The 136,496-nt window shown below is 53.8% G+C and overlaps 9 protein-coding genes and 1 long non-coding RNA gene across 12 annotated transcripts; 9 read left to right on the top strand and 1 right to left on the bottom strand.

The window, feature by feature from the left end:
- The first annotated feature begins 3,298 nt into the window (after positions 1-3,298).
- LOC119248408 (keratin, type II cytoskeletal 6A-like) lies at positions 3,299-7,644 on the top strand. The gene is made up of 9 exons (XM_037515367.1): positions 3,299-3,814; positions 4,644-4,858; positions 5,199-5,259; positions 5,403-5,498; positions 5,611-5,775; positions 6,228-6,353; positions 6,844-7,064; positions 7,292-7,326; positions 7,424-7,644. The coding sequence occupies exons 1-9, from the start codon at positions 3,299-3,301 to the stop codon at positions 7,642-7,644; spliced, it is 1,656 nt and encodes a 551-aa protein (XP_037371264.1).
- An 8,177-nt stretch (positions 7,645-15,821) lies between these two features.
- Positions 15,822-20,167, top strand: LOC119247956 (keratin, type II cytoskeletal 6A-like). Its single transcript, XM_037514790.1, has 9 exons — positions 15,822-16,339; positions 17,171-17,385; positions 17,726-17,786; positions 17,930-18,025; positions 18,138-18,302; positions 18,756-18,881; positions 19,372-19,592; positions 19,811-19,845; positions 19,947-20,167. The coding sequence occupies exons 1-9, from the start codon at positions 15,824-15,826 to the stop codon at positions 20,165-20,167; spliced, it is 1,656 nt and encodes a 551-aa protein (XP_037370687.1). The 5' UTR covers positions 15,822-15,823.
- A 13,340-nt stretch (positions 20,168-33,507) lies between these two features.
- On the top strand, positions 33,508-43,900 carry LOC119247955 (keratin, type II cytoskeletal 75). The gene is made up of 9 exons (XM_037514789.2): positions 33,508-34,073; positions 34,611-34,825; positions 35,724-35,784; positions 36,137-36,232; positions 36,977-37,141; positions 38,940-39,065; positions 39,191-39,411; positions 40,770-40,804; positions 43,295-43,900. The coding sequence occupies exons 1-9, from the start codon at positions 33,576-33,578 to the stop codon at positions 43,531-43,533; spliced, it is 1,656 nt and encodes a 551-aa protein (XP_037370686.1). The 5' UTR covers positions 33,508-33,575; the 3' UTR covers positions 43,534-43,900.
- A 1,719-nt stretch (positions 43,901-45,619) lies between these two features.
- Positions 45,620-55,737, top strand: LOC119247957 (keratin, type II cytoskeletal 5-like). The gene is made up of 9 exons (XM_037514791.1): positions 45,620-46,078; positions 47,832-48,040; positions 50,177-50,237; positions 50,843-50,938; positions 52,048-52,212; positions 52,974-53,099; positions 53,586-53,806; positions 54,314-54,348; positions 55,511-55,737. Exons 1-9 carry the CDS (start codon positions 45,620-45,622, stop codon positions 55,735-55,737), a joined length of 1,599 nt encoding a protein of 532 aa, XP_037370688.1.
- A 3,281-nt stretch (positions 55,738-59,018) lies between these two features.
- On the top strand, positions 59,019-69,167 carry KRT82 (keratin 82). The gene is made up of 7 exons (XM_037514788.1): positions 59,019-59,423; positions 61,061-61,269; positions 63,541-63,601; positions 64,278-64,373; positions 64,742-64,906; positions 67,399-67,524; positions 68,943-69,167. The coding sequence occupies exons 1-7, from the start codon at positions 59,019-59,021 to the stop codon at positions 69,165-69,167; spliced, it is 1,287 nt and encodes a 428-aa protein (XP_037370685.1).
- A 3,676-nt stretch (positions 69,168-72,843) lies between these two features.
- On the top strand, positions 72,844-74,653 carry LOC119247953 (uncharacterized). 2 transcript variants are annotated; one of them, XR_008552309.1, is made up of 3 exons: positions 72,844-72,998; positions 73,381-73,502; positions 74,638-74,653. It is a non-coding gene; the product is annotated as an uncharacterized LOC119247953 (long non-coding RNA). The 2 variants fall into 2 exon arrangements; XR_005125845.2 differs by lacking the exon at positions 74,638-74,653 and adding an exon at positions 73,897-74,153.
- Positions 74,654-78,038: 3,385 nt separating this feature from the next.
- KRT84 (keratin 84) lies at positions 78,039-84,733 on the top strand. Its single transcript, XM_037514785.1, has 9 exons — positions 78,039-78,560; positions 79,753-79,961; positions 80,491-80,551; positions 80,971-81,066; positions 81,886-82,050; positions 82,200-82,325; positions 82,805-83,025; positions 83,446-83,477; positions 84,420-84,733. Exons 1-9 carry the CDS (start codon positions 78,039-78,041, stop codon positions 84,731-84,733), a joined length of 1,746 nt encoding a protein of 581 aa, XP_037370682.1.
- A 9,337-nt stretch (positions 84,734-94,070) lies between these two features.
- On the top strand, positions 94,071-100,008 carry LOC119247951 (keratin, type II cuticular Hb5). 2 transcript variants are annotated; one of them, XM_037514787.2, is made up of 9 exons: positions 94,071-94,529; positions 96,176-96,384; positions 96,687-96,747; positions 96,882-96,977; positions 97,663-97,827; positions 98,077-98,202; positions 98,482-98,702; positions 99,436-99,471; positions 99,822-100,008. In XM_037514787.2, the coding sequence occupies exons 1-9, from the start codon at positions 94,110-94,112 to the stop codon at positions 100,006-100,008; spliced, it is 1,521 nt and encodes a 506-aa protein (XP_037370684.1). In that variant the 5' UTR covers positions 94,071-94,109. The 2 variants fall into 2 exon arrangements, with proteins under 2 accessions (XP_037370684.1, XP_037370683.1); XM_037514786.1 differs by having other exon boundaries at positions 94,077-94,529; positions 99,436-99,467; positions 99,815-100,008.
- Positions 100,009-104,576: 4,568 nt separating this feature from the next.
- Positions 104,577-115,311, bottom strand: LOC119247074 (keratin, type II cuticular Hb5-like). The gene is made up of 9 exons (XM_037513290.1): positions 114,889-115,311; positions 112,828-113,036; positions 111,364-111,424; positions 110,298-110,393; positions 109,489-109,653; positions 109,122-109,247; positions 106,836-107,056; positions 105,052-105,083; positions 104,577-104,725 (listed from the first exon to the last, which is right to left on the bottom strand). Exons 1-9 carry the CDS (start codon positions 115,309-115,311, stop codon positions 104,577-104,579), a joined length of 1,482 nt encoding a protein of 493 aa, XP_037369187.1.
- A 9,970-nt stretch (positions 115,312-125,281) lies between these two features.
- On the top strand, positions 125,282-131,430 carry LOC119247949 (keratin, type II microfibrillar, component 7C). Its single transcript, XM_037514784.1, has 9 exons — positions 125,282-125,665; positions 127,159-127,367; positions 128,345-128,405; positions 128,532-128,627; positions 129,226-129,390; positions 129,532-129,657; positions 129,984-130,204; positions 130,869-130,881; positions 131,365-131,430. Exons 1-9 carry the CDS (start codon positions 125,282-125,284, stop codon positions 131,428-131,430), a joined length of 1,341 nt encoding a protein of 446 aa, XP_037370681.1.
- Positions 131,431-136,496: the final 5,066 nt, after the last annotated feature.

Genomic DNA, 136,496 nt, shown 5'->3' with positions numbered 1-136,496 from the left:
TTATTTATAATCTATACATTAAACATTACCTTTAAAATCTACCATAATAGGGTCCTCCCTGGTGGTGTAGGGGTTATCTCAGCACCATCACGCTATCACTGCCGCAGCCTAAGTTTGATCCCTGGCCAGGGAGCTACCCACATAGTGCAGCGGACCTCTCCTTTCTCACCCGCTGCTCCCCTCAGCAGTGTATTTCAGTCAGTCTGTCTGTTCTGCTCCCCACTCTGTCTCTGGTGAATCCTCTCACCCCCTGCACCTCTGGTCTTCATCCCAGTTCTTGTATGCGTAAATAAATAAAAATGAATCTTAAAAAATATCTACCATAAGGGTCTCCCCGGTGGCGCAGTGGTTGAAGCCTGGGCTGCGAAGCTGCCCGCAGCCTCTGCAGCAATGGTTCGATCCCCGGCCACTGGGCGAGGGTCCCACATGGCGTGCAGACCTCTCTTAACGCCCGCTGCTCCCCTCAGTAGTGTATTCTGTCAGTCTGTTCTGCTCCCCGCTCTGGCTCTGGTGAATTCTCTCACCCTCCCGCGTTTCTGACTGTACCCCGTGCTTGTATAAATAAAAAAAAATCTACCATGAGAGACATACTTGTGATACCAGAAATTAAATGTGATACTTTGTGTTGCAGGTGCTATCAATGCCAAACCTGCATTGAATAACATGCTGAAGTTGGACCATCCTCTGCTGGGCTAAATGGCTGGCTATGAAGTCTCTTCATTCAGGGATGGAACTTTCTGAATGGGAGAAAATAAGTGCTGAAAGAACTGATCTGTTCACCTGTGATGCGATGACAACTGTCTCTGTGTGCACAGCCCAGACAGAGGACAGGTGAGGACCTGGCAGAGGTGAGCAGGGACCCTGATTCCAGAGGAAAGAGAGAGCAGCCTGCTGGGCTCCCACAGAGGACAAAACTCCCTCCCTCCAAGCACTGACCAACTGTTTCCTTCCGGTTGCTTGGGCAGGCACGGTGTCCGCCCTGTGCAGAGCCTTTCCAGTGAGACTATTCAAGCCCTAGCAAGCTCACAATTTGTACCACTGATCCGGTTACTCCTCTGCCTGCCTTCTGTGACTCTGATGACCTCTGGGAGCTAGGACACCCCCCTACATGGTTTCTAGGTCCTTACTAACGTGGCACAAGCCCGCAGTGATGGTTTCACTTTCTTTCACCCCCTCCCCATCACACAGACACACAAGCTGCACCATATTGAACTTTCTGGGGGGTTCCTGAACACATCAAGCTTCTGCATACTTCCGTTATAATCATGACATTAACTTATCTCCCCCGAGAACTCATGCACAGGCACTGCGACATGGTCTTCACATTGATTACCTCATGCAATGCTCAGAACACCACTGTGAGGCAGATATTATTTCATTGTCAGTTTACAGGCATATAAATTAGTAATTTGCATAAAGTAACACATGAATCTGGTTCTGAGTCTGATCGCTCTGTCTCCAGAGTCCACGCTCATAACTAGGAGTTGACTTTTTCTTTAAACTTTTTCTTTAAACAGTGAAATAGCAAATTTTCTAGGTTTTGTGAGCCTTCCGCCCCCTGGTGCAGCGACTCAGCTCCCCCATTGCAGAGCAAAGGCAGTGGCGGTCAGGTAGAGAGATGTCCTCATTGACGCAGGGCATCAGCTCAGGAGCCCCGCTCCCCTTCCACTCGCCAACGCTTTCTACCCCTCCTGGCATCCTCCACGCAAACCCGAAGCCTCTATCCCAAGAGGGAAGGCTGATCAGAACATGGTGGGGTGGAAGGGCAGGCTCCTTTCCCAGAACAGGGTGGAAACACCGTCCTTGGTCAGTCATTGTGCAAGCAGGGTGGAGGAAGGGAAGCTGCTTCCGCTGTCTGGGGAAGATACTTCTCCTGCCAGATGCTGAACTAGCACCTCTGGGGCGAGGAATGGTCTGTCCTGCTAGATTCTGAGCTCCCAAAGCACCGAAGAGAGTTGACAGCCTATAGACAGTCACAAGAGGCTTCTTCAGGCTCGTCTCAATGGGCTGTGTCTCTCCTGCCCTGGTGGCCCATTTAACTACATGTTCTCATAAAACTGCAAGCCTGCAATTGCCTGAAGTGCGCCTGAGCCTGGGTACTTAGCGTAAGGACTGGAAAAAATGAACCTCATTCCCATTAAATCTATCACCATGCTCATTTGTAAGCCTTCACTCCCTCTGAGAAGGTGTGTAAGGATTTGAGATTTCAAACGTTGAGATTAGAAATACAAATTTGGAAATTACATGTGACATCACCACACTTGTAAGGGCACATTGTTATGATTCATTGCTTCTATATGCCCCTCAATGTCTGTACACACCCGTTAAGAGGTCTGATTTTTGATCTTAAGTAATGCTAAAATCTGTGGGAATAAAATGAGGTGCATTCCCTAATGATTTTTGTCTTACTTGTTTTAAATTTCTTAAGGTAAGCTCTAAGTGAATTCTAAAGCAGCCCAGAAAAAGGTGTCTATGATTCTAATTGGAAAGAATGACTTACATGATGCTCTCTCCATGAAAAAGCACACTTGGAAGCATTCGCAGGCACTGGGAAACTCTGCAGAAGGCAGGGGATGGGCACGCGGCTGGGTGATGTCTCCCGTGCGCTCAGAAACTGCCAGTTGGGCAGCTTATGAGCAGGACAGAAAGCAACTGTTGTTCTTCCAGGGTAACAATTCAGCAACTCTGTCCCTCTGGCCTTGAATGTCGCCCCCAATGCCATGTCCAGGCTACCAAGAAGAACAGCCAGAAGTTCCAGATGGACAGGCTCAAAGAAGGTGGGAAAAGCACTGCAGGCTACTTCTTGCTCAGGCCACTGGGCAAATGTCTGTGAGCCTTCAGAGAGGTCCACCCAGATGGGAAGGGAGGTGCTGGTGAGGAGAAAACCTGTGTGGGAAGGGGGCGACAGGAGTGTCTGAGTAAGCAGAGGAAAGGAACAATTATCACAGATCAGTTCCTTGTCTCCTTTGTTTGAGAACATGACTAAGTCGTGACTTCAGTGGATTCATCTCCAGCCTATTGTGTGCGATCAAGTCAAGGCTGGAAGGCAAGAGAATTTCGTTCTGACTAAAGGAAGCCAAAAATGCAATCTTCATATTTCATGGATTTCTTGATGCGGGGGGTGACCTCACTGTTTGTAAAGCCCAACCCTTCCCAATCTGCAAGCTCACCTTCCAGGACAGCCCAGCCCACTCTCACCATATATAAACCGCTGCCGGCGCCGGGGCTGGCACACGGCTCCTCTCAGCTCTCCCTCCAGCCTCTCACTCCTTCTGCATCCTCCACGTGTTCAGGAACCATGAGCAGCAGATCCACCATGAGGTGCCAGAGCAGCAGCAGCCGTGGCTTCAGCGCCAGCTCGGCCAGAGTCCCCGGCACCTGCCGCTCGGGCTTCAGCAGCGTGTCCGTGTCGCGCTCCAGGGGCGGCGGGGCCTTCGGGGGAGCGTGCGGAGGGGCTGGCTTCGGCAGCCGCAGCCTGTACAACCTGGGGGGCTCCAAGAGGATCTCCATCAGCGGGGGCGGCTGCAGAATCGGAGGCGGCTATGGCTTCGGCGGGGGCGCAGGCAGCGGATTTGGCTTTGGCGGTGGAGTCGGTAGCGGCTTTGGCTTCGGCGGTGGAGCTGGTTTCGCAGGCGGCCTTGGTGGCGCCGGCTTCCCCGTGTGCCCCCCTGGAGGCATCCAAGAGGTCACCGTCAACCAGAGTCTCCTCACCCCCATGAACCTGCAAATCGACCCCACCATCCAGCGGGTGCGCACCGAGGAGCGCGAGCAGATCAAGACCCTCAACAACAAGTTCGCCTCCTTCATCGACAAGGTGAGCAGGGACCCGCCTGCGGGCAGGTGTTCCAGGGCCCATCAGGAGCGCCTCCCTCTGCCCCTGCAGGGGAGAGCGGGAGGGTGAAAGGCACAGGCCAGCCCTGGCTGCAGGCAGGAGGGCCGCACCTTGACCATCAGGCACAGGCCTGATGCGTCCTAAGAGCTCACCGCTCAAGGGTCCCTCCTTCCTGCCCTTCCATGCGCTGGGCAGAGACAGGCAATGGCAGGGAAAGGCGTAGCCTCCCCTTGCAAGGCTGTGAGAGACGGAAATGAAAATTCCAGCGGGAAATGCTTCTAGGGAAGAGGGGAGGAGAGAGAAGGGAAAATGATATCCTGCGGGACTAGAAGGAAAGAGAAATGATGCCATTTTATAGCCAGAGCCTGGACAGTAAAGGCAGATGCTTAGGAGGAGACGCGTGGACTCTGGGATGACGAGCTCAGAATCCAGTTGTTATTTGCACTTGATTTTAATCCTGTTTCTAACATTTGACAACCGGGGACTACAGGACAAACCACAGAAGAGCCCTGATCAATAAACGGGGACACGCTGTTGGCAACTTGACTGTGATAAAACTGAAAGTCAGTGGGAGGCACGAGTACCCCATCGAGAGTGAGGACACCCCAGAGGTCCCAGGTCATGGGGAGGGGGCCGAGGTGAACTTGGGATCGAGAGGAGATGGTTTTGGGGAGCAGACAGAAGCCTGAGCCGCTGGACAGGCTACTGCAGAATAACCAGCCCCAAGAGATCCCCAGGCTGCCGGGACACCTGACCACTCACATCTCTCTCCCGGGCTCTGCCTGAAACATGCCCCCTTGTATTCCTCCAGGTGAGGTTCCTGGAGCAGCAGAACAAGGTCCTGGACACCAAGTGGACCCTGCTGCAGGAGCAGGGCACCAGGACCGTGAGGCAGAACCTGGAGCCCCTGTTCGAGCAGTACATCAGCAACCTCAGGAGGCAGCTGGACTCCATCCTGGGGGAGAGGGGCCGCCTGGACTCCGAGCTCAGGGGCATGCAGGACCTGGTGGAGGACTTCAAGAGCAAGTGAGTTCAAGGGCAGGGATGGATTCCGGTTCGGAAGCACATGCTTTGAGGCTATTGGGAGGCCGGGGCCAGTGTGGAGAACATTCTATAACAAAATGAGTCCATGAAAAACAAAGTCCCAATTATTGCCCAATACAAACCCTAACAAAGAAAAAGGACATCTAGAGGCGGCGAGGGCCATAAAAGGGGTACACCACCTGGGGACCCCAGAATCCACCTGTGGTTACTGGCAGGAAAGCTCAGTATGGACGCGTGTTTAGGGGTGCCGGCTGGGATCTGGGCTGGATTCCCTCTCACCCTCACCCCGGCTCATTAACGACTCATCTCTCTCTGACTCCAGATATGAAGACGAGATCAACAAGCGCACAGCAGCAGAGAATGAATTCGTGACTCTGAAGAAGGTGAGCTGAGGAAGACCTGGGGTGCACGTCCCCCAGAAGAGGACTCGTGCCCCCGCACGCGTCCCAGGGCGATGGGTGAGGAGACCGAGAGGGTAGGCCGGGAGGAGCGCTGTGCTGACCCCACGCTCTGGCTTATTCCCCAGGACGTGGACGCTGCCTACATGAACAAGGTTGAGCTCCAAGCCAAGGTGGACGCACTCATGGATGAGATCAACTTCCTCAGAGCCTTCTATGAGGCAGTAAGTGCCCCTGGCTGCTTACCCACAGGGCCTCTGATCAGGGTGGGAGATGTTTGCGTGGATGCCTCTGCGGAGACGTGCAGAGGGCGTGATGCATGGTCCCGTCCCGCAGGAGCTGTCCCAGATGCAATCCCACATCTCAGACACATCCGTGGTGCTGTCCATGGACAACAACCGCTGCCTGGACCTGGACGGCATCATCGCTGAGGTCAAGGCCCAGTACGAGGAGATCGCCCAGAGGAGCCGCGCTGAGGCCGAGTCCTGGTACCAGAGCAAGGTGAGCAGGCCCTTGACACCTGCTGGGGACACCCCGGGCCCCTCCTGAAGACCAGCAGGCCACAGACCCCACCGAAGACCTCAGTCTGGGAGCTTGGTCCTCGCACCTGATGTGCTCCCTGCACTGGGGAGCGTTGACAGAATTGATGTGCAGGGTTGACATCAAGGACCCCAAGGAGGAGGAAAGCTCCCTTAGGCAGGGGCCTAGTGACCTCTAAATTTTTCTGACCCTTAGCTGGGGCTTACAAAAGTCACCATCCCCCCAGAGATCTCCCCATGCCTGCTCTCAGCAGGACGGTCTGTGCAGGGTGTGGCATGGCCAACGGCTCTAACACCACTTGTTCAAAATCCCCTGATAGTGCCATTAGGGCTTAAGTTTCTGAAATGTCGAGCAGTGTCACCGTCACCCCAGCAGGAGCATCTCACGGCCCCTCTCTTCTCCCCGGCCCACAGTACGAAGAGCTGCAGATGTCCGCGGGCAGACACGGCGATGACCTGCGCAACACCAAGCAGGAGATCGCTGAGCTCAACCGCATGATCCAGAGGCTGAGGTCTGAGATCGACCACGTCAAGAAGCAGGTATGGAGGGCAACTGTGGAGAGAAAGCCTCCACCGACAACGCCAGGAAAATGGTTGCCAAGATGCTCAGAAGCAAGGTGGGAAAGACAGTGTAGCAAAGACCCAGGAGGAGCTGAGTTTGCCCACGAATGTGAGGTGGCAAGATGGCAAGTGTGAAAAGCCCCCAAGGCTGTGAGGTTTCTGTTAGTTAGTGGGGCACCCAGGGGAGCATGCTCAGGGCCCTGGAGTGGCTGGGAGACAACACTCGACAAGCAGGGCCATCTCCTGCAAGCCGACTGGTGTGTGTCCTCTGGAGTGTGGGCCATGACCGCCATCCCTGCGCCCACGTGGGTCTCATCAGAAAGGGGTGGTTTTCTCTCGTGGCTCAGACAAGACTGGGCAGAACGAAGCTGCTCTCTGGTCTCTAGTGTCTCGCTCAGCTGCAAAGGAGAGCCCCAGTGGGTCTCCTGTGAGCCACTCTGAGAAGTGCCCCCGTCTGTCCCCCTCCCAGTGCGCCAACCTGCAGTCCTCCATCGCCGACGCCGAGCAGCGCGGGGAGATGGCCATCAAGGATGCCAAGGGCAAGCTGATGGAGCTGGAGGACGCCCTGCAGAAGGCCAAGCAGGACATGGCCCGCATGCTGCGCGAGTACCAGGAGCTCATGAACACCAAGCTGGCCCTGGACGTGGAGATCGCCACCTACAGGAAGCTGCTAGAGGGCGAGGAGTGCAGGTGGGCACCTCCCAGGAGCCCCTGGAGCCTCTGGCTGGAGCCCAGGAAGGCAGCCAGGGAGCCCCAGCTCAGGGCATCTGGTCCTGGCTTAACCGCTGGCCCCAGAGAGACAGTCCCAGCCTGTGTGCGGGGCTGTCCCGGCCTCCCCCAGCCGCCCCAGCCGCCCCCAGCCGCCCCCAGCTCAGGAGTGGCCTCTGAGGTCTCACCCGAGTCTCCCCCTCTCCTAGGCTGAGTGGAGAAGGCGTCGGACAAGTCAACATCTGTAAGTACCTTTGGGCCCCCGCAGTCCGCCCGCCCGCGTGCTCTTGTGCCGCCCGGGCCCCCGCGGGCTCACGTGTCCTTGTCCCCTGTCCCCGCAGCCGTGGTGCAGTCCACCGGCTCCAGCAGCTATGGCGGCGCCGCGGGTCTCGGCGGCGGCCTGTGCCTGGGCGGAGGCAGCAGCGGCTACTCCTATGGCAGCGGCCAAGGCCTGAGCGGCGGCTTCAGCTCCAGCAGCGGCAGAGGCATGGGGGCCAGCTTCTGCTCCACCAGCAAGTACGCCACCACCTCGTCCTCCAGCAGGAGGAGCTACAAGCACTGAGGCCTCCGGGGGGTCTCGTGCCCCAGTGTCCCAGGCCCCTCTGTCCCTGCGTCCCTCTCTCCTCAGGCAGCTCTGCTCCCCCGTCTCTCCCTCTCCCTCTCCGAGCTCCCACTGAAGCTCCACGGGCCCCATTTCTCCCGTGTCCCTGCCTGCTGCCCCCGCGCTCCCCCGGCCCCGACAGACCGCACCTGGCCCTGCTCCAGGACAGGGGCCTCCCTTGGTTTCACCAGACCAGGAGTCCCCCCTCTTAGCCGTGGTGGGACCCCCCAGCAGTGCTCATGGACGTGCCCGTGGCAGCCCGTGATGCAGCGTCTCTCCCGTGTGGTTCCCACTGCTCTGTGCGCTCTCGGAATTGCTCAATAAAGCAGACTCATGTGTAAATGCACGGTTTTGTCTTCTTTTCCTGCCACCGCGTTGCCTGTCAAGCCTGACAAATGCCTGTTCATGTATGAAAGATACTGTCTGTGTTTCACTCTCTCAGAGTGAGAGCAACCAACATTTGGCACTGGGATCAGATCCAAGCAAACTCTGCGAAGCAGAGCGGGAGGGATCAGTCCTCTGTCACTGTAAAGGCTGATTTGACTGCCCGTGACAAGCTCTAGGAGCTCGTTCTCTCTGACTTGGTCTAAGCTGTGCCTCCTCCTCCTGCCCCAGTGGTTACCCCACAGCACTCAGAAACATATAATGACTCAATCAGAGCAACAGAATATTGATAGGAGATATTTGATTTAACTTACAATTTGCCTTGCGAAACTAAGAGTCTTGTCTGACAACATGTCTCAGCAGTGATTAATATATGCAACTTCCTAATTGCATTTGTCCTTCTAGGTATGTGTCCCAAGGAAATAGTAAAAATGCAGGAGGGCATATGTACACTCATGTGAATCTAAATAATCTTCACAATATAAAAAGATGTAAACGTCAGAGCTGGTCAAACCAAGGATTCAGACTCAGGCACTCGCTCAGGTCCTTAGTTCTGAATTTAGAAGATTCAACAAGAATGGAAATTCCCTCTTTCTCACACCATATAACCTCTCGATTAGACTCAAAAAACTGAGTCCTTTCTGCTTGATCGAGACCGTGCATCCTCTCCCGGGTGTGCCCTGGCCTGCCCTGACAGTGGATGGGTCAGGGAAACTCCGCATGCAGCGATACTCACCTGTCAACTTCTGATTCCTGAGGCTCAGTCACTGCACTAGTATTTTCTCCATGCCACTGATCCCCAGAGTCTCCCGCCACAAATAAACTTTCTTGGACTCGTTAATTTCCATGGGTGCGTCTGCCTCCTGCTGTATCAGTATCCTGCTGTGTCCTGTGCTACAAGTCCTAGCAGCTGAGGCCTCTCAGCAGCAACCTGCAGGTAAATCCAGCACCCAGATCCTGGTCTAACACCATCACCTACTATTAGGGTGTTGGTGAGTTTTATGTGTCAACTTGGCAAGAACACAAGGTGTGAAGCTATTTGGTCAAAAATTATTATCTGTGTTTCTGTGAGGATATTCTTTTTTTTTTTTTAAGATTTATTTATTTATATAAGAACTGGCACACAGGCCAGATGTGCAGGGGATGAGAGGATTCACCAGAGACAGAGTGGGGAACAGAACAGGCAGAAAGACTGAAATACACTGCTGAGGGGAGCAGTGGGCGAGACAGAAGAGGTCTGCTGCACCTTGTGGGTATCTCCCTGGTCGGCCAGGATGGACCCACACTGCAGAGGCTGTGGATAGCTTCACAGCAACCGCCTGCGCCACCAGGGAGGCCCTGTGAAGATATTCTTAAATGGGATTAACATTTAAATTGGTCCGACTGAGTAATATTCCATGGTATATATGTACCACATCTTCTTGATCCAGTCATCTATTTTTGGGGATTTGGGCTGTTTCCAAAGCTTAGCTATTGTTAATAGTGCTGCTATAAACATAGGGGTGCAGGTGCTCTTTGGAATGGATGTTTCTGTGTCCTTTGGGTAAATACCTAGGAGTGAAATTGCTGGATCCTATGGAAGCTCTATGTTTAGTAGGTCCAGAAATCTCCATACAGCTCTCCATAGTGGTTGGACCAGTTTGCACTCCCACCAACAGTGTAGAAGAGTTCCTTTTTCTCCACACCCTCGCCAACATTAAACACATGCAATTTGCAGCAACATGGATGGCGCTGGAAGGGATCATGCTCAGCAAAATAAGCCAAAAAGAAAAAGAAAAATACCGGATGGTCTCACTCATAGCAGGAATCTAGAAAACTTAAATAAGGTACCAGGAAAATGAATAACTATAAGAAAGTGAAACTCAAAATCAACAAAAAACTATGAAACAGAGACACTTTTTGGGGGGTGGGGGCCGGGAGGGGAAGGATTGGGGTCAGAATGGGGGGTTTGCAATTGTATGGGGGAATATAAAAATAAAATTTATTATTTAAAAAAAAATAAGCCAGAAAGAAAAAGAAAAAAAAAATAAAACTAAGGAAATATGAAAAAAAAAAAAAGTAAAAAAAAAAAAGTAAAATAAATAAATAAATAAATAAATTGGTCCAGCTGAGTAAGGTAGATTGCTCTTGACAAGGTGGGTTGGTTTCATTTACTCAGATGAAAGCCTGAAAAGAACAAAAACCTGGTCCTCCCCTAAACACAATAGAGTTCTTTTGCAGCACAGCCTTTAAAATGGGACTCTGGCTCTTACTGGTTCTGCAACAGCTTGTGGGCCTTCAGATTACAGATTTTGAACATGCCAGCCTCTATTCCATAACCACATGAGTCAGTTCCACGTAATCTCTCTCTCTCTCTCTCTCTCTCTCTCTCTCTCCCCTTTTGTCTACACTGCTCTGTAGAATCCTGACAAATACTGTAATGAAGATTCTCTTACTGCGAATGAAGGGAAAATAACAGATTCTCAGAGCAGGGTGGAAGAGGGGAATCTAGCACAGCCTTCATTGCTAAATTGTAAGGAAATAATCAAAAAACTAACTGAAAGAGCTACAGTGGTCATCTTGAACAATTTGATCCATAAATAAATAATCTAACTAACAAATAGGTATATTAATTATTAGTTTATAACCCATACTGACAGAAGTCAAGTAGTAAATAAATTAATCAGAGGATAGAAAACTCTCAAGCAGACACATTGTAACTTATTTACAGAAGTGCATCCCCCTGAGGATGTAGAGAATAACTCCTTCCCTGTCAGTGTGGGCCATGGATAATGACTTCCTTCCAAAGAACAGTAGGGAAAGTGGGTAAAAGAATACAGTAGAGAAATCTGACAAATCCTTCCTTGACCAGAGAACCTTGATCAGATTAACACCAACAGTGGTCAGTCATGTTGATAGCATGTGATATCATGTGATTATAATGACACATGAACCCTGGGGTCTTCTTTTCCAAGCCCCAGAACCCCAGTCTAATCATGAGAAAAACCCATCAGACAAAGCCGGTTTGTGGACATCTATAAAATACCCGACGGGCACGCTTGAAAACTCTCAAGATTATCCAAACAAAGAAAGTCTGACAAATTGTCTCAGCCAAGAGGAGTCTCTGGAGATATAACTAAAAGGTAGTGTGGTATCCCGGGTGAGATTCTGGAACAAGACAGAGCACTGGGAAAAAGCTAAGGCGTGTGACTTAAGGCAATCTGGACTGGTTAATAATAACATATTTCTGTGGATTCCTTCATTGGGATGGATGCACCATGTGAATGTGAAGTATTACTAATAGGGAAACTGGGTGTGGTGAGTGTCCAGGACCTTTCTGTAGGCGTTTCACAATATTTGGTAAGTGTAAACCTATTCTAAAATAAAAAGTTTATTCTCATCACTCTTTCAAGGAAAACTTAAGGTATGGGACTAAATGTGAATTTAGTCTGAATTTTTAGGGAGCACTAATTTTGTAAACAATGTGACAAAAATACTAAGGTGGAGCCATATATGAGTGAAGGATACAGTTGCTAAAAGAATAGTATTAATTATCTCAAGTTGCTGTAAACTCAAATACAGGCCTCACCGGCAAGTGTTGTCTGTGCCTCTGTCTTTGAACACCTCACAGCCTCGTTCCTTTGACCTTTGACACCCCTCTAGTAATCCCCTAATCAGTCTTTACTAGAGAAGGTTCTGCTTGTCCCTGGGGCCCTAACGTGCCGTGAGGATTCCACCTGGTGATCAAAAAGCAGCTCTCCCCTTCAAGTGCCACCCTCTGTCTTCTCCAAGCCAAACACATTTGAAACTGTGAGTGAGGTTGAAGCTGTTCTCTCACCAAAACATTTTTAGAGTCTGAGCACCAAGAATTGTGAATTTATCTAGTGACAGGTTCCCTCTGGCTCTAGAAAGTAGGGGTGGTGGCCTCCCTGGTGGCGCAAGAGGTTAAGCACAGCACTGTGACGCTATTGACAGCCACTGCGGCACGAGTTCGATCCCCAGCCAGGGAGGAGACCCACATGGCGCGCAGACCTCTCCTGACTAGCTTGCTGCTCCCCTCAGCAGTGTATTTCGTCACTCTGCCTGCTCTGCTCCCCGCTCTGGCTCTGGTGAATCCTCTCACACTCCCGCGCTTCTGACTGTACCCAGTGCTTGTATAAATAAATAAATAACTCTTAAAAAAAAAAAGAGAACTATCAGTCTCAATCGAAGAGGAAGGGCAAAGATAATGTGTTTTCAAGAAGTTAAAAAGAGAGAGAATAAAATAGTGATCTTATTCAAGGAAATAATAATTGACTACTACCTAAATCTAAGGAAAGACATAAACGTGGATGTCCATGAAGCTGAAAGAACTCTCGAATCTCTAAATACAAAATAACTTCACCAAGTCGCAGAAATTCAAATTATCAAAAGTCAAAGAAAAAATACTAAAGGCTGTTAAAGAATAGAAAAAGAATGTAACATACAAAAGAAACTTGATCTGGATCTTTTCAATTTTTTCCACAAATATTCTCAAGGCTAGAAGATGCACAATGATGAGTCCATAATCCTAAATCATATGACATTTTATTTATTTTTTTAAAAGATATATTTATTTATTTTTACAAGCACTGGGTACAGTCAGAAGCACGGGAGGGTGAGAGGATTCACCAGAGCCAGAGTGGGGAACAGAACAGGCAGACTGACGAAATACACTGCTAAGGGGAGCAGCGGGTGGCAGGAGAGGTCTGTGCGCCATGTGGGACCCTCCTGCCGTGGCCGGGGAGCAGCTGGGGATCGAACTGGCGCTGCAGAGGCTGCGGGCAGCTTCGCAACCCAGTACTCAACAACTGCGCCACTGGGGAGGCCCCATATGACATTTTAAATACAACTATATGAATTATATGTTTCTGAATTTAACCTGCTGCTATTACCCCAAAATAATGAGAACAAGAAATAAAAGGTAAGCCCCATTTCAACCACCAAAAGGAAAAGATCTTAAAATTCCTAAATAAAAGAAGAAGAATATTCTCACATAGAAATACAAACACAGGTGTTAGGAACTCTGAGAGGAGCTGCCCACAGCTGCAGATCTCACAGAAACCCCGTAGGAGAACCCTTTCAGACAAACAAATCTGAACCAAATCCAGTAACCACCACCAACGCCAGACAAAGCCCCGGAGGTTCTGCTACAACCTGCCGGCCACTGTTGACTCATGGGACTCACACTAAGTCCTTGTAAGTGACACTTCCTCAGGTGCAAATTGAAGAATCTGTCCTTGTGACAGTCAGAACTGGGTGTGCCAGCTGGAGGCAGGACCCTATTTGTCATGAAGTTTCAAAAAACTGCAGAGGGGTTGAAGAAGGAATCAGAGCCAAGGTCTATTGGCAACATTTTGTTGCTGAGCCAAGAAAGCAGGAAAATTGCCAATTGTGAGCAATTCTGCAGTGATCATTGCTGGCTAAAAGAAGTATTCATGCGCCGTGTGTCATAATAAGAATACCTGTCAGCCTGGATGTGGTCCTGGCCTCTCCTCCCAGGAGCTTCCTATAAATGGTAGGTCCAGAGGGAACTCCCCGCTTTCAAAGATGAGCTCCAGCCAGAAGGCAACCGCTCAGGAGCCACAGATGGTACCATACATTCAAAAAAAAAAAAGTAAACTACAGGAAAAGCAAAAGGCACATGAAGAGCTCTCATTAGAAAAAGTCGCAATGAAATACTATCCAAAAATTCATAAGGGAGGGAGCAAATGGCAATGTAGTGTGATAATACAAGGTGAGACATTAGCTGGCAGAGTTCAGAAAAGAAGTAGGAAAACAAAATAAAGTCAGAATGGGAATGAAGGCTGAGTTGAAAACTGCCCAAGGAGGGGAAAAAAAAAAACGGCTTAATGCACAAAATCAAGTGGTTATGAAATAATCAAGAACTTAAAGAGAGTCAAGAGAAAACATGGGAAACAAAGGAGGCACAGCACAAGAATAATTAGGAAAAAAGGGTATGTGTGTTGCATACATACAATATTGAATATATAAAAGACACATTACACCTGTATGTAATTCACTTATTTATTAATATACTTTTCATAAATATGGGCTTGCACTTTACATATACACTCTGCCTTTTGCTCTCTCTATTTTTTTCTTTTACACACACATACACAGACACACACACCCCACAAAAAGCACAGAAACATTTGCATGTAAAGTTATATACATTCTTGTCTCTATTTGTAGAAAATGGATGGCTGGGAATGGCTTTGAGCACGTCATTTTTCATTTTTGCACAATGTATGCATTTTCATCTTGTTTATAGTCCCCATACAATTCCCACCACTCTTATGAAAACATATTACTTATTTAGCTTCTAAATATATAAACAAGTGTATCAAGAACAAAATCGGAAGCATAAATAGTCATTCTACTACATGTCTATCTGGAAAATTCAAACAAAAAGTTTATAACACTTGTAGTTTTACTATCAGTTTATAAGCTACACACCGGACACAGTGGCATGTTAGGTGAGACTCCATGAGCTTGCAATTAGAAAAATCTGAAGACTGAAAAGCAGCAGAGGACAAATAACCTTTTTTTGACAAATAAATTGCTAGGGGTAAAATTAGAGGGGATTTAATGATTTGAAAGTCGTATTATTTTTTAAAGATTTATTTATGCATACAAGAGCTGAGGTGCAGTCCAGAGGTATGGGGGGGAGTGACAGATTCACCAGAGACAGAGTGGGGAGCAGAGCAGACGGATCTACTGAAATACACTACCGAGAGGGGAAGCAGGCAAGACAGGAAAGGTCTGCTGCGCCATGTGGGTAGCTCCCTGGCAAGGGATCAAAATTGTGCTGCAGGGGCTGCCGATAGCTTCATAGGCTTCATCGTGCTGAGACGTAACCCCTTGCACCACCAGGGAGGCCACTGAAAATCATATTATTAAAAGATATTTCATAAAAAACAAAATGTATGGAACCTGAGTATAAAATATATGCTACACAAAGGATATTTGAAGATTTCATAAGCACTTAATGACATTAATGAATATGTAAATTTTAAGAATTAAAAATAGTATATTGGTTATACTTTTAAAAGTGTATCACTGGGATATAAATATTGAATTATAGATGAAGGCATATGACCTTCAGGTTTGGTTTTGAAGTATTACAGGGTTTTCAGGAATAATGGAGAAATAAGGATAGACATGATATAAATTTTATAAGATTGAATGAGAGGTAGACAGGGAGTCAGGAGTTATGATTCTACTTCTCTAGCCCTGTAAAATTTTTCATAAAACTTAAAACAAGTCATGCTAAGCATTATGAATCATTGAGAAAACAACGATAATCTGTCACTTAAGGCACACACAATACATGACCGTTGATTCCCATATCCCTGCCGGGTAAGCCACAGGTGGCCGAGGAGAACATTTACTATATTATGATACAATAACAGGTAAATACTTTGTCAGAAATAGTGAGTAATACCGAAGGCTCTGAATTGAGAATAGTCTTATTGTACTGACATCAAGTCAAAGCTGGAAGGCAAAAGAAATTTTCCCTGACTAAAGGAAGCCAAAAATGCAATCCTTCGTATTTCATAATTTTTCTGCTAATCCAGATGTGACCTCACTGTGTGTCAGGCCCAACCCTTCCCAATCTGCAAGCTCACCTTCCAGGACAGCCCAGCCCACTCTCACCATATATAAACCGCTGCCGGCGCCGGGGCTGGCACACGGCTCCTCTCAGCTCTCCCTCCAGCCTCTCACTCCTTCTGCATCCTCCACGTGTTCAGGAACCATGAGCAGCAGATCCACCATGAGGTGCCAGAGCAGCAGCAGCCGTGGCTTCAGCGCCAGCTCGGCCAGAGTCCCCGGCACCTGCCGCTCGGGCTTCAGCAGCGTGTCCGTGTCGCGCTCCAGGGGCGGCGGGGCCTTCGGGGGAGCGTGCGGAGGGGCTGGCTTCGGCAGCCGCAGCCTGTACAACCTGGGGGGCTCCAAGAGGATCTCCATCAGCGGGGGCGGCTGCAGAATCGGAGGCGGCTATGGCTTCGGCGGGGGCGCAGGCAGCGGATTTGGCTTTGGCGGTGGAGTCGGTAGCGGCTTTGGCTTCGGCGGTGGAGCTGGTTTCGCAGGCGGCCTTGGTGGCGCCGGCTTCCCCGTGTGCCCCCCTGGAGGCATCCAAGAGGTCACCGTCAACCAGAGTCTCCTCACCCCCATGAACCTGCAAATCGACCCCACCATCCAGCGGGTGCGCACCGAGGAGCGCGAGCAGATCAAGACCCTCAACAACAAGTTCGCCTCCTTCATCGACAAGGTGAGCAGGGACCCGCCTGCGGGCAGGTGTTCCAGGGCCCATCAGGAGCGCCTCCCTCTGCCCCTGCAGGGGAGAGCGGGAGGGTGAAAGGCACAGGCCAGCCCTGGCTGCAGGCAGGAGGGCCGCACCTTGACCATCAGGCACAGGCCTGATGCGTCCTAAGAACTCACCGCTCAAGGGTCCCTCCTTCCTGCCCTTCCATGCGCTGGGCAGAGACAGGCAATGGCAGGGAAAGGCGTAGCCTCCCCTTGCAAGGCTGTGAGAGACGGAAATGAAAATTCCAGCGGGAAATGCTTCTAGGGAAGAGGGGAAGAGAGAGAAGGGAAAATGATATCCTGCGGGACTAGAAGGAAAGAGAAATGATGCCATGTTATAGCCAGAGCCTGGACAGTAAAGGCAGATGCTTAGGAGGAGACGCGTGGACTCAGTGGGATGACGAGCTCAGAATCCAGTTGTTATTTGCACTTGATTTTAATCCTGTTTCTAACATTTGACAACCGGGGACTACAGGACAAACCACAGAAGAGCCCTGATCAATAAACGGGGACACGCTGTTGGCAACTTGACTGTGATAAAACTGAAAGTCAGTGGGAGGCACGAGTACCCCATCGAGAGTGAGGACACCCCAGAGGTCCCAGGTCATGGGGAGGGGGCCGAGGTGAACTTGGGATCGAGAGGAGATGGTTTTGGGGAGCAGACAGAAGCCTGAGCCGCTGGACAGGCTACTGCAGAATAACCAGCCCCAAGAGATCCCCAGGCTGCCGGGACACCTGACCACTCACATCTCTCTCCCGGGCTCTGCCTGAAACATGCCCCCTTGTGTTCCTCCAGGTGCGGTTCCTGGAGCAGCAGAACAAGGTCCTGGACACCAAGTGGGCCCTGCTGCAGGAGCAGGGCACCAGGACCGTGAGGCAGAACCTGGAGCCCCTGTTCGAGCAGTACATCAGCAACCTCAGGAGGCAGCTGGACTCCATCCTGGGGGAGAGGGGCCGCCTGGACTCCGAGCTCAGGGGCATGCAGGACATGGTGGAGGACTTCAAGAGCAAGTGAGTTCAAGGGCAGGGATGGATTCCGGTTTGGAAGCACATGCTTTGAGGCTATTGGGAGGCCGGGGCCAGTGTGGAGAACATTCTATAACAAAATGAGTCCATGAAAAACAAAGTCCCAATTATTGCCCAATACAAACCCTAACAAAGAAAAAGGACATCTAGAGGCGGCGAGGGCCATAAAAGGGGTACACCACCTGGGGACCCCAGAATCCACCTGTGGTTACTGGCAGGAAAGCTCAGTATGGACGCGTGTTTAGGGGTGCCGGCTGGGATCTGGGCTGGATTCCCTCTCACCCTCACCCCGGCTCATTAACGACTCATCTCTCTCTGACTCCAGATATGAAGACGAGATCAACAAGCGCACAGCAGCAGAGAATGAATTCGTGACTCTGAAGAAGGTGAGCTGAGGAAGACCCGGGGTGCACGTCCCCCAGAAGAGGACTCGTGCCCCCGCACGCGTCTCAGGGCGATGGGTGAGGAGACCGAGAGGGTAGGCCGGGAGGAGCGCTGTGCTGACCCCACGCTCTGGCTTATTCCCCAGGACGTGGACGCTGCCTACATGAACAAGGTTGAGCTCCAAGCCAAGGTGGACGCACTCATGGATGAGATCAACTTCCTCAGAGCCTTCTATGAGGCAGTAAGTGCCCCTGGCTGCTTACCCACAGGGCCTCTGATCAGGGTGGGAGATGTTTGCGTGGATGCCTCTGCGGAGACGTGCAGAGGGCGTGATGCATGGTCCCGTCCCGCAGGAGCTGTCCCAGATGCAATCCCACATCTCAGACACATCCGTGGTGCTGTCCATGGACAACAACCGCTGCCTGGACCTGGACGGCATCATCGCTGAGGTCAAGGCCCAGTACGAGGAGATCGCCCAGAGGAGCCGCGCTGAGGCCGAGTCCTGGTACCAGAGCAAGGTGAGCAGGCCCTTGACACCTGCTGGGGACACCCCGGGCCCCTCCTGAAGACCAGCAGGCCACAGAGCCCACCGAAGACCTCAGTCTGGGAGCTTGGTCCTCGCACCTGATGTGCTCCCTGCACTGGGGAGCGTTGACAGAATTGATGTGCAGGGCTGACATCAAAGGACCCCAAGGAGGAGGAAAGCTCCCTTAGGCAGGGGCCTAGTGACCTCTAAATTTTTCTGACCCTTAGCTGGGGCTTACAAAAGTCACCATCCCCCCAGAGATCTCCCCATGCCTGCTCTCAGCAGGACGGTCTGTGCAGGGTGTGGCATGGCCAACGGCTCTAACACCACTTGTGCAGAATCCCCCGATAATGCCATTAGGGCTTAAGTTTCTGAAATGTCGAGCAGTGTCACCATCACCCCAGCAGGGGAATCTCACGGCCCCTCTCCTCTCCCCGGCCCACAGTACGAAGAGCTGCAGATGTCCGCGGGCAGACACGGCGATGACCTGCGCAACACCAAGCAGGAGATCGCTGAGCTCAACCGCATGATCCAGAGGCTGAGGTCTGAGATCGACCACGTCAAGAAGCAGGTATGGAGGGCAACTGTGGAGAGAAAGCCTCCACCGACAACGCCAGGAAAATGGTTGCCAAGATGCTCAGAAGCAAGGTGGGAAAGACAGTGTAGCAAAGACCCAGGAGGAGCTGAGTTTGCCCACGAATGTGAGGTGGCAAGATGGCAAGTGTGAAAAGCCCCCAAGGCTGTGAGGTTTCTGTTAGTTAGTGGGGCACCCAGGGGAGCATGCTCAGGGCCCTGGAGTGGCTGGGAGACAACACTCAACAAGCAGGTCCATCTCCTGCAAGCCGACTGGTGTGTGTCCTCTGGAGTGTGGGCCATGACCGCCATCCCTGCGCCCACGTGGGTCTCATCAGAAAGGGGTGGTTTTCTCTCGTGGCTCAGACAAGACTGGGCAGAACGAAGCTGCTCTCTGGTCTCTAGTGTCTCGCTCAGCTGCAAAGGAGAGCCCCAGTGGGTCTCCTGTGAGCCACTCTGAGAAGTGCCCCCGTCTGTCCCCCTCCCAGTGCGCCAACCTGCAGTCCTCCATCGCCGACGCCGAGCAGCGCGGGGAGATGGCCATCAAGGATGCCAAGGGCAAGCTGATGGAGCTGGAGGACGCCCTGCAGAAGGCCAAGCAGGACATGGCCCGCATGCTGCGCGAGTACCAGGAGCTCATGAACACCAAGCTGGCCCTGGACGTGGAGATCGCCACCTACAGGAAGCTGCTGGAGGGCGAGGAGTGCAGGTGGGCACCTCCCAGGAGCCCCTGGAGCCTCTGGCTGGAGCCCAGGAAGGCAGCCAGGGAGCCCCAGCTCAGGGCATCTGGTCCTGGCTTAACCGCTGGCCCCAGAGAGACAGTCCCAGCCTGTGTGCGGGGCTGTCCCGGCCTCCCCCAGCCGCCCCCAGCCGCCCCCAGGTCAGTAGTGGCCTCTGAGGTCTCACCCGAGTCTCCCCCTCTCCTAGGCTGAGTGGAGAAGGCGTCGGACAAGTCAACATCTGTAAGTCCCTTTGGGCCCCCCCAGTCCGCCCGCCCGCCCGCGTGCTCTCGTGCCGCCCGGGCCCCCGCGGGCTCACGTGTCCTTGTCCCCTGTCCCCGCAGCCGTGGTGCAGTCCACCGGCTCCAGCAGCTATGGCGGCGCCGCGGGTCTCGGCGGCGGCCTGTGCCTGGGCGGAGGCAGCAGCGGCTACTCCTATGGCAGCGGCCAAGGCCTGAGCGGCGGCTTCAGCTCCAGCAGCGGCAGAGGCATGGGGGCCAGCTTCTGCTCCACCAGCAAGTACGCCACCACCTCGTCCTCCAGCAGGAGGAGCTACAAGCACTGAGGCCTCCGGGGGGTCTCGTGCCCCAGTGTCCCAGGCCCCTCTGTCCCTGCGTCCCTCTCTCCTCAGGCAGCTCTGCTCCCCCGTCTCTCCCTCTCCCTCTCCGAGCTCCCACTGAAGCTCCACGGGCCCCATTTCTCCCGTGTCCCTGCCTGCTGCCCCCGCGCTCCCCCGGGCCCCGACAGACCGCACCTGGCCCTGCTCCAGGACAGGGGCCTCCCTTGGTTTCACCAGACCTGGAGTCCCCCCTCTTAGCCGTGGTGGGACCCCCCAGCAGTGCCCATGGACGTGCCCGTGGCAGCCCGTGATGCCGCGTCTCTCCCGTGTGGTTCCCACTGCTCTGTGCGCTCTCGGAATTGCTCAATAAAGCAGACTCATGTGTAAATGCACGGTTTTGTCTTCTTTTCCTGCCACCGCGTTGTCTGTCAAGCCTGACAAATGCCTGTTCATGTATGAAAGATACTGTCTGTGTTTCACTCTCTCAGAGTGAGAGCAACCAACATTTGGCACTGGGGTCAGATCCAAGCAAACTCTGCGAAGCAGAGCGGGAGGGATCAGTCCTCTGTCACTGTAAAGGCTGATTTGACTGCCCGTGACAAGCTCTAGGAGCTCGTTCTCTCTGACTTGGTCTAAGCTGTGCCTCCTCCTCCTGTCCCAGTGTTCACCCCAAAGCCCATAGACACATTTTACTCCACTGGAGCAAAAGAATATTGACATGGGATAAGATATTTGACTTAGAATTGTCTCCTAAATTTGTCTAAGAACATATGTGAGCAGCAGTTTAAAAATATAATCCCTGGTTTAGTGTTGTCTTCGTTGTGACCAGTGGTTCTTGACCCTTTTATCTGAACCATCCCTTTCATTTATGAGTCTCCCTACCCATGTGCTTCACTCCCTCTTCATGAGATACCACAGCTGGTAACTTGGCTACTGGACACTAATTTCCTTCCCAGAGCAGATGTCAATGTTTTGCAAGTGGAGTAGAAGGAATCGAATCCTCCATCACCATCTATACCACTTTGAACTGCCCTCACCAGTGATAGTAGCTTAGATGCCCTTCCTTTACCTCTCAGGCCACTTTCCCCCTGGCCCTAGGATCACCTTAAATGCCCAGTTACAGAAATATATTTCTGGCCATGCAAAGTCAAAGAACAGTTAATATGTGAATGAGACACGTGCTTCTTAGATTTTACCCTATGTCTAAGAAACCTGCCTGACAGGGCCTCCCTGGTGGCTCAGGTGGTTGAGTGCTGCAGTGTGAAGCTGTTCACAGCCTTTGCAGCATGAATTCGATCCCGGCCGGCTGGGGAGATACCCACATGGCGCAGCGGACCTCTCCTTCTCACCCGCTGCTCCCCTCAGCAGTGTATTTCATCAGTCAGCCTGTTCTGTTCCCCGCTCTGTCTCTGGTGAATCCTCTCACCCTCTCGCACATCTGGCCTGTACTCCGGTTCTTGTATAAATAAATAAATCTTAAAAACAAAAAACTTGCCTGACAACTTGGATCAAGAAAAATTAAAAGATGAATCATTCTGAACTTAATATACATACCCTTGAAATGTGTCCTGAGGAAATAGCACGCATGCATAATGGTGCATGTGCAAAGATGTTGGTTTCAACCTCTTCATGACAAGGACAAATGGAACCAGCAGATCTTGTCAAATTAGGGGCCCAAAGATTGGGGCACCAACCTGGGATGATGTTTTCTTGAAGTGTGAAGGTAAAGCAAGAATGAAAATGGCCACATTCTCATCTCTGGAGACTCTCGTGGGCAAATGGAGTCCTCGGTGTTCAGACGACATCCCCCACCCCCCGCCACATGTCCTTCTGGTGTCCTGACCTCTGTGGATAGGAAATGAAAACTCAGGACACAGCCCAAGGGCATCATGGCACTCATGTTGTTTCCTGGCCACACAAGTCCCTGTGTCCCCAGGAGCGATAATTGTGCCCCCAGCCCCCAAGTCTCAGAGGGAAGTTTTCTTGGGTTCCATCACCTATAGGGGATACACTTGGATCCTGCTGTGTCGGTATCTTGCTATGTTCACCAGGTCCCACAGGTATGAGGGCTTCTCACTCGTAGTAATAGCTCCTTTACTCTGCCCAAAACTTTCCAGCAACAGAAATGTGATGTCTAGGTTCTGAAACTTAAGCCCGTGAAACATTCCTAGTATTGTGCACCCATAAGGAGTAATGGAAAGGATACAACTGGCCTGGGAAATTATATGGGATGTACAGCAATAAATCCCAAAAAGCAGGCTATAAAACAGTATGTACACATGGATTTAATTTCATGAAAATCTTATGGTACGGGAACAAAATGGAAGACTGAAAAACTCTAGGTTTTCCTTCTGCCACAGAAACATTAAAAAAAAAAACCAGTAGCTTTCTGGACAAAGTTTGCAGGAACACTGGAAAGCAGTCAAAAGTTTGCAACAACTAAGCACATGGCATCAAGAAAACCTGACTTCAGAATTACTGCATCTTTGAGATACTTTTCCTAGCGCTTGCCCTGTGCTCTGCCCAATGCAGCTGTGGTCTTAAGCAGGCAGCAGCCCTGTGCCTACACTTCCCCAGCCTGTGCCCCCTCCAACCCCCCCATCCCCTCCACTCCCCCCACTTCCACCCCCAGCACCTGGACCAGCCACAGATCAAATTTGCACTTAATGTGTAAGTCTCTCTCACATGCCGGGGGATTCTTGCTGGATGAATAATACAAAGTCTCATCTTTGTTTTGCATAAATACAGATGCAGGCAAGAGAAACAGCAGGCACAGGTTGAGAAAACCCCCAGGTAGACCGAACCTCACAGAGGGAGGCCGGGGCAAGAGATGACAGGAGGAGACACACCGTAGACCACCTGACCCTCTGCGGTCTGAAGGCTAATTAGGACATTCAAAAGCAGCTGTGTATTCAAAAGAATTTAGAAAGCCGTGCATATGTCCAGGCAAGACAACATGCTCGTAAAAGTCTTGAGACGATCTTAAGATTTCACCTCAGGCTCATCACTAGGTTCAGAGCAAGTCCAGCTCAGAGAAGCAGGGTGTCCGTTGCAGAGATGGTATGAAAACACTGGGAGAGGGAGTTGTTTTCAGCTGCATTATTTTGGTTTCCTGCTGTGATTTCAACTCCTGGCGGACAGGAAAATCTCTGTCAAAAGCAGTATCTGAAAACAAATGAAAGGACCCTTCAAACACTGAGGTTTCACAGCACCATGCACTGCTGGTGCATTTAGCACAACTGAATCAAGGTAGAGGCAGGTGCCCAGGTGCAAACTCTGGCTTGCAAGTCAGAACTGGGAGGGCGAACTGAGGCAGGACCACGTTAGTCATGAAGTTTCAAGAACTCAGAAGCATTATTCACACAGCCTGTTAGCCTACATATGGCCCTGGCCCTCCCCCAGTTTCTTTGCTACAAGGGACCAAGGTCAAGAAATTCACCTCATTCAAAGGTGAGCACTAGTCAGAAAGGAAACGTGCCAGGACCCACAAAAAATAATACCCCCTCAAAAATGAAACAAACAGGAAACAGGAAATTTGTTGCTACTTTGTGGTGGGAGCTGGATAAGGGATACAACAGTCGAGGAGCTGGTTTGCCAGGCAAGACTCTGCTACTTGAGCAGAAGATCTTGTGCCATTTCTTGAAAGCACACAGGCTAGTAAAAGCTGATTGTGCAACAATGGTGTGAAGAATAAGGTCTTGATGGTGGGATAAGAATAGGGGCATAAACAACCCAAATGCCCAAAAATAGATGACTGGCTCAAGAAAATGTGGTCCATATACACCAGGGAATATTACTCAGCATTCAAAAAAGATAAGCACATGCAATTTGCAGCAACATGGATGGTGCTGGAAGGGATCATGCTCAGTGAAATAAGCCAGAAAGAAGAAGAAAAATACCGGATGGTCTCACTCATAGCAGGAATCTAGAAAACCTAAATAAGGGACCAGGAAAAAGGATAACTATAAGAAAGAAAATATCAAAATCAACAAACTATGAACCAGAGACACTCTATGGAGGCTAGGGGGCAGGGAAAGGAGGGATTGGGGTCAAAATAAGGGGGTTGCAATTGTATGGGGAATATAAAAATAAAATTAATAAAAAAAGAATGGGGGCAAAGTTTTTTGAGAAAACACGGGAGGGGACATTGCGACCCTTCATTGAGAGACATTTGCGTCAGCAAAGTATTTGATGTTGTCACAGGCAGAGTTATCCTGAGACCACCGTGGAGATAGTCACGTAATCAGGTCAACAGCGGCCTAGGAGTTCCCGGGCCTGCCTCGTGGTATGAGCTATGCTCCATAGGTGGGCAAGGAACGCTCCGCTGTGATTTGTAGATGGCAAATAGGCCACAGCTGCCCATGAGCGGCCAGCTAGTAGACAGCTCGTAGGAACCCACTGTTGTTGGAGACAATGACTAATTCCTAGCTTCAGTGAATTGAAAAGTCTTATTGTATTAAGGTCAATCAAAAGTAGATTTTCCCTGCCTAACGGGAGCCAAAAATGTAATCTTCCTATACATTCCTTTTCTTATAACCTGGGTGTGATCTGACTGTTTTTAAAGCCCGATCCTTCCCAACCCTCATGTTCCCCTCCCAGGACTGAGCGCTGCCCATCCCCCCTCCCTCTTGCTCTGAATGAGAACTGGGGTGGTCTTGTCTTCATTTCCTCTCTTCGTCCACAACCATGGCACCATCAGGACGTCAACAATCAAGACACACTGACACGTACACATCCTTTCCATTGCAGTCTTATTACCAGTTTTTTCTGGCTGGTTCAGTGAACCTCAGTGTGGATCCTGCCAAATGCTGGGGAACCTCCCCTTGGCTAAGTGCCTGCCTGTGGCAGCTCCCCTCAGGAGTTCCTCATAGTAGACACATCCCTGACTTCCTCTTGGTGTCTCTGAATGTAAAGCTGAGTGTCATTGATCAGCGCGATCATCTTTCGATCTTACCTTTTGCCAAAGGCACTTACGAGCAAAATCTTTAGCTAATACTATTCGTAACACCACCCGCCAATGCACAGTTAGATTCCTGGAATGTCTTTCTCTGTTCTCTTTGCTTTCTTCCATTGTGCTGATTAAAACCAGTTCCTGACATAAAGGTGTGTTGCTGATCCTCATGTATGGTTCTGCAACTTTCTCATCCCACACTCAGTTCCTCATGTTTGGGCAATCGTCTCTCAGTCAACCCCTCTGACAACTTACCCCGCTTCATTCCCAGCTCTTGCAGTCAACATTATGTGATATTTAGTTATTCTGGGGGTGGGTGACTATCCCAGAGGCCATCGATTCAGCCCTCTGCCCCTCGGGTTCTTTCTCCGAGTGGAGCCTTTTAAAAAACATCAGGGCAGACAGAGAAACTGGGGTGCTGGGAGCTGGATCCCCATAATCTGATAACTGAGAGCTATTCTTCCCCTAGCACCATCACTCTGTGACTTGGGTCCCTCCACCCCCATCTCTGAGACTCCCTCAGAGACACCACCAAGTGCCCCCAGCCACCCCCGCCACCGGGACTCACCACACAGGCCCAGCTGGTAGGGAGGAAGGAGCGTCCTCTCGATGATGGTTAAGACTTTGCCACGAAGCTGTTCCTTTGATACAACATCTGAGATGTTCAGTCAAACCAGTTAGCACAAGGAAAGAATATCCTTGGAGCTTGGTGAGTGGAAGTTAAGCCACAAATACTAATGGAGCTGGAATGGATTCCCTTTGCGTGCCAAGATACTTGTGTTCCGCTGAGGAACTTTTCTTGATAAGTGCTGGTTACTATTTACAGAATTAGGAACCTAAAAACAGTGAATTTGATGGTCTCCCTAACTTGACGGCCTCTCCTAACTCGGGACAACATCTCCCTGACCTTGAAATAAAGCGAAGCTGTCGTAGAAGTCAATAAAATAAATTCACAAAACTTTCAAATACTTAAGTGCTGTTAGCAAAAAATTAAGATTGGAAGTACGGTTGCGTTGAGTGATGACACTGGAGGTGGCTCTGGCTGGGGGCACACCCTCCTCGTGACAGGATATCCAAACTCCGTTGACAGAAAATTTTGCAAATTTTGACAAGCAAAAGTAGATGTTGGAGGTTCATTTTAATCTTCCCATCTATCAATGTCAGGGTTGTAATTTTGACTTTTAGACAGAAAAAAGACTCTTCTTTGAATTGACATTGATGGATTGTTTTTAAAAGGACATTGTGCTTAATATTATGTACGTAATTTATTAAAAGATGTTAACATGGAACAAAGATCAAAGTGAACAAATCAAAACATTAATAGTGATTGATTCTGAGGGATGGAAATTGAGCAACTGTTATTTTTCCTTTTGCTTTTTTTTTTGCTACATGAGGATAAATACCGTCATCCCCTCCCTGAAATACCACTTGTATTTCAAGCTGAATTTGTACAGTTTTTCTTCTGTCCCATTGATCTCTTTGTGCTCTCACACCACTGCAGTACTAAAGCTTTCCATTCCATGTCGGTTTCTGATAGCACGATTCCTACTCATTGTTATCACGGTTATTCTTGAGCATTTTGGTTTGTTGTCCTTTTTGCTTAGGTATCACAAGGTACCTTAAAGCTCTTGATTTATGAATTAGGACCCCTCCTTTTCTGTCATATTTCCTAATTTCTTAATGGGAGTTATTTACCCTGTATCCAGCCACCTTGCTAGACCTTATCCCGCCAGAATGATGAGGTTACATAAAAGGCAGGGCCAGGACGCCGGGATCCATCTGCTTTCTTCCAGCGCCTGTGCTCATCCCCAGCAGTGGGGAGGGGTGGTCTCGCCCACAACTCTGGTTCTCACTTCCTACTCTGGTCTGAGGAGAGGCGCAGGGCGAGAGGAGGGACTGAGCTGGCCTTCCCCACCCCTCCCATCCTTCCTTGCTTTGCTTGCCCTCTGGTGGCTATGCAGCCTCTCTGGGATGCTAAGAGCAGACACAGGCATGACCTCCTCACCAAAGTGGGGTGTCTGCTGCACAATGACGTCAGCTGGTGACATACTCGCACTCCCAGGGTAAAACCTAGCAGGGCTGCCATTGAACTTGCCCTTGAGAATCCCAGCCCACACTGCGAGGAGGGAGAATGAGAGCTTTTTCCCAAGTTGGCATGGGGTATAGCTCCCTCCTCCCCCACTCTGGACTCTGTCCAGACTTTCTTTCCTCTTCTTGAGAGCCTTCCTCACCTGGAGCCTTGTTTTTCTATTCTGCCTTGTTGTTTATTCCTCACGATGAGGGCATGAGGAGGGGAATGTGACTGTCTTCAGCCTGTGTTACCTTTGCCTCAAAAAATGTCTTTAAAGCGTCATTATTTGAGTACACATGAGTATGTCACGCAGCACTCTGCAAACTCACTCAGTAATACAGCTTAAGATTACTTGTGGCAGGGCCTCCCCGGTGGCGCAGCGGTTGAGCGCTGGGTTGTGAAGCTGCCCGCAGCCTCGGCGGCGCCGGTTCGATCCCCGGCTGCTCCCCAGCCACCAGAGGAGGGTCCCACATGGCGCGCAGACCTCTCCTGCCGCCCGCTGCTCCCCTCAGCAGTGTACTTCGGTCCTTCTGCCTGCTGTGCTCCCCACTCTGGCTCTGGTGAATTCTCTCACCCTCCCGCGCTTCTGACTGTACCCAGTGCATGTATAAACAAAACAAACAAACAAATAAATAAATAAATAAATAAAACATGCCTCTATTTAAAAAAAAAAAAAAGATTACTTGTGGCATAGCTGGGTGACAGCCACTGCAAATAATTTAAAGGAAGGAAGATGCATGATTAAGTGCATGTTGAATTCAACTGAATTATGTGCCTTGCCTTGGAAAAAGTTCCTCTCACCTGCCAGAGCCAGAACTACACACACACACACACACACACACACACACACACATACACACACACAATGCCAAGACACAAAAGCAAATCCTATGAAGTGTAAAGGCGCATGAACAATGGCAGGTCTGTCTTCAGAGAGGCTACGCAGGTGTCATTTCCTTAAAGGGGAAAATTTAAGAGACATCAGGAGACCATGTTTTGGAACTAAATCCTCAAAATACCTTGATGTTTCAACAGGCCTTACGAAAGTTGAGCATAAAGATGCTCACCTCAGAGAGACATGAAATGCTCCAGAAAAACAAAACCCAGTGAACAAAAAAGCATTCCATTTATTGCAGAATCACTTCCCCTCAGTTATTCCAGAAAGAATCTATGGAAATAGCACAGCTTTGGAGAGAGGGTTTCCCTGTTGGTTACTAGACCACGGCGTCCTTTGATCTAAAGTGAGTTCGTCTTGCTGAGGTCTCAGTGTCTTCCCTGCTGGCTACAGCAACAAAGAAACAGGGCTCGCCTGTCTCCATGCCTTTCCCCTTTCCTCACACCTGTTTCCCAATTGATTTGTCATTTTCATTAGTCCCTGGGCTCACTCCAGGTTGACTAACTCCTGCTTGGTGAAGAGCTGCTCGAGGCAAATGGAAAGCTCCTTGAATTATTCCTTTCGAAGGAATTCTGATGGGAGCATATCCAGGATGCCTGCTGGGAAGGAGTCATGCAGGGGTGCTGGGGCACCTGCCAGTGGATCATACACCCTGTTCCCCTTTTTCAGGACGGAAAGGGAGAGCGGTGTCCTGGTTGCTCGGGTATAATCTGCATCACAGACACAGGGCTGGCCTGTCCAGCGGAAACTGTTTCATCCCATGAGGTTCCAGAAATATTTCTGGCTTTGCACTCTAGAAGCCCTCCTGCAGGCTGCATGTCAATCCATTGCACTTTGAATGCACACCAAGGGAGGCGGCTCTTTGAAGGAGTCTTCTCCTGAGTCCTCCAAAGAGACAAATTCTTTTGCAATAATGACTCACAGGTCCAAATGTTGATCCCTCTGTGTCTGGGCTATTGAATGTTTATTCCTGTCCAAGCAAGAGCTCTTGTTCTCCGGTTACCTGAGTCAATCATCCCCGCCTTGTGGCTCTTGGTTTCCCAGCCGCCTTTTCCAACTGTCACCATCCTCGTCATCAGCGTGTGCTGCTCAGTGCCACGGTCAGCAGGGTGCCAGGCAGCCCAGAACGAAGCAGGGCTCCGAGGCCAAGGCTGGAGGCCCCAGAAGCCCCGCCCTCAGGAGGCTGGGGGAAAACATGGCCCCGCGTCCAGAAGCTCCTGTCCGTGGACCAGGTCAATGGCGCCTCACTGAGCTGTCTCGGGAACGTGGGCTTGTGGAGGGGGTGGGTGCGCTCAGCCGATAGCTGTGACCCCACCAGAGCATGTGCGCTTGGAAGCGCTCTAAGATTTATCTGTGAGAAATGTTGGCCAAGCCAGCTGGCCCAGTTCTCCTCCCCGCCTGGCATCCCCGTGGTCCCGAGTGTGGCCCCTGGATTCAAAAGGAGAGCAACGTCACCTGGAGCCCTCAACGCCCACCCTGTAGTCGATCACACCTCCCACCATCTGAATTTCATACCATAAGTTCTGTCACGGGCCACTCTGCATGACTTTTATCATTCCATTGGGTCTGCTTTGCTTCCCTCACAGCCCCGCAGGCCCTGCGGGGGGAACAGGCAGGATGATGACTTTAGGGCACGGGCATTGGTGCAGCCCAGCACATGCAGGGTGCCAGGATGCCAGGGTGCAGGAGCAACAGCCCTAGCTCAACCTCTCCTGAGCCTCTGGGCCTCACCTACCTCATCCATAAAACAGGGATCCTCAATAACTCTGTCAATAGTTCTGGAGTTGAAGCAGCTGGGGAACAGATCTGAGGAGGAGGCACCTGCTAGGAGCACACCCTGTGCTCACACCTGTCCACACAGTGACATGCTCTACTGCAGTCCCAGCCCTGCAGCTGTGCTGGTGACAGGGCCTCCTTATGGTGTATGCCAGCACTCAGCGCACTGCGGGTCCTGAAAATGTTTATTGAAAGAATAAGTAACAAATTAGCACATGCATCCTGTCTGCAGCTCAGGTCAGAAGTCCCTCTAAGATGGAACTGGGGGCTGAGAGATGAGACTAGAAAGCAAGAAGGAGCAGCTTCCCTGTTCATGAGACACTGAGGCAGTGCCAAGCCTCATGTGCAGGTAAGGCTACAGCTTCTGGCTGTTTTTCCTCAGCTGGTGACACACTCCCCCACCCTCAACAGCAACCCCCAAGGCCAGAAACAAGCGGAGGAGACGGTATAAACAGAGGCGCCCCAGTATCTCCCAGCCCACCCAGCCTGTGCCCACAGGCTGTGCCCACACACCGGGCCCACCTCTCTGGGCTCCTAGGTGTGTGCTCCTCTGTTCACACGGGGCCTCTGTCCCTGCCTCACAGGAAAGGCCGCAGGGGTACCCCATTTCTCCCCCACTTTCCTCTCCCAGCAGGAAGCCTGTTTGGCACTCCTGGGCATGAACCAGAGAGTCTTGGTTGAAAGCCCTGGCCCGGGGACTAAATGAGGCCATGAGCACAGCGGGGAAGGGCCAGGACTTTGCTGGACACGCCTCACTCTCCCCCTGCACCAGCCTCCACAGCCTGATTGCTTCCCCGGCCTGATCTCCTTGGAATCGACGACTGCAGTCAGAGGCTTCACGACGCCTCAGAGGACTGGAGAGACCACCTTGAGCAGGACAGACAGGGCGCGGGGGCATCGGGGCATTTGGCACCCTCCTCTCGGGCACCAGAGCACACACTGCAGCAGTGAGCCCACCGTTCTCCAAAACCTTAAGAAAACGCCTCCAGCAAACCCAATAATGTCTAGTTGGAGAGGCTTAGGAGATTTGGAAAACAGAAAGGACCACATCTTCTTTAGAGGAGACAACCACACCAGTGCCCCTGTAATTCCACGTAGGGGGCAAGGAGGCAGGTCAGGGGGATAAGCCACCCCCAAACCTAACCCAAAACCAAGGCAGGTGAAGGAAATGCACTGTCGTGCCAGCCACGCCCTGGCCGGCTCGGGGAACAGCACAAAGGGGTGGCTCCTGAGCAGCAGGCCCGAGAAGGCTTCTTGGGATGAACGCTAACAAAAGAGGTTAAAATCAAGACAGAAAACCTCCCTCGGCAGAGAAGAAAGAAAAAGGTGCTCCTAGCCTAAGTTTTGAGGTTTTGCAGGAATGTGACACAGCCAGTTGGGGAAAGCGGGGTGTCCTAGGAGTCCATGCAGACACCGTCCATCAAGGTAAATGTCACTGACAGGGGTGAAGGAGGCAGAGAGGGGAAACTCACATCTTTTCCAACTAACTCGCCGTAGTCCGCCTGGAAACAGCTGTCCAGGTGGAGAACGCAGAAGAGGTTCAGAAGGAAGGAAGAGGCACCCCTGGCAAGTGATGGCTGAGCGAGACAAGAATGGAAACAGGGTGTGAAGCAATGCCTGGGGACCGGGCTCCCGGGAGAAGCTCCTGGGAAAGCACAGGTGCAGCAGCCTTGCAGGAAGGCAGTCGGGAGCAGCTCCCACAAGGGAAGCTTGCTGGGAGAAGGAGGCTGGGCCTCCGCGCAGGGCCAAGCTGGCTCAGATGTCCTCCGGTCATGACCCTCCTGCAGACTTTGTTCCGTGGAGAGCGCTGAGGGTTTGCTCAGCGCAGCTCAGGAAACAAGTGTCCCTTCTTCTGGGAGAAAGATCATCATGCGACATGTACAGAAAACAAAGACAATGAGTGATTCTTTCTGTGCCTGACGCACACCCACCCTGGCTAGGACCTGGGAGCGTTGGCAACCGGGTGAGAACTCCTGTGCTCCTCTTGGCCTGTATCAACAAAAGCTATGATTCATAGATTCCCCGTGGAAACTGAGACTCTGAGACAACATCTTGACGGAGGAGAGGCCCAGCCCCGGACTCAGCCTCGAGCAGGAAAGAGCTCAGAGAAAAGGAAGCCGCAGCCGCAAGTGCCCAGCTGCCTTCCAGCAGGTGAGCGGTGCCTGCCCGCTCCGCGTGCACCTGGGCAGGGTACCTGCACCAAGCAGCCGAGGAGTCTGGCTCTGCTTCTCACAGCCTGGCCCTGTGCCCCCAGTTAATCATTCCCTGACTCAGTTTCCCCATCTGCAACATGGAGACTGAACACATTTCAGTTTCTTTCTGCCTCTCCCATCCTCCCGAAGCACTGCAAGAAGCCAGCTAGATGAAAGGGGATCTAGCAGTTTCTCTGGCTCGGGAACTGAGATACAGAAAAAAGGGGTTGAGGGTCCTCACAGACTCCTTGTCCGTTTGTAGACTGACGGGAAAGTGGGGTGCATCCACAAGACCAGCAGGGGAAAAACCAGAGACAGGCCCTGCCCCGTGCAACCACTGAGTTCTTTTTATACAAGATGGAAGGATAGGGAGCCCTGGTCCTCGGCAAGAGAGGCCCGATGGGAGACCGCCGGGGTGCGGCAGCCTCAAACAGAATGTGGGAAGGGAGGCTTTGCCATAGGTCACTTCTCATAAACTCTGTCATGGCTTCTGGCTTGTCTTCCCAACAGGGCCCCGGGCCCACGGTTACAGAGAGAGCAAGCACAGTGGGCGCCCTCCGAATCCCCACGGGACTCGCCACAGGACGCACCGCTGGGGGCACTTCATTCATACGCGCTTGATAGTATCAGAAGGAGAGGAGACTCAACAAACATTTACTCAGCACCGACATGCCGCAGCGTTGCAAAAGTTGTTTTCCCACACGAATCCTCATCCCAAGCCCCACTGAACAGACACTCAAAATGAGGCTTAGAGAAGGTTCGTGATGTGGCAGGACCGCGGTCCAGCTTCCCCTTTCTACGGCTCCTCCACAGCAGCCGGGAGTCACGTGACATCGGCGTGGAAGACCCACCATGCGCACAAGCTCACACTCCGGGCAAGCATGAGGGACCTACCACCACCACAGAGCTGCAGCTCTGGAGTCAAATAAAGGGCAATCCAAACCGGGTGGGTTCCTGAGGAAGATGGATGGAGAGCAAGATTTTCAAGATCTGGAGGAACACTGAGCAGGGGAGAAGGCCTGGGGATCAACCACTGAGAAAATGCTCAGGAGCGAGAAGCAGCCCTAAGGAGCAGGAAGGAAGCGCAAACAGTGAATTGCAGTCGCTTGTATTGACACAAGATGTTTGAACAGGAAGGAGTCAGTCCCAGGCCTAAGAAAGCGGTTTGGAAACGAAGCAGTGTTTTTTGAGTCCATTATAAGATGCATGATTAGGACATGACTGAAAGCAATTAACATGCTTCTCATTCGTCTGCTGATCAAGTTGTGACTGGAAAGGAGTTTCCGCGTGGGGGGAGGGGGGCAGGGAGCCAAGCAGTGGCTCTGAACACCGTTTGCAGAGAGGAGCCGTGAGCTCAGGGCTGGCGAATGCCTCGGGGATGCCATCAGAGGCCTCCATTAGCGGTGCCCCGCCCCTCCCACAGGTCCATAAAAGCCCAGGGGCCCGAGGCTGTCCAGATGCCCTGTCTTCTCTACCCCCCTGCAGGAGCCCCCGTCAGGAGCTCTCCTCTCCCGCCCTCCTCGGCCACCATGTCTCGGCAGTCCACCGTCACTTTCCAGACTGGCGGTCGCAGGGGCTTCAGCGCAGCCTCGGCCACCACCCCGGCCAATGGACGTTCTCGGTTCAGCTCCGTCTCCACGGCCCGCTCCACAGTGGGCAGTGGAGGGCGGGGAAGGATCAGTGGTGCTGGGGCCGGCTTTGGAAGCCGCAGCCTCTACAGCCTTGGGGGGACCAAGCGGGTCTCCGTTGGTGGGTGTGGCAGCAGCTTCCGAAGTGGCTTTGGTGGCAGGGCGAGCAGCGGGTTTGGGGTCAGCGGTGGATTTGGCTATGGTAGTGGGGTTGGAGCGGGCTATGGTGGCGCTGGCTTCCCCGTCTGCCCTGCTGGAGGCATCCAAGAGGTCACCGTCAACCAGAGTCTCCTGACTCCCCTCAACCTACAAATCGACCCCACCATCCAACGAGTGAGGAAAGAAGAGAAGGAGCAGATCAAGAGCCTCAACAACAAGTTCGCCTCCTTCATCGACAAGGTGAGCCAAGAGCTGTATCCGTTCTTGGGGTGGTGGTCTGAACTCTTGGTGAGGCCCTGGCCTAGAAAGGGGCTTCCTTGTGGGAAAGCAAGTCAATAAGGTCCCTCCAGGGGCTGAGGCATTGCAAATGGGGCCAGATTGCCCCAAAGAACCTTCTGGAATGTCCCCCTTGTTCCCCTTAGAGCCACGTGGGCTGGTTCAGTCAACCCAGAGGAAAGAGTTAAGTTGTTCTTTACAGGAGGAGTTTCCACTGAGCAAACTAACTAAACCAGAGCAGATACTTTTGAGACACTCAGTCAAGAGCCCTCCCCTGCCCCTCACCATAATGACCTCCAAGCCCCACTGGTTGCACAGAAGCCCTAGAGAACTGAGGGTGGCTTCAAAGTCTCTCTCCTTTTGAGCTGGAGTTGTCAATTATAGAGTTGACAAATGGGTGCCAGGTGAAAAGAATATTTTCCTTCTCTCCCCTATTAATCTAACTGGGAGGCCAGGCTTCCCCAGTTTCTCAAAATTTCATTTTCTTCTTTCCCCCTCCAGGTGCGGTTCCTGGAGCAGCAGAACAAGGTCCTGGAGACCAAGTGGAATCTCCTGCAGGAGCAGGGCACCAGGACTGTGAGGCAGAACCTGGAGCCCTTCTTTGATGCCTACATCAATGACCTCCGACGGCAGCTGGATAGCATCACTTCTGAGCGGGGCAGGCTGGACGCAGAGCTGAGGAACATGCAGGACGTCGTAGAAGATTTCAAAGCCAGGTAAGTTGGAGATGGGCTTTTAGTCATGCACAGCCCTCCGGAGAGGTACAAAGGAGCAGATGTCGCTGCCAGCCAGAATATTTGCAACTGGCAGTCATCCCATCCCATGGAGGTAGCGTGCTGTGGGGGGTCACGAAGGGGCCCTCATCTCAAGCATTATCTAGTCAAGGAGACTATTTGTATTTGCTGATATGGCTACAGAGGATCTCTGCATCATCTCACAGAGCATTGCTGCTCTGGAAAGCATGATAGCATTGCACAGTCAGAATATGGTTCAACTTCACTGCACGCAGACTGTCGCCGAGGCTTGCATTGGCAGGATACACACGAGAGTGTAGGCAAGGTGAGCTGGTCCTCCTAGGGGAGGTAAATTTGGACCGGCCATCAAGCAGGCTGGGACAGGCAAGGCATCCAGGGACAGGGAGCAAGCTGACCCTTAGTGGCTCTGCAGGAGCTGTCCTAGGAGCTATACCTACTCACCAAAAGCAACACTGCTCGACCCTGAGTGTGAAAATGTAGCAAAAGCTACCGGAAAAGAGTCCTGAATAAAGTTCACCTTGTACTTCCAGCAGGCGTGTGAGGCAACTAATATTTTTAGAGATTGAAATGATGCATCTCAAGAAGATGGTTTTGCATAAATATTTCTAGTCCCACTAAGTTCCACACTCCCCTTCTAGTCTCACAAAAAAAGAAGAACTTCTTCTGGCAGAAGAAATGATTTCCACTTTATAGAGGAAGAAACAGAGGTTACGTGACTCACCCAAAGTCACACAGAGGTCAGAGGAAGAGCTGGAAAGGATTTGTGGTCTCCTGCCTCTTGCTACACACTCTCCTCTGCCTGGGAAGAGTTCAGTCAAAACCTTACTCAACAGAACGCCCCCTCTTCTTGTGTTTACAGGTATGAGGATGAAATTAACAAGCGCACGGCCGCTGAGAATGAGTTTGTGGCTCTGAAGAAGGTGAGTAGAAAAGTCTCAAAAGAGAATCTTCAAAACCGGACCTTGGAGCGTGGTGCGATCCGACACTTGGGCTGCCCAAGAAATGTGATGTCATTCTTGAGCATATCTGGCCAGCCCAGGCCTACCAAAATGCTCCCTCCCTGTCTACGACTCCCCGAAACTTGCTTGGGTTTCTCTTAGCCCGAGAACTTAAGCTCCCGGTTCTCTGTAAATCATTTACCCCCAACCAAGAGTCCCAAGAGCAGAGTCTGCTGAAGTCCCCCTGGAAGGGCCAGGGAACAGTCGCCCAGTGTCTCTGCTGACTTGCTGCTTGAGGCCGGGGCCGCACAGCAGCTTCCTGTGCTTGTTCCAGGACGTGGATGCCGCCTACATGAACAAGGTGGAGCTGGAGGCCAAGGTCAATTCTCTGACGGATGAGATCAACTTCTTGAGGATGTTCTTCGAGGCAGTAAGCGCCTGCATGTGTTTTTGTCTCCTTCCCCCCCACCCCAGTTCTGGAGCCGGGAGAGTCACCCACGAGTGCCCCTGCCCAGCACTGCACCCCAGACACTCCAAGGCGGGGCGCAGCGGGGGGCATGGGGGAACTGGGAGAATTGTCCAAAATCTTGACACACTAAACCCTCCCACAGAGCTGGTTCTGCCCCTACCCCATGGCCAGCAAGGAAAGAGTGCTGATTTCGGAACCCCGGGTCCCGGGGCAAGGTTGTCAAGAAATCAAGACCCACCTCCTTCTGCCCCCTCCCAGAAAAGTTCAGGAAGGCAAGCCGGCCAGGGAGCCTCTCCTCCTCTGAAGACGCCTTGTTCTGGGTCTGAGAAAAGTAGGGACTGAAGTCACCCTGTGCAGGGTCCTAAAAATTACTTGATTCTAAAGAAATCTTTTTTGCTGGCACGTGGATAAATGTGTCACATTCGACTCTATACAATCTGGGCTCAGAGGAGTCCCAGCCTTCATACCCAGCCCAACAGTCAGAGGGGAGCCGTGGAAGCAGAACTGGGGACACCCCAGCACACTGCCCTATGGTCCAGGAGCTCCTTGGGGACAGGCATGTGACCCCCTAAACGGCTGGGTGTGCCCAGGAAAGAGCTAGAAGAATCCCCTCCCTGGGATTTCCAACCCAAGTAGCTAGTCATCCGGGTGATTTCAGGTCCCTTCTTTCTCTGCTCCTGTGACGCTGAGTTTACTGGCCTGCAGGAGCTGTCCCAGATGCAGACCCAGGTCAGCGACACGTCTGTGGTGCTGTCCATGGACAACAACCGCTCCCTGGACCTGGACAGCATCATCGCTGAGGTCAAGGCCCAATATGAGGACATCGCCAACCGCAGCCGGGCGGAGGCGGAGTCCTGGTACCAGACCAAGGTGAGTGTGGACCCCCCCCACAGTCAGTTCCAGGGTTAATGTTCTCTGAGGTACCAGATCATCACTTAACTATTAGCCACAGGCCTCAGGAAACACGTGAGTGTGTCTTCAAGTTGGAAGTGGCTTTGAAACTATCCAAACTTAGCTTGAAATGTATGTGGAGGCCCAGCCACGTGCACAAGTATGTCCCGGCCATGCTGGGTGCCCAGGGGCCAGTATCCACGTCTCTTACAATCTGGTGGGGTTCTGGGGGAGACTCCAAAACCACCATAAAGCTGTGTTAGCTGTTTCTAAAGTGTTTATTTAATTGCACAGTGTGGAGCTCCTTCTTTATGCCAAGTTGAGTTACAGAGAGGGAAATGAATACATCACAGGGAACCCAGGGCCTGAGAGGCCATAAAGTGAACAGACAATCATTGCAGGGAAAAAGACAGCATTAATAAAAAGCTTCCAAGAAGAGGTGGGTTTTCCGTCCTTTTTCGGAAGTAGTGAGGGTCAGAAGACTTCCCAGGAGGGAGAGCCGAGGAATTTAAGCCTGGACAAGCAGCCCTGTGAGACTAGGCCGCAGAATGAGCAGAAAGAGCTTCCTGAGCAGGAGGGTTTGCTGTGGGAAGGAGGAGGTCGCGACGGCGGCGGCTCACTGTCCAAAGGAGCAGTCGGCCAGGAGGGCTGCCATGGGGGTGTGTCGTGCACAGGAGAGTCCAGCCCAGGAGATCTGCTCCCTGCTGAATCCAGACCCTTTCAGGGCAGCTGCCCCCACCAACCCTGGCCCCTGCCCCTACCCTTTGCTGTGCCTGCTTCAGGCCTCACTCCCACAACGTGGCAGTAAGAAAGGCAAGTGTGAGCGGCCAGGGGTGTACAATGCAGGGGCAGCCTCTTGACAGGGTGGGGAGAAAGCACTGACTCTCAAGGTGCAGGGGTTGAAGTTCATAGTGAACAAGTCCTTTCATTGGCTGCTGTTCCCTTTATGTCCATCTACTGCTAGAAACAGGAATCCAGTGTCACAGACCCAGGCAGAGCTTCACCCGGGTCTCTTGGTCAGCTGGGGAAGGAATGGGTTTTGCTCCCGTCTGCTGGAGTGGGCCTTCCTGCTACGTCAGTGTCTTGGATTCGCACCAGTGTACGCGGAGTGACCCCAGAGCCAGGACACTATTCCAGAACGTCTTTAGAATGTCAGCCTTGGCTGATTCCATCCAACACCGGTTCCCTGAATCTTCTCCCTTCTTCCTGCTTGTGCTCCCCATCACCACAAACGCCCCCAAGGACAGTGAGACAGTGACCAAGTCGCCTCTCACCTAGAGCTCAACATACTCCTTTGTGCCCCAGGATCGGCACTCAGGCCACTTCCCTGCCTGGAATGCCCCCTCCCCACTCAGTCACTTCGGTCACTTCTTCCCACCCGTCAGAGCACAGCTGAGCGTCTCCATCGCCAGAGGTCCTCCCTCTCTCCCCCTACTTCCCTGCGATGCGTGTCATAGGACCCTGTCCACTTCCTGAGGACACTTGCCTCAGTTTGGAACTATAAATCTAATAATGGGCTTATTTGATTAATACTGACCCTGATCACCCTTGGCAAAGAGCAAGCAAGAGTGTGATTATGCTCTTCATAATATTCCCAGGGCCCTGTACATGCATGTTGAGCAGATGTGCTTAAGAAATAGCACCTGGATTAGTGCGTGAGGGAGGGAGTGACAGGTCAGTGCATGAGTGGCCTGCTGTGGACCGGGGTCAGGCCCTGCCCACAGCAGTGCCTGGACGGGTGTCTGGTGAGGTGATGGGCCCCGCACTGTTCTTTCAGTACGAGGAGCTGCAGGTCACGGCCGGCCGGCACGGGGACGACCTGCGCAACACCAAGCAAGAGATCTCCGAGATGAACCGGGTGATCCAGAGGCTGAGAACCGAGATCGACAATGTCAAGAAGCAGGTAATGTTCTGGCAGGGCCAAGAGCTCCTTGCACATTCACTTCTTCCATTTCTGCCATGTGTGGTGACCCAAAAGCTCCACACCTCCAGGGCTAGCAGGACGCTTATGGTTCCCCTCCCTTACAGTGTTCCAGCCTACAAACGGCCATCGCTGACGCAGAACAGCGTGGAGAATTGGCCCTCAAGGATGCGCGGGCCAAGCTGGTGGACCTGGAGGAGGCCCTGCAGAAGGCCAAGCAGGATATGGCCAGGCTGCTGCGTGAGTACCAGGAGCTGATGAATGTGAAGCTGGCCCTGGACGTGGAGATCGCCACCTACAGGAAGCTGCTGGAGGGCGAGGAGTGCAGGTGAGAGCAGACGCCCAGCTCCATCCCAGCTGCCTGGGCATTTGTAGAAACAGGTTGCTGCAGCTCCCTCCTCACCTGGATAAGCGAGCAAAATACAAGTGGAGTCAGGCCATAACAAAGAACACAGATGCAATTTTTTTCCAAGCTAGTAAATCATTATCAGATTCCCATACTTGAAACACAGCTACTTTGAATCCCACATGAGATGAATTGCTATTGTCTATTGCTAATAAGTCTAAGGTCTAAATAATCGAATCCTGTCAAAGGAGGGTATGTCGTATGAAAGCTTCTGGATGTAGAAGAAGCTGTCGTAGCATCTGGACTTACTGGTCTACCACTCACTAGTCATATAAGCTCAGTAAGTCAGTATCCTCAGTGGACCTCTATTTCTTCAATGACAGAATAAAGAGCACAGATCACGTGATCAGATGATCACTGAGTCTCAGTGGGAGTTTTGTGCCCAGCCAATTCCTAGCTGTGTGACCCAGGGCAAATGATTTAACTTCTCCATTCCTCAGTGTCTTCACTTGTCAAATGGGGATAACGTAGTTCCTAGCTCATGTTACTTAAGAGGATTAAAATAAGGGAACACACAGAAATCTCTTAGGGCACACATGGTACACAGTTACTCAGCAAATGTTCGCTATGCCGTTTAGTGACCAAAGACATGCACTTTTGGAATAAAATTAGTCTGACTTCAAATCCAATTTTGTAATCATGGGCAGGTTAATCTCCCTGAGCTACAATTTCCCTCTCTGTATAACTAAGATAATAATACACACTTAATGGTGTTGTTGAGAGAACTAAACGGCCGAGTGTAGGTAATAAGTATTCAATAAATGTTAGTTCTTTTTAATGTCCTAAGTATGTGTTTATGCATGAATGCCAGTTCTGTCCTCAAGATGCTATCTAGAATTACTCTAGTTGCTACAACAATAATAGACCGATTATTGCTTTTGTTATGCTTATGATTCACCCTCTTCTCCACACCTAGAACATCCTCAGCACTGCCCAGTGCATGACAGTAGTCTATTGTTGAGAGAGAAATCTCGTTCTATGCCAAGCCCTGCCTTTCCAATTGATAGCAGTCTGTGATTAGCCGAAGGTGTCTACTTTGCTTAAACCAGAAAGGTGTTTCTGAGATTACAGGTTTTCCTCCTGTGAACCTCAAACTCCATATTATCTCCTTTGATTATTATCTTTAATAACACTAGTGCTTAAATCATTTCAGCTTCCATTATAGCTGCATAAAAATAATAGTTTTTAAATGTATTTAAAAGAATTGCAAAATGTCTGTTCAAATGCCTGTAAACTGCTGGAAATGTAATAACCTTCTTTTCTCCTCTCCTTCCAACCAGGCTGAGCGGAGAGGGTGTTTCTCCAGTTAACATCTGTGAGTATGGCATCCTCTTGTGTAATTTCACACATGCGTGGTTGGGGGGATGAGGAGGCGGTGGGCATACGGAAGGCTTTAAGGGGAATCCGTTGATTGGGTTCATTTTGAAAAGCTTTGAGGTTCTGAATTCATTAATAAGTGGGTCTTTTTTTTTTTTTTTTTTTTAATGCTTTTTTTTTTTTTTTTTTTTTTTTATAGAGGCATGTTTATTTATTTATTTATTTGTTTGTTTGTTCTGTTTACACATGCACTGGGTACAGTCAGAAGCGCGGGAGGGTGAGAGAATTCACCAGAGCCAGAACAGGGAGCAGAGCAGGCAGAAGAACCGAAGTACACTGCTGAGGGGAGCAGCGGGCGGCAGGAGAGGTCTGCGCGCCATGGGGGACCCTCCTCCAGTGGCCGGGGAGCAGCCGGGGATCGAACCGGCACTGCAGAGGCTGAGGGCAGCTTCGCAACCCAGCACTCAACCGCTGCGCCACCGGGGAGGCCCAATAAGTGGGTCTTATTAGGAGAGAATCGTTAATGTCACAGTTCTTACTCTTTGCACATGAGAGAGGCAGTGGACATTTGCTGTAACCCTTTTGCATGGTTTAAAAGACCCAAGAGTTACATGTCCCATGTCTCTGGATTTCACACCTTTCTTGCTCAGATTGCAGCTCTAGCTCAGAGAGGAGCCTTTACTGTAGCCAGGATTTATGAAAGTCCCCACTGTGTCCCCAGCCTTCAGCCTTTGGAGGAAACCTTCACACCGGACAAAGGGCACTGCCAACTAGCCGGCCCCTTCCTGGTACAGTTTGGGGAGAAGCCCCAGCTCTTGGCTTAACTGTGCAGAGTGAAACTTCAAAAGTTACCAAGGGAAGTTACCCAGGCAGTGAGAGCACCCTACGACACAGCAGTGGGGTGCAGCTTCTCGGGAACAGAGGGACAGCGATGTCAGTGAGCCAGTGCAGCCTGTCCTGTTAGGAGGATCAGGCTCCACTCACAGAGCTCAGGTCTGGCATCCTGAGGCCAACTAAATGACCCTGGCCACTTACACTCTACATGAGTGTGGTGTTCTTAATGCCGGATTCACAAAACCGGTGATACTAACCACGACTCCAGAAGGCAGAGCCCTCTGAAGCACCCACGTGTCCTTCCTCGATGGCCTCTCCTAGTGGCTCCGAAGTCCCTCAAAGCTCATTTTGAGGACAGATGCCTCTCAAGTTTCCTTTCCCTTAAAAACACCTGAAAGTCTGCATTCCTTTCCTGGGCCTACCTTTGGAAAGTACTGACTGACTTAAAACAACAGAAATGTATAGGTTCACAGCTCTGGGGGCTAGAAGACAAAGCCAGGTGTCGGGTGCCAGAGTCCCTCAGAAGCCACGGGGAGAATCGTCCCTCTCCGCGTCCAGGCTTCCTTGCCATCCTTGCCTTGCAGCTGCATGCGCCCATCACTGTCTCTGCCCTGATGGCCATTTTTTTCCCCTGTGTCTGTCTTCACATGGACAGCTCCCCTTGGAAACGAGTCATGTTGGATTAGAGCCCATCCGAGTGATTTTACTGTAACTGGATTGCATCACAGAGAGCCGACTTCCAAATAAGGCCTCGTTCATAATCATGGGGGTAGAGTTTCAACATACATTTTTTTAAAGATTTATTTATTTATGCGTACAAGAGCTGGGGTACAGGCCAGAGGTGTAGGGGGTGAGAGGATTCACCAGAGACAGAGTGGGGAGCAAAACAGGCAGACAGACCGAAAGCACTGCTGAGGGGAGCAGCAGGCGAGACAGGAGAGGTCTGCTGTGCCGTGTGGGTAGCTCCCTGGCCAGGGATGGAACTCATGCTGCAGAGGCTGCGGGTTGCTTCATAGTGCTATGCTTAACCCCTTGCGCCACCAGGGAGGCCCCTCAACATATTTTTTAAGGGATACAATTCACCCCACAACAGAGTTCAGTTTTTATTTCAGTTTTCCTATTGACATGTTCAAAGCAGGGTACTAGATAATTAAGGTGTCAGGCGGTTTAAAATTTCAGGAAAAGAGCAGATTGGGAGAGAAAAGGAGCAGGGTTGTCTGGGCAACGGGTCATCTGTCACTTGGTTTAGCCAGAGTATTCCAGCTCGCTCTGGGATTCAGAGTGTGGAGGCTGGAGCTCATCAGGGAAGGTGATGTGTGCCTGGCAAGAGTTTGCAGGAGGAAGGGACGTAGGAGGAAGGAGCCTGCAGGGGGAGATGGGAACAGTACAGTGGGGTCAAGCAGAAGGCAGGCGGACCCATGAGCTTCCCAGAAGGGAGACATTCCCAGTGAGTTCTGGAAGGAAGAAAGGCACCAAGTAGCAGAAGGAGGCAGAAGGCCATTCCAGATGGGAGAATACCTAGCACTACAGTTCAGGGAAAACCAGACTGAGGCATAAGACAGTGACCTCCCTACATGGGCAGCTGCCAAGACTGCCCACAGACCTGCGGGCCCTGACACCGGAGGTTCTGACCACATCTCCTCTCCTCTGGCAGCCGTGGTCTCCTCCACTGTCACCAGTGGCTACGGTGGTGGCAGCAGCATTGGAGGTGGAAACCTGGGTCTCGGCGGGGGCAGCGGCTACTCCTTCACCACCAGCGGTGGGCACGGCCTGGGCACCGGCCTGGGGGGCTCCAGCTTCAGTGTGAGCAGCAGCCGGGGCCACGGGGGCAGCGGCTCCAGTGTCAAGTTCGTCTCCACCACGTCCTCCAGCCGGAAGAGCTACAAACACTGAAGTGCAGTCTGCCCACTCGCTCACCCCTGCCTGAATCCGACTCCACTGCTGGCCTGGCCTGGCCCCACGCCCCTGGATACCTGGGTCCTTCTCCTCCTCCCTCCACAAGGCTCACCTGTGCTGTTGGGAAGCCGACCCCGGCTCAGCCCCCTTCCCTGGCCTGCCAGCTTGTGCTCTGCCAAAGCCGCTGTCTTTCAAGTTCACATCCAGCCTGGCTTGAGCCTCCCCACCAGCTCTGCCCTCCTCTGCCCCATGCGGAGATGGGGAGTCTGTGTCTCCCAGACCATCTCAGCCATTGTCAGCACCCCCGTCTCACGGTGCCTAGAAGCTGCCTGCTGGGAGTGAGGCTCCCTCCCTCCCTCCCTGGAACGCGTCTATTAAATGCATGTGTAATGTGCGTGGTGTCCAGCCCTCTGCTTGGAACGGCAATGAGCACAGTGAACCGCCTCCTCCAGGCCTCCTCCCAGCACGGGCCCCACACAGGAGTGTCCAAAGCACATCAAGCCTCAAACCGTCCCCCGCCTTTCCTCTGAGCTAAGAAGGCCAGACTGGGGGCTGGGAGGGGCCTAGAGCAGAGCTCCCACCAGAGTCACTGCCCTCGCTGTCGGCTTCCTCCTACCTCTTCTGGGGTGCCTTCTTTTGAAGCCCAAGCCCCTGGGCAGAGCTCTGCCCACTCTATGTCATGCAGGTGATGCCGTCCCCTCCCCAGAGCAGACTTTGTTCCAAGGACACTGACGTAGGGTGGGTGGCCCAGCCCTCCACCAGCAAAGGGGTTGATTGTTCCCTGACAGCTTCAAACTTGCAGACCTAAGCAGAGAAATAACAGGCCAGGAGAGGAGTTAAAAGTCAGCCCTGGGGGCAATGCTTTCACCAGGCAGAGGAGCCATCTAGGCCCATAATTGCAGGCAGTAGTGAGACACCAGGAAGCTCCCACATTCCTGAGTTTACAGGTCTCCTGGACCCCTCCCGTCAGGACTGAGCCCTGGGGCAGGTGCCCCCCAAAGTGGGGGAAGCCATGGGGGTTTGGCAGGAAGTGGCTTCCATGCCCAGGGTCAAGCTCAGAACTGGTGGAAGTTTCCGAACCTCAGATCCGAGACATCATCATCCAGGGTGGGGGGGCAGGAAATTAAGTGCAGGGGAGAGAGGCCATGAACCAGGGCAAGACGATGACTGGAACATGGGGGGCAAAAATTTGGAGGGGCTGGGAGGGAAAAAATGACAGGAAGAAGAGAAACAACTTCGAGGGCAGATGTCAAGTGTCCCTGGGTCCCAGGGGAGAAGGGGGAGCAGTAAAGACCCTGGGGCGGGAGGAGAAGAGGGGCAGGAAGTTGGAGTGAATCTTGGCTTCTTCCCTTGCGCAGACCGCCTCTCCTTCGCAACGTGAGGTGCAGTGACCCTGGGCAGGTGATCCCCAGCCGCACCCCAGCCCCAGCACTCACCAGTCCTCTACACCTCAATCACTTTAAGCTCAAAGCAAGGGTGACAAGAGTAGCCGCCCCTGGTGCTGTTCATTAAGCGAGCAGACGGAAAACAGCTACCGGGGCAGCTGATCCATGAATGCTGGCCACGGAGATCCTTGCCCGCCCTCGAGGTGCTGTGAGAGGGCTCACATGCTACAGTATTTGCAACTGCTGCCACGCGGCCTGGCCTGGCTGAATCCTCAGTAAACGGGTGTTTTTTCTGAGGAAGTGACCACGACGGGAAGGGCGTCCTCAAGGGCTTGGGTGCACAGTCCGGGGCCTCGGGAGCCGAGAGGAAAGGAGCAGATGGGAAGCCTGGGAGTGTCCGGGCATGTGGCTGAGCACCTGGGTGGGGGGCTCAGGACCCACAACTGCCCGGGACTGGAATGCCCAGGCCTGGTCCTGCCCTGGGCAGGGTGTTCCCGTGATGATTAGCGGGGCAGGAAAACGGGCTGTGGCCAGACATGCCATTGAGGTGAACTCAACAGAGTGGTCTTTGATCTTCTCCAGCCAAGCCCAGTTCTTGAAAGGGATAAAAGTCTAGGCGACTCGGGGAGAGCCAGGCTTTGAAGGCTCTGCATCCTTTTGACACTCGCTCCTCCGGCCCTCTGGCACCAGCTCTCGCCATGACCCAACGGTCCTGCGTTACCATCAAGTCGGGCGGCACTCGGAACTTCAGTGCCTCCTCGGCCAGCTGCAGGCCCAGCTTCAGCTCCGTCTCCGTGTCCCAGAGCGGGAAGAATTTCGGATGCGGCTTAGGGAGCGGCTTCGGGACCAGGAGCCTCCACAGCTTTGGGGGTGGTGGCAACAGAATCTCCGTCAGCGGGGGCTACCGCTCCAGCCAGACCTGCTATGGGGGCTCTGGCTATGGGATGGGCACTAGCAGGATGGGGGGCGTCTACGGCGGGTACGGATTTGGGGGTGGGATGCTACCTGGAGCTGGGGGCATCCATGAGGTCACGGTCAACCAGAGCCTCCTGACGCCCCTCCACCTGGAGATCGATCCATCTCTCCAGCGGGTGAGGAAGGAGGAGAAGGAGCAGATCAAGACCCTCAACAACAAGTTCGCCTCCTTCATCGACAAGGTGAGAGGCAGGCAGGATCCCTGCCAGGAAGCAGCTGACTCCCAGGGGTCACTGCTTTCTGCACCTTTTTGAGGTCAGCTGTGACTTGCCCAGGACTTGCGACCCTGGGGCTGGGACGACAGCTGATGGGGGGGGGAGAGCTTTCCCACCTTGTTGAGGTGGAAGCAGCAAAACATCCACCTCCAGAGCCCAGAGCTGCTTGACCCACTGCTGGGAGGCAGAGTGATCTGGTGCTTGGTTTAAAATTAGACAACTAGAGGGTCGGTCTGGAGGAAAGCGGATAAAGGAATGAAAGCTAAAATAAGGTCAATTCAGGGAGGTGGGCAGGGCTCACGTTTTCCTGCCGGTTCCATCAGGGCAAGCCCCCTGTGACGGCCTCCCAGCCTCCTGGCGATCTGGCTCCGACCTGGCTCTGCCTCGGGGCAGGGGAGCTGGCAAGGGAGTGCTCTGGTCTCGCCTTGTCTTTTGGTGAGTGGAAAGCGGTGACTTCAACCCTGAGGCCCCTGCTGTGTGACCTGGGGGTCTCCCCAGTTCAGGGGAGAGAAGCAGCTCTATTTAGCCCCTTATTTGGGTCACACATGAGCTGGCTGGTTTTGCCCAGGAAGGAGCAATGCAAGGACCTGGGGGGTTGAGAGTCCATCCCTGAGAGCCGGACAAAAGAGTGCTAAGCTAAGAGCCACCAATCAGGGCTCCTTTTCTGGTTCTACCCCTGGGGGAGCTAGCTAACTTCAGGGGCTCTGGTGAGTGGGGCAGATGGACTGTTGGGTCCCTCTGCAGGCCTGCCAGCCTGTGAAATACCTCGGCCTACAAGCCCAGGTCACTGAGCATGCAAACCTCACAGAAGGGCCGGCTGAGGCGCTGGTTCTCCAGCTCTGCTGCCCAGTCACTGCACTTAGCTTGGGGTGCAGCCACAGACACTGCACTTAGCTTGGGGTGCAGCCACAGACACTGTACTTAACTTGGGGTACAGCCACAGACACTGCACTTAGCTTGGGGTGCAGCCACAGATGCAAGATCTCCAGGCGCCAGGCTCTGAGGGGAAGATTGGGGGTCCCACTTTGCTTTGGCTCATCTGGAGGAGACGCAGGGAGTGAGGGGGTGTGGCAGAAGAGAAAGCTGGGCGGGGCACACCTGCTGAAGTCCCCGCATGGGCCCATGGCTAATGGGCTAATGGGAGGATGGGGGAAAGTTTTGCTTCTCCCAAGGCCACGTCCCTGGCTGCAGAGCAGCTGAGTGTAATTCCAAAAAACCAAATTAGTAACTCAGGACCACAAGGAGGCCAAGAGAGAAGAGAAGGGACTTGCCCGACACCACACAGCTAGTGAGGGACTGACTGGGATGGTGCCCAGGTCCCCACAACATGGCTTCAGAGTGACCCGTCCGGGCATTCCTGGAGTGGGTGGGCAAAAAAACCCAGATTGCCATTCTAGAGAAAAGTCAGAAAGAAAAAGGACAGATTGAATTTTCTGCAAAGAATATCTTGCCCGTTTAATGGGAATCAAAATTTCATCCAAAACTGATCGTGAAATGTCCCTTTCTTCAGCTGCCACTCAGTATGGTTTGGCACTCAGATGGCTTCCAGACCCTCTGGGCCTCTGCGTTTCTCCCCAGCCACTGCCTATCTCTTAACGCTTTCTATTGAGGCTCCTTGGCCAAGGAGACCCCGGAATTGTCAGGGGTCTGGTGTCCCCTGAGCCCCCCAGGAGGCCATAGCATGAAAGCCCTCATGGTCTCCCATCTCTGGCCTTGGCAGGTGCGGTTCCTGGAGCAGCAGAATAAGGTCCTGGAGACCAAATGGAACCTCCTGCAGGAGCATAAGATCACCAAAACCAACCTGGAGCCCATGTTTGAGGCCTACATCAACAACCTGAGGCGCCAGCTGGACTGCCTGGGAGGGGAGCGGTCAAGGTTGGAGATGGAGCTGAAGAACATGCAGGATGTGGTGGAGGACTTCAAGAACAAGTGAGTGGACCCTGAGCCAGCCTCCCAGAAAGGCCCCCCCACAGGCTCCTGGGGAAACTCTGCTCTTGGGAAGTGACCGGTTCAGTGGGGAAAGGAACACACGCTTAGGACGCCAAGGTAGAGTCAGAACTAGACATAAAGGCAGATGAAGAACTGGGGTCCTGCGGGCAAGAGCGGCGAGGCTGGGGAGGGGCTGATCACAGCTCACGCATGCACAAAGAGAGGGGTGCTCACCGCAGCGCTCTAAGTTTGAGAGTGCAACTGGCCACCCAAGCAACTCGAGCTAAGAACAAAACACATAGAATCTCACATTTGTTCAACTCAACTCCCCCTGCTGATTGACATGGTGCTCATGCACCCCCAGCCCCAAGACGGGGGTAACAAAGACAAAGAGACATATTTGCTGCCTTCTCTGTGGAACCACTCACACACTCACACACACACCCCACTAAACATCATAGCATGTGTGTGCCTGTCAGCATGAGCAATTGTCTTATTTGTATTATTTTCATCTAATTTTAATTATCTTGGTCCAAACATAATAAGTGACTTGATAAGGAACTTTCTAGTAAGAGTATAATGTAGTAAGAGTATAATGTAGTAAGAGTTTGGGCTTTAGAGCTGTGCCAGCATTAGCCACATATGACTACTTAAATGTAATTCATTAAAATTAAACATAATTTAAAATTCAACCCCTCACTCACACCAGCCACCTTCCAAGTGCTCCTTTGCAACATGTGGCGTTTCTGTCATCACAGAAGGGACTATTGGACAACACCACAGAATCTAGTCAGTGGATTTAGAATCTTGGCTGAACCATACTAGCTAACCTAAGGAAAACTAACCTCTCTAAGCTCCAGCTCCTCCTTCTGCTAAAGAGATATATTAATAGTTTCACTTCATGGTGGGGGGAGGGATTGAGAATATTATATTAAAACTTGCATGTAAAATACTTGGTATGGTGCCCAGTGCCAGGTACACAGTAAGTTGCTAATACATGCTAGCAATTTTTGTTGTGTTGCTAATTAGGTATACATGTGTATTGATGCAGATAGACAAAAGAAGCAAGTGCAGATATTAAATTTTCTGTGCATACATGGAATAACAATTTTCAATCCAAGAAGGCTTCTTGGAGGAGGAGGCAAATATTCAAGGTAAAGAAGGAAAGAGGCCCAGGGAGTGAGCTCCTAGTTAGCGGACCTGTCTCTGCTGCAGGGCATTAAGTGGCTTGGACACAGTCACATGATATTTGGCACCTGGTACATGTTCAGATTTTTTGACAGACACTGCAAGGAATCGATAAAGAAAGCCACTTCAGTTTTCCCAGAAAATCTGGGAGGAGACAATACTAAAGTTCAGTGGCAAGCACCATCCTAGTGGACTACAGAGGCAGTATAAGCGCAGGGCGGAATCTGTTATACACACAATGGGGACAGCACTTTGTAGCGTTCAAAGAACAGTGACATTGGTGGGAAGGTCACAAAACTCAAACCACACCCCCCCCCCCCCCCAGAGCAGCTGAGGGCTGAGATGCCTTGAGCTTCGGGAGGCTGGGTGGGAACGGGTCACCTAGAGAAGTGAAGCTTCCTTCCCAGAGGCCCGTGAGCAGGGACACACCTGCATGGACCCCTCAGCGCAGAAGGGGAGGGGGTATTTATAGGAGCACTGAAGCAAGAGTCACCAAGCGGGGCTCCTGTTGGCACAGCTGAGAACAGAAGAACCTGACAACACGAGGGCACCAGGCCAGGCTGGGACCGCCCCCCTGACGCTGACTCCAGGCTCCTCCCCTCACCTGCATTTGAGTGAGGACAGGACCACGGAGTGAAAAGGGAAACTGGGTCAAAGAGGACGCAGGCATGCCCCTCTAGGGTGTCTAGGGACAAGAGGGGAGAAGAGCAACCTCGGAAAGAGCGAGGGCTGCTCTGCTCGGTTGTTGACTGGGGTTTTGGTTTAGCTGGGCAGAGATGGCTACTGGATTGATCTGGGATCTGGGGTGGGGCGGGGGGTGCCTGTGTCGCAGCAATTTTCCAAGGCCGCTCTGGAGAGCCACCGCGTCTCCTCCCCTACATTCCCTGCTATCTGACCTCACTTCCAGAAACCCCGCTCCTCACACGCCCCTCTGCATCCTTCCCGCAGGTATGAGGAAGAGATCAACAGACGCACAGCGGCGGAGAATGAGTTCGTGATGCTCAAGAAGGTGAGGAGGCGGGATGCTCCCTCCCGACCCCTGGTGCAGGCAGCCTCAGGAGTGGCCGCTGCCGCTGAAGCTGGGACCTCGCTCCCAAGGCTTATATGCAAATCTGTGCAACCACCTGGAAGCAGGTTTTCCTTTAGAAGTGAGGAAACTGAGGCTCTGAGAGGTTAAGGAAGTTGCCTAGTGTGACCCAGGTCAGCAGAAGTGAGTCTGGATTCAGGACGCCAAGTTCAAGCTGCAAATCACTCCCCAGCCCTCCCTGGGGGAGCCCAGTGCAGAGAGAGGCGTGGCAAAGAGGCCTTGGCCCGCTGAGTGTGTGGGGCGTCCCACCAGGCTCAGGAAGGTGGGGGCAGGACAGGGATTAGCTCCTGGAGTTATGGGCCACCCTGCTTATTGGGGACTGGCAGCAGGAGGGGCACAGGAGCTCTTCCCAGTCGATGAGCAGACAGGCGTTTCCCTGACAGCCCTGGCCTCACAGTTTGGACCCCTGCAAGTTTACCCCATAACCTAGAATACAGAGCTGATGTTTTCCCGCTGAACCCTGGCCTGAGGGCCTGGTCGCCCAAGCAGGCAACACTGTGGTGACAGCATGTTATTTATGTCCCCAGGACGTGGACGCCGCCTACATGAACAAGGTGGAGCTGGAGGCCAAGGTGGAAGCCTTAATGGATGAGATCAACTTCCTGAGAGCTTTCTTTGAGGCGGTAAAGAGAGGGGCTGGTGGCTGGGCGGGGCTCATATGGGCATGGTGTCAGCTGCCTCCTTCCCGGGTCTTCTTTCTGCACATCACCCTCACCCCCAGCTAAAATTCACAGAGCAGGTACAGTCTCCCCACCTCAGGAATAAATGAGGTGCCCTAGGGCAGCTGTTGGGTCAGGCCAGGTAGGAAGTTCAACCTTGACCACCTGGACCAAGCATGCAGTGCTGGTCAGACAAAAAGAAAAAACTGGCTGTTGCAGGATTTTGCATGGTTTCCATTAGCAATCTGGGCCACTTGGCTCACCCAGGTGCGTTCACCTGCTGTTCTCCTGGAGTGACTGCAGGTGACTCTGTTACACGGGTAGCATGGTGAGAGGCACCACTGCCTGCTCCGTGCAGACAGTGGTGACACGTTTGACACGTTTGACAGCACCTCGTGTGCCAGCCGCTGCTCTGAGTGATTCTGAAAAGTGGTCAGGGACGAGTTCATTGTGGCTTTACTGCTTCAGAAACCACCAGATCCGGACATGAAGTTGTTCAAGCCTCACACAAAGCACCTGAAGAGTGACTGGTCACTCTGAGATGCTCTCCCAGCTGCTGGCCAGATCCAAGACCTGAATTTTTGGTCCCCTTTCTGCTGTTTTGAGCCAGTTTCCATTAGCAGTACCTGAGGAGCAGGGAGGAACAAAGCTGGAAATGGGGCTGGATTGGAGCAGGGATTTCTGGTTCCTTCTGACTCAATTTCCTTTCACAAGATATCTTTATTCGGTGTGAAAGACTGTGTTTTCTCAGAACAGGAGACAAGACAGTGCTGCCGGGTCACAGCAGTGTGCATTACCTTGTTATCATTGTGCCTTCTGGAAAATTCTGGTTACAGTTCCTGCTGCTCTCTGGGTGTTGGGAAGCTGATGACAAAGAACCAGTGTAAACTCGGTGACTCTCTAATATCCTTCCTGGCGCTTTCAGGCCTAAGTAATATGTTTCCCTGTGCAAGTGAGGCTCCCTATGTCAGAAAGGGAGTACCTGCTAGTGCCCCAACATACACTCATGTACACACCCACACTCAAGCGCACACAAGGGCCCTGCTTCAGCTACCATGTGGGCCCCTTCACAGGAGCTGGCTCAGCTTCAGGCTCAGATCTCTGAGACCTCCGTGATCCTCTCCATGGACAACAACCGCAAGCTGGACCTGGACAGCATCATCAACGAGGTCAAGGCCCAGTACGAGGACATCGCCAACCGCAGCCGGGCCGAGGCTGAGTCCTGGTACCAGAGCAAGGTGAGGTGTCGAGGTCAAGTTATATAAAACAATAAGAGAATGGGAATTTCAAAGACAAATTAGGTAAGAGCCTTATCTCTTAGGTGTCCAGTCTGATGGGGTTGGAGGATCTGAGTTCAGCTCGGGGCTTGCCCTCTGACCTGAGTGCTCCTCAGGCAGCACCCACAGGACCTGGGGGAAAGTCTGACAAAGATGGGAGGTGGTCAGCCCTCCTGCCAGGAGGAGGATGGACATGCCTCCAATGCTCTGTGGAAGAGAGATGCGGGACGGCTGGACAGCACTGGCCATCAGTGCTGGCAGGAGCCAGAGAGTCAGGGTGGGAACAAAAAGGGGCTTTATGCTCCTGGATCCAGAGAAGAGAGCTGGGACTGGCCGGGGCAGAGAGGCTGGAGGGCGAGGGCTGGATGTGGGTCACAGAGTAAGGTTTTCCCAGTTAGGCCAAGCACTCTGAGCGGGGGGATATAAGATGGGGAGCCAGGAAAACAAATATGGAAGAGCTTAAAAAGTAAGGAGTGACAGCAACCCCAGTCTGATGCTGAGATTGTGAGGCTGAGACGCCTGGGACAGAGAGCGAGGGAAGACTCGATCCAGGCAGAAGGGTCTGGCTATGGGGTGGCGCCCAGGGACAAGGAGACTGTGGGCAGAGCCAAGAGGCAATGCGGATGGATAGGATGGGCACTCCAGGCAGTGTATGGGAAGACTGCCGGGCCCTGGAAGCCGCTGCCTGACTGTCCCACCCTCCCGCTTCTCCGTCCCCCCAGTACGAGGAGCTGCAGCGGTCTGCCGGCCAGCACGGGGACGACCTCCGCACCACCAAGATGGAGATCTCCGAGCTGAACCGGATGATCCAGAGACTGCGCTCTGAGATTGACAACCTGAAGAAGCAGGTGAGACTGAGCTCCCAGGGTCATCCCAACCATGCCCCTGTGCCCAGGCAGACCTGGGTCTGGTCCAAACTCAGCCCATGCAGAGAGAGGCCTCCCCAGAGAAGCGACTGTGCAGGACTGTAAATGTCCACCTGCCCCGCCAGGGATGTCAGGACCTTCCTGAGACCCACCCACACCATCCGCTCTAGGAAATGTCTGTCCCCTGGAGGCAGCACCTTGACTTGTTTATGTCCTTCCTATCCAGAGTTCAGCTTTGAAAAAGGACCGCTCCCCCCCGCCCCCCCCCCCAATCATATGCTCTCTCCTGGCTAAACCTCAAATTATCCAAGGGGAGGAGTGGTCAATCTTTATTTTTAATGATGATGGCGCTCCAGTCTCTTGTGCATGAAATCTACTTCAGGAAACTCTTCCACAGTTTTTACATAAAGTCCACATTTTATTGTATTCTCTGCACGTTATTTCACAAGCCCCCTGTCCCCCTGGCAGTGCTCTACGATCCAGGCCTCCATCGCTGACGCCGAGCAACGCGGGGAGATGGCTCTCAAGGATGCCAGGAGCAAACTGGCTGAGCTGGAGGACGCCCTGCAGAAGGCCAAGCAGGACATGGCCCGGATGCTACGCGAGTATCAGGAGCTCATGAACGTGAAGCTGGCCCTCGACATGGAGATCGCCACCTACAGGAAGCTGCTGGAGGGCGAGGAGTGCAGGTGGGCACCTCTCCCAGAGGCATCGGAGCACTAGTGCAATGCCTCAAGGCCCAGAGAGAAATGCCAAGGGCAGGAACGGGGTTGAAACGCAAATGTCCCACCCCATCCCTGTTAGACCCAGGGCCGGGGACCAGGCTGAAGTGTCAGGAGTGGTAGTCCCTGAAAGGTGGCCACAGGGCCATTTCTGTCCAGGCCCCACGGCAAATGAGGCACACTTGGGGCAAGCCTCCGGCATCCCAAGTTTGCCCAGAGAGACCTACAGTCGCACTACCTAGTTAGCAGGGCCCCTCTCCCCACTTCTCCGTATATTTTGACTAGACCTTCTTCTAGAAGAATCCAAGACTCACATTAGCTTCCTGATATTAATGAGGTAAATGAAAAGCCCTTTTAGCAGCACAGCGCCCCGCACGCAGTGAACACTCTGTGCTGCTGACTTTAAATACAAAGAGCCCAGGACATTCAGCTTCTCGGCAAATGAAATGTCTTTCTCTCCCTTACCTGCAACAGACTCACTGGAGAAGGTGTTGGACCCGTGAACATCTGTGAGTAAATATCTTGGGGTGAGGGAGGAAAGGGAGGTCATAGACAAGAGGGAAGCTAAGAGGGTCACTAACAAGGATTTGGTGTCAAGAGAGACTGATTTTGACCCCCTAACCCCCAGGGCTGGTCCCACTGGGGTCCTGGGGTCAGATGCCCATCCTGGCCCCAGACCTCAGGACAAGAGCAATAGCCCCCAGCCTGACAGCTGACTTCTCAGCTAGTTTGGACAGGAATTCAAACTAAAACAACTAACAAGTGGCTAATAAACAGGCTAAATGTAGAGAACAAATTTATCATGGAAGTAAAACCATCCGACAGGCAGAGCATAGACCGGCCTGGCTTGGCCGTTACTCAGGAAGAATCAAGCCCACAGGACGGTGTAGCAGGGCTGAGGGGCGGTTAAAAAGCTTGGCTTCAGGGGGCATTCAGGGAGCTCTGGTGACAAGCCACATGAGGGAGGCTGGAGAACCAGGATGGGGTCTCCATGTCCAAGGCAGAGGAATGCTCCATCTAGAGAAATGGACACCGAGAGAGGAGGCCAAAGAGGTGCCTTCAAATGCTTGGCAGGCCACACACAGCAGGTGGCACTGAGGCAGCGAGCTCCCGTCACTGAAGGCGTTTGAGCAGAAATTAAATGATGGCCTCTGGGTGGTGCAGAAGGGACTCCAGTTGGAATCCTAGGGGAAAGGTCCATTTGGATGGTTTCTGGGCCTCCTCCAATATGGGGGTCCACAGCCCCCTCACTGTCGGTGAGGCCTCACGCCCCTTCCCACATGAGAAGCGCAGGTGCAGGTGAGGGATGGCCGAGCACAGCAGCCTGAAGCCTTGGTTCCCAGCAGGTGTGATGTAGGGACCTGCCACTTGATCTTTGCCCCTCCATTTTTCCCTCTAAAAATGAAGGGGTGCACAGTGACCATAGTAATGGTGTCTTCCCAGGCCTGTTGCCATCAGTGTGGTCACAGCTGTGGAATTACTTTGAAAACTGCAAGGTCCTTGCAGACATGCACACTGAGACAGGGGGTGGGGCTGGGAGTCTGCCCTAGGAACCCTCTGTGGTCCTGGCCCCCAGGGCTGAGGAGTTTCCTGCTCCCTGAGGTGTGGCAGGAGCCTAAGGGCTCGGAAGCGGAGGTGCCTGCCAGCATGCCCTGTGCCTTCTCTCCCCAGCGGTGGTCTCCTCCTCCGGGGGCTCTGGCTACAGTGGGGGCGGCGGCTACAGCAGCACCGTCTGCTATGGCAGCGGCAGCAGCAGCGGCGGCGGCTTCAGCTCCAGTGGTGGCGGCTTCAGCTCCGGCGGGGGTGGCTTCAGCTCCACCAGCAGCCGGAACGTGGGCAGCAGCTCCAGCATACGCATCATGTCCAAGTCGTCCACCAAGAAGAGCTACAGGAGCTAGAGGGCCTCCACCGTGGCCACCGCCCCCGGGCCCCACTCCCCAGCCCCAAGGCCTGCCGCTTTGCTGACCACACCCCCACGCACAAAGCCAACAGCAGGAGGCCCAGAGAGCAGGCAGGGCTGTGAGTTCTAAGTGAGCTTGTCCGTCCCTCTGCCCTGACAGGTGCCCACAGAGGTGCTCACTCCCTCCTCAGCCAGAACTCCCGCAGGGTCCACAGGCACCCATGCCAGGCTTGCTGGGCCAGGGCCTGGCCAGGATGCAGCCTTCAGGAGCTCCCAGAAGAGGGGTGCAGTGGGATCTCCTCCTGTCTGACGCAGATCCTCTGCAGTCACAGTCCTTCACGAGGGTTTAAATTGACCTTGGTGACCAAAGAAGTGAAGTGTAGACAGGAGGTTTCGCGCGTATCCTTGGCCACCGCAGACAGAACACCTCCCGCAGCCCCTCAGACCAGGAATGGCCGCAAGCCCTGCCCACACCCTGCCCGCTGTGGCCCTCCAGCCCCCAGTCACTTCCCTGATGCCCCCAGCAGAGTATTTGAATGAGAAACCAACACTCTTCCAAAATAACGCCAATGCTTAATTATTCCTTCTAGAATGGGAAGATTTTAGTAAGAACCCAAAAGTCCCTTGTGGCCTGGGGAAGATGCATTGTTTGATAATTCACAGCCAAATTTCTTCCAAATCCGCCTCACGTAAGCCAGGATTAGAAAGACCCGCCCAACATAGGCCCTGGTGGCGAGGGGCGGCGGCAGGTGCGCCTGAGAGGCGTGGGAGCAGCGCAGTGCCAGCCACAGACCTGGTGGCCTCTTTCGGAACTGCCCTGGAGAAGCTTCCTGCCAAATCACCTGCAGGCTCAGACGTCTTTCCTTGAGCCAGCCCTGTCTCTGGAGAGCTTCCTTCCCTTTTCACCACGCCCTGTCCACTTTCTCTTTCACCCACTGCTTTTTGTGCTCATGCCCTCCAGCCCCTGAGACCCTCTCCTCCATCCCTCTGCTCTGAGAGCCTTTAGTGCTCCATCTCCTGCTCTACCCCTTTGAGGGTCTGTTTCCCCAGCCCCAACTAGAACAGGCACCAGCCTCCCTGTTCCCTAGGGATGGCAGGAGAGCAGACCCTGGTGTCCTCCCTACTCTGAGGGACGCTGCTGTCTGAGGAAGAGAGCAGAGGTGCGGTGCAGGGGAACGGGGCGGTGGGGCAGGCACGGCTCTTCCTGAGGCTGGCCTTCAGAGGGTAATTTCCAGGCAGTTGGAAGAGTGAACCCTCAGGACACCTGCCAGTGAGTTCAAGACCCAAATGTCTTCGAAGGGCAAGTGGCGACTGGCTGCACTCTGCTGAGGAGCAGGAAGAGCAGCTTCTTCACAGAAGGTCTCTATCCCTCCTGAGCTGCCTGCTCCCTAGGCCTGCTGTTTCCTGACATAGCTTCAATAAAATGGCACCGAGCTCTCTGGGTCTTGACTGTGTCCTACCTCACGCTTTGGGGAGACCCTAAGATCTGGGCTTCTCGGGAAATGCCTTCCACCCACAACAAATCCAGTGACCCTACTCTGGGTCCCCGAGCTCTGGCCCTGGGCTCCCGGGAGCCCCTTGTGGTCATAGAGACCATCCTCTGGTCTGGGAGTGGTGGGGATACCCCCAAGTCCACATCACTCATAGGGCTGCCCAACAGCTCACTCCGGCAGCCATCTGCTCTCCAGGGTGACTTCTCAGCATTGCACACCATCTCCTGGGCCCACCTCTGTGGCAAAATGAGGACCCTCCTTCCCTGACACTGAGAAAGGGGACCTGCCCTTCCTCTGCCTCCCATCTCTCCAGGTGTCCTGCTACACCTGTCACCTCCCTGAGCCCCACCTTGCCGAGCCAGCCCCACCTTGCTGACCCAAAGTCACAACTACAAAGGGACACTTGAACTGAGAATTTCTGAGCACAGAAACATTTGTGTTTCAGTCTGCTGGGGAAACTGAGGACAGAGGAGCCATAATGCATATTGGCATAGGATCCCCAATTCCTATCCTGGGCTTCTCTCCATGGTAAGTTTGGAGAGAAAAGGACAGAAACACCTCCTGTCACGGACAAGCTGTGTGACTTCAGGCAGTTTCTTAACTGCTCTGCTCCCCACTTACCTTAGTCGTGAAATGGAAATGACACGTTGGTGTCCTTGAAAAACTAAATGAAATAATGGGTGTAAAGAACTCATGGTCCAGCACATAGTAAGCCCACAGTCAGTGTTCCCAGTATTATTACCATGGCCTTGATTTTGACCTGGAAAAGTCCTAGTGCAGAAGGGAGAGACCAGCCAGCCACGACAGAGGCTGCACTGAAGGGACTGCCCGGGGGAGGGTGAGCAGATCCAGAGAGTCTGACCTGGGGGACTGGGGAGGAAGTCTGAACCCCGCATCTACCTGAACTGTTCCTGAGAGCAACAATGGTCCCCACAAATGTACTCAGGCCAAGCTGGCTGTGTCAACCTCAGAGAGCTTCTGGATGGGAAGAAAGGGAACAGAGAGGGGGAACCCAGACCTAATGGTTGAAATCAACACTTGTTTGGAGGCCCAAATTGTCAAGGAGAGGATCCTTTCACACACACCCCGCCCCACGCACAAGCTTTCTCCTCTTGAGTCTATATCTGGAAACCTCTTCCGTCTTGGAGCCGTAGTGGGCGGGGGGGGCGGGGGGAGCCAAGCCAGTGCCAGGACCTCACTGGGCTGAGGGCAGGGAGGGTCCAGCCTGCTTAGGGAGGCTTAGCCCACCTCATAGTCTTCTTTTCTGGAAAATTCTAGGGCCCTCTAGGATCCCAGGGATCCTAGGGGCTGGAACACCTTCAAAAACATAAAAAGAGCCTTGGGAGAGAAAACAGCCTCAAGCGCATCCAATTGGCCTCTAATCCCAGGCCAGCCGGGATGTATAATTCATGCCCCCTCTCCCGTGGAATGGCATAAGGCCCCAACTCTCCCTTTCCTGGGGGCCGAGTCGCTGAGTACACCCAGCATATCTGTCCGGTCGGCCCCTTTCATCACCCCCATAAACAAGGAAGGAGGACAATTGGGGTTTTTATAGGACCCACCAGCACCGACCATTGGCTCCTTCTCTTTGCTCTTTGCTACCCTAATTATCGACCCTGGTACTTAGCAGTTGCCAATATCCCAAGCTCATAAAACTGATTTAATGGCGATTTGGAGTTTGACCCAGCTCAGTCCCCCGTCCCCTTCAGATAAAAGGTGGAGGCCGAGCCGACTTGATAACTCCAGTCCCTGCCAGGGCCCCGTCTCTCTGCCTCCCTCTCCTGCCATGTCGTGCCGCAACTTCCAGCAGGCCTCCAGATGTGGGGGCCAGAGCTTCAGCTCCTGCTCGGCGATCCTGCCCCGGACAGTCACGCACTACGCAGTGAGCAAGGGGCTGTACCGGCCTGCGGCCGGAGCGGGCCTCCGAGCCCTGGGCTGCCTCGGTTCAAGGAGCCTGTGTAATGTGGGCTTCGGGAGGCCCCGGGTGGCCTCCAGGTGTGGGCTGCCTGGCTTCGGGTACAGAGTGGGGGCCACCTGTGGCCCTGCTGCCTGCATCACCCCTGTTACCATAAACGAGAGCCTGCTGGTTCCGCTGGACCTGGAGATCGACCCGACCGTGCAGAGGGTGAAGCGGGACGAGAAGGAGCAGATCAAGTGCCTCAATAACCGCTTTGTGTCCTTCATCAACAAGGTAAGAGGCCAGCAGCGGTCCAGGGCGTGGGGTGCAGAGAAAATCCTTGGGTGTGGTCCAGGGGACCTGGGAGAGATGGACAATAGAGACCACGGCTGATAAGCTGCCTCCTCTGTGCCCCACAACGACTTGCCGTTGAAAGCTAGTTAGATGGGGCTCAGCAGTAAACATTCCTGTTTGTCAGTCCTACGTTTTTGAATATATCATCTCTTTCTGGATGCTATCTGCTAGAATCCACCGGGGTGATGCACAGCCAGACAACCAGGGGAATTTCCAGAGGCATAATAGATACTGAAAGGAACAAGCAAATAGGCAGAGGACTTCTGAGGAGGCCATAACTGCAGGGCTGCCTTCCTGGTGCCGAGCTGGGGCAAGACCCTGGCCCAGAGACGGGATGGGTGTTATGACCTGCAATTTTCCATCAGCCGAGGCCTAGAATGGTGTATGTGGGGGGGGGTTCAGTCAGAGCAGGGGGCACAGGTGGCATTGACCAAAGTCTTACATCTGTCAATCCCAGAGGTTCAGATCTGAAAGGCTGCAGGGAAGGGTGAAGAGCCACCATCAGGGCCGTCACTCTCAGCCACCTCTAGACCTGTTTCCACACCCCCGGGGTCTTGGAGGGAGCAGGATTCTGGCCAAGGGCTGAGCCAATGTTTCTGGTGTCCAGAAGTTTTTGGGCAAAGAGTCAGAAGCCCACTGACGGGGGTCGGTTCCTCTCTGACTGTTACCCCAAAGCCCATTCATTGCTCAGCTTCGGTGACCCTGCCGCCTGGGGCAGGCGTTGTGCAGAGAATGGCGGGAGAGTCAGAGGAGGCAACATATGCAAACGTGATCCACAAAGGCACTGGTTTAGTAAGTGGGGACTGTTTCAACTGCGGTTTTATTTTTAAATCTCATGAAGTTCCAATTGTAAAGTCATCCCTCGACGTGGCCTCCATCCATCACATCCCACCACCTCCTGTGATGTGGCTGCAGACCTCACTTCCTCCAGAATTTTCTTAAGAGACAGCACATGTCATAGGGAAGTCCCGAGCCGGCGAGGACTAGGGAGCATGTCCCCTCGGCCGGTGCCTCCTGTAGCAGACCGTCAGCAACTCAGCCTTTCCTAATCTTGGTGCCCAAGGCAGGAGAAATGGGGGGCAGCAGTAATGGGGGCTGTTTTTGGACCCAGCCAGGCAGGTTGAAAAGAACTCGAGTCCTAGCACAAAGCCCCTGACCTGAGCTCCCTCTGCTGTAATTAAAAAGAGGCCCAGATTCTGGGTACAGCCTTACAGCACGGAGATTTTCAAAGTGCTTCCACGCACAATCCCAAGAGGGAGCTTTAAGAAACCAGTGAGGCTTGGAGGGACGGATGGCTTGGTCCCATTACAAGGCCAGCAGGAGACAGGCAGGCCAGCAGGGCTAGGAGGAGGGCCTGCCCAGACTTCTCCAGGTGATGCTCTTTCCACGACAATGTGTACCCCAGCAGGGTGACAAAGAGACCCAGCCACTCAGGGCCCCTAGTCTTTGTAAACCCCAACCATTGCTGAGGGGTGTTGAGAAAGAGCATGGACTTGCTCCACGGCCCCCACCACCGTTCACCCTCCCCAACCACGGTGCCCCGGCCCCCGCTGCCATGACATCCACTCTTGGGGCAGGTCCGCTTCCTCGAGCAAAAGAACAAGCTCCTGGAGACCAAGTGGAACTTCATGCAGCAGCAGAGGTGCTGCCAGAGCAACATGGAGCCTCTCTTCGAGACCTACATCGGCGCCCTGCGCAGGCAGCTGGACTGCGTGGCCGGGGACCGCACCCGGCTGGAGGCCGAGCTCTGCAGCCTCCAGAACTCCCTGGAGGCCTACAAGAAAAAGTGAGTCTGCTCAGCCTCCACCCCCTGGGGGGACCGGGGTGAGCTGCCCAAATATGCTGGACCTCAGGTTCCCCTCTATAAAATGGGGACTTGAAAACTTGGTTCTATTCGTGGTAAAGTAACTAGGGGGGAGACTGTAGGCCGAGCATCTAGGAGACTGGCTGTTTCTCCACCGGAGAAGCTCTGAAATCCTGTATTTCTCTTCCTCTCCCTCTTAGCATCTTGACGTCAAGTCTCCCAGATCCCACATTCTCTCTCACCCTTACTCTGGCCTCCCTCCTCTCACTCTGGGGGGTCCACCCTCCTCTCCCCATCAGCCCTCGGTCTCCTGCCCCCTCTCCCGGTTCTCCGTGATTAAGGCTGTGCAGCTGCTAGACTGGCCCTCCCGGGCCACTCCCAGAGCCCGGCTCACAGCGAGAGGAGGCAGTTGAGCGCACGACGATGAGGAGCTTCCAGGCTAACAGGTCCAGCGCTTGCGAGAGGCTGAGGCCCAAATAAATCATCCTGGGGGGTGCTGTTCAGGTCTAGGGCCCATGGGAGCTCACGTTGGGGGAGAGGATTGAGAGAGGTTGATAGAAACAACTAGAACATGCTGATGGCAAGAGTCCCCAGGGTGGCAGGTTGGTGAGGTGGGGCCACGAGGGACACAGTCATGCTGCCGGGTCAGCCACATGCCACTCAGAGCCAGCGCTCTGGGGGCGGCCCGGTCCTCACGGAGGGGGAGGAGGCCGGCTCCTCCTTACAATGCCCTGGTCCAGTAAGCACAGACCTCCATGCCCTCCCACCACAGCTGCACACCGCAGGGGACAGGAATCCCGAGACGTGGGATAGCAGGAGGGGCCCGGGAAGACTTACTGCCCTTTGGGGGGTGTGTGTGTGTGTGTGTGTGTATAATTTCCCATTATTTTTATTTATTTTTTATTTATATTTTTTAATTTTTTAACTTTACGTGTTTCTTACATCGTTTTTCATTTTTGCACAATATATGCATTTTCATCTTGGTTATGTTCGGGACCTTAAAGGGTATTTTACACCGATTGCTTCTTACTGAAAGTGGATTCCGGCACAGACCTGAGGGGAGGGGTAGGGACAGGTGACGAGGACGGGCCAGGCTGTGAAAAGTGAGAACAGACACCTCCAGCGACTGTGACGGGGGAGAGGTGCAGACACGGTGAGGGGCCAGGGAGGCGGAGGCCAGACCCCCGGGAGGAGCAGTGTCCCCCAGGGGGGACACGCAAGGTGGCATGGTTTGCAGCTCCAGATGAGGGCTTTGGATTTTGAAAGTGGAGCAAGAGGAGAGGGATGAGACCTAATGGACTGGAGCATTGCTAGCGACAGTGCCCGGGACACGGCAGCGCCTGGCCCCGGCCTCGTGCTTTGCAGATGTTAACTCATGTGACAGGTTAACTCACCACAGCCCTGTGAGGCATGACCAGCGTTCACCTCATTCTACAGATGATGAAACTGAGACAGAGAGGCCAAGTCACTTCCCCGAAGCCACACACTAGCACGTGACAGAGCCCGGGTTCGCCCAGGCAGGGGCTCCAGGGCCCGGAGCCGTGCTGCAGCAGAGTGAGGCTGGGAAAAGGAAGGATGAGCGTCAGGAAGCTCCGAGGAGCTTTTAATGGATCAATGTCGCTCTTCAAACTGAGTCATTAGGGCCAGACTAAAGCCCCTGACCCTGATTCCGCTGCCTTGGGGAGCAGTGAGTGGGCGAGGAGTTCCCGCGGAGCCTCCAGGAAATAGCTGGGCCAGCCGGGCAGCTGCATGGGCCTGGCAAAGTGGGTAATTGCTACCTCTGCATCTGAGCGGCAGGCTCGGAACTCCCCTGGAGTGGAGGGGCACGGGGTCAGCTGAGAGGTCAGTGACCGCAGCCGCCGCTCAGGACAACTGGGAAAAGACAACTGTGCCCGCAGCAGGCAGCCGACTTCTCTCCACCTCTCCAGAGGAAACCACTAGGTGGAGGGGACTTCCTTAGCAGCGAGACGGAATAAAGGCTGACCTGCAGAAGGACTTCTGCGGGATCCCCGACCGCAGGAACAGGCTCCTGAGGAGTGGGGGGGAGTAGCTTAGTGACTAAAGAGAGGCCCTGTTCGTGATCATCTGTCTTGAGTGGCTGGAGTAGAGATGCCCCCAACAGGCCGCACCTGGCGGCTTCTCTGGGTACAGTCAGCACCAGGCGCATCTGCCCCTTCCCTCAGGCCTGATACCAGGGTGCCTTCCGAACCCTGCAAGCTGGACTGAAGCTTTTTCTCCTACCTATTCCACCAGATACGAAGAGGAACTCTCCCTGCGACCTTGTGCTGAGAACGAGTTTGTTGCCTTGAAGAAGGTGAGGGAGAATGGCACTGGGGAGCAGGGGTGGCCCTGAGCTGGCCCTGCTGGCCTTGGGACACCCAGGCCCTCGGCGTGTCCAAGCGTGTCTGCTGCCCAAGCGTGTCTGCTGCCCCGAAACGCAGCCCGGAGCCCTTCAGGCTTCCAGATGTCCTGGGGAATGAGGAAGACCAGCCCCTGCAAGGGACAGTGGTTGACCTGGCCTCCGCCTCCCAACCCATTTGGCCCAATTCTGGTGAAGCTTGTGTCTGCCCCTGCACAGAAGCTGTAGATGTGACTAACACCAAATCAACAACCAAACAAAAACTCTGATTCAAATCCCAACAGATGAAAACAGTCTCGATGATTCCCCAGACAGATCTGATTGCTGGGTGTTCCTGCCCACAAAGTGAGCTCTGAGCAGGGGCATCTGAGGTTTCCTTAAACCCCACTCCCTTCAGATCCTTCCCCATCAGGGGGCCAGGCCACATATGGGGTCCCAGGGCTGAGGATCCTTCCTCATCCTTGGCCCTGTCACCCTTCACTTATGAACCTAAGTGAGGAAAGGTGGGTCTCACATCTGTCACCACCACTAGCTTGCCTGGAGGTGCCTGGGTTGGAGGGGGTGGGGAGGCTCAGGGACTTGCACATCCCTCCAACCCCAGGTTATGTTTCTGTCAATGTTCTGTCTGCAGGACGTGGACACGGCCTTCCTGATGAAGGCTGACCTGGAGACCAACGTAGAAGCTCTTGTCCAGGAGATCGACTTCCTGAAAGGCCTGTATGAGGAGGTAACTGCAGCCACGTGGCCCACCTAGCGATTGGTCAAGGGACAATGAGGTGGGGAAGCTCCTGTTGTGGGGAATATGTTTCAGGGCGTGACAACTTTAAAGTGAACAGATAAAGAAATCAGCATGGTTTTCAAGCAGTGAGATGCCCTGAAGCCAGCTCCCCAGACCTTGGCTATCAGTGGTCACTGTCCTGGGGGGTGAGGACAAGGTGCATGCTGGTAATTGAAAGGCCAGGACAGCTGTGACAAAGTCCTGTGTGAATCTGCTCTGAGAAGGTCAGAGGGCCTTGCCTTTTCTCTCCCCTACTGTTCTTCTCCCCTCTTTATCCTCCAAAAGCTCAATGTCCTCACCCCGCATTCCCTCCACAGGAGATCTGCCTGCTCCAGTCTCAGATCTCAGAGACCTCGGTCATTGTCAAGATGGACAACAGCCGGGAGCTGGACGTGGATGGCATCATTGCTGAGATCAAGGCCCAATATGACGAAATTGCCAGCCGCAGCAAAGCTGAAGCCGAGGCCTGGTACCAGTGCCGGGTGAGGCCTGGGTGGGGCAGGGGACCCCGAGCCCACATGCCCCCAGGAAGTGGGTGAGGAGATAATGAGGGCCCTGCCATGTCACAGCAATGGAGAGCCTCGTAAACCCCAAGCCCTGTTGTTTCTGCCAGGTCCCTGCCGAGCATGTGGGAGGGGACCCCACAGACAGCCCAGACCTGTCATCAGGGTGCCAGGGTGCCCCAGCTTTATTCACCCAGAGACTCACTGGAAGTGTTCCTTTAAGCAGTACTCAAGGAATAGTAATTGGCAATGATGGCAGAGAGGGCCCTGGGCTTCGAGGCGTGGGAGGTAGCTAATGTCATGGAGTGGTTCCTAATGGTGGAGCAGAAACAGTGATTAAGGCCGCCCAGACTTAGGTAATTAGGGGCTTACTGGGAGGGCAGCTGGTGTCCCCAAAGGCAATCTGACTTGACAAATTTAACAAATATTATCATCTCAGTCTTCACCCTATCTGTGGAAGACACTGTACATGATTTCACTCCCTCCCTCCCTCACTCAATGACTCTTTATGGAACCTCCATCATGGGCCAGGCACAGTGCTAGGCTGAGATCCAGCAGGGAGTGGAGCAGATAGCAAGACTTGCCTCATGTCACCTTCCTTCTGAAGGTGGGAGCAGGGAAGGGGAAGGCAAGAGACAAGACAAGAGAGTGCAGTGGGTGTATGTTAGCTGTAAGCTGCGCTATGGAGGAAACTAATGAGTCGTGGGACTCAGGACTTACCGAGGATGGCCCGGGCCTTACTGAGGTGCAGGGCAATGAACAGAGACTTGGCATCAGGCCATCCCTGTCCTGAAGGAGGTTGCAGGCCATGGGGAGAGAAACGAGCAATAGGCAGAGATGCGAGCTCCAGGAGGTGATTGCTAAGGCCAAGCAGCAGCTGAGGGGGCATGTGATGGATAGGCAGAGGCATCAGCCTTGGGTCCAGATCACCAAGGCCAAGCACAGCCCCGGGGGGGAGGGTGTGTCCCCCTGAGGGCCAGGGGAGCAGGACACTGATGTCTGACAGCAGGCGCCCAGTGCGTGGCCCCATGGAGAGCGGCTTGCAGAGAAAGGCTGGGGCAGATCACAGCAGACCTGGGAGCTGTGCTGAGTACTTGGCCCTTTTTGCTGAAGGCAATGGCTACCCTTGCCTAGGCAGCCCCCAAGTGAGGCTCAGCCCACTTTCTGGAGCTCCACAGCGGTGAAAGGTATCAGGCCCAGTGACCCAGTGCGGCCCATCCATAGCCAGTCTTCACCCTGGCTGCCTCCCACCCCCAGGTGCTTTGCACTATCAGTCAGGTGGGCTCTGGGAAAGCAACGTCAGTTTCCCCTCCTCCTAACACAAATTAATTGAATGCTATAATTGAGTTACAGATAATCCTCTATTATGTAAGAGTTGTAGTTGTCTGTGAAGATAAGAAATCAAAAAAAAAAAATTAAAACAAATTCCCTTTTAATTTTTTTCTCAAGTAACTTGAAGCCTAGGAATAGACTGCCCCAAATGCCCACAATTGATACAGAGGTCCTGTCACCACCAGGAACACAAAGTCCTTCGAGCTTTCTATTTGGTCCTTAGCACATTGTCTTAATCTTCATGGTTGCCTCGAGTCCCAAGGTGGCTGCCACTGCACCGATCTCATATGTTCATTCCAGGCAGGAAGAAGAGAGGGCAAAAGACACAGGCCCCCACTCCAGAGAGCTTTCCTTGAGGCCCTACCCAGCAATGGCCATAATCTCATTGAGACGAGGGTTGAGAAACATTCTCACCTGGCTCATTGCCAACCCCAAAGAAAAGCAGAGTTCTGATTGAAGAAGAGGGGAGTGGATATTAATTTAACAACTACAGCAATTACAAGCTTTCCCAGGAAAACCAAATCCTCAAAAGTGATTCATGCTTCTCTCTTCTTTGGCATTTTCTACGCAAAATGCTCTCATCCACCCAATGTAGAAAATCTAAACTTGGCTAATGTTTTAGAATCTATAACATGCAAATTTCTAGCATTTAGAAATGAGATTCAGTGTGCAAAGACTATTCGAAAAGTGCTAAGTCAAGGTAGGGAGTCACAACACACTCTGTTTTGATTGGACGAATGTTCCAGCCAGGGGCAGGCGGTTCTGTCCTCAGCCCTAGCTCGTTAGGTCTCCCAGGCTGAGCACAGAAACCCCCTCAACAAAAGGGAGGTGCCTTTGGTGACTCTGAGGCTCTGGGGCAGAGAGAAAAGAATGAGACTAAGAACAGCTGAACAGCGAGGAGGGCAGCTTGGCAGAGAATGTAATAGTCTGAAGGTTCAGGGCTGGGAGGTGTGGTGGGGATGAGAAGCAGCCCACAAAAGGACCCCCATGGACCAGAAATAGGAAGGGGGTGGGGCGCAGAACAAGCACAGGGACCCAGGGAGCCCCTGCTGCAGCGGGGCGCGGTGGGGAGGCTCCGGCCAGCACCGTGTCCTCAGAGGCGGGTGCCTGGAGTCCTGATCTCTCGGCGGTGCCCGCAGTACGAGGAGCTGAGGATGACAGCCGGGAACCACTGTGACAACCTCCGCAACCGCAAGAACGAAATCCTGGAGATGAACAAGCTGATCCAGCGGCTGCAGCAAGAGATCGAGAATGTCAAAGCTCAGGTGAGACCTTGCTCGGAGCCACTGTCTGGTCAAGCGGGACGGATGCACCCTCCCTTCCAGCACTGTCAAAGCAGGAATGAACTTGTGCTCCCCCCAGCCCCCCTCCCCCCAAGAGATAGCAAGTGTTGCTACAGCAGAAGCAGCGCACAGCAGGAGGGGCCATCTCAGGAAATGGTGAGGTCCCCAACAGAGGCATGGCGGCCTCGTGGCGAGGATGAAATAGGAAGGATGCTTCATTTAAAGGGAGATAGAAAGGAGGACCTCATGGTCCTCCCACCCCAAAGACTCTGTCCTTCTATGGCCCTGGAATTCAAGGTGACTCTGGAGGTGACTCTGGCTGAGCTTTTCTAAGAGGACACATGTCCCTTGAGGAGTTTCAGACAGGACTGGCCCCCAAGCCCAGGGGACCAGATGTCACAATCCTCGGGTGAAAACCACAGACTTGAAAGTGCACAAAGTCACAACTCTAGGGGAAACTCTTCCTCCTGTGTTTCTCTTTTACTCTCATGACTACACACACACAGCTCTTGTGACCCCGCCTGTGTGAGTGCTGGGGGGAGCTTCTCACACCAGGCAATTCTGTGACTCCAGATCAGTGTCCTACAATTGAACTCAGTTCTCAAGCTACCTACCTGGAGGGACATCAGGCCCCACAGGTGAGGTGCACATTCCCACAGCACCGCCCCAGTTCAGATGCCAAGCACAAGTCCAGGCTGTCACCTGAGGCTTCTGACCAATTGGCTACTAACAGGAATTTCCCATGAGCCACTCCTCAGATTCAATTGATTTGCTAGAGCAACTCACAGAACTCAGGAAACAGTTCACTTACTGTTTACAATTTATTACCAAAAGGTATAATAAAGGGTACAGAGGATGGAAGAGTTGCTGGGCAAGGTGTGTGGGGAGGGGCACGGAGCTCCTCGCCCCCCTCAGTGCCACCTCCCGGCCCCGCCTTGTGTTTACCAACCTCTCCCCAAAGCAGTGCTTTTGGAACTTTTATGGCGGCTGCATCACTGAGGCATCACACCGTGTCATTAACTCCATTCCCAGCCCGTCTCCCCTCTCTGCTGAATGGGAGGTGGCGGCGAAAACTGCAAGCTTCTAATTATGGCGTGGTCTTTCTGGTGACTAATCCCCGAGACCTACCGTATTAGAACAGGAGGAATTACTACCACTCAGAGAACACCAAGGGATTTAGGAGGCTGTGTCAGAGACTGGGATTAAATACCAAACATTAGAGTAAAAGCTGTTCCTGCTGTTCTTCTCACTTAGGAAATGCCAGGGTCTTAGGAGCCTGTGCCAGCAACTTGGGGCAGAGACCAACACATATTTTTTCTATTATCTTATAGCAGTCATGATCTCTGCTCTTCTCAGAGCCAGGGGTCCCCAGTAATGCCTTTCTGTGCCCTCTCTCCCAGCGCTGCAAGCTAGAGGGAGCCATAGCTGAAGCCGAGCAGCAGGGCGAGGCCGCCCTCAGCGACGCCAAGTGCAAGCTGGCAGGCCTGGAGGAGGCCCTGCAGAAGGCCAAGCAGGACATGGCCTGCCTGCTCAAGGAGTACCAGGAGGTGATGAACTCCAAGCTGGGCCTGGACATCGAGATCGCCACCTACAGGCGCCTGCTGGAGGGCGAGGAGCACAGGTGAGCTCCTGCGCCGGGGGTGGGCACCAGGTGTAGACGCCCTTCCTCTGCTCTGCTTGGTGCTGCTGCTGCTGTGCCCACCCTGTGGCCACTCCCCACCTGACACAGCAAGAATCTGCAGGGCCTCCTCGTGAACCTGGCCCTGCGCGAGCAAGAGGAGGGCAGCTGGGCACTTAATCCGCCTGGTTCTCTTGTGTTACCTTGTGTCTTCTCTTTCCTCCCCCCAGGCTGTGTGAAGGCATCGGGCCTGTGAATATCTGTGAGTAGAGGAGCAGTCCCCAAGGGGTCTTGGCAGCCGGTCAGCCCAACCTAGACAGACCCACCACCCAGCCAGGCCCCAGAGAAGGACTTCAGTCTGCTGGGAGCCCCTGCTCTGTGAAGACACCATCTCCCAGGCTAGCCAAGTCTCTGGAAGGCAGAAGTAGAATTAGATATGCAGTTGGCCCCAAGGTCTCAGGGCCCAGAAACTGCAAGGAACCCTACTGTCAAGGGGCCACTCCAGAAAGAAGGCCCTGAAGCAGGTTCCCAAGAGAGGGGAATGACGAGTGGGGTCCGAGAGAAGCAGAAATCAGGCCTGGCCTGGCCCCAGGTCTGGGGAAAGAGTAAAAGCACCAGGAGTAACAGCACTTTATGCGCTGGGTGGCAGACAGGGAAACCAGTAGCTGGGACAGGATGTTCTTAGAGGTGAGGGGCCGTGGGGTAGAGGGAGATGACACCCTTAGATCCGCGCAGTGCAAGGCCCCGAGCACCCCTTCCTGTTTCCACAGCTGTGAGCAGCTCCAAAGGCGCCATCCTGTATGAGCCATGTGTGGTCAGCACGCCCATGCTGAGGACCGAGTACTGCTCGGGGAGCACCAGTGTTGTCAAGAGCAGCGGGGGCTGCAGTGTGGTGGGCACCGGTGAACTCTACATTCCGTGGGAGGCCCAGGGGCTGCTGGGCTGCGGGAGTGGGCGGAGCTCCAGCATGAAGCTGGGGACCGGGGGCGGCTCCTCCTGCCACAAGTGTTAGCCCGAGTCCAGAGCTGGAGGCCCAGGCCCAGGGCACCAGACCCCAGCCTGGACATTGCGCCCCCCCCACCAGGGCTGAAGACAAGACTACTCTAAAACCCCACCTTCCTGTTTGGATGGCAGGCTCCCCTTGGCTTTGTCGGGGAGCTGCCTCTCAGGCCCTTCCATATCTTTAAGCATCACCTTCGACTGAGCTGCGTGCAGATCCTGAGTGAGGTTCCGGGGCTGGAGGCAGGATGTACAGGAGGAGAAGCCTCGCCTGCATCCCCTGGATTCTGACACTCGGGCCCGGGAGCGGCCAGGACAACGGCGATGGCCCCTGACCACTTCTCTTTCAGACCAGAAGCTGCAGTAGGCACATCGCAGTTCTGCTTTGTGGGTTATCCCATGGAAGTTTCCCCACGAAGCTAGTCTTCTCCACCCCTAGAGGGTCCCACCTCCCACACATCTGGTTCTCATGCACCTAAGAAAAGTGAACTTCTTTGAACATCCACCTAAAATATGCACTACTGCAAATGTCAAAAGCAGATACCCCAAAATCCATGCCTGAATTCCAAAAATATAGGATTGTTGGATAACTCAGGGCCTGCCAATGGTTCTCTCAGTCAGCACACAGAATAAAGTGGTTTTTGGGCAGTAGATTTACCTGCTCAGGTGTGTTGAAGTCATACTACGCAAATAAGTTTTCTTGCTGAACTCAGATCAGTGGCTGTTGGCAGGGAGATGCCGAAAACAAAGGCAAGAGGTCATGGATTAAATACTGGACAGAGGGCTAGCCAATAGTTGACATTACTCGCCCAATGGAATCCAGCCCACCCACCCCTCCCCTCTGTACATAACCACCCCTTCCTGCTCACTCTCCCTTTAGTTCCTTTTGCTTTGGGTCTGATATGAACGGATTCCCTAGCTACATTGATGTGGGGCTGCCCCAGCAGACTGGGAGACTCTGGCTCAGGGTCTGGGAGAAAGAAGGTGCTGAGTTGACCTCACCTCCCCAGAGGCTCTGCCCTAGCGCTGCCTCCCACAGAAGCCCCACCCACCCGGGGTCCAGTCTCTGCCTGGAGCCCTGGGCCTCTCTGTTTCCAATAAACTCACTCTTCCCAGGCTGCAAGAATCAGGACTATTCACCTTGCTCTGTGGGGTGCAATAAGAGGGGGTCCCGATGAGCAAGCTTTGGGGGCTGGAGGGCTTGGGCATGGACATGAAGGCTACAATACAAATGGGAAAGCCACATGCAAATGCTCTGCAAGCGGCCTGCGGAGGAAATGCTGACCGTACACATTGCCCTCAGAATGTGCCTATCACTTGCCACATTCAAAACCATGATCTGTTGCACAGAAGCCCCCTCATCACGTGCCCCCGCACAGGTACTAGAGAAAGTCTAGGTCCCCGTCGTGTCTGTATTTAGAGCCTCCATGCCCTGGGCACTCCCTCCCCATGCTGGACCAGGGCACAGGTCCTGGGGAAAGAGAGAAGTGGGCACAGCCCATGCGGGTGGATGGGTTGGTCTCCGCTCCCTCCTAGGGAGTACCAAGGCACAGAGCTGCATTCCATCTCAGCAGCTCCACCTTCTGCAAGGCCCCAGTCCTTTCCCTGCTGCCTCAATGAGCCACGATAATTCCCCACCACAACTGTCCCTGACACCTCACTCCTGAACACTGGGGCGTTCCCCTCCCCAGCCCCTATGGAGCATCCACCCTAATCCTGGGGGGCTCTCTGCCCCCCAAAGGAGTCATAAATCATGAGAGCCAAGAGAATGGGAGCAACAAGAAAAGGGAATGAATGATTAGGCCTGCACAGGGGGTCAGAGAAAGACTCCCAGAGAGACATTCAACAGGCTCTCTGCTGCAGATGCTCTGAGGCAGCATCTCAAAAGGACCTCTCCCTTCGCTTTTTCATTCAATAGCAATGAACTTGTCAGCCCCTGCTGTGGGTCAGGCCACACCTGAGCTGGTGACACAGTGAACAAGACAGACCCAGTCAGTGTGACTCACCCAGCAGGCTCAGGAGACACAGTTCCTGGAACCAGGCCAGGGGTGTAGCGAGATGCAGCCCCTTCGGAAGACAGCGGGCAGGCCACGGGATCTGGCTATTTCACTGCATTAGACCCACAAGAGGGGAAATACGTGGCCACACAGCTGTACGTGAATGTTCATAGCAGCACTATTCCCAGCAGGCAAAAGGTAGAAACAACCCAAATGCCCGTCATCGAATGAATGAGCAAAGGAAGTGTGGCCGGTCCACGCGATGGAATACCATTTGGCCATAAAAAAGGATGAAGGACTTTTACAGGCTACAAGTAGATGAATCTCAAAAATTTATGGCACGTAAAAGGAGCCGTTTGTCATGTTATTTTAGTCATATGGCAGTCCAGGATAGGACCTCTGGAGGGACAGAAAACCAGGGCGGCCACTTAGGAATGGAGGGAGGGACAGGTGGCCGTGGCAGGGGAAGTGTGGGGGTGACGGCTAAAGGTTCTTTGCGAGGGGATGAAAATGTTCTACAATTGACTGTGGTGATGGCTGCACACGCCTGTGGGTACTAAAACCACTGAATTGTACATTTTAAATGAGTGTGTTATGTAGTATGTGAACTATGACTCAATAAAGCAGACTGTTTTAAAAGAGGCCTTGACCCCTGTCCACACCTCAGGAGGCTTACAGCCTGCCAGGGAACACAGCCCTGGAACGGAAGATGGCAGATGTGGGGTGGCTGTCAAGGGGGACCCTCGAATCACGGACTCTGGGAAGCTCTCCAGGAGAAGGGACAGGCAAGCTGGATCCTGAGGACAGCGGTGCTTAGGCAGGAGCAGAAAGGCCATGGGCAGGTGTGAGCCGGAGCCTGTGACCCAGGGAAGGAGGGGAAGGACGGGAGGGCCTCAGAGCCTCTTCCCGCTGGAAGCCCTGGCACCCAGGCCCTGGAGCCAGCTGAGCTCCCTGCTGATTAATAGCTCAGAGCTCTGAAAACTGCAGGGGCACTGGCCTGGCATCAGCAAAAACAGAGATGCCCATCGACCACCCACCCCTGGGCCACAGGTGGCTACCTGATGTCCACCAGTATGAGGGAGAAGGCTCCCCCAACCATCCTGGGGCCTCCAGCCTGCCGGCCGACCTTGGGACTTCCCAGGGTGGCCAGGCCCCTGATGTGTGTCTGGTGGAGAAGGAGGCTGTCTGGAACCATCCACGAGGCACCACTCTTCCCACCAGCAGGAGCGCCCAGTTCAGTCCTGAACGTGAGCTTGGAGGCCTGGGCACGCCCCCTCCGGAACTTCCACTAAGGGGTCCCCTCAGCCGCCCAAGAGAGGAGATGGCCCAGGACAAGCAGGAGAAAGGTACCTCCTGGAAGTGGCCTGGCCGGTCATATTCCATTCACCTTTGCAAACATCTGAGCTCCCCTCCTGGGCCAGCCCAAGCCAGGTGTTGGCAGGACAGGGAGGTTGGCCCAGCCCCCTGCTGTGGGCCCGGTCCCTGCCTCACCGTGCTCCACTTGGAAACCCAAACCGTGGCCCCTTCCAGAGCGCCCCTGTGAGGACAGGTGGGAAGCCTGGGGAGGCTGGGGGACCACAGTGGAGCTCCTTGTTTTTCTGTGTCTCCCCCAAATGTCTCCCATTTCCTTGTCCCTTTTCTCCCCACGTGACCTTTCCTTGCCCCACCACCCTGACCCTCAGGTGCCCTTTGTCTCTGCCCCCAGAGACGCTTGTCTCACCCCAGCTTTTGTCATCCCAGGCCCCCCTACAGTCACAGGACCCCACACCCAACCCCGGCTGGGACTGGGGGAAATAGCTACAGAAACTGTGAGCAGAAACGAGGGCGCTGGGCTCTGAGTCTTACAGGAAAAAGACTGCACCCCACAGCCAGCCCAGCACCTCAGTGCAATGCCTGGCACACTTCAGCACCCAAGAAAAGTTTGGGGGAGCAAAACAACCAGTACACTTATGACTGCAGACAGGGGATCGCTGTGTGGGAAATACGAGGGATTTGGATTAAACCTGAAAAAATCATCCTGTCTAGAAGGGGGGCAAGAGCCCAAAAAAAGGGGTACTTTATACCTCCTGGGAATTGTCTAGACGTCCCCGAAGTGTCATTACTCAGAGGCAAAGGGGCAGAGGGCCTGGCTGGGGGGGGCGCACAGCCCTCCCCGGTCCCCCCTGTGCACCTGGGACTCCTCGGTCCCTGCCCAGCAGGGGCAGGTCTCGGCAGGAGCGCCTCCCGCAAGCGCCTCTTTCCAGCACGAACTTGTCCCAGGGCAAAACAGAAACTCTCAGAAGAAGGCGGCTTTTAGCAAAGCTTCCCGGCACCTGGGACTTCCCTGTGCCCTCCCCCCTCCCACGCCGACAGGAGAGGCTCACGGGGCTCACCAGGCCCGGGTTCACAGACCGCGCGCTGAGCCAACCAGGCCTCGCCCACCCCCGCCCTCCCTCTCCCCACTTCCCCGGTCAGCAGTTCTCCCTCCTCCCCACTCCGCAGATAGCATCCCGATGAGCCAGCAGCCGCCCTGGCCCCGGCGGGGCTGGCCCGGCAGATCTGGGGATTACATGGAGGCCAACTGATGACAGGAAGAAGAAACTGTCACGGCAGCAAAACCTTCAGCCCCGCGTTTCCAGGGCAACTCCTCCCCTTCTCCCCACCTGCCACCCCTCACTAAGGGCTGAGGCCGGCGTTCCGCATCATCTGGCGAAATGATGCCTCAGAACCAGAGACGGAAGGCGGCACAGCTCATCCCAGAGCAGGGTGGTGCCTGACTGCCCCAGTTACCCCCACCCGGCCTGCCTGCTGCTGGGGCTGAGGGACGCTGCACCCGGGAGGGGACAGCCCCAGCCCCCCCAAACCCCGGCACGGGGTGCCACAGCCTCTGGTGGGGGAAGGAGGTGGGGTGCCGGGCGGGAGCAGGGTGACCGCTCGGAAGTGAAGGGAGGATTGTGCCAGCGAGGAATGGGCAGAGAGGAAAAGAGAGGCGAGGTTGGGGGAGGAAGGCCGGAGAAAGAAGGGGGAAGCGGAGCAGGAAATAAACAGGTGATCGCAAGAGCAGCCGGGCCCCCACGGTGCACACCCCACTATTATCACATGGAACCCTGAAATTCTGTGAAGTGGGTCTAACTCCGCTTCACGGGTGAGGGAACTGAGGCCTGGAGAGGTTGCCCGGGTCAGTGGCACGCGGGGCGGAGGAGGGATTGCTGCCCACTGCTGCTGGCCATGGCCAGAGCGCGGTGAGAATAAAAGCAAACTGACTTTGGGGTGTATTTTTTTTAAGTTGTGTTGTTTTTTTTAAGTTCTCTAAAGACGAGTGCCCATCCCTGCCTGCCCCCGGAGCAGATCCTGCCCCATTCTGTCCTCAGGGCACCACCGTCCTAGTTTACGTCTTGGCAGATGGCAGAACCACGACTGAACCCAGCCCAGCTAGAGCCAAGGCCTTGTCAAGCCTTCTGTCCGAGGGCAAACACGCCGGCTGGCGTTCTCTGCCTCCTGCCCTCTCCCTCCACCATCGCGGGCATCCTCGGCCCCTCCCCCATTTCTGGCTCCCCTTGTCTGGCCTTGGAAGAAGGAGCTGCCCTTTCTGCAAAGCCACCAGCTGCACACCCAGAGGGCCAGAGCTGGTTGGTTCCCCTGTGAGCTCTTGAATTCCTGTGCCACAGTCACCTCCAGAGCCATTCCTGCCAGTTTTGAAGCCAGGAGTCTCCTCTTCCTAAAATAGTTACAAAACTCAAGCGCTGGACTCCTTTGCTCTTTACTCCCTGTTCCCTCCTCCCCTCTCCCACTTGCTTTTCATCTCTGTGGTGTCTTCACCCATTCAAGAAAACTAGACAGCATGACCACCTTGTGCCCTGCTGGACACCGGGACACACAGGAGAATGAGCCCCCGAGTGCCCGCCTCCGTGAACTTGTATGCCAGCCCGGAGGCAGAGGGGCCAGTTGGGAGAATGAGCCAACAGACCCCCGTGACGAGTGACAGATTTGGCCACCATGGTAGTGGTGGGAACAGTGAGAAGTCATAGGAATCCAGCTATATTTCAAAGGTAGGATTTTCCAGTGGATTAAATGTGGGATATGGGGGGATAAAACACAGGAATAAAAGGTGATTCCCAGATTTTTGGACTAAGCTACTACAGGAATTGATAAGCTGCCAAGTAGAATGCAATTGGGGAAGAGTTTGGGTCATCTTAAGATTGAGATGCCTATTTGATGTCCAAATAGAGATATGGATCCAAATGTACCTGTGTGGTATGGAGGGGAAGTCAGTGATTGATGGACGGAGAGCGCATCAAGTCATGAGACGGTACCATGTCCCCATATATGGAGAAAATGGGAATAGGGACGAGGGCTGAGCCCAAAGATGCTGCAGGTTGAGGACACCAGGAGAAACCGGTAAAAGACTGAAAAGAAGCATCCAGTACCATGGCAAGAAAATCAGGAGAATGTGGTGTCCGGAAATCAAAAGAAGAAAGTGTTTAAGGCGAGGCATTATAAAGTGCATCAATAAAGGTTAAATGAGGGTTGAGAACAAACCGCTAAATACAGCAACGCATAGGTCAGTGGAGACCGTCGCAGAAGTGTTCTTTTCTTTTCTACTTGTCCTTTTAGACACACATATACATGATAGTCAGTTCTAGGGAACATAGTAGTAAACTTGGAATAGAGGGGAAATTTCTCAACTTGATAAAGAATATCCACCAAAATACCTATAGCGAAATCATACTTGAAGCTTTCCCACAAAGATCAGGATAAAACAAGGTCATCTCTCACCAGTGTTTCTCAATATCACACTGGACATCCAAGCTAATGCAATAACACAAGAAAAGGAAATAAAAGGCATGTAGGTTTAGGAGAGAAGATTCGCCAGTAATTCATGACCCTAGACAGAGAGGACTAGTTAGTGTTTGGAGGGCTCAAACTCACGTGACTAACTTTCCACACAGACACACAGTCAAATTATGGGCACACTTTGGCCTCAAATTATACCACCAAAGTGTTGACTGGGGGGGCGGCTCAAGAGTTATCTCTCTCCCGCCCCATCCTGTCCTGCAATGGGGAGAGAAACTGCACTTTTGTTTTTTGGTTTTTTTTGGTTTTTTATCTTAGCACCAAGCACACCGCCTGGGGCAGAGTGGGCACTTGGCAGTTGCTGAATGAGCACATGAGTGAATGAATTTCCTTTGAGTTTCTCACACCAGACATGTGTTTACACTAACTCAAGTGAGCTTTGCCAAAGTTGACCTCTTTCTTACAGAAATAGCCAATCTAGATAATAGAACATAGATTAAATACTGCTCAAAGTTTTTAGACTATCCAATCAATCTACAGAGAGGCAAAAACTGTGTTCTCACCATATTCTTTCCTATTTGGAGGTGTGCAGACCCTGTATCTCTTCTGCACCCCACCCCCCACCTATTTAGAGGGCTCTATTTGTCTAATGCATCCTCTGCAAGTCTCACACTGGAGCATTACCAACCTAACTTTCGGGCAGTTCGCCACTCTTGCAGTGGAAAAAGTCTATTGGATTTATGACCAAAGCAAATTAACGTCCCCATAATGGCAATTGTGGTAAACTTATGGGAAAAATGGGACAATAATGTTTATGTGTTTATATGTTTTTAATGTTTATAGGTTTGATGGAAGAGGCCTGATCCCCGGGAGAATAGGTGTGTCTGAGATTGGCTCATTGTTAAGGAGGTTCTAGGCATGAACAGTTTCTGCTAACTACCCAAGCTCATAAATGCCTCCAAATGGCTTTTTCGTTTTTATGGGGCCAATCCTCAGAGCCCCACACACATAAAAGGGGTGAGAGGGATCCACTAGCCTCATCGGACTCCCAGCTCCAGTTCACCCCACTGTGCCATTCATTGCTGCTTTGCCTCCCCCGGGAAACCAGCATGTCTTGCCGCTCCTACCGCGTTAGCTCCGGCCGCCGGGTGGGCAACTTCAGCTCCTGCTCGGCAGTGACACCCCAGCACCTGAACCGCTTTCGGGCCAGCTCTGTCTCCTGCAGGAGTGGGCAAAGTTTCCGGGGCCACGGCGGCTTTGGCAGTCGGAGTGTCATGTCCTTTGGGTCCTGCTCGCCCCGGATGGCGGCCGTGGGCCCGCGGCCCCTCCACTGTGGAGCTGGCTTTGGTGCTGGCGGCGGGATGGCCTTTGGCTTTGGTGACGGCGCTTGTGCTGGTCTGGGGTTCGGGCCCGGCGGTGGCCTTGGCTATGGCTTTGGTGGCCCTGGCTTTGGCTACAGAGTTGGAGGAATTGGAGGCCCAGCAGCCCCCTGTATCACAGAGGTGACTGTTAACCAGAGCCTGCTGACTCCCCTCAACCTGGAGATTGACCCCAATGCCCAGAGAGTGAAGAGGGATGAGAAGGAGCAAATCAAGACTCTCAACAACAAATTTGCCTCCTTCATCGACAAGGTACTTTTGACAGCTGAACCTTTGGGCCTGGGATGATGAGCTAAAATGTATCGGGCCGCCTTTTCCCTTAAGAAGAATTGCCCAGGCCTTGGGACCGACCTTGACCTGGAAGGCACGGTGATGTGATTTCTGGGTAGATCTGGGGCAGAGCAAGGACAAGCCTCAGGAAACACTGCGGGGGGATAGATTCAAACAGCAGTTATGTCTTCTGGGGGAGCAGGAGATTCCAGCTAAATCTGAACGCATCTGGGCAAACTAAGACCTACCACCTAGTCACTTAGAAGTAGCTTCCAAGTAACAAAGGTTAGGACATGGACCAGATGTTGGTTACTACGTGGTTGAAGGTACTTTTGAAATCCTCATGCTCTTCCTGAGGTTTGTGTAGTTTCTGAGGCTGGGTGGTCACATCTGTTCATTCTTAAGAAAGGGGGGAGTGGAGTTGAGTCATTTTTTCATGCAAAAAAAGGTTCATATCTTTCATGTGTATGTCTATATTCAGCCAAGTTGCCTGAATTGAGGGAGAAATCAGGGAACCAGCATGGGGAGCTGCTGGTCTTTGGATTGATCAGGCTTAATGATGTGGAGCTGACACCCTACCCACCACGTCTCCATGGAGTGGGGTGCGCTGGTGTGCCTGAGAATGCTAACTCACCTCTGTGAGCCTCAGCTTCCTGGTCTCTGAAATGAGGGGATTAGAGCAAGTGACCTCTAAATTTTCCACCAGCTCTCCAAGCTCAGCTGAGGCACCATCTGGGGTGGCAGTAATAGCTTCTTACCTGAGAACTCCACCCCCCCACAGTGTACCTCCCACCCATAAGGATTTTACTCTGCTCCTCATTCTCTGCAGGGGGTGGCTGGCATGGGTTTTTAGAGAGAAGCAACCCCAACTTGGGCTGCAGAATCAGATTCCGCCTTCTGACGAGCTGGCTTCCACCTTCCCCAGAAGGTGAAAGGGGAAATGGTGCAAAAGTGCTTTCATTCCAAAGCCTCAGCTTGCAGCTAAATTTGACCGAGTGCGAGGATGCTCAGGCCTGCTCTCCAGCGCCTGCTGAGCTAGAGCAGGGATGAAAGTCAGCAGGGGACAGAGTGGCGCCAGCATGAAACTGAGAGCCATCTCGAGCTGTTACAGAACTGGGCACTGTGTAGGTCACACAGCACTTCAATTGCTATCTCCTTGCCCCTGTGGATTTAGGTGCGGTTCCTGGAACAGCAGAACAAGCTCCTTGAGACCAAGTGGAGCTTCCTGCAGCAGCAGAAATGTACGAAGAGCAACCTGGAGCCCCTCTTCGAGACTTACATCACCAACCTGAGGAGGCAGCTGGATGCAGTGACCGGTGACCGGGCCCGGCTCGAGGCCGAGAGGAACCACCTGCAGGATGTCCTTGAGGGTTTCAAGAAGAAGTGAGTGGCATCTGGGGGCTACACAGACTGGGGATGGGGAGGCACAAGCCCAGCTCAGATGCGAACAGCTGCTGAATTCAGGTTGCACGCTGGTTTCCACACCCAGCCTGGAGACAGGGACAGTGACAAGTAAGAGGGGAGGAGAGGCCCTCTGCGGGCCCCAGACGCCAGACACACTTGGGCACACTTGGGCACACTTGGGCATGGTCTACCCCAATCCCACCTGTGGGTGAGGTGCCCTCTGGCTTTCGAGAACAGTGCCCAGGTGCAGTAGCCAGTGGGTCCTGCTTCCTCTTAGACCAAGCGTGATGACCCTAGGTCTTTTCCAACAGAGGATCTGGAGACAAGGGGAGCCACTGGTTCCTAAAGGGTCTTGAGGACAGGACGAGTGGATGCTGACGCATAGTGGCAGCAGGGAGCCGCCCTCCGCAGGGCAGGACAGGGCCCCTGAGGGAGGGCCCCTGAGGAGCGGGGGCCATGGGCTCTCAGTTCAAAGCGCGAGCTCAGTCCCTTCATCCCTCCCACCCAGGTACGAAGAGGAGGCGGGATGCCGGAACAATGCTGAGAACGAGTTTGTGGCTCTGAAAAAGGTGAGTGAGAACCGTCATGCCAGTTTCACCTCTGTTCTCAGGACCCCCCTCCCAGAACCTGCCCCCGCAGCCTGGGGCATCCGAGTCTCCTCGCACAGAGTGGATCCCCCAGGTCACAGCAGTTTCCCTTTGGTTCTGATTTGGCCTCAGATTATTTAAGATCAGGTTTTCACGAAGCAGAGGTCTGTAGAGATTACCCAGATTCTCCTGCCTCTAAATCAGCATCCGAAAATGTCCGGCGTCTGGGAGCGAGCGCATGCCCTAACAAGAAGAACAATAATCACTAAGCTGCATTTCTACCCAAGGTCTTTACCATCCATCCCAAACCTCGCCTCAAGGCCTGGGGCCTTGGCCTGGACTCCACTCCCGAGGTGGGAACAGCGCAGGCAACAATCCTGTTATTCTTCTCTTGCATGCAGGATGTGGACACAGCTTTCTTAAATAAGTCTGACCTGGAGGCCAACGCGGATACCCTAACTCAGGACATTGACTTCTTAAAAGCCTTGTACATGGAGGTAAGGACTCATCCCTTCTGGGGCATCTAGGGGGGTCAGTGCTTGGTAGCTTCGTCTGCACAGGATGCTTTTCAATCTCTAGGGTCCCACATCTCTCCTCTCACTCAAACTACAAGCTCTGTGAGTTGCAGACAGTGAGGGTAGCAGGCTTCACAGCAGCCTGATCCAGGCCTATGAACACATCCCCATTGATCTGTCATCTGCCTCCTTGTTGGCCAATCCAAAGACTGGGGCCTAGAAGGGGCACTTCCTGCCTACTGATCAGAGAACGCAGGAAAACTGATAGGCCAGGAGATGTAGGAAAAAAGTATTTGGCCTAATTAGTCAAAGGAACTATCTTTTGTTCCATAAGTGGTCTATCTGTTCTGGAATAACCCAGCCAGGAAAGGCTGAAGAACATTCTGCCTGGACCCTCACTTTGCAGGCCAGTTCCAATTCAAGCTCTGGTTCTAGTTAAGATTTGAGATCTAGGAATTCCTAGAACACTATGTCCTAAAATAACATCAGCTCACAATGACTGGTGACCGACACAGTCACTTTGTGGATGTTCCGAAGAAAATTGTAAGTCCAGTCATGGCTTGCTCCCTTCCACCAAGTGTCTAGCCCCCCAAGGTTTTAATGTTCGTGTAACCAGGTCAGAGTGTTAAAGAGATGCCTCTGAGTTTCTAATAACGGTGTAAGGCAAGCTGAAATTGTTCTCAGTCATGTCTTTTTCTTTGCGGACACCATGGAGGGTCTGCCTGCCCTGAACCAATGAGCGCAGAATCTTGGCCACTGGAGGGACTCTGAGCCATCAGTCTTTCTGTTCCTCCCACACAGGAGATCCAGTTGCTGCAGTCACACATCTCAGACACTTCGGTCATTGTGAAGATGGACAACAGCCGGGACCTGAACCTCGATGGGATCATCTCGGATATCAAGGCCCAGTATGAGGAGATCGCCAGACGCAGCCGGGCTGACGCTGAGGCCTGGTACCAGACCAAAGTGAGCGGGGTTGTTGCAGGGGGCGGGTGTGGGCAGCCCATGTACAAGGTAACAGGCCCAGTGGGGGTCTGAGGCCCCAACTCAGGGAGGGTCTTGACTCAATCTCTGGACCTTCGGAACACCTCTTCTCCCACCCCCTTCTTCCCCAGTATGAGGAGATGCGGGTGACAGCTGGCCAGCACTGTGACAACCTGCGCAACACACGGGATGAGATCAACGAGCTGACCCGTGTGATCCAGAGGCTGAAGGCAGAGATCGAGCACGCCAAGGCTCAGGTGGGTGAAGGGAGGAAAGAAAGCCCCAGAGGGAGGAGAGGCAGGACCCTAAGCTTTGGGATCCCCAAGTCTGATGAGGTAAGAGAGTCCACCAGGACCTAGAAAGAGAAGAATGAAGGGATCGGTCCAGGAAGGCTTCCTGGAGGAGGAAAATATAGAAAGGAAAGAGAGTCTCCCAAATAGAAGCAAAGTCTTAGAGTGGCAGGCAAGGCAGAAAAATAAGTCTGTTCTGTGCATCCGTGGCTCTTGGAGCAACAGAATTCAGGAAGTGCAAACCAGTGGGGATGGAAGCTGAAGAAAAACAATGCTCCTCCCCCTGGTGACATTAATCTACAAGATCACTACTGCCTGGGAAAGCTGGACCCAGGGGCTCCATCCTGGCTTGGCACCAGGCTGTGTTCCCACCAGCGGGGAACTGTGTTTCTAGCCCCACCTGGGGAGCCCTGTCCAAAGCCCACTGCAAACTGCCCTCCCTGCAGCGGGCCAAGCTGGAGGCCGCCGTGGCCGAGGCAGAGCAGCAAGGCGAGGCTGCCCTCAACGACGCCAAATGCAAGCTGGCGGATCTGGAAGGTGCCCTGCAGCAGGCCAAGCAGGACATGACGCGGCAGCTGCGCGAGTACCAGGAGCTCATGAACGTGAAGCTCGGCCTGGACATCGAGATCGCCACCTACCGGCGGCTGCTGGAGGGCGAGGAGATCCGGTGAGTTCACCCAGAGCCGCAGGAGGGAATGAGGTCAGACTTAGGCATCTAGAAATTTAACTAGGAGGGGGGGCGGGAGGGGGCCCCGTGAATAATTGCTGAAATGACACTCTCGAGAGTGACATTCCTATTCTGCAAACATGAGTCAGGTTGCCCAGATGTGCTAGACCTGTGCTTCCTGAATGCAAGTTTGTGAACAGGATGCTCCAGAATCAGAGGGAGGCTTGCTTGCCAGTTAGTTTGTTTAAAATGATATTAATACATTTCCTCAAATATTTTAATTGAATAACTGAGGGTGGGATCTAGGAAACTCCCGGATGCTTGCACCGTCAGGGCTGAGAGCCGCTGGGCCGTTCATCTGATAGCAAGTAGGACTGCACAGTGAGGCTCAGGGACCAACGTGTGTCTTTCTCTCTCCAGGATCTGCGAAGGTGTTGGACCAGTAAATATATGTAAGAAACTTAAATCTTCCTCTCCACACACTTCTCTCCTGGGACTCTTCCGACTTCCCTTAACGTTGGAGTTAGGCGCCTGCGGCTGCGGGTGTGGGGAGCAGGGACCACAGACCCCTGCCCTGGGGGCATCTCCTAGGCTCAGGCCTGAGCTCTCCCCAGAACCTGCCTTACCAGAGCGAAGCAGTCACCAAGGATTGCAGGGTGCACTGGTGGGAGAGTGTTCTGGAAGTGGCCTTGTTCTTCAAGGGTAAAGGCCAGGGGAGAAACGGAAAGAGATGGACAGGCCTGAGCCAGGAAGTTCCCTTCCCCAGAGGGCAGGGGCTTGGCTGAGGCTGAGTGGACATCCCTGCAGCCACCAGAGTATTGGTCATGCCTGGAGCGCCTCGGGCACAGTGCTGGCCACTGCAGGCAGGGCACAGAGAAGGCGGCTGCAGTCCCTGCTGTCTAGAATGCTAACCTTCCTGAGGAGATGAGTCCTGGCCAAGCTCACCCTAATCCCCAAGGAGCCCTGGGGGCAGGCAAGCAGGGCATTGCTGTCTCCCTTTGCCCCCTTAGAGAAAATACCTGAATTGCCAGAAGTCAGTCAGTGATACAACCAGAATCGCAACCCCGGTTTCCGGCACCAAGTGCACGCTGGGCACAGAGGCACAGTGGAGCCCGTGCTGGCAAACATCTGGGGAATCAGCTGGACCCCTAATTTGATTTGAATGTTTGACATTAGTGGGGTCACAGCCTTCGAGTCAGTGAGCCAAGAGAAGGGGACAGTGGTGTGGGCTGGGTCGTCAACAGGGACCATTTCAACCCAGGCCACCTCCCCAGATGCCACCAGCCTTTGTTACCACCACCCCCATCCCCCAGCAGCCTTGCCCAGCAGGAGCCTGGAGGACTGAGCCCCGAGAGGGTGGCCTTGCTGACGCTGACTGTTTCTTCCTCCCGCAGCCGTGAGCAGCTCCCGGGGCGGCCTGGTGTGCGGGCCCGACGCCATGGTCGGCGGCTCGGCCCTCTCCCGCGGTGGGGTCTCCTACTCCAGCAGCAGCAGCAGCAGCGTCCGGTACGGCGGTGGCGCCTGCAGCTCCAGCCTGGGCGGGGGCTGCCGGGGGGGCTCGGTGCTGGTAGGCGAGGCCTGTGCCCCCAGCATGCCCTGCCCGCTGCCCACCGAGGGGGGCTTCAGCAGCTGCAGTGGTGGCCGCAGCAGCCGCAGCTCCAGCGTCCGCTTTGCATCCACCACGACGTCCTGCCGGACCAAGTACTGAGCACCACGCCCCGCAGCCACTGCCGGGGAGAATCACCCCGCGTCTCCTGTTCCCGTCCCTGAGCTGCCTGGACTCTGGGCCTGAAGGGCTCCTGCATCCTCCTGTGGGGAAGCTGACCGAGACCCTCAGCTCCCCCCGGGCTGCCCTGCCTGGCTGGTGACCTCGGGCTCCAGCTCCAGCCCAGGCCAGTCTGGCTTCCCCCTGACCCCCGGTTTCCATTCTTCCTTTCGATTACTCTTCACCAGCCGCCCGACAGCCTCCAGAAATGCAGATTCGACACCCTGTACTCCTTCCTCTTTCTCCCCCTGACAGGAGAAGGTTCTTTCCTTCTCTTCCCGACCCCAGAAGAACCCACAGTCCTTGGTGACCCAAGGGATCCCTATGTCTCCCGAGATGGTTTTTTCCTCAAGTGGCTGCTTCTCTTCCTGGGTTGTTGCTTTAACTCCAGCGTGTGAGTGCCCGAGGTGGTGGGGTACAGGTGGAGAGAGGGGCTCTGCCTCAGTCCGTGCACCCCGTCCCTGTTGGCGGTGTAAAAGAGGCCCAGCCCTGTTTGCTGCGAGCCCCGGGAAGGCCTGGGGTGGAGTGGGTGCCTGTTTGTACTGTGCTTTGTGTTCCTGGGTTTCCAATAAAATTGCCAAGCTCACATCACAAGGACTCCAGCCTCTCCTTCCGAATCACACTGGGGCCGGGGGAGGTCGCCTCCTAGACCACACCAGCCCTGCCTCTGGGGCCTCGCCAGGGACAGAGGCCGGTGCTCTGGGTACAGGGTTGCTGCTGAAGAAAGAGGCCTTCCCCAGAGGGGCTCACATTCAGTAGGCAGAGTGGATGTGGAGCAAAGGCTCTGAAACAAGTGCCAAGCAGGCCACTTCTCTCCAGGCATTGCCCTACGCCCCAGGGCTGCCTTCTTCCAACCAGCTCAAACCTTCCACCTGTTCCCCAAGTCCCACCACAGCCCAGGTCCTTTGGGATCACCATAGAATCCTCCACGGTCTGTCCCCGTCCACCTACTCACCCCATGCGGTGAGAGAGGCTTTCTTCCAAAGAAGAGTGACCATGGCCCTTCCTTGCACATGGCCCTCCATGGTCCCATGGTCTTCCAGAAAGAACCCAAAATTCTTAGCATGGCATGCAAGTCCTGAGTGATCTTCCCATGCACTTCAACCCCCTGCTGCCCCCACCATGCACCCACTTCCAGACTCTCATCCTTTATCTGCTCATCCCACAAATATTTGATGTTTACTACATGATCTTAGAAACAGCAGTGAACAGGAGGGGTCCTTGCTTTCAAAGAGTTTGCATTCCAGTCTAATAGCTGGACAGCTAAACAAACTATGATTTGATATGCTCAGTGTATGTGAAAAAGCAGAATCAATATTGCAATGCACAGAAGAGCAGTCCAACCCAGACGTGAGGTATCACTAAAAGTTTCTTGGAGAATGTGATGTCCCAGCAGACATGTGAAAGATCAAGAATGGGTCGTGAGAAGAAGGGAGAAGTGTCCCAGGCAGACAAGAGCAGGTGCAAAACCCAAGAGACTGGAGAGAGTATGTCCATTTGGGGTGGCACCTGGGGTGGCCCCACCCCCACTGTGATGTTTATTACCTTCCATGCTATAGTCATACTCAACTCCATGTGGCTTTGAACTGAAGGAAGGCCCCAGTTGTCAGGCTGTGAGCCGTCAGCACCATCAGCTAAAATTCCAAAAGAAATTCCATTTTTGTAGCCCGAGGAAGCAGGAAAAGGGGACCCTGAGGTATGGAGGGGGAACTGGATGTTTTTCTCTTCTCTCTCATGGCTTTGTCCTAACTGCCACGCCCAGTCGTGGAGCTGTGACGAGGCAACGGAGTGGGCGGCTCACACTCTGAGGGAAACATGATCGCTCTGGGTGGAGGAGCCAGGAAAAGAGTTCTGTGCAGGGACAGGGTGGGGAATGGGGGAGGCTGGAGAAAGCGGGGGTCCTCTGTGTGTGAACCCACCAAGTCCTGGGCGTGCATGAGAGACCCAAAGCAACAGCCCAAAACTGAAGTCTGATTGAAGCCACTACCCAAGTGTCAAACTAACTCTTCAGTAGCCTGCACAGGACAGACACACGCAGCGAAGGAGGTGGGGGAACGGCTCTAAGTTTGGAATCAGGGATGGGAGAAAGAGAGGCAGAGCTTACAGTGTGAACTTGACCAAACTGTATCCCTACTGAAAGAAAACAAAACAAAAATAAAAATTCTTCAGAGAATTTTAGCAAGACCAAGAGAATTTGGAATGTTCAGGATACAATCTAAAATTATTTTGAAATTCAAGGAACCAGAAAAAGGTGACTAATTCTCAAGGAGAACAAAAATCAACAGATGCCAACCCCAAGGTGATACAGATGTTGAAATTGTCACACCAAGACTACAAGTGCTCTGTAAATATGTCCCATGAGCTGAAGGTAAACAGCTTTGAAGTGAATGAAAAGGTAGTTCTCAGCAAAACCCAGAAACTCTCAAAGTAGGATCAACTGAAAATTTTAGAATTGGAAAATACTGTAGCTGACATTTAAAAATCCTTGACAGGTTTCATAGCAGAAAGGAGAAGACAGAAGCATCAATAACTTGAAGGTAGATCAACAGAAATGATCCAATCTGAAGAACGAAGAGAAAAGAAGATCTGTAAAACAACTTTTAAATTAGAGACAAATGTACATTATACAGAAAGAAACAAGAATTTAAATCACCACAGATTTCTCAGAAATCCTGAAAGACTGAACACAGCAGGCCAACAGCTTTAAAGTGCTAGGGATTAAAAATAACTAGCAAAGGGCCCTCCCCTGGTGGCTCAGAGGTTGAGCATTGGGTTGCCAAGCTGCCCGCAGTCTCTGCAGTCTCTGCAGTCTCTGCAGTGCCGGTTCAACCCCCAGCTGTTCCCCGGCCACCGGAGGAGGGTCCCACATGGCGCGCAGACCTTTCCTGCAGCCCGCTGCTCCCCTCAGCAGTATATTTTGTTGGTCTGCCTGTTCTGTTCCCCATTCTGGTGAATTCACCCCAGGCCCACATGAAGGGGTGCCAGAGAGGCCAGCGGCCGCGTGATCTTCCATTAGAACTCACTGGCCCCACTAGCCTCTGCCTAGACCTGCAGAGGCCTCTCGAATTTCTGAGACCCCCACCAGAGAGGTCCAAACCCATGTCAGGGAGGGGCGAGAACAGCCAGAGGCCTAAGGAGAAAGGAAAAAAACAGAGGGAGGAAATGTTAGAATAAATATAAAAGCACATTACCCTTCTCCTACATTCTTTAGCATAAGTGGGATATACAATGTGACCAAAATATATCCTAGTACATATGATGGCATTGTCAGGTGGGGCTTCACTGTCCACGCTCCGTCCATGACAACTATAGTTGAGGGTGGAGAGGAAACGGGAGGTGCAAGCCTCTGACGTGAGGCGACAAAAGTTTGACTCTGAGAAGCCTGTGGAAGATGAAGCCCCTGTGGCTGCTGAAGCCCAGGCCTTCTGCTTTGCTGTGTGACCGAGGTCCTAGAGGCGACGGGACACGAGCAGAGACGGGGCCCAGCTGTGCTCCAGGGCCTCTCGTGCTTTCCCCACCTGATCCTTTCAATAGCCTCACACAGTAGGTGCCTTTATCTCCCCTTTGATAGACCAAAAAAACCAGGCCCAGGGCTGTCCGGTGACAGAGGCAGCCACATTCTGTCTCCAGAGCCCATACTGCCTCCACCAAGGGCTTCTGCCGGCCGCTTAATCGCAACAGGCCTCCTGCCTCATCCTTAAAATGGGGAACTATTTCCACCTTCAAAGAGTGGTTGTGGAGGTGGATGCAAGGGCACAGCGCAAAGGTTTAAGGACACAAAGTGGGGACAGCACAAGCAGCTGCTCTTGTTCTGTTGGTGGTGGGGACAATTCTAGTTTCATCACTCCTGGCAGGAGGTGGTGGTCGGACATTCAGCCAGGGCAGTACAAATGCGGGTGGATTCCAGGCCATCAGCGGCCTGTTTCCTGCTCTGGCTGACGTGGCAGAGCTGGCGCCACCGGCAGGCCCTCCCTCAGGCTCCTGGTCCTACGCCTGGGGCTCGCCCGCCAGCCGTGGGGGTTTGCTGCCCTCTGCTGGCTGCCACCTTCTGGGCGGCGCTGCCCAGGGGTTTTGAGCTTTTTCCTCCGATTGCCTTTAGAGCGTGAACATTACAGCAGTAAAAAGCAACCTGAAAAAGGAAGCCCACCCCGTCCCACCACCCACCACCCCAGCAAGCACCTTTTCCCCTCTGCGCTGCTGTTCCCACAAGACGCTCAGAACACCTCAGCGCTGGGGCAGGGAACACCAAGGCGGGTCCTGGGTCCTGTGTTTCCAAACTGGGTGTGGCCCCTGCGGCTCAAGGGCCGGGGCTCCCCACAAGGTGACCTCAAATGCCTCCCCACGATGTCCTTCCGTGGACACACGTCATCAGTCACAAAACCGTAACCCCAGTGCCGCGTGAGGTTGGGAGCCAGCAGGGAATGAGGCCACGGGCCCTCGCTCCCAGGAGCCTCTGGGAGGAAGGGGAAGGACTGCCCACGGCCAGTAAACAGAACAAGCAAGTCGGGTGCGGGGTGCATGGACGGTGTCCTCTGCCGTGAAAGAAAGGAAGAGATGGGAGGGAAGTAAGCCCGGGGGATGCCCTGGGAGTGAAAGGACAGGTCGCCATTTTGACAAAGGGACAAGGAGCCTTTTTTGAGACTTTTTTGAGCCAGGTGCCCCACAGGTGGCAATGGAGCGAGTGGTTGAGGGAAAAGCATTCTGGGCAGAAGGAACAGCCCCTGCAAAGGCCCTGAGTCAGGAGTGCCGGGTGTTCTGAGGAGCGCAAGGAAACCTGAGGGAGGAAATGAGGTTAGGGAGGTCACTGCAGGCAGCGCAAGGCCTGGCTGGACACCGTGAGGCCTTTGTCTTGTTCTCTGAGTGACAGGAGGAAACGTCGGTGTCTGAGCAGAGGAGTGGCTCAGCCCTACCCCATGTCTAGGGGGCTCACTCTACTGTGCTGAGAATGGAGGGGAGGGGGTCGGGGCTGGGGGGAGACCAGAGCACCAGTCTTAGCTGTTATATAACTATGTAGTTATATAACTATGTAGCTGTTATGTAACTGTGTGTATTTCTTATATAACTATATAATATCTGTATCTATGGCTCTATAACACTGTTTTCCTCCCGTGGCTTAGGAAAATGATGCTAGTGCTAAGAAGAAAGGAAGAAAAAATACTCAAAACCAAAATTTGGAGACTGCATTTACTAAGCATCTGTTCTGACCCAGAGTGGCCATGAGAAACAGCAAAGCCAGCTGGGAAAGCTCCTGCAGGAAGAGGTGGAGACAGGGCTCAGGAGGAAAGGACAGGATTTCTGGGGATCCCCGAGGGAAACTGAGCGGAAAGCCAGGGCTGCAACCAGGGAGTGGCTGCAGGGCTACGCTGGGGAGCGCCCCTGATTCATCCAGCTCCTCCCTGTGGCTCCGACCTCACTCCTCTCACAGAGGGTTTGTGTCACCCCAAGTCCTGTGGGAGCCAAAGAAAGCATCACGAGGCAGGAGAGCCCCCCTATCCCCGAACCGGCCCCTGTATGCACACACCAGGAGCTGGTATGGAGCTGGAGGCATAGGGGGAGCAGGCAGAGCCCAGCAAGGCCGAAGGGTGAGGGCCTCCTTAGGGGAGCCATGCAGGCAGCCTCCGGGGCCTGGGGCCGGCTCGGGTCAGGCCATGTGCCGGGGGCCTGTCAGTAACAGCTTGAAGGCCCAGCCACCCAGGAGGGGCATGAGCCCAGGCAGGCACAAATACAAAGTCATGGTGTCAGCAGGGGTGACCAGGGCAGACGGGGCAGGACGGGAAGGTACCAGACCTTCCCTGTGTTCCAACCAATCCAGAAAGCTTCCCAGAATCGGGGGGAATTAGGAGTGTAGGAAGAGCAGAAGGGACGAGAGGTAGTGAGCCCCCGGTATAGGGAAGGGCCCGACACGCACCCAGCTCAGGAAGCACGTAGGAGGACAACTGGGTGTGAGTGAGGAGACTCTGGGGAAACCCCAGCAGTGGAGCTGGTTCAGAGGGAGCCACGGTTGCCTGGGACTCCAGGATGGGGCAAAGAACTTCTCTCCCCTAATTAGCTCTGGGAGACTTCCTGGAAGAAGCAGCCTCTTGAGAGTAGCATGGGGTTTGGGGTGCACATTCCTGACACTGGGTGTGTCAGGTGTGGGTGCGGAATGGAACAGGACCAACGCGGGTGACAAATGTCAGCACCCGGGACACAAGGGTGTGGAAGGAGATGATTGAGCCACCTACGGAGCCCCTGAATGGGCATTTTTATGAGCTGCCCACTGAGACAGAGGAGAAATGACGGCCTCACTCTGACCAGCTAATGCACAAAGGCTTCCGGGAAGAGGTGGCCGGCTGTTCTGGCACATTCCAGGCAAAGGTGTGACAGGGATGAAGGCTGGTGAGGATAGAGAGGGGTGCAGAACAGAGCACAGGACATGGTAAATGAGGCCGCGCTGGGTGGCCAGCTCCAACCCAGCTCCTGGACAACAGCCTGACTCCTGCTGAGCAGCGCGCCCAGGGAGGGCAGAGGTGGCCATGGGGCCAAGGCACTCTGTCCCTCCCCTGGTAAAGTCAGGTGGCAAAAGCCCAGGTCTCGCGGGTCTGCACCCATCCTTTAGGGAGCTGAGCCTGGCTGGCCCGGTCTGCACCCCTCACTCACCCTGGGTGACCTGGGACAACCTGTGAGGACGTAGCCACCTCTCCAGCCCAGCCGCTCAGATCCAAAGCCCCATCGGCACAGCGGAGCAGCCCGCCCGCCCGCATCGACCCATAGGGATGCCAACTCCACCCGGTGCCCACAAGCACTACCACACCCCACCCCACCCCAGTGCTCAGCCCTTGTTCCTGGAGATCCTGTTGCTCCTGGGTAGGGACCCACTGAAAACAGCGGGGCTTCCCCCAGGCTTCCTGAGTCCCCTGGTCCCCCTCCCCAAACCCTGTGCCCAGACTGGGGGTTGCGGGGTGTCTGTGTGTTGGGGGCACGGGGGAGCAGCTGATATGGGAGCTTCTCTCCAGGACAGAACCCCCACTTCCCTCCTGCCTCTAGGGAGGGGCATGAGTGGATCTGGGCCCATGCTCATCAATAAAGTGAAGGAGAGCAAGGCTCATTAGACTTAAGGAGAGGGTGAGGTTTTATGGATGCCTGAACTGGCTGGGCAGAGGGTACACCCATCCCCGCCTCCCATGCTCGGCCCCCACCCACCTCCCCACCTTCCAAGGGCCCTAGTCCCACTTGGCCCCCACCCAGCTCCCCACCTTCCAAGGGCCCGAGTCCCTCTCCGCCCCACCACAGCAGCTCCAGGTCTACACAACAGCCAGCAAGCCCACAGGCCAGTGTGCTCGGACACACCCCGGGACCCAGGTCTGCAGAGCCCCACCGAGGGGCGAGAGCTGGACACCATTCCCTGTTCACCCCAGTATAGCCTCCCCTCTCCACCATCAGAGTCCACCCCAAATTTTTACACTACTGAAATCAGGATAAAGAAAACAGTAAAAGCAGCCTTGACAGAGTCATGGAGATAAATGAGCGGAGGCGGTGAAGCCCTGGCAGGGCACAAGAGCAGGCCCCACTCTGCTGGGTGAGGGGTGCCCGTGGGGTGGGGCAGGGTGGTCTGACAGGAAGCAAGAAGCCCCTCTCCTTTACCCAGAGTTTCTTGTCCCCAAAGCGCACCATTCTGTACTGTCCACGTATCTGCCCGGAGCCCTGGGAGGAGGGGAAGCCTTGCGGGGCGGCCAAGGAAGCAGGAGCTCAGAGAGCCTAAGAATGTCTCCAACGCCACTCGGCCGGGAGGGGCCCGTGCTAGTCCCCGGCCCGGCCTTCCTACTGGGGTTCCCTGCCCAGATGCTCAGTCCCAGCTGCTCCCCTAGGTGAGCGCGATCTGGAGATCTTTGGGCGCCGCTGATAAGGCTGCTCACTGCTCCTCCCGCTGCAGCCGCCGGGCCTCTGCGCTCTACTCGGAAGAACAGGCAGGTTGCAGAGGGAGAAACCAACTGGTCTGGTCCTGAGGGCCTCTGGCCAGGTCCTGGCGACAAGGGCAAAGACAGAAAGGAGCCAGGACAGAACTGCGGGCACCTGAGGCAGCGGTGTCAGGGAACAGAGGCCCCGCGGCAGCCTTTGGTTCTGGGAGACACCGCCCAGGGTCATTCCCCTCAGAGAGGCCCGTTGGCTCTTCTTCCTGAGGCTCTTCACAATTAGGGTGTCTGGGTAGCCTCCAGGCGACAGAGCCTCTATGCCCCAGGCCTGTGCTCAACAAACATGCAAAGAGCAACGGTTCTAGCGGGGCTCCAGGCGCAGGCGATGCCGGATGTGAGACGGAGCCTGCTCCCAGCATCATCCCCACACCTGTCTCTGCAAAGCGGGTTCTAAATGCTCCTCGGGGGTGGGGGGGTGACACTCCTGGGGCCGGTAAACAAGATGAATACATCCTGTGGCTGACGGTCTTGACAGAAAGAACGATTCACAATTTCTTCTTAAAGAATCAAGGGCCGGTGCCCAGAGCAAGTTCGTGGCTGCCAAGTTATCCCAGGATCAGGGCGTCCCATACTTTTGGTCAAGAAGAGAAAGTGGCTCAAGGGAAGCTCCCCATTATCCACAAATGGCTGTTATTGTGGCCACTGAGAGTTGAGTGGCTTGCAATCTTGCTGAGTGAGAAGTGAGGCACTGGAGCAAAGCCTTCTGGGTTGGATCCAGAAGGTTCTCAGAGACCATGTGCTCCAGCCCTCTGCCCTACAGGGAACCTGGTCAAAATCGCCCTCTTAGAGTTATGTCGCCTTCCGGCAGTCACCTGGGTGGGCTCGGACTGACCTATCAGCTCTTGAAACACAAGGCAGCTGAGAACGTGGCCTGGGTGGAGCCCAGGAAGACAGAGGGAATCACCTCCCGTGGTCTCACGCGACCTGAGACCCTAGAATTTCTCCTTTGAGATTGTGGCTCCAGCCTCTACTCCAAACCAGTCTCCCAGACTGTTGTGGAGTTCAAATCCGTCTCCAGGTGTGGGTTGAGGACTTCTCATAGGAGACTGCGAGAAAATTAATTACTTAATGTATGTAAACGAGCTTTGAAGATGAAAAGTGCAAACGCACAGTCTCCCTAATAACATCTTCAATGCTCAGGGAGTCCCGGAGTCGCTGCTGAGCTCACCTTTAAGACGAGTCCTTGGGGAGTTGCTGGCAAACTCCCCAAGCTAATAAACAACATAAAATGAATTTTCACTCCTTTTATGCAGCCAACCCCAGCTCTCCCCACAAATAAAAGGACCAGGGAGGATCAGAGAGGCCAGAGGATTCTACGGACCCGCCAGCTCGCAGACTTCCACAGCACTCAGCCTCAGACCTACACGATGTCGTGCCGTTCCTACAGAATGAGCTCAGGATGTGGCGTCACCAGAACCTTCAGCTCCTGCTCAGCTGTGGCCCCCAAAACTGGCAACCGTTGCTGCATCACCGCTGCTCCCTACCGAGGCGTGTCCTGCTACCGGGGGATCACTGGCTTTGGCAGCCGCAGCCTCTCTAACCTGGGCTCCTGTGGGCCCCGCATGGCTATAGGTGGCATCCGCGCTGGGTCCTGTGGCCGTAGCTTTGGATACCGCTCTGGTGGGGTGTGTGGGCCCAGCCCACCCTGCATCACCACCGTGTCTGTCAACGAGAGCCTGCTCACCCCCCTCAACCTGGAGATCGACCCCAACGCGCAGGGTGTGAAGCATGAGGAGAAGGAGCAGATCAAATTCCTCAACAGCAAGTTTGCTGCCTTTATTGACAAGGTGGGTGTCCTTGATCACACCCTTCCTGAATCCCACCGGTGCTCAGGACTCAGTTTGGACATTGAAGAGAGGAGAATGGCAGCTAGGTTTGAGAAAACAGAGAGAGCGAGAACTGCAGATCAATCTAGGTAGAAAGATCGGGTTTCATCTTTTAATTCCAGCAAAGTGCATAAAGGGCCCAGTGTGACCCAGAAAGAGTCTGTGATCTAAAGTGCGTGTATGCTTCTGGACACAAGACAACACAGGAATATCACAGCTGACTCTGCAAAACTGGACTGGGCTCTGGGTGCTGGGAGAGTTAGAGCTGATGGGGAGAGCCAAGGCTACGTGACTTGGGGCTCCCGGCAGCTCGGAAAGCAGTTGGAGCATGGCCGGGCGCCACACTGCCTCCTGCTCCTCAACAGCACAAAACTCAGGCGTGTTGTCTTCTAGATACTTGTGTGCTTGTTGTGAAGATTAATGGGCTTGTGCATGAAACATGCTGGCAACAGCAAGCACTTAATAAAACGTCAGCTGCTATTACTCTCAAGAATAGGTGTGATTCCGGAAGCATGACAGTTAACCAAGCCAGGCTCAGCATCCACCTTCAAGGACGGGAATGCAGAAGGGCAGGTGGCCAGGCCGCGGGAGGAGGCCCTCGGATACAGGGCAAAGAACGCTGCAGTGTTGCAAGGCTGCCTCCTGGCTGTGCCCTAAGCGCCTGCCTGCACGCTGGTTCCTCCTGTGGCCACGAGGCCTCACCCCAGCAGAGTAGACAGGACCAGTCCCTGGGGTCCGGATCAGGGGTCCGGATCAAAGGTCCTAGGGTGATCAGCTTCCTGCTAGCACCCTCTCTTTATTTTAATTAATCTTCAGAATGTCCCAAGGGGGCAGGTATTATTATCTCCATTTTTTGAACAACAAATTGAAACCCAGCGATTCAATGAGCCACTTGAACTAACTGGTGGACTGGTGGGCAGGCCAAGGGGCCTCAAGGGACACAGATCCTTTACTTCTGTCACTGATTTATTTTGTGACAAGCAGTCATTTCACACCTTGGATTTCAGCCTCCCCATCGGTGCTATGGAAGAAATACTATCCACCTTCCCAAAAGGTTGTGATAACTGAATGAAATTGATAGTTACAGATAGAGACATAGAATTGTGCATGTGTGCGTGTGTATGTGTGTGTGTGTGTCAGCAAAGCGCCTGCACCACACAGTAAATACTCAATGTGTTCCATAAATGAATAACTGAAGCACCGCTGGTAATTATAGCCATGGTTAAATTGGTTGAGCACTTACTATGTGGCAGAGGCTGTTCTAACTTGTTCGCTCTTCATAACTCTAAGGCAGGCACTGTGATCTTGATTTTAGAAATTAAAATAACAAGTTCCAAGAGGTTAGACAACTTGCCCGCTTAAAGAACAGAACTGGGACTTGAGCCAGACCTTCTTGGCATCACACCTGGGGTGCCCCCCTCACCCCCGGCTGCTTCTCTGGGGCAGGGGTTAGGAGCAAGGCCCCTGTGGTCCCAGACACTCAACCCCAGGGCTCAGCCCTTGGCTGGCACTGGCTGTTCAGTGAGTCTTGGGGCACAGAGAGCTTTGGGGGGGCCAGGAGATCCCACAGACTCCCCCTGAGTTCCTTTCCTCCTCTCTGGCTGCAGGTGCGCTTCCTGGAGCAGCAGAACAAGCTGCTGGAGACCAAGTGGCAGTTCTACCAGAACCAGCGCTGCTGCGAGAGCAACCTGGAGCCCCTGTTCAACGGCTACATCGATACCCTGAGGCGGGAGGCCGAGTGCGTGGAGGCCGACAGCGGGCGGCTGGCCTCCGAGCTCAACCACGTGCAGGAGGTGCTGGAGGGCTACCGGAAGAAGTGAGTGTGGGTGCCTGGGGGACACGGGGGAAAGTGGAAGGCCCTGCGTTCTCCCTGCCCATGGCCAGCTCTCTTCGGATCTAGGATGCCCAGATATTTTAGACCGGGGGACAGTGAGTGTGTGTTCCTGATATCGCTCCCCAGGCGGGAGGCTGGGTGGAGCACTCAGGCGGGGACACGGGCAACTCCATGAATAATGTACAAAATAGGTCATGTTCGACCCCTGGAAGAGCTCGTCCGGAGCTGGGATGGTATCCAACCCCAACCCTCAGCTCGGGCCTGCTCTCCCCCCACCCCCCCAGGTATGAAGAGGAGGTGGCGCTGAGAGCCACGGCAGAGAACGAGTTCGTGGTTCTCAAGAAGGTGAGGGGCTGACCACGGGCAGGGCGGGAGGGGACCCCTCTGTGCAGCCTGCCATGGGGGCGCCCTCCCCACACTGACCCAGAGGCGCCGCCCTGGCCTCCTCCCACATGCTCGCCTCCCCTCCCCCCACCCAGGACGTGGACTGCGCCTACCTGCGGAAGTCTGACCTGGAGGCCAACGTGGAGGCTCTGGTGGAGGAGTCCAGCTTCCTGAAGCGCCTCTACGATGAGGTAAGGGGACAAATGCCAGCAGCCAGGGCAGGGGGACGAGAGGTGTGGACTCCGGGCGGCGGGGGGGGGGGGGGTGGGCAGGGTGCCTTGGGGGCCTGGATCTGTTGTGTGTGTGATATAGGCTTGAAAAGGGCATGTGCACATCTGCAAGAGGGGCGCGTTGGTGACTGTCCCACACACATGCACGTGTGAGCCTGGCACGCATGGGTGGGCTGTGCACGTGGGTGGGCTGGCCCCTGTGTCCACTGCACACTGTGTGCTTACACACATGCTCCCACCTGCTGGTCTCGTGCATGTGGGTCTGTGGGTGGACATGACCGTGCAGCTGTGGGGGTGGGGGTCAGGTGCATTTCCAGTTAGAGAGGGGCTTAGTTAATGCCCAAATCACTAGTCCTGAAATCCAGACCCAGCTCCCCGCTGGACAGCTTGAATCAGCCCTTTCTTATATTCTGGGTCTTAGTCTTTCCTTTTGTCAAGGCAGGGGCTGTTCCCAGATCACCTCTCAGGCCCCTTGAGGCTCTGTTTTATGATGCAGCTGTGTGTGAATGAAGGGGAGAGAGAGCAGGTGGAGCAGGGGTCATGTACACCCATGACCAGGTCCCTTCCAGAGAGCAGACACTGCCCAGGTTGAGCGCAGCGCCCAGGGCAGCATCATAACTGAAAGCACTGGCATGGGTCCCCACAGGAGATCCGCGTTCTCAATGCCCACATCTCAGACACCTCGGTCATCGTCAAGATGGACAACAGCCGGGACCTGAACATGGACTGCGTCGTAGCTGAGATCAAGGCTCAGTACGATGACGTCGCCAGCCGCAGCCGGGCCGAGGCCGAGAGCTGGTACCGCACCAAGGTGGGCAGCCCAGGACACGTGGCAGTGGGGGTTGTGGGGACTAGACTAGGAAAGGCTCCTTTGTCTAGGGACTCTGATCCCTGGTGGTGTAAGGGGACGCGGGCAGTCTCAGGCTGGGTGTCCTGGCGGGGCTGCCTCGTGTGGTTGCACAGGCTGAGCACTGTGCCGCCGGCGCTGTCACCCTCGGAGTCCTGAGTGGGCAACATGTGCCTCTGAGCCTCACTGGCCTCCGCTCCCCTCTCCCCCCAGTGCGAGGAGATGAAGGCCACGGTGATCCGCCACGGGGAGACCCTGCGTCGCACCAAGGAGGAGATCAACGAGCTGAACCGCATGATCCAGAGGCTGACGGCCGAGATTGAGAACGCCAAGTGCCAGGTAAGTGCACAGAGACCTGAACACCCAGCACAGGCTGCAGCAACAGCCTTTGAGCCCAGGGGGGCAAAGACTGACCCCTGCTAGTTCTCACGATCGCCTACAGAGAAGCAGGAACCCAGAGAGAAAGGGCAGGGCGTCACACAGCACTCAAGTGGCTGTCCCCTCCTTGACCGCCCCGCATGGTCAGATTTAGCCCCCTCCCTGCCCCGGCTCCACACGCTCAGGTGAGCCACACTGCGCCTTCTCTCATTTTTTAACCTCACATCTCGTTCATCACAGCGGGCCAAGCTGGAGGCCGCTGTGGCCGAGGCAGAGCAGCAGGGCGAGGCCGCCCTCACTGACGCCCGTTCCAAGCTGGCAGGCCTGGAAGAGGCCCTGCAGAAGGCCAAGCAGGACATGGCCTGCCTGCTCAAGGAGTACCAGGAGGTGATGAACTCCAAGCTGGGCCTGGACATCGAGATCGCCACCTACAGGCGCCTGCTGGAGGGCGAGGAGCACAGGTAGGGAGGGCCAGGGAGGACTTCGAGGAGCACGAAAGGCAGAGGCCCTGGGCCTCCAGGTGTGAGTTTCCCTGAGCCCACATGTGAGCTGAATCTCTGATAGTCCAGGTCAAGCTTCAATAATTATAATTTTTCCAATGCTTGTTATGAGCTAGGTCTGCGCTAAGTGCTCATTTTAATCCTCACAATCCAATGAGCTAGGTATCATTTTTCGCATTCAAATATAAGGAAATAAGGTTCAACATTCAGTAACTTTCTTGTGACTGCACATTGATAAATAGAAGAGCTGGTACCAGTTTCAAGGCACATGCCCCTGAGATGTATTCTCTTTCGGGGCTGCCTGCCCAGGGCTGCAGCTGGGTCTGCCCCGGCAGCGTGTGTCACCAAGACAAAGCACTCCCTACACGGGAGCTCTCAGCGGCCCAAATCCCCGTCACACACTGGTGTTCTGTGTGTGAGAGCTCATTAGCACTGTCCAGGCTGCTGGGGTCGCTCAGATCGGAGGCCACCATGGAGTTATTAACCACACCTAATCAAAAGGCTGTGTTTCCATGATCAGAGGCTGGCCACAGAATACAAGTGAGCATTTAATGCAGCCTCTGGGAAGTTCTTCCTGCCTCTGGTGGGTAGGATCCATACCCAGAACCACCTTCCCAGCCCCTGAGCAACCATCCACCTCAAAGAATCCAGCTCAGTGTCTGCCCAGAAGTAATGAAGTTTTCTTTCCCCACAGGCTGTGTGAAGGTGTGGGTTCCGTGAATGTCTGTAAGTATCTACTGGAAATCCCTCCCCACAAAAAAGCTTTGTTGATGGTCAAAGTGGAAGCCTGCAACCTAGCCCAGTTAGCGAGAGCAGCAACCTAGCACGCCCCTAGTGGAGAGCTGCAGGCTGTGGAAATGGGTCAGGCAGCCTTGCTCCTGTGGGTCCAGAGGTTGGCTTCTTCCTGTCCCAGCCCCCTAGCCAGGCTGAAATGTGGAGGGAAGGCGGTCCGAGCTATTAGCTACTGAACCCCTTTGAGGAGGAGGAAGCGCTGAGAGGCAGGTGTCATGTAGGGCCTGTTGGCAAGATCCCAGCAGACCACTCACCCTCCCACACCCTCTCTCTCCCCATAGGTGTCAGCAGTTCCCGTGGTGGTGTCAGCTGTGGGGGCCTCACGTACAGCACCACCCCAGGGCGCCAGATTGCCTCTGGCCCCATGGCCACTGGGGGCAGCATCACAGTGATGGCCCCCGACTCCTGTAACCCCTGCCAGTCCCGCTCAGCCACCTTCAGCTGTGGGAGCAGCCGGTCAGTCCGCTTCGCATAGTGTCCGGCCCGCGGTGTCCGCCTGAGCACAGAATGGTGTATGAATGGAAAATGTGTGCTTGCTTCCAGAATCTTCCACATGTCCCTTTAGAAGGAAAAACCCGCTGGCCACTCTCCTCCAACTTCTCATTTTAGGGAGTTGTTTCCTGGTCTTCTCAACTTCGGTTAGAGAATCATTCCTAGCCTGTCACTTAGCTCTAATTTTACTCCAAAATATCATTAGCCAATTCGTATTCTCCACCAAGTCTCTGGACATCAACCGTCACTCAGGGTGACCATTTATCATGGAAGCTTGGCCTTCCCCGGGGACGAGGAATGAGTCCAACCAGTCAGCTGGGTCTCCCACACCCGAGGACCAGAGAGGAAGCCGACCCCTTCCACCCCCAGAAATGCCCCTATCCCGGAAGGTCTCTGCAGGAAGCACTGCCCGTGGTTATTTTTGTTTGTGTTTTGCTTGTCTCTGACTGATTTCCTTCTTCTTTAAACTTGTTCCCGCCAAACTCCTCATGAGACCTCCCAGTTGATAGGCCAGTTGTGGGGGAAACCCTCTAGACTGGGGAGGCCTTGCTATTCAATGCACCTTTATACATTTCAAAGAAAACTCTATGGTTGCTCCAGATCTCCCCCTGCTGGTGCAGGAGGGGTCTGACAATGCAGAACCGGTGGGATGGAGGTTAGGCCAGGTCCGGGTCTCCCACTTGTCATGACTGTCTGCGGGTGCCTTGCCTTCTGGGCTGTCTCAACCTGTTTCAATAAATGCTGCTGCAATGCAAGGATCTGTGGTCTTGTGAACCATGCCTCCATCCCGTGCGCGCGCCCGGCACATCGCTCCCCCCCGGCCCCCCACCCACCCCCCCCAGCCTTTCCAGGCCCTGCCGTATCTCCAGCCCCGCAGTGACTCCGCTGCTCCCTGGCCACGTCCTTATCGCAGCTCCATCCTCCCATTGCCCTCAGACCCGGGCCACATGACCTCTCTCTCCCCAACTCTGTGCCACACGCCTCAGCAGCCAGAACCCCATCTCACGCTCATTGCCCTCGGGCCCTCTCGCCTGGTTCAAACCAATCCCCGGCATGTACATGGGTTCCTCATGCCCAATGCAGGCTCCCTCCAGCGCCTCATTCCCACCTTCACCTCAGGCCTGCATGGCACCCTCAGCCAGCACTGACCCCCAGATGTGGGCTCCACCCGTTGGGACAAATCCTCTCAGCCAGCCAGGGCCCTCTCATGTGAACATAGAGGGCGCCTGGGCCGCTCACCATTTGCCTTTGCTCCGAGCCTCTGCTCCCCACTTCCTCCCCGCCACGCCACACACACCTTCCCCCAGGATCTCTGGTTCCATCTTCGTGGCTGGGGCCAGAGATGCCAGTGGGTGTATCTGGAGTCTGGATCAGACTGAAAGTTCCTTACGGGCAGGCAGTGGCTCCTCCTGGCCCTGCCCGCCCCCCACTGGCTCCCAGGGGGAGCGCCAGAGCACCCAAGCCCTGCGGGGCTGGATGAACGGGGGTAGCTCGCAGAGCAGGCGTGATGGCACCGTCTGGGCTCGCCTCCGCTGGCCCCGCGGGAGAACAAGCTGGCTGTCACTAGTGCAGGGAGGAGCCCCAGCTGTATCTTCTGGTGGGTGCTCACTTCAGGCTCAAAAGCTGCAGCTCCTTAGAGGCTGCCAGCCTCCAGCCTCCTCTGGGTGCGCTGAGGAACCTGCCACTGCTGGCTGAGGACTGCGGGCTGACTCTGAGCATGCCCTCGAGTCTCCCATCTGCCCCCTTCTTTCTCCCGCCTCCCTCGCGGACGTGCTGGTAGTCACCATAGACCAGTGTTCGATTTAGGACACATTATTCATCCACAGAAAAGGTTAGTTCTTGGGCCTCCCTGGTGGCGCAGCGGTTGAGCGCTGGGTTGCGAGGCTGCCCGCGGCCTCTGCAGAGCCGGTTCGATCCCCGGCTGCTCCCCGGCCCCCGGAGGAGGGTCCCACATGGCGCGCAGACCTCTCCTGCCTCCCGCTGCTCCCCTCAGCAGTGTCCTTCGGTCCTTCTGCCTGCTCTGCTCCCCGCTCTGGCTCTGGCGAATTCTCTCACACACACATACACCCGCCCTCCCGCGCCTCTGACTTACCCAGTGCTTGTATAAATAAATAAATAAATAAATCTTTAAAATAATAATAATAATAAATAAAAATAAAATGGAGAAAACTTTCCAAGAACAAATCTGTGCGTATGTGCCCTGCATCACAACTGCCAGACTGAGACAGACCCTCCCACATGCCCACCCTGGGAGGCAGCCCCCTGCCACCTCCTTCCCCATCTCCAAGCCGGAGTGGTAGCGCTTTGCCCCTGATTTTACCTCACCCCACCCCACCCTGGCTCAAACTTGGCACCCAGGCTGTGATGTGCCCAGACAACCCTGCCGGACCCACCGTCCAGAGCAGAGATGGGCCGTGCCACGTGACCAGGCCTTGGTCCTCCTGGACCCCGGCTGCACTGCCAAGAACTGCAGTAAGTGTTTCCTCTCTTCAGACGTGTGTACTTGTGGCAAAACACCTTCTAACCAGTTGGGTCTCGTTAAGTCTTTTATTTTTAATCCCAAATAAAATAAAGCGGGAGAAAGAGTTCTTCCTGTAAAACAAGTGAAGAAAGTGTCCTCTGAAATCCTCTCTCCATCTCATCACGTCAGGGGGACACGCACACGTGAGCAGAACCTGAACAGACTCCCCTGGGCCAGGCTTGTTGGGGACTAGCAAAACGTCAGGAAGAGGCCAGAGACAGGGGTCCCCAATCGGTTGCCCCATCTAGGCCATCGGGGGAAGTGCCTTGACAGAGGCCGGAGTTTTCATCCCCGGTTCCCCCTAAAGCCCTGTATTAGCTGCTCCCTAAGAACTGTCTGAGGTTTTGGAGAGCAGAGGCTACGAGGAGATGTTTCTACAAATGTTTCTAGAAGGTTTGTTTATGTCACTGTCCATCTCTTGTCTCTGATTTAAGTGCCAGAGGAGTAAGGTAGGCTGGGTAAGAACCCCGCATCCGGGAAATTCTGATGGGCCAGGATGTCCAGTCTGGAGGAGCAACTGGAGTCAGCCGTGAAAAGTATGTCAACTTTGGCTTTCCCAGGACCTCAGTTTGGGGCCCAGACTGGCTGTGTCACATTGATAAATCTACTTCATTTCTCAGAAGCTCAGTTTCCTCATCTGTAAAATGAAAGTCACTGGCTGTGGGCAGTAAATGAAATACACACATGACAGGCCAGACATGTGGCAGGCGCTTGTGAACGCAGACTCCCTCTCCTCCTCGCCCCTGCCTTTGCCCCGACCCTCCCGGCCTGGGTGGCCCAGACTGGCTCTGACCTTTCAGCAAAGTCCAAGGAAAAATGGGAAGAGAGCCGTCTGAGGGCCTCTCTGGTGGCGCAGGTGGCTGAGCGCTGCATTGTTGAAGCTGTCCGAATTCGATCCCAGACAGCGAGAATCCCACATGGCATGGCAGACCTCTCCTGTCTCGCCCGCTGCTCCCCTCAGCAGTGTATTTCAGTCAGTCTGCCTGTTCTGCTCCCTGCTCTGTCTCTGGTGAATCCTCTCACCCTCCCGCACATCTGGCCTGTACCCCGGTTCTTGTATAAATAAATAAATCTTAAAAAGAGAGAGAGAGAGCCATCTGATCCTGTGAGATCACAGGGAAAGTCACCTCTAAGGTCAGAATTTCTGACCCTCCTATTCCCTCTCCCAGGTAAACCAAGGGTTCTCAAACTTCAGTTCCTGTGGGAATCCCCTGGGAGCTTGTTTACGTTCAGATTCTTGGGCTCACCCTTGGAACTCCAGATTCAGTAGTTTCAGATGAAGCCTAAGGCCAGTCTAGTCACCAAGTCCCCTCAGGGGTCGTGATAAGGACCATGGTCGTTGGTGCCCTCTTGGCGAAACACTGAAAAAAATCAGGGCTTTGGTTGGGCTGGGAAAACCACCAAGGAGGCAGTGTCCACTTGGTTACCAGGAGAAAGCCTTTGCCATCCACACTTAATCATGCACACCTAAGGGAGAAGGAGCCAGAAGAATCACCCCCCAAAAAAATCCCAAACCAACACCAGTAACCGCAGCCAGCACCAGTCTTTCTGTACTGACTCAGGAATTGTTGGGGTGCTCTGGGAACACACAGTCTCTCTCAGATCAAGTGGGGGAATCTCCTGCAACCCCAGCCCCATGAGGCTGGAGCCCTCGCGGCTAAATCAGCAAGCACAGTCCCTCACCCCGGGCAGAAGATGGACATGTGCCCACACACTGCTGTCTCCCCAGAGGGCGGGCCACTGGCCCAAGTTGGTTGAGAAAGAAAAATACCAAGCAGTTTGTATCCAAAAGTCTTTATGTCCCTTTCCCAGAACACAGCGGGGCAACCAACAGAGGTGGCAAGAATGCCAAACCCAGGCAGGGCTCACACCAAGAAGTAACCATAACTCCAGTAAGAAGGAAGTCGAAGCGTTGGTTCTGGCTTCCCTGCGAGGGGCAGTTACCAACCTGCCATTTGCACCCCAGAGAGAAAAGAGTTCCCCTTCCTACTCCCCACCTCACCCCCCAAGAACCCAGGGCCCCACCCCTGCTACGCAAACCGCACAGCCCTGGCGCCGGAGCAGACGAGGACAGACGGGGAGCAGACGCCGCCACCGCTCAGGGCCACACCTGCCGGGCCACGCGGGACGCTGGAGCCGAGGTCCCCACAGACCACGCCGCCCTGGGATCGGCTCACACCTGTAAGGAGACGCGGGTCAGGATTCTCCTTCATCCCAGACACGGGAGCTTTCTCTGTGTACCTGAAACTCAGGCTGTTTTTGTAGACCCAGTTAGGGGGTCAGAATTTGCCACTTTCATTAACTTAAGCTTCGAGGGTGTTCTATGAGGCCATATCTAGGGGCCATCCCTTTGTCCAGATCCCAGAGACCTCAGCTGCCATTTTCCTCACCCCGTGCCCTGCAGCCAGAGGGTCAGTCACCCGTTAGATGCAACCCAATATTAAGACTGACATCCAAAAGAAACACACACACACACACACACACACACACACACACTCTACTTACAGATGTTGACCGAGCCCACACCTTCACACAGCCTGCAGGAGAAAGGAAAGAGTAAGTGGTTAGAATCCAGTTCCTCTGGGCCTCCCCAGTGGCGCAGCAGTTGAGCGCTGTGTTGCGAAGCTGCCCGCAGCCTCTGCAGTGCCAGTTTGATCCCCGGCTGCTCCCCGGCCACCGGAGGAGGGTCCCGCATGGCGCGCAGACCTCTCCTGCCGCCCGCTGCTCCCCTCAGCAGTTTACTTCTGTCCTTCTGCCTGCTCTGCTCCCCGCTCTGGCTCTGGTGAATTCTCTCACCCTCCTGCACTTCTGACTATACCCAGTGCTTGTATAAATAAATAAATAAATCTAAAAAAAAAAAAAACTGCACCCTTTCATAGATGCTAGCCAGCGCCGCAGCACATCTACATGTTGACCGCTTTGTTTCCTTATTTTTTGTAATGAGCATTACTTGTGCAACCTAACAAAACGCATTCATTGCCAACAGGAGATCTATTCGAAAGTCAAAGGCCACAATGTGCAAAGCACTAGACAAAAGCACTAGACAAAGCTGCCTTTTAAATGCTCAAGCGTTGGGGATGGCCCCTCACTCACTCTGTATGGAGTTATTGATAACACTGACCGCTGTTATCAGAAGGAAGTTTCACAGTGCAAACGCCAAGTGTCTCACTAAGTGCTGGTGCATGGGTTAGGGATTAAGAACACAAAGGAGCAGAGAGCGCTGGTGACTTCTTCCAAAGTCCCATAGAAGTGGCAGTAAGTCTACCTACTTCAGTCAGAGCTGACGCAAATCCAGCAGTAAGATCAACTACCATGGGTGCCGCTCGGGTCAGATTGCCAAGGCTAACCAGGTTACTAAGGAGCTTCTCTGCCTGGGTAACCTGCATAGAGATATTCTCGTTCTGAAAATAAGCTGCTCCGATTGCACTTACTCTCTTCCATTACTTCACTTAATCCTTACAACGATAGCCTTAAGTGATGGGTTTTATGATTATCTCTGTTTTATAGAAGTGGACGTTGAGTCATGAGGGGGTAAGTAGCTAGTAAGTGCTGGAGCTGGGATTTGAACCCAGGTGGTCTGGGTCACAGGCCGTGCTCTTAACCTCTACACTCTGCTCCCCAGACGAGGCTGCCCCCCTGATGGGACCCAGCTTGGGGTCAACAGTAATGGCCACTTCAAGTCACCTGAAGGCATAAACACACCTGCTCCTCTCCATGCCAACCTCAACTGCCCCAAGTCTTGGCTCAAACTGTCAGCGCTGTCTGAAGTGTCCTGTCCCTCCCTGCCCCCTCAGCTCTTCTGTCTACCCCTAAAACAGTCCCCGGGACACTAACCTGGTCATCTGAAGGACACATTTATGTGTGCCCTGTCTCCCCCTGCTAAGAAGAGTCTCTGTTCTGCTCACTTCTATTTGCTGTCACAACCATACGACCTGTATTTGTACATCCCACATCACATCTTCTTTTAGCACCCACTGGGCATGATAACAGAAACCCCTCTGTAGTCGACAGGGTAAAGTGGCTGCCTTGAAATGAGCTTTACGTGATGCTAGAGGGGTAATGTGGGAGGGAAATAGATCACTGGGGTCCTGGTGAGGAGACTGGGGCAATTTCAGCACCTCTATTCTCTGGGCCTTAGTTTCCTTATCTGAAAATGTGGTCATGGGTGAACACCATGATCCCAAGAGGCTTTCCCAGTCTGCAGGTTCTGTGCTGGAGATTTACGGCCCAGCAAGGATCTCCTTTAGCCCTGAGTGGGGATATAAAGTGGCCCCATGCATTGTCCTCACCGGCTCTCCTCGCCCTCCAGCAGCTTCCGGTAAGTGGCGATCTCCACGTCCAGGCCCAGCTTGGAGTTCATCACCTCTTGGTACTCCTTGAGCAGGCAGGCCATGTCCTGCTTGGCCTTCTGCAGGGCGTCCTCCAGGCCTGCCAGCTTGCAGCGGGCATCGCTGAGGGCGGCCTCGCCCTGCTGCTCTGCCTCGGCCACTGCTTCCTCCAATTTGCAGCGCTGGGGGTGGGTAGAAGAGTGAAGGATTTTGAGACGGGTGCAAGCTTGAGAATCCTCATTTTATTTCACCTGCATTCAAATGGTCAACTGCAATGTTATGTTAGCTAAGCCATTTGGAGCTTCCTTTCTTTTTGTATACCACATGATTCTAAACTCAAGTCCATGGTGAGCCACTAGGAAGGAAGGAAATGTTAGCTCTGGACAGAACAAATAACAACTAGTGATAGTATCTTGGATTTGTATATTATTGTTCGTTTACGAGGCACTTTCCCAGATGTGATCGTACCTGACCTTAAAGTCACTCTTGAGCTTGTCGGAACAGGCATTGCTACTCCATTATGCAGACGAAGAAACTGAGAGGCTCACTCAAGTGCACCCAGGTAATTAGTGCTGAGCTGAGGTTCTCAGAGGCCAATGTTTCGAGCCCCATTCCTTGGCCCCCTGAGATCAGTAAGGAAAGGTTGATGACTCGCAACACAGTAATTGCACTTCCTCCTTTTTTGCCCCACTTAAGGAAGCACAAGGAACCCCTACAACTCAATTGCAACAAAAGCAATAATCCAATATTTATTGATGGGCTAAGGGCTTGAATATGCATTTCTCCCAAGAAGACAGATGGCACCAGGTGTATGGAAACATGGTCACCATCCTTAGCCATCCATGAAATGCAAATCAAAACTACAATGGGAAATACTACACACCTGTCAGAATGGCTATTATTAAAAAAAAAAAAAAAAGACAATTGCAAGTGAGGATGTGGAGAAACTGAACGCTTTGCTCACTGCTGGTAGGAATAGAAAGGGTGAGGCCCTTCTAGAATCTGCCAGCACCCAAGGGAAGTGTCTCCATGCTTATCTTAACCACCCAGCAACGACTTTCCACTTACATTCAAGACACCACTCAGCCAGGCGCACATGGAGATATGTACAAAAATGTATTAAAATGCTTATGATACAATAAGTTGTAATAGCAAAGACTTGGAGGCCAACTAGGTATCCGTCTATGAGGGGTGGGAAACGATGATTTATGAATAGTGCAAAGCTCCTCAGGACAGGAATAATGAAACCTGTGGATTTCAAAGACAACATCCACTGGCAAAGGGAAGAATCAGAATGAGATTTCTGGCATAATATCATTAGATCAATTTAAAACACTAAAATCTATAGACATTTTATGTCCATCTATTTCATGCCAAGGTACAAGTGTAAATACATGCCTGAAAGGTGTATTTCAGGATAGAGTAACTACAGAAGAGTGTGTACTGGGGATGGGGAAGGGAACGGAGCTGAAGATGAAGGCTCAGCGATGTGAGATTATGAGTGGTGGTGGGGTGCACTATGTGGGGGGTGGGGGAGTGGTCAGGTCAGGTCTGCACTCCTCAAGGCCATCAAGATGCGTGGGGAAAAGGAGAAAGCAGAGACCAGCTCTGCACACACTGCATAAGGTGTGTTGAGAGGAGAGAGATGGTGCATGTGCCTGGAGGGCAGTAGGAGCGCAGTAGGAGCAGAGCACAGAGCAGGTAGACTGAGCACCACAGTCCCTCAGGTGCTTTGTGACCATCAGTCCTTTGCTGCAGATGGTTAACACATGAGCCCCTCCAAAGACAGTCCTGGCCCCGGAAGCCAGAAGGAAGTAGGAAGTAGATCAGAAGAAACAGGTGCATTATTATAATTAGTCTTTTTCCTGGTCCCTTATTTAGGTTTTCTAAAGTGCTGCTATGAGTGAGACCATCTGGTATTTTTCTTTTTCTTTCTGGCTTATTTCGCTGAGCATGATCCCTTCCAGCGCCATCCATGTTGCTGCAAATGGCATGAGTTTATTTTTTTTTGATTGCTGAGTAATACCATAGACACACTATGAGGGGGGAGGCGGGAGTAGGATCAAAACAAGGGCGGGTGGGAATTGTATCGGGACTGCAACCAAGATGAAAATGCATACATTCTGCAAAAACGAAAAATGATGTAAAAAATATATAAAATTTTAAAAATAATAATAATAAATTTAAAAAGAAGAAGAAGAAGAAGAAGAAACAGGTGCAGTGAGCGGTGCCTCGGGGCCTCCTGACCTGCTGCTTGGCGTTCTCCACCTCGGCCGTCAGCCTCTGGATCATGCGGTTCAGCTCGTTGAGCTCCTCCTTGGTTCTGTGGAGGTTCTCACCCTGCTGGGTCACCGTGGTCTTCATCTCCTCGCACTGCAGGTTGAGACACAAACATGGAGAAATGTCTCTGGTGGCCTCGTGGCTGGAGTGTGCGCTGGGAAGCCACTGATCCCACCCTCCCAGATTAACCCGCTGTTTGCCACTGCCCCCCTCCTCCTTCCTGGTGTGCTCAGACCGAGGCTGCCATGCCCCGAGTTTGTGGGTGCTGTCTTGGGACGCCCCGGGACCACAACTCTCCTCCTTGTCCAGGTGCCCGCCCAGCCCTCCAGGTCACCTTGTTTTGGTACCAGGACTCGGCCTCGGCCCGGCTGCGACTGGCGACATCATCGTACTGAGCCTTGATTTCAGCCACAATTGAGTCCATGTTGAGCTCCCGGCTGTTGTCCATCTTGACCACCACCGAGGTGTCAGAGATCTGTGACTGAAGGAGCTGAATTTCCTGTAGGAGACAAGAGCAGTGTCTCGGCCCCAAAGCCCCCCGATTCCCGTCTCCACCAGTAATCCAAAACACAGTCCCGACTCTGAAACTTGCAGAAATAAATTAGAAAACTACTGACGAGGAAAAACTTAGAGTGTCGGTTTCAGAGGAAAAGGCTGGGATTTGGGCCGTGGCTTCATGGCAAAGAGAAAGGGCAGATTTCTATGTTAGAGACCGACCGCCATGCTCGGCCTGAGGCCTGAATCCAGACCCACTGGAACGATGTGTATAAATAAATGCATCCACCAGAGAATGGCCAACTTAGAGTCCTGAGTTTTCTGCTTGGGTTTTCACGCCTCCTGAATGAACATTATTAGTTTATCTAGGCACCTAAGCCGACAGCTTCAGTCCCTGCTTGGTGCTGTGAACAAGCAATGAATCGGTCTTTCAAATTATTTTAAAGGGAGAGCATCACCCATTTCCATTTGAAAGGAGCCTGAACAAGAGAAGATCTCTGGTCACAGAAAGAAAGATGTCCAGGGCTTAAAGGAGTAAAAAATGGACAACCTTCCCTGGAACCAAGGAACCAGGACAGGCCACACCCCAAGAAAATCCTCCTCTGTCTCCTCCCCCACTTGCTCTTCCAGAAATAGGGAGAAGCTCACCTCCTCATAGAGGGACTGCAGGAAGCCCATCTCCTCTTTCAAGGCCTCCACATTGGCCTCCAGGTCAGCCTTACGCAGGTAGGCACAGTCGATGTCCTGGTGGGGACAGACAGGAGACAACAGGGCATGGGTCACTCAGTCCCCCTGAATCCCTGTACTCTACAAGGGCCTGTGGCATCTCCTGGCCCACTCTTCAGCCTCTGACCTGGCCCTGCCTATCGACTTCTAACCTGGACACCTCGCCTTCGTCTAAGAGGGATGCCCTTGGTTATCTGTCACTGACGTTGCACGCACATCAGTGGGGCCCTCTGAATAGGGAATGGAGAGAAGTCTGACTCCTCCAGACTTTTCCCCAATCCCTTCAGCATTGGGGACCTTGCTAAAGTGAGTAGCCTAATATCACAGCCCCAAATGCCGGGCGGCCACCTCTAAGCCAAACTGGCCACTAAAGTGCGACCACGTGGCAGCCAACAGAGCCACATGGACACCTCGCCAGCGGGTGTGCGCTGGTGCCCAGGCCTGGCAATGCCCAACACCGAGAAGTGACACCCCTGCCTGAGCTCAAGGTCAAACCTCTGTCGGCAGGTGCTTTATCAGTGCCCCCACCATTCTGTGAGTATGCACAAGTGAGGTGAGTGGTAAGCACAGCACTTGTTAAAGAGCATTGACTACACTTCAATCCTAACGTGAAACCAAAGGGAAACCATTAACAGCATTTCCTCTGATTTCTCCATCCCTAATGGTGCTGAACAGGGCCCGGCTCTCAGTCACTAGCAAGCTGAGGACCAAGCCCTCTGCTGTGTGAAGTCAGCAGGAAGCAAGTGCACAGGAGCGTGAAACAGTTTGCAAAGAGACCATTCGAGAAGAGCGGAAAAGAGTTTGTGAACAGGGCCTCCCCTGGTGGCGAAGGCGGCTGAGCGCCACGCTGTGAAGCTGTCCACAGCCTCTGCAGTGCTGGTTCGATCTTGGCCCAGCCACCCGGCGAGGGTCCCACAACTGACAGGAGCAGAGGGGAGCAGCCAGCACTCCCGGTTTAATCCTTCCCCGCTTAGGAAGAGCCACTTACCTTCTTCAGCACCACAAACTCATTCTCAGCTGTGGCTCTGAGGACCACCTCTTCTTCATACCTGCAGGGAGAGCACAGGACAGGTCTGGTGCTGAGGGCCAGGGTGGGCCTGCAGAGCGCTACACAGTCAAGTCTCCCTCATTCTGCCTTGGGCTTTCTGTGTGCCTTGGGAGAAGTTAGGCCTCTCTGGACTTCTATTTCTCAGGCACAAAGAACCCTCCAAAAGGTCCCTGGGTGTGGACTCCAAGTCCCTGCTTTCTGATCCAAGTTTGGGCTGATCCAAGTTTGCTGTAAAACCCAGACAGTCATCTAATCACTCTGCACCTTGTGTTACAGTGCCTGGGTGCAGTAAGGCCTTGGCCAATGTGTGTCAGGTGAATGAAGGGCAGATGCCCCATGTGACCTGCCAACCCTAAAATTGTATAGAACATAACTAACGCTCCATGTAGCTAGCCTGCGACATTCTCTTCCCCTCCCCAACATCCAAGGACTTGAATTCCTGGAAGCAACACACTATGCCAGGCCTGTGAGCCGAGAGCATTTTCAGAGCCCTCCTCCACTGTGGAGGAGGCTGGCCCTGCTCCTCTGTGCTGTGAGGTGTCATCCCTGGAGCAGCCCAGCCTGGGCCAGCTAGGAAGGCCAGAGTTCCCAGAACATGGTTTTCGCAAGGCTTTAATGACAGGGTAATTTGGGCTGCTATAAACCCTGAGCTCTATAATTACTGGCCTTCATGCCCCCAGTGTAGGAGTAAGTCCTTAACACCTGCACACTGAGAATTATGTCTGCATTTGCATCACCCTCGGGGGGGTGAAACCTCTTTGCTGGGTCCACTTGCATGATACAGCTCGGACTTCCAAGACCAGAATTCCAGTGACTTCAAATTAGAATTGCCAGGACTGATCATTCAAAATCATCCTCATTCTGTAGGTACCAGGTAAAGAGGAACAAGTTAACAGTGACCTGCTGAGCCATAAACCAGGCCGTGGCCAACTAAACAATCTAAACTAGAAGATTTACTTGGGCCTTTGATTGCAGAGGTGGCAGAACAAGAGCTAGATGCTTTATCTGCAGAGTGAATAAAAGAATTGTCCAGATCCACCAGATGCCTTGAACGGCTTTGGCTAGTTCATCTCCAGGAACTTCCTGTCCACCCAGCCTAGCTCGGCCCACTCCCAAGTTCTGCTCCTCAACCCTGTTAATCTGTTTGTTGCTTCTTTCACTCCATCTCCAGGTCATCCTGTACCCGGATGTGTGTCCCCTCCCCCCAAAATGGGAGCTCATCTCCAAATCGTTCTCCAATTCTGGGATGGGGCTATAAGAGCTGGGAACTGAAACTAGGTGACACATCTTAGAAGCAGCCTGGAATGACCCTAACCTTCAGCTACCTCTGCCTCCAGGAGAGTCGTATGCACCCAGTCAGACCCACCCCAGTCTTGTGACCACACCTAACCCTGCCACACTCACTTCTTCTTGTAGCCCTCCAGCACCTCCTGCACGTGGTTGAGCTCGGCGGCCAGGCGCCCGCTGTCGGCCTCCACGCACTCGGCCTCCCGCCTCAGGGTCTCGATGTAGCCGTTGAACAGGGGCTCCAGGTTGCTTTTGCAGCAGCGCTGGTTCTGGTAGAACTGCCACTTGGTCTCCAGCAGCTTGTTCTGCTGCTCCAGGAAGCGCACCTGTCAGGGGGGTGGTAGGAGAGACTCATGGGGAGCCCAGGAAATGACCTGATCCCCCAGAGCTCTCTCTGCCCTTGGGAGTGGCCTCTGAACTGCAACAGCCAGTGACCTGCCTCTGAAAGTCAAATCTTTTGGCAGAATCTGAAAGTGTGGGTCACAATTGTTCCCCAAGTAACTTCTGCTCACCCCATTCCTTCTCCCAGAAAGTGCATGCAATTTACAGTGATTTGTTTATTTTACAAAGAATAAAATAACATCTGATTGGCAGAAATGCCCCTGACCATGTGGGTAGGACAAAACTGGCCACTCAAGGATGTCCACACCCTGCTTTCTGGAATCTGTGGATGTCACTTGATGTGGCAAAGAGACATTGCAGATGAACTAAGGCTAATGGACCGGAAGATCAAGAGAGTAACCGAGATGATCCAGGCGGTGCCCACGTGGCCACATGGGCCTCCAGAGGGGAAGAGGAAGGCAGCAGAGTGAGAGATGCTCAGGAGGAGGCAGAGGAGAGACTTGAGACATGAGGAGGACACAGTCACCGGCTTTGAAGAAGACAGAAGAAGGGGCCACGGGTCAAGGGGTGCCAGCAGCCTCCAAAAGCTAAGAACAACAGTCAGCCGGCAGGGAACAGGGACCTCAGCCTCACAGCCACTCAGTCCAGCTCGAAGCCTAAATGTCCTGGAAATTTGTCTCCCCCAGGGTCTCCCAAAATAAGTGCAGTCCTGTCTACACCTTCATTTCACCTTTATGAAATAATAAGTGGGTGCTGTTTTGAGCTGCTAAGTTTGTGGGTGCATTTATGGCAGAGATTTAAAAATGAACTCACCATGACTCTCCCTCACCCTGATCCTGGGGTGCAGAAGCCCAGGAGGGGGCCTTGGGCCAGGGGCTAGAGCTCTTACTGTCTCACTCTGCTACCAACCAGCCCACTGTGCTCCCTTGTCTCCGAACACCGTTGTGAGCCCAGTGAGCAGAAACAGGGCCTGGGTTTTAGCCCCTAAGCACACCTTGTGCAGGAATCACCGGCGTAGCACCCTGCTTCTCGTTGCCAAGGGAAGGAAAGGTGGGCTCGGACGGCCACGACATGCTAAGGGAGGCTGCTCAGCCCCTCTTCTTGCAGACACTGCTGTCTGGTGGGGGTGTCTGAGAACACAGCTCCCACCCACCCTCTCCCAGCTTTCACCTTCTTGCAAAGTCCCAGGTGTGACCACGCACACCAGTCAGCCTTGGAAAATAAGCCTTGCCCCTCTTGGACCCCAAAGATTTGATCGCCAGCTGTCAGAGGGCACATCACAGAGTCCATATGTCCAGCCAGAAGGAAATGTTAGGGACTCCATCGTCAGCAAAACGCAGTTCAACAGCCCCTCCACGGGCCTCCCTTAAGCTCTCAACTCGCTGTCTTTAATCTACATAAGTGTGGGTGAGGGGGTGCCTGGGGTTGGGAGCCCTAGGAGTTCACAGCCCCCCATGATGTCCCTGCCAGGAAGGGGCAGGAAGGGAGCTCCTGGCCCCTCTCACCTGGCTCCCGTCTCTGTGCTGGGAATGGTGGTGTCTCTCTAGGCAGGAAGTGAGACACACCTAAGTGGAGGTGCCCACCCCACCCGTACCCCCTTTTGTGTGAAGGGGTCACAGACCCCAACATTCAGCTTCTGTGTGGCAGGGAATGCAGCAGCGATAACCCTTCCAGTTGCGTCTGGTGAGTGCATCCATTCCTGCATTTGACTGGAAATCCTAGACCCCAGTTGAGCCACATTCTCAAGGCCACATGCAGATCCGGGACTCCGGGAACTTGAACCCACTCTGCCATGGCCTCCCGGTCCCGTGCCCAGGGAGTAACTCACAGACCCACCTTGTCGATGAAGGCGGCAAACTTGTTGTTGAGACACTTGATCTGCTCCTTCTCCTCATGCTTCACGCACTGCGCGTTGGGGTCGATGTCCAGGTTGAGGGGCGCCAGGAGGCTCTCATTCACGGTCACGGTGGTGATACAGGGCGGGCTGGGTCCACAGAGACCTCCTGCCCGGTACCCAAAGCTGCCCCCGCTGCGAAGGGGCCGCCTGCAACTCACCGCGATCCTCGGGGACCCCACTGCGCACAGGCTCCGGCTGCCGAAGCCCCCGAGCCGCCTGTAGCCCGGCCCCCCCGGACTGCCCCCACAGTAGGCCCCGGCGCTGGAGCAGCTGCGAGCCCCAGGCTTGGGCACAACCGCCGAGCAGGAGCTGAAGTCCCTGGGCCCGCAGCCGGGGCTGATGCGGTAGGAGCGGCTGGCCATGCCTCTGCCGTGGGGGTGCAGGGCAAGCGGCCCTCCTGCCTTTTATCAGGCAGACGACAGGCCTGCAGACGACATAAAAGGCAGGAGAAAGTTATTAACACCCTTTATGAGCGTGGGAATCTCCCGCTAGGCACACTGAGAAGAAAGCTGAGACTTGCCTCCTTTAATAGGCATATCAAGGAGACCCTGTATCAAAATAAACCCCTGCCCTGCCTTCCCCCGCAAGCCTCGACAGATCTACTCAGCCCCTAATTCCCCTCCAGCCTGTGAGTGCCCCGGGGCTGTCTATCCCACAGGAGCCAGCAGAGGCCCGGCCGGCACACGACTGAGACTCTAGGGGTCCCCCCTCCCACGAAGGTCCCCCCAGACCGTCCTTGCAGGCAGGTCACTTAGCGACCCCCTAAGTCCGTGAGGACGCCTGACCCGTCCTTCCCAGTGAGCACCTGTGGAGAGAGACTCTTCAAGCCTTTCCGTGTTCTCGTAACCGCATCCCTCCTGGGGCTAGAGCTGAAAGGACCGGGCAGCGTGGCCCTCGGGGCCTTTGTGCTGAGGTGGGACATGACCTCGCGGGCGAGATGACCACACTGGTGGCTGCCTGGAAATCAGACTGCAGGAGACAACTGTGAAAAGAGCAGAAGGGCCGGGGTGGGGAGAGGGGGGTCTTACTGTCTCCGGGAGAAGCCCTGGTTGGTATGTGCAGTGACCAGCTTGGGAGGGTCAGGGATTTGAAACACAATTGCCTCACAGATTGGATTCTTGATGGGATAGCAAAGGAGGAACCAACGGTGTCTCCACACTTTGTTGTGGGTTAAACTCCCCCACAATGGGAAAATAGCAGTGGTCAGGGAGGAGAATGCCAAAGCGGGTGGCCCAAATGCTTGTTGGAAATCCTGTAGAGTCCATCACTCCACTAAGCACAGGATCAGAACAGGAGATAGAGGGATAGATAGTCTGGGGTTGGGTAGATAAATAGATAGATAGATAATAGATAGATAGACACTGCAGACATAAGCATGTATCACTTTGTCAGCACCACACAAGTTTCTATGAAAACTCTCTCAATCTCTTTTCTGGGAGACGTGGTGCAGTCTCCAAGCTATCTTGCCAAGCAAGGCACAAGTCTGCATCAGAAAAGAGCAAAAGAAGGATAACGGTGGCAAAGAGCAGAGCCAGCTGCCCTGCCCTAGTAGTGCAGCCACCGCCGGGCCCGCAGACCCTCGGATCACAGCCACCGCGCTCACTGAGGACAGCAACAGGACAGCCGTGCAACGCGCTCAGCACAGCGAGTCCTTAAATGACCTCGGTAAATGGTCACTTTTGCTGCTATCTCTGCCTTGGTCCCCAGGCACCTCAAGCCACGTGAACTCAAGAACAGCACAGACAATGGTGTCCTTAGGAGGGTTCAGCTTCCAGTACTTTCTTAAACTGGAGACATGGGGCTGCTGGTGAGCCCAGTGGGTGTGGCTGGCTGGCTGCCGTACAGGCCTCGAGCTGTCCCTGTCGATCTGCATAGGAAGACCAGGCTCTCTGCAATGTGGTGCCACCGTCTGCTGTTGGCGTATCTTCTCTTCCAGATGGGCCCAGGGCTTCAGACCTGTGGAGCACAAGCTGGGCCTGGATGGCGTCCTAGTCAGCCCAGCAGCACACCCGGTGGCATCGTCTGCACACAACCGTTGTGGGTAGGCTGCCGATGACGGGGCTGCTGGGCGCATGTCCCCGAGTCCCTGCTGGCTCTCACTGGTTCTGTCTCCCTACCTGGATCCTGTTCTTCATCATCAATGATTTCTGCATTGTTGGCATCACCACCTCTGCCATCAACGTGGGGCTGATGGTGCTCAGAAACCCTCAGGCAAGACTAAGGGCCTCTGAGCCCTCACCCCAAGCCAGGCGGGCCTCATCTGCTGTGCTTTGGCACAGGAGCTTAGTCCCAGGGCCTCCTGTGGGTCTCAGAAGACTTTCCATCCCTCCCCCACCGTCCTCCCACACACGGCAGTGGGCCAAATACACCAGGCTTGTTCTTTCACCCTAGGGCCTCCGACGCTGACCCCAAGAACTGGCCTTCCGGGCGCTGCCATTGCCCAAGGAGGAAAGTAATAAATTAAAGCTCGCTAGGCAGATGGCAGTCAGATAGCTGGGCTCTTCCTAAGCGTGACACAACTTTCCCTTGGATTTCACTGCGGAGGTTTCCTACCGCAGGCTAGAGCCCTGCTTCTGAGATGCTTTCAAGCTGGTGAAACCTACTAAGATGGGCAGAGAACAGAGAGCTCAGTGAGACGAAGAGCCTGGCACCAGGACGATACGGGGCGGAGTCCGTTACAGCCCGGCTCCTGGGAGGCAGAAGCAGGGCTCCCGGGACACGGGGCCGCCAGAAGGACGTGGCACCCACAGGGTAAGAAGGAAGAGTAACGGGGGATCAATTTAGAGTTCCTTGCCTCTGGCAGGGGAGGAGACATGGACTCCATCTGGCTTTTAGCGTGAAGTAGCTTCTAGAACACAGTGAGGCAGAGGTACAGTAAACCAGGATGTTCGCGGTGTATCGAATGAGGAATGGGAGATTTGGTGGGTTTCTCCTGGGGCCCCAGAATTACAGCCAGTCCCAAAGCTGAGCCCAAAAGGGACTCTAATGTCCCCCCAAGTTCTGAGAGAGCCACACATTGGGCCAGTCACCACCCTTACAGTCACAGGCCGTAAAGGCAGCTGGGAAGGCAGCGAGAAGGAGGGGCCACAGAAGGCAGGTGCTAAAAGTGGCAAAGCGGCACCAGTGCTGGGGACCTCACAAGAATCAACCCTCAAAAAACAGACTCAGGGCCACCCCCTAACTTCAGAGGCTGCTGTGGAGACTGCTGCCCCCACGATCTGTCATCTGGGTAGGTCCTGCTTGATAATCCTGACTCAACATATGTGGCAAATCTTTAAAAATTAAAAAAAAAAAAAAGGCTCCTGTGCTGTCTGTCATGGAACAGCGAGCCAGGCCAGGGGGTGGCGCAGGGGTGGTTTGAACAGAGCTTTAAAATAAAATTCTGCAATAAATCAAGCGTGGTAGCGAAGTGTGGAATCCAGCCTAGATTGTTCCAGCTACGATGGCTGTAATGAGCCACCTGAAACTCAGCAGCTTTCACAACCAACACATGATTTACTGATGAACCTGTCGTCTGGCAGAGACACGTCAGTTCCGTCCTAGCTGCTTCTTCGCATCCAGGTAGCACCCGGGATGTGCAGTGTCCAGACTAGCGGCCATCCCCTCTCTGCTTCTGGAGGGACACGTGGGTCAAGACAACACCCAGAGGATGTCGAGGGGACCCCAGCCCGAAGAGCCAGCCCTGTGAGGAGTCCTGTGAGGAGCAGCTTTGGAGTCTGTCATGGCGATGGGGAAGGGTGGAGACACGTGAGTCAGCTGTGCCTACAAGAGCTGGGGGAGGCGCGCGGGGGGAGTGGCGGATGCCGGGAGGTGACCCAAAAGGCCGAGGACAACCGGTGGGCTGAGTGGCAGGCTCGGCTTTGCGCGCTACATCACGGCCATTTCCAAGACCGCCTAAGCTGGCGCATGAGACAGAGAGGCAGCTGGTGGGGCATGAAACCCTCCCGAGTTCCCCAACCGCAGCGCTTCAGAGGCTGGCCAGAGAAGAGGGAATTTTACAAACAGGAAGAAAGCTTGGCCCAGAAACATTCATAATTACCCCTTTCCTGTCTCTTCCAGGAGCTCATCCAGTTACATCACACCCCCATGATGTACAATTCATTTCAGGGATCCAAAACCTGAACTCTGTGACTCAGAGAAGTCTTTGTGGGGGTGTGACTCACCGCTCTGCTTCAGAAGTGCCGAGAAAAGATGCCCCTGGACAGCCAAGCTATTCCCACTAGGGGGCACCCTCGCCTGGCTGCAGAACGCACCCAATGCAAACATGGAAGAAATTTTTCTGCCTCCAGGAAGCCTTCCTAGGTTGATCAACACAAAGTGTGGCTTCCCTGGCTCCTCTTTGCCTGGATTTTTCACTCTCCCAGCAGCTTTCCTCCATGTCCTCAGCCAGTGTACCCCCCTGGGTAGCCACCATCCCCACATGTCAACTTCCTAACAGATCTTGGATCCACACCAGTCTGTCCACCCCTGGTCCATCCTATGCCTTGTCAGTTTTAATTCCCTAAAAAGCCACTGCCAAGGAACATCTACCCAGATACCAAAGGCTCAGCCAAAGACAGCTGAAGACTGGTCCCACCTGAAAACTGGTCCCAACTAAACTCCCAAATTCATCTCCTAAGTTCTTAGCACTTCCTCTATTTTACTTCTGATAATTCTTTCAGACCTCCTGAGAAGTTGAGTCCATCACACTCTCCAGCTCTTGGCACAGTGTCCTCATCAGCCACCAGAAGTCCCCTCTGTTCATTCATCTGTCCTCTTCATTTCTTAGCTCTCCTCTCACTCTCCTCCCCAAAGACACCAGCCGTGAGGAGTGTGATGTTGTTCCCAAATAGGCATCATCACTATAAAGTAAGTAGCATTGCTTTCAGCATGCGTGAGTTTTATTTACATAAATGGTAAGATTTTGACCTTTTATTTTTAACTCAACACCACACTGCCTAAAGCAACTCTGTTGCTTTGAGCTTCTGCATTCTGTTCCATAATTTGCATTTATAATTTTTACCTACCTCTGTCCGATCTATGGTCATCTAGGTTGCCTCCAACTTCCTTCTGCCACAAATAATGCCGTGATGGATCGTCCTGCCCGGGCATGAGAGCGCTGCCCTCAGGTGTGAGGCTGAATCTCTCTGAGCAGTGGGGTCGCGGGGGCATTGAGTTTGCACATGCCAGAAGTCACCGCCTGATGGCGCGCTGCTTTCCAGAAGGCAAGTCGTGACATCAAATACCAAAGGCGAGCTACACCTGCCCAAGCTCCCACCCCCAGTTCACAAAGGCTCCTACCCTCTCACCTTTCCCCCCGGCAGTTGGTAGCACCCCTTTTCTTACCCTGCCCATTCCAGTGGTAGAAATCCACCCCTTGTTCTGATCTGCATCTTTGAAGAACCGATGAGTCAGCTTCTGTTCATGTACTTGTTAGTTGTTGGTCTTCCCTCTGAGGAGTTACCTGCGCAGAATTTGCCTCTCTTTATATAGGGGTCCCCACCTTTTACTTGCTGTTCGCAGGAACTCCTTATATACTATGGATATTAAGCTTTTCCTAGTCTATCAACAGTCTGTTAACTTCTTTCTCTGTATTCTTTCTTGGAATTCTTAATTTTGATATTTTTGTTTTGACTTTTAAGCTTTCAGCCCACCCCTATGACACAAGGATACCCTCTCACATATTCGTTGGCTTGCTTTACAGTTTTATTTTCGTCTTCAGATCTGAGATCTCTCATGATATATGATATAGTCTGGACTCCAGCTCCACACACACACACACACACACACACACACCCATGGTGAATCTGTTTTTACCAATCTCACCCACTGAATAAATGGCCCTGTGCTGGCAGCCCTGACATCAAATACCAAGTTCTCTGTTGTGTTCCAGGGGCCGATCTACCTGGTCCTGCACAAACACTATCCTTTTTTCCTTCTGTGACTCACTAGTCCTCAGACCCTCTTTTTGCTTCCCTTTTTCACCTGTGACTTTACTTGAAATTGACTTGAGTCTTTCATATAAACTTAGATTGATTTTACCAAGTCCCTCAAAAGAAAACCAGCTAGAATTTTTATTGCATTTGCATGAAATCTATAAATTAATTTAGAAAGAATTTATTTCTTTAGAATATAATTCCATTCATCAGACTTTCTTGCATGTCTTTTTCATAAGAGTCTAGCATTGTTTCCCATAAAGATCTTGTGAATAAGTTATATCATAAAACTTCATTGGTTTCACAACTCTTAGAAGTGGTATATTTTTTCTATTTATTTTTCTAATTGGTTGTCACTGATCTAGAAAAACATTTGGCTGTCTGCAAGCTCACCTCATGACTAGCACTCAGCTCATTCTGTAATTTCTATAGTTTATCTGTTGACTATGGTGGGTTTCTTATACAGCTGATCCCATTGCCTGAAATTTTTCTCTTCTCTCCTAATCTTACACATATTTCTCAAAGCATGCCTTAGAGACAAGAGTCCTGGTCTTGCTCCTGACCTTCACTAGAATGTGTCCGAGTTCCTCCTGTGGGTTCGATGCCCTCTAAGCTCCACCAGTGGGCATCCACCGCCTTTTGAACATTCCTTTGTTTTTCTGCCATTCTCTGCCGGAACTGCCTCCCAAGCCCATCCCATCCTTCAAAGCTGCTCTCAAGTCTGACTCAGCAAGCCTCCTTGATTGCTCCAACTCACAGAGAGCGTCAATCAATTGACAATCAATCACGAACCACCTCAAAAAACAACTCTATCAACTATCCATTTAATTCATGCAGAGTTACAAACCTACCCACCTTAGCAGTCAGCTCTTTCAGAGCAAAGCCTGTGTATTAAACATCTCTTCCTCACCTGTAATACCTACTACCTGTTTAATAACCAGTCGAGAGTGTGGGCAGGTGCCACGTTTTACCAGCCCCAGCACATAGGCCACGGTATGTTGTGAGTTCAAGGTCAGAAGGCAAAGCCAAAGGCATCCAGGTTCTCTAACAAAGGCAAGCAAAGGCCCTGGGGTTCTCCACCCAGGTAGGAGGTGGACGCAGAGTCAACCTTCCCTGCTTGCACATACACTACCTCATGTCAACTTCACGGAGGCCCAGGAGGCCAGTAGTCAGCTCTCCTTTTATAGATGAAGGAAGAAGATGCAGAAAGATTAACTAACTTGACACACGGCCAGTGAGGCGCGGAAATGCAAGTAGCATCCATGCTCCAGGCCCCAGGCCTGGCGCTGAGCACAGCAGCCCCCACACGGACACATCACGGCCACAGCCAGACAGCACATCCTGACCCCGGACAGCCTCCTGGACCCGGCAATTTCACTTCCAGGATGTATTTTGAGGAAATTAGTGGAGAGGCACAAGAAGGTATATTTGGGACTACTCTTCCAAAAGAGTTATCATAAATCCATGAATGTGTAGTGGACCCACAGACCCTGGCAAGAAGAAATGACAAGAGTCCAAGCACCAGTGGGCCAGAAGCCAGGCAAACAGGCAGGGGCCTCCGGGGAGACACAGAATAATGATGGAGACCAGATCGATGGGGAGGGAGCAGCAGTCAGGACCAGGACGAGGGGCAGGTGACTGTTCTGGGGAGCAGGACAAGTCAGCCCCCAGGCCCACTTGGGCCAGCTGCCTGAGGGGAGGCCACAAGGCACAGGCAAAAGTCTTGGGACTGCCTGGAGCCTTTGGAACCACTGCTAGGGCGAGAGCCGAGAGCCGAGAGCCGTGCGGCCCGGAGCCCGGGGGTAGGAGGAGGCTGCCAGGTGGCTGCCACTGTCCCTTTGTCAGCTTCCTGTTTTCAAGGGGCTTACCCTCTGTAATTCTCTTTGTTCTGAGCCATTTACTAATAGCAGCTCTAATTAAGGCTTTCTGGGGTGACATGATTGCCTTGTAAAGCTGCGGGCTGTTTTCTGTTCAAGCAAGATGGCATCTCACAGCCCATCACACCAGCCCTTTGCAAGGCTCTGCGCACTGCAGCTAACCCAGTCTGGTCACCTTTTAGTGGGGGGATGGGGGGACACCTCCCGCCACCAGACACACCCTTAATCCTCCCAACAGCCAGGCAAGGCATTCCCTTCATGATTTACAGGTAAGGAGACTGGGGAAACATCACTATCCAAGGTCTCTAAGCTGGTAGTGCAGAACTGGGCTTCAGATCACACACTTTCATCTCCGGAGTCCACATTTCCAGCGTCTTCAATCAGGACAGGGACCCGGGCACACCCGTGGCTCCCTCAACCCCAGGAGATGGATGTGTCTCCATAGAGACCCCGGTGAAGGGGCCAACTGGACACCGGGTCCATGGTTGAGTCGGGCAGGTACAGGGCAAGGATGGAAATGCTGCATGGAGGACCTGCCTGGCATCATCCCTCAACATCCTAATAGAAAAGCCACCTCACATGAGCTCTGGATATGCACTCAGAACCTTCCAGGTGCTCCCCAGTTCTGATGTACATTGAGATGAGAGAAAAGACAGACCTGGCAGCCGTCTGGCCCAGCAAATATTAGCATGAAACTACCAACCAAACACACCTCCTGAGAAGTGCTCTCAGAATCCCATCGGCTGCCCAGCTGGAGCCAGTCTCCCCAGCCCCATGCCCTTGTCTCCTTGTAACTACTGCCCAGCAGCCCCTCAGCCACGGTCCAGGGGGACCCTCAGAGCTCCCAGCCCAGACACGGAGTCTGTGGGAATCTGTTCCTAAGGCCCAAGAGCTCCTCTCTGTCACAATCCATGACAGATCTCCATCACCTGCCTCCCCGAAAAAGAGGGAATGTAACTGCCCTGCACGCCCTGCGAGGGGACAGGGAGGGCAAAAGGTAAGGCCAGCTGGAAGGCGTGGAGGGCTATTCTTAGCCTTGACTGGGTCAGCGCTGGGCTATGACTGGTCAGGAAACAGGTCCATTAGTGGAGTCATCCTTAGACACAAAGGCAGTCAGGAGACTTGGGCTTGGAAGGGTTTATAGACTCAGTTTTCAGGTTAGAGCAATCCCCTGGCTCAGCCGCACAGCCCATCTACCAAAAGCATCATTGCTCCAAGCCCAGGAGATGAGGGGCAAAGTCAGAGGGCTTGGCTCAGGGCCAGCCACAGCACCCCCACCTGCTCTCACCCTGGGGGTCCTCTAAGGGGAGGAAGTGACGCCATCCCAGAAGCCTTGTGATCGCCCCCATCTCAAGAACCTTCCATGTGTCCTGGTGGGTGTGCGCACACCAATATTTCTTATTCAACTTCCCTGCTAGGAACCCCCAGGGCTCCCATACCCACACATCAGACCCCTACTCCTCAGCCTGGGCCTCCCAGGGCCTTCCCATTACCTGTGGCTTCTGCCCCTGCCTCCTGGCCAAATGCTGGCCCCTCCTTGTCCATGCCACCCTCTCAGATACCTCAGTCATCTGCTGGATCCCCAGAACCTAGAAAGTACCAGGGTATGGCTGGTACTCGATAAGTGTTTGCTGGATGATTGAGAGAATAAATGATTCCATATACCCTCATCTCTAAATCAGAGCTAGGTGCATTTCTCATCTCCTCCGAATCCATTCACAGGCAATCCTCCTTAAAGCCACTTCCAAGAAGCCTTCCTTTAATCCTTGTACCTTTGGGCTGGTCCACACTCCCACTCCTGCCCCCGGTCCACTAGTAATGATGCCCAAGACTCTGAAAAATGGCCCTAGTTCTGTCCTGAGCTCTTCGACTCAATTTCTCCCATGTCCCCGCTGGTATCCCACAACTTCTGCATCCCCAGGAATACCCACAGTACAGGAAACGTGTCCCTCCCGAGTTATACCACCCTCCACCCTATGTCTGCTGGGCTCTCGGATTGACATGCTTCAGAGATGAGAGGAAGGCAAAGAAGCCAAGAATAAAAGGATTTGGGGGACACAGTCTTCCTTGGAGCAGATCAGACACTGCATCCCAAGGCCAGGCCATAGGTCCAGGGCAGGCTGTGTGCATTCCAGAACAGGAATCCGAGAACAGGCTCCACCCTGGTCACTGCACCCATCCTTTGCACCAGAGCACAGAGTCCAGCTGAGGCCTCCAGGGGGCTTCTCCCTTCTCCATTTGCCGCAGCAATGGGAGGGGGAGAGGTGATAGCCTAGGAAGCCTGTAAAGGGCTTTGAAGATGAAACAGGCCTGTGGCCAGTGATTGTTGACACAACTACACTGAAGAGGCAAGCCGGGTTGGCTCTTAAGAGGCCAGAGTGATGCCAAGCCAATAAAATGCAGCTATTGTCTCTTTGCTGCCCCTTTTAACACCAGCTACCCTGGTGCATAAAAGGGCCTGCAAAAGCTCAGGGAGCACAGGCCTTTGGCTCCATTCTCTGCCAGCTTCTCCACTGTTCGGATACCACCCTACGTCCAGCATGACTTGTGGCTTCAGCTCCATGGGATGTGGATTTGGCGCCAGAGCCTTCAGCTGCGCCTCCGCCTGTGGGCCCCGGCCCGGCCGCTGCTGCATCAGTGCCGCCCCTTACCGCGGCATCTCCTGCTACCGCGGCCTCACCGGGGGCTTCGGCAGCCGCAGCGTCTGCGGGGGTTTCAGGGCCGGCTCCTGCGGCAGCAGCTTCGGATACCGCTCTGGCGGCGTGTGCGGACCCAGCCCACCCTGCATCACCACCGTGTCTGTCAACGAGAGCCTGCTCACCCCCCTCAACCTGGAGATCGACCCCAACGCGCAGGGTGTGAAGCATGAGGAGAAGGAGCAGATCAAGTGCCTCAACAGCAGGTTTGCTGCCTTCATCGACAAGGTGAGTGTCCTTGATCACACCCTTCCTGAACCCCACGTGTTCAGGACTCTGGGCACTGAGCAGGGAGTCAGAGGCAAGTCATTGCCTATTTAGAGCTCCCGGTCCAAGCCAAGGCAGCCATGCCTGTGGGACACAGACAAGGACAAGAATGGGATCAGGAGAGGAAGAAGACAAAATGAAAACATAGAAACAAAACGAGGGGTAGAATCTTTAGCACTGAGCAATAACATCGCCTCGTGAGCAAAAGAGTGGGTGTTATGTGGATGCTCAACACCTCTGAAGCCAAATAACCTTTTATACATCCAGGACGTATTCCCTATGCCAGGGGCAGGGTTAGTGGGTGAGCTGCTAGCGATTGCCAGGAGGAACCTCAGGGATCACGAAGAGTTGTTTATATACGAAGTGGTTACTTGTCTGCTGTGCTAGGGCAGAGAGCTTTGTCCAAGGGGTGAGCAGCACTGCCCCCCACCCCGGCCTTACTGAGAGGCAGGACGAGGCTGAGACCACCTGCAACTGTCAGAGTCCACTAGAGGCTGCAGTTACAGTCTCCGTGGGGCCATCGCGTGGTGGTTCAGGAGCCTGGGAGAGCCAGCCTTGAAAGAAGTCACACTGGGTGACACTGCCCACCGGGAGGGACCCAAAAAACCAGAGACTCCCAACAGCATGAGTGACCAAGGACAGCATAAGAAAGGACTTACCAAGGGTGGCAAGTTAGTTGACAAAGGATGTCAGTGCAGGAGTGAGCCGACCCCGTGGCGGGCAGAGAGATGTGAAAACCCCTGGGCTTCATAGTCTGCAAGTATTAAAGAGAGAGGAGCGCCCCCCACAGGCAGGCAGCAGAGCCAGAGTTCTTCCTCCGCCCCTTGAGACCTCAGGCCGCAGGCGACCCCCCGGCCTTGGATTCTGCATCTGTCACACAAGGGCTTGGAAATCAGAGCATCTCTGCACTCCTGTCCCAGGGAGCTATTCTCTCAATTGCGTTGTTGTTATAGGGTTTCGATAATTGGCACCTGCTTTATTTTTCAACTTTTACAACCTGCCTTTCTGAAAAGGTTGGCCTGTGCTCTCTTGGGTGCTAACAAGCACACCCACCCCGGCGCAGCGGCTCTTCTGCGTGCAGGCGCCTTTCATGCCAGGGCTTGTTAAACCTTCAGAGGGAGGTGCGCGCTCACCTCCATACTCTACAGAGGGATCAGTGCTGAGTCCAAGGGCACATTGCAAACAAGTGGCAGTAGAGTCTGGACTCGGCGTGGTTTAGCACTTTCCATGACACTTAATAAATAAGTCACCCTAGAATAAATCGAGGTTAGCGCTCAGGGAGGACCTACAGCGGGAGCTGACTCAGCCCTGGTGTGGCCAGGAGGGAGACGACATAACCCCATAGGGAACACTTTGGGTCGGAGAGGTGGGTCCTGTGGGTCCTGGGGTGGAGACCTCCCTCTTGCCCTTGACCCTTCAAGAAGGGATGCTCAGGCTCTGCCTCTGGGCTGCAGGTGCGCTTCCTGGAGCAGCAGAACAAGCTGCTGGAGACCAAGTGGCAGTTCTACCAGAACCGCCAGTGCTGCGAGAGCAACCTGGAGCCCCTGTTCAACGGCTACATCGAGACCCTGAGGCGGGAGGCCGAGTGCGTGGAGGCCGACAGCGGGCGCCTGGCCGCCGAGCTCAACCACGTGCAGGAGGTGCTGGAGGGCTACCGGAAGAAGTGAGTACAGGAAGGAGCTGGCTCAGGAGAGGTCTTAAAGGAAGTTTCCAGCACTGGGGAGTGTCTGGGCCTGTGCAGGTCTCTGAGTAAAGACAGGGAAGCAACTGCACCCCTGCCCTTCTCCAAAGGACCCCAGGGGATCTGGCTGCCCCAGGGGATCTCACCTTGCCCTCCTCCTCCTCAGGGGGATGATGGTGTATCCCTGTCTCTATCTACCAGACCCTTTTGTTAGGACCCCAGAAAAACCATTCTTGGTCCCCTCGAGTCTAGCCATCAAAGCCCTGGACATTGTTCCTAAGTTGATTCCTTCACTCAGCTACCAGGTGCCAGTCAGACACAAGTCTGGGTGCTAACAATCCAGAGACAAGTGCATTCTGGGCATAGAGTCTGCTGGGAGGCAGGCGCCATCCTCACAGATGGGCCTCCGGTTACCAAGTGTGACGCCTGATAGACAGGAGCACACCAGCTATTGGAAAGGAATCTTCCAGCTCCCTCAGTAACACTCTCAGCCATGGGCCCCACACCCCCAGCCTGGCCTCACAGAGCGGGAAGAGTGGTGGGCTCGTTGCCTCTTGACTGAGCCCAGGAGGGAACTGGGAGGATCCTAATACCTGTAGCAAGTCAAAGTCCAAGGGAAAGGAAAAGACAGGCCTGGGGAGAGAAACAGGGCCTAGGATTGCACTCTGCAATCCTAGACACACACACACACACACACACACACACACACACACGCACCTTCCAGATTCTGCCTTTCTCCTACTCCCAAAAAAGCTCAGAGGTAAGTAGAATGGCCACTTCCGTTCTCCAGCGTATCCCAGCAGGCCTGGGCTGGCAGCTTGATTTCTTTCTAGTCTTGCCCCATTTCAGAGGCAGGGGGTGAGCAAAGGGAGGTCTCCAAGCCAGGCTTGTCTGCTTGCATGCATCATTGCCCAATTAAGAGCTGCTCACTGGGGTCCTGTTCTCCCCGCCCCTCTCAGGTATGAAGAAGAAGTTGCCCTTCGGGCCACAGCAGAGAATGAGTTCGTGGCTCTAAAGAAGGTGAGTGTCTGAAGCCAAGCCTCCTCCCCACCCCCCGAGTCCCCGTCCTCTCTGCCCGTCACACTGCAGCAAACCCTCCCTGCACCCTGAGGGTAACTGGCCTCGCGGCCCTTTAAACCCACACAGGAGGTGGACTGCGCCTACCTGCGCAAGTCGGACCTGGAGGCCAACGTGGAGGCCCTGACCCAGGAGATCGACTTCCTGCGGCGAGAGTATGAGGAGGTGAGAGGGTCTCCGCCATGGCGCACCCCTGAATTCCTGCCCAGACCCCTTGACCATGACTGAGGCTTCTGACGCAGACAGGAGACACGGAAACCCAGGCTCAAGGCTGGAGGGCTGGGAGGGCCAAAGAGAAGAAGAGAGAGAGAGAAATGATGAGCCAAAAAGGGACCAGGCGAGCAAGGCAGGAGAGGGAGACCTCCAGGGTGGGCGCCTCAGGAAGCCACGCCACAGGCCGCAAGGCAGAGGGTGGCCACAAACCTGTTTCCCATGGCTTACATTTTCTCTGGCAGCCAATGTGCTTGGTCTAGGAGAATGAGAAGCACAAGGTCCAGGCCCCTAAGGTGCATCTGCGGGATGCTGGCTGGAGGGGCAGCCTGGTGCAAGTCCACTCCCAGGAGCGAGCATTTGAGATGTGGTTACATTTTCCTCTAAAAAGCAGATCTTATCTATACAGAAAGCTGTACAATTTCATCAGAGGATTTTTCTGCTCCAAACATGAGACTTTGGTTCATGTGAGCCAGAGATTACAGGCATTGGCAGTGAAGGGTAAGGAAACGTCGGTGAAACTTGGTTGTTCTGCCACTTCCCCCGCCCACAGGAGATCCGCGTTCTCCACGCCCACATCTCAGACACCTCGGTGGTCGTCAAGATGGACAACAGCCGGGACCTGAACATGGACTGCGTCATCGCCGAGATCAAGGCTCAGTACGACGACATCGCCAGCCGCAGCCGGGCCGAGGCCGAGAGCTGGTACCGCAGCAAGGTGGGCACCAGGGCCCCCCAACCCCGCAGGAGGGTCTCTGGAGGGCGCCCGCCTCCAGCTAGGGAGATGGGAGGCAGGTGGGCAAGCTGTGGGGCTCACAGGGGTAACGTGCCCTGAGCCTCCCTGCCTCTGCCCCCCCAGTGCGAGGAGATGAAGGCCACGGTGATCCGCCACGGCGAGACCCTGCGCCGCACCAAGGAGGAGATCAACGAGCTGAACCGCATGATCCAGAGGCTGACGGCCGAGGTGGAGAACGCCAAGTGCCAGGTACCGGCGAGCCCACCCTGGGTGCAGGAAGAGGCTAGGGTCAGCTTGCAGCAGAGGGATTCTGGAAAAGTCTTCCAAGAGATTCAGTTAAGTGCAGTCTCACAGGTGACAGAAGAGTGAAGAAGCCTGCTGTGACTTTCCTGATTCAGTGGGCATAGGGGGTGTGTGTGTGTGTGTGTGTGTGTGTGTGTGTGTGTGTGTGTGTTGGAGGAAGTGAGGTAGGATGGTAGCAAGCTAACTGGAGAAATAACCTCCAGGATAGAAGTGACTAGGATCTCAGGAAACTAAACTCACTTGCTCCTTCCATAATCCCCCCTTCTCCCTAGAACTCCAAGCTGGAGGCTGCCGTGACCCAGTCTGAGCAGCAGGGCGAGGCCGCCCTCAGCGATGCCCGCTGCAAGCTGGCAGGCCTGGAGGAGGCCCTGCAGAAGGCCAAGCAGGACATGGCCTGCCTGCTCAAGGAGTACCAGGAGGTGATGAACTCCAAGCTGGGCCTGGACATCGAGATCGCCACCTACAGGCGCCTGCTGGAGGGCGAGGAGCAGAGGTGAGGCCCAGCCCAGCTGCCCTGAGAGCTCTACATGCACACACCTCAGATTCCTCCCCATTCCAGTCTCAGTCCCAAGACCTGGCCCCACGCTACACACGAGGGCTTTTGGAGCCTAGTTCTCAGAGAACTGGAACTTGGACATAACATACAGAGAAAAATCAAAGCCAATGCCACTTTGATGTCTAGAATGCCAGAGAGTCTGGGGCCTTGCTAGGATTAGATCCTAGGCACCCTTCTCAGTTTAAAACATCCTCATTATTGCATCCTCAACTCTTCCAAGATCCACTCCCTGCATGGCTTCTTGGAGGTCACTCAGCCCTCGGGTAGAGATGCAGGCCAGGCTCCGACCCTGGCCTCTTGTCATTGCCCAAGGGGACCTTCCCCTTCCTGGTATGCCGGGTGTGGTTGTTCAGGCTGTGGACTACACAAGGACAACCAACTGAAGGGCAAGTGAGAGCTGAAATCCAGCGCATATTCTGTTTGCCAGAGAGTGCCCTGGCTCTGCTGCAACTGCAGGAAGGCACTTTTCTTAAGTTGCACAAAGACAAAGCACACAGGCCAGAAACGCCTCTGAGACAGCCCATCCCAGCACCCGGGGGAAATCCGAAGCGCTCATTCTGACCTCTTTCCTCTTCCCCTCTCTCGCCGTTTCCCCACTCAGGCTGTGTGAAGGCGTTGGATCCGTGAATGTCTGTAAGTATCTTAAACCCTGAGAAAGAAAAGCTTAGACTGAGCAACAAGACAGGACGGTATAGAGACCTGGGGGGGAGGGTTGCAGTAATTCCCTCAGGACTGGGAGTAGGTGGGGCTGTAGCAGGAGACACTGTAGGAAGAACCTCCAGACCACTTGAACCGGGCTGAGGAGGGGGAAATGATTAATGTCACTGCAGGAAGGGGCCTCAGCTGTCGCTCAGTCCACGCCACCCGGTGTTGGTGAGGAAACAGAGACCGGAGAGGGGGAGGAACTGGCCCAAAGTCAGAAAGCAGCAGAGCCAGCGTTGCAGGCTCCCAGGCTACGGTGCTCCCACGGCGGCAGACTGGTCTCAAGTCCCTCTGCCTCCTTCCCTAGCGGGCTGGACAGAGCAGAGAGGCCAAAGGAAGGTGGTAGGACGGGGCGCCCACCAGCCAGACCTCCTGACCCTTCCCTGTCCCCCCAGGTGTCAGCAGCTCCCGGGGCGGCGTGGTCTGCGGGGACCTGTGCGTGTCTGGCTCCCGGCCGGTGACCGGCAGCGTCTGCAGCGCGCCCTGCAGCGGGAACCTGGCGGTGAGCACCGGCATGTGCGCGCCCTGCGGCCTGGGGCGCTGCTAGGTGGCCGGCGAGAGAGCCAGAGAAGCCGTGCCACTGCCAGCCGCGCCGCTGCCCACCCCCAGCTGAAAGCAGCAGCCCCGGTAGCGGCCCCTCGTGTTCTGAGAATACACCACCTGCGCCTTCCCGTGCCAGCTCCGCTGCGCGCGCTCTCCTGGAAGGGGCTGTGGCCGGGCATGGGCATTCCCCTCCACCGGCTTGGCTGCTGGCGCCTGCCAGGGAGAAGGGCCTCTGCCCCGGGAAAGAGCGTGGCTGGAATGCCTCCCCCGCCTCTCTGGCGCCTTGTCTCCCATTCTGTGAATAAATTGTGGGATCCACTTTCTGTGCTGTGATGTTTTGCCTGCCTGGGGTCATCCTGGCCAGTCCTCCACCTGACACCCCAGCAGCGCTGACCTCCCCTGGCCGGCACTGCGACCAGGCCCCCGCACTCCACCTCCCTTCCACCTGTGGTGTGGACCCGGTCCTCAGATTGGTTCTGAGGGAAGCAGAGCAGGCTCTGGGATCCGGGGGAGGCAGAGCGTGTGTGTGCTTGCGCGCGTGTGTGCTTGTATGTGCGTGCGCTTGTGTATGTGTGTCTGTGGTTTTAGCCCTTTCTCACACACACACACACACTCACTCACACCTCTTCACTCTGCCCCACCACCCCCACCACACACACATCTATCACAGAGGCACCACCCAAAGTACCAGCAGCCACCTCGGGGGGGCCCCCCTGTTGTCCAGACCCCACCCTGCATTCCTGCTGCTCACATCACACAAAAGCAGATGAAACCTCTGCCATGTGCCCTTGTCCATCTATCTCCCTCCCACCCCGCGTGCACCACCTCTTCAGCCACCTGGGCAGCCTCCTGGAAAGCCCATGGCTGGCAAGACGCCATCTACTCGCTTTCTGGACTCCCCACTCATTGCCCTCATCCCCAGTACCTCAGAGCTGTGCTCCTCCCCTTGCCCATCCGCACTGCTGAGCGGTCAGAGGGCTCCAGGCAACCCAGGTCTGGCCATGCAGTGGGGCTGCACTGCCCTCAGGAGGGAGGGCAGACCCTTGACGCGGCATACCAGTTCTGCACATCAGCCTCAGACAGACCCCTAAGTGCCATCCCCACTCTCCGGCGACCCCCTCCTCCCTCCCCTGCTCTGCTCAAGGTGCCCCAAACACCTATCTGATGCCAGGTTAGACCAGAGGCTCTCCAGGGGCCTTCCCGGGAGTGATCTTGGGAACTGACTCTGAGCTCTCTTCTGAGTCTGAAACGATCCTTTCTAAAGAGGCTGTCGATATGACTGCCAGGCTGGGGGTCATCCAGGTGCCACCTGGGAGAAGCTCAGGGAGGCTCCAAGCCCTGCCAGCCCAAGGGACCAGGTAGGACTGATTGCAGACTCTCCACCAGGTAGGGTTTCCCGTCGGAGTCCCTGAGCTCCGCCTCCTCTGCCACCACTACACCTCTCCACCGAGGGCCGGCGTGGCCACAAGGAACCCTGGGCCTTGTAACTAGGGGGAAGGAGAAGCACACTTGGAAGGCTAATAACCAAGGACGCAGGTTACTTCCTAAAGGAAGTGACTGAAACTGAGACCTAAAGAAAGACCAGGAATTCATTTATTCAATCAGTAGATGCCTATGGAATGGGTAGCATATAGCAAATACTGTCACGCGTGCTTGGGTTCACATTACTGAAAAAAGTTGTCAAGATGCCTGTCCTCTGTTAAACTTACATTCTACAGCAAGAAGTAGTCGCAGGGGCCTCCCTGGTGGCACAAGGGTAAAGACGCAGCCTATGAAGCTGTCCACAGCCACTGCAGCACGAGTTCGATTCCTGGCCAGCCAAGGAGCTACCCATATGGCACGGCAGACCTCTCCTGATAACATGTGGCAAGAGAGAAATGGAAGGAAATGTCCAGCTTCTCAGCACCATTTAAAAGAGCAACAGAGGGTCAAGGATTGTCAGTCAACAGTTGTTAAAATAAGAAATTATCTCAAAGCGCAGCTAGGAAACCGTGCCCTCAGGAAAAGTGGGGTGAGAACCGTGGCTGTAAGACCCTTTGGTAAAATCGCAGATTCCATGCAGAGCCTCATAGACCTCCCCCCACGCCAAACGACCAAGTCTTCTAAGACTCTGAAGGCAGCCTCAAAGATCCTTCCAGGTGTGCAAGAGGGCTTTGAAGAATCCTGAACTTCATGACTGTCAGCCCAGGGTTTAGAGGGAACCGTCTCAAAGAGATGGGTGGCATGACCACCAATTTTGCCTAAAGAAATCTGTTAGCATCTCATACACCAGAAACATACAGTTTTTTGTTTTTGTTTTTGTTTTTTTAAGACTTAGGGCAAAAGGAGCAGAGACAGTTCAAAATGGAAACAGACCCCTGGGTCACTAACCTCCTGCAGACAGGAGTAGGCTGAAAAAAGTAATGGGCTTCAAACAGCAACACTGATCATGGCCAAGAGGGGACGAGTCAGAAGATCCCAAAGGCAAGAGCCAAGCGCAGAGGCTCTACTCCCAGGGAGTAAAGCCAGGCAATAATAAAATATACTCGCTACCTCTGCAGCAGGAGGAAAGCTACCTGACTGTACTTGGAATTGTATGAATCGATGCCTGCTAAGTGCCTCCCATTTGCTTCTCTCTAAATGGGATGTCTATTGTGGCTGTCAGTCCCCAACTCAACGTGCATGATAAGTAACAAAAAAATTATCTTAATTCAGTTCTTCCAAATGAGGTCAGCCATAATGAGAGAGCCGTTCCACAGGAAACATATCCCGAGAGCCTCAAGTATACCCAGCTCTGATCCAAGTAGTGAGATCCTAAACTTCAAGCTGATATCACATTGGGGTGAAACTTTGGGTCCTCTTGGGAGGCACATGTTGCTTGCGGGAGGCTCATGAGCTGCAGTGGCCAGAGAGTACACTGGGGGATATGTCCAACAATTCCTTCCCTCTCTGTACATGTAAATCATCAGAGATAAAACCCATTTTCCCTTCTCTTGAGTCTGAGCTGGCCCTTTGTGCTTTGGCCAATAGAAAAAGGTGGAAGTGACCCCCTGCATTCAGGTGGTCTTCTTCACCAGGCTGTGGAGAAATGCAAGTAGCCACATGAGAAAGTCTCAGATGGAGGAGAATCAAGTCCCTGTACCCCAGGTATCAACATGTTGCCTCTCAGCGCCAGTTCACCCTTCAGTGCCTGCTCTGTGAAAATTGACAGGGAGGCTTTAAGTACTTTTCTTTGTCTGCTGGCACAATGTTGAGCCTGTCAGTAGAGGGCACTGGAGAGATATTGCAGGATGAACAGGCTTTTCTTTCCCAATTCCTCTTGCCAGATTCCTGCAGCACCCACAGTTTCTCCCAGTACACTTCCCTGCTGGTTTTCAGGAGGAATACATCATTATGAACAGTTTTTCTTAATATCATAGAGGGCAGAATTTTACCAAGTTCAAAAAGGTATATTTCCAGCAAGTTCTGCCAGTGCTGTGACAGATGCTGTGACAAATGCTTAATATTCAATACAATCTGGATCTAAGGCCTAGGGGGTCCTCTTCCTGCGTGCCTTCTCAGACCTAGAAGTGGGGACTGCTCCTTATATCTGCAGCACTTGTATTTTTCAGAGTTCCTGCATTTTATTTGCTTGCCAACCCCCAGTTAAGGTTGATAATTCTTTATATTAAACCTTATCTATTCATGAGTGGACTAGGAAGATGTGGTATATATGCACAATGGAATACTCCTCAGCTATAAAAAGATAAACTCTTGACTTCTGCAACAATGTGGATGGAGCTGGAAGGGATCATGCTAAATGAAATCAGTCAGAAGGAAAAAGACAAACACCAGATGGTTTCACGCAAAGGTGGAGTATAGTGAAACAAAATAAAGGATCAGATAAAACCAAGTCAATAACAAGCCCCAGAAACCTGACTGTAGAATTAAGGCTACCAAAGGGGGGGGGGCAAGGGAACAGCACAATGGGGAGGGGGCCCAATGGACTATAGGTGCCTTGGCAGTGGTGTCATGCTGTGATGTATACCTAAAGAGTGCGACCTAAGCCTCTAAATCATATAGTGTTATAAACCAATGTCACTGCAAATAAATAAACAAACAAACTTGATCTGCTCGAAGTATCATCTTTTGATTCAACAATCTGGTCAACAGCCCAACTAAACTCCCAGCTGTTGGCCAGCACCAGGTCCAGCTCCGTGAGATGAAGCCATTCTGGAGTTTCCAGACATGCTAGCACCCCCAAAGAGCATCATCTAAGGGAGAACCGCCCAGTAAACCCACAGAATCATGAGAAATAAGAAAGTATTATTGTATTAAGCCTACAAATTTTAGAGTGATCTGTTATGCCAAGAACGATCTGAAGCACCACCACACAGCCCAGCAGGCAGCAAGAGCACATTTTACATAAGCTAAAGCTCCGCGAGCATTAATGATCTGCCCATGATTACAAAATGGTAAATGATTGTACCGGCATCAAACATAGGTTTGTATTAATAAAACCCTTTTAAATACATAATCTCAGGGAGCCAGGAGGGATGGGCAGGCCCTTGGGAATGCGATCCAGCCTCCTCCATTCTACAGCCAAGGAAACAGAAGCCCAGAGGGTGGAAGCAGCTTGTCCAAAGACACATGTTTGGGGAGAGGCGAACTCAGGACTTCTCCTGACTTCTCCTGACTCTCAGCCCAGGCCCCTCCTCCCCACACTGTTCATCTCATGGCCTCTCTCCTTCTCACCTCCGCACACTTCATCACACGCTTCCCGCTCCAGAACGACCCGGGGTGGAGGGCGGGAGAGGGAATCTCCAAGGGCACATGTCTAGAGACAGCTTTCGCTGGCACAGCTGGGGGTAGGAAGTCCCACCTGCAGCTAGCGAAGAGTGGGTGACACTGTTCACCATCCCACAGGGTGCAGGACGGCCTCCAACAAAGAGTTCTCCAGCCCACGCTGCCAGCGGTGCAGCCGAGAAGCCTTGTCTGAGAAGCCGCGCCAGACTCCCTGCTTTGG

The sequence above is a fragment of the Talpa occidentalis genome, unplaced genomic scaffold, assembly GCF_014898055.3.
Source record: "Talpa occidentalis isolate TD23 unplaced genomic scaffold, MPIMG_talOcc4v2.1 talOcc4.16, whole genome shotgun sequence".
In the NCBI taxonomy this organism is placed as follows: Eukaryota; Metazoa; Chordata; class Mammalia; order Eulipotyphla; family Talpidae; genus Talpa; species Talpa occidentalis.
This window is presented reverse-complemented; position numbering and strand designations above follow the sequence as displayed.

Excerpts from the sequence above, each read along its gene's own strand:
- LOC119248408 (XM_037515367.1), top strand. The coding sequence starts at position 3,299 with ATGAGCAGCAGATCCACCATGAGGTGCCAGAGCAGCAGCAGCCGTGGC. Across the intron at positions 7,065-7,291 it reads CTAGAGGGCGAGGAGTGCAG|GCTGAGTGGAGAAGGCGTCG; the intron begins GTGGGCACCTCC and ends CCCCTCTCCTAG. Across the intron at positions 7,327-7,423 it reads CGTCGGACAAGTCAACATCT|CCGTGGTGCAGTCCACCGGC; the intron begins GTAAGTACCTTT and ends CTGTCCCCGCAG.
- LOC119247956 (XM_037514790.1), top strand. The coding sequence starts at position 15,824 with ATGAGCAGCAGATCCACCATGAGGTGCCAGAGCAGCAGCAGCCGTGGC. Across the intron at positions 18,882-19,371 it reads TCGACCACGTCAAGAAGCAG|TGCGCCAACCTGCAGTCCTC; the intron begins GTATGGAGGGCA and ends TCCCCCTCCCAG. Across the intron at positions 19,593-19,810 it reads CTGGAGGGCGAGGAGTGCAG|GCTGAGTGGAGAAGGCGTCG; the intron begins GTGGGCACCTCC and ends CCCCTCTCCTAG.
- LOC119247955 (XM_037514789.2), top strand. The coding sequence starts at position 33,576 with ATGTCTCGGCAGTCCACCGTCACTTTCCAGACTGGCGGTCGCAGGGGC. Across the intron at positions 39,066-39,190 it reads TCGACAATGTCAAGAAGCAG|TGTTCCAGCCTACAAACGGC; the intron begins GTAATGTTCTGG and ends CCTCCCTTACAG. Across the intron at positions 40,805-43,294 it reads TGTTTCTCCAGTTAACATCT|CCGTGGTCTCCTCCACTGTC; the intron begins GTGAGTATGGCA and ends CTCCTCTGGCAG.
- LOC119247957 (XM_037514791.1), top strand. The coding sequence starts at position 45,620 with ATGACCCAACGGTCCTGCGTTACCATCAAGTCGGGCGGCACTCGGAAC. Across the intron at positions 46,079-47,831 it reads TCGCCTCCTTCATCGACAAG|GTGCGGTTCCTGGAGCAGCA; the intron begins GTGAGAGGCAGG and ends TGGCCTTGGCAG. Across the intron at positions 53,100-53,585 it reads TTGACAACCTGAAGAAGCAG|TGCTCTACGATCCAGGCCTC; the intron begins GTGAGACTGAGC and ends TCCCCCTGGCAG.
- KRT82 (XM_037514788.1), top strand. The coding sequence starts at position 59,019 with ATGTCGTGCCGCAACTTCCAGCAGGCCTCCAGATGTGGGGGCCAGAGC. Across the intron at positions 64,374-64,741 it reads TGAAAGGCCTGTATGAGGAG|GAGATCTGCCTGCTCCAGTC; the intron begins GTAACTGCAGCC and ends TTCCCTCCACAG. Across the intron at positions 67,525-68,942 it reads TCGAGAATGTCAAAGCTCAG|CGCTGCAAGCTAGAGGGAGC; the intron begins GTGAGACCTTGC and ends CCTCTCTCCCAG.
- KRT84 (XM_037514785.1), top strand. The coding sequence starts at position 78,039 with ATGTCTTGCCGCTCCTACCGCGTTAGCTCCGGCCGCCGGGTGGGCAAC. Across the intron at positions 78,561-79,752 it reads TTGCCTCCTTCATCGACAAG|GTGCGGTTCCTGGAACAGCA; the intron begins GTACTTTTGACA and ends CTGTGGATTTAG. Across the intron at positions 82,051-82,199 it reads AGGCCTGGTACCAGACCAAA|TATGAGGAGATGCGGGTGAC; the intron begins GTGAGCGGGGTT and ends CTTCTTCCCCAG.
- LOC119247951 (XM_037514786.1), top strand. The coding sequence starts at position 94,110 with ATGTCGTGCCGTTCCTACAGAATGAGCTCAGGATGTGGCGTCACCAGA. Across the intron at positions 96,748-96,881 it reads AGTTCGTGGTTCTCAAGAAG|GACGTGGACTGCGCCTACCT; the intron begins GTGAGGGGCTGA and ends CCCCCCACCCAG. Across the intron at positions 97,828-98,076 it reads AGAGCTGGTACCGCACCAAG|TGCGAGGAGATGAAGGCCAC; the intron begins GTGGGCAGCCCA and ends CTCTCCCCCCAG.
- LOC119247074 (XM_037513290.1), bottom strand. The coding sequence starts at position 115,311 with ATGGCCAGCCGCTCCTACCGCATCAGCCCCGGCTGCGGGCCCAGGGAC. Across the intron at positions 107,057-109,121 it reads TGGAGAACGCCAAGCAGCAG|CGCTGCAAATTGGAGGAAGC; the intron begins GTCAGGAGGCCC and ends ACCCACCCCCAG. Across the intron at positions 105,084-106,835 it reads CTGGAGGGCGAGGAGAGCCG|GCTGTGTGAAGGTGTGGGCT; the intron begins GTGAGGACAATG and ends TTTCTCCTGCAG.
- LOC119247949 (XM_037514784.1), top strand. The coding sequence starts at position 125,282 with ATGACTTGTGGCTTCAGCTCCATGGGATGTGGATTTGGCGCCAGAGCC. Across the intron at positions 127,368-128,344 it reads CTGGAGGGCTACCGGAAGAA|GTATGAAGAAGAAGTTGCCC; the intron begins GTGAGTACAGGA and ends CGCCCCTCTCAG. Across the intron at positions 129,658-129,983 it reads TGGAGAACGCCAAGTGCCAG|AACTCCAAGCTGGAGGCTGC; the intron begins GTACCGGCGAGC and ends CCTTCTCCCTAG.